At 41.0% G+C, this 139,990-nt stretch overlaps 1 protein-coding gene and 1 long non-coding RNA gene across 2 annotated transcripts in view; both read left to right on the forward strand.

Moving 5' to 3' along the window:
• The window catches only part of LOC118225892, a 1,234-nt gene extending 829 nt beyond the window's left edge, over nucleotides 1-405 (forward strand). Inside the window, exon 2 of the long non-coding RNA XR_004764919.1 lies at nucleotides 1-405. This exon is cut by the window's left edge and continues 496 nt beyond it. This is a non-coding gene — a long non-coding RNA (uncharacterized LOC118225892).
• Nucleotides 406-53,292: 52,887 nt separating this feature from the next.
• eif2s3 (eukaryotic translation initiation factor 2, subunit 3 gamma) lies at nucleotides 53,293-118,353 on the forward strand. Its single transcript, XM_035413755.1, has 12 exons — nucleotides 53,293-53,561; nucleotides 59,760-59,823; nucleotides 59,922-60,049; nucleotides 70,544-70,665; nucleotides 70,933-71,027; nucleotides 71,835-71,993; nucleotides 83,400-83,534; nucleotides 83,773-83,867; nucleotides 84,189-84,333; nucleotides 87,361-87,530; nucleotides 101,715-101,887; nucleotides 118,139-118,353. Exons 1-12 carry the CDS (start codon nucleotides 53,493-53,495, stop codon nucleotides 118,200-118,202), a joined length of 1,419 nt encoding a protein of 472 aa, XP_035269646.1. The 5' UTR covers nucleotides 53,293-53,492; the 3' UTR covers nucleotides 118,203-118,353.
• Nucleotides 118,354-139,990: the final 21,637 nt, after the last annotated feature.

The raw sequence follows: 139,990 nt of genomic DNA on the forward strand, positions 1-139,990 counted from the left end.
GTGTGGCAAACTGTCTTAAATGTTATTCTAAGATGTTATTCTAAAATGTAATGTAATGTAATGTAATGTCTAAGAAGCATTTAAAATGTATAAAAAGCCTTAAATTTAACTTGCTAATGCCTGCAGACATTCTACTTTAATATGTGGGTGATCCTAACGTAAATGTATTTCACCGCTTGAAAAAGACAAAAATACTCAACACTGTTAATGTTGAAATCACTGGTCTATGGTTATTACTGTTCTGAAACTACCCTTCACCCTTTTTATGTTTTTGTATCGAGTTTTGTATGTTTGTCTCATCTTCTGTACCATAATTATGCTTGCATATATTGCTTACCTAGAAATGTAACTTGAACCTGATCTCAATGGTATTCTATACAATGACAATAAAGGCTTTCTATTCTATTTGGGCTCGATATGTGTACATTTTTTATTGCTGCACTTAAAGTATCTTTGAAAATAAATTTTGAAGATATGAATTACAGAAGCAATGGCATTTCATTGGTAGGATAGAATGGAGATCAAAATTACAACACCATGATATACCTTTTTTTAATACACAAAATCAAAATGTATGGTCAGGGTTTAGTAAGTAAGAGACCAATCCGCAACATTGTGGAAAGGTAAATAATGTAATAAAGAAGTTTAAACAACGTGTCAGCGACGTAAATCTATAACGTTACGACGGATGACTACCTGGCGACGTAATCACAACGTCGGGGTAAGGTTATTCTATTACATTGTCAAACGTAAAGTTGTAAGGACGTAACTGTTACGTATCCACAATGTTGTTTTGCGACGTCGCAGCGATGGGGCACTGGTCTTACGTTTTTATGTTAATACTACGTAAATTGAGACGTAACGCAGACGTCACGAGACCAATAGAGGACGTTAATAGTGCGTCGCCACAACCACATTTTGTTAGTAGGGTAAGCAGTGGCGGAATCTTCCCCTGATTTTCCTTGAGTATCAATACAATTAATCCACAAAATAGGCTACTCAATACTATCATATATAGCTCTCCCCAAATAGGCAGTCTTAGTGAGTAGCCTAGGCCGTATACATTTATACGCCTACATTTATTTTCAATTGAAGTACGAAATTGTGCACATTTTTAATCAACATTATTTTCGGATACACTTCTTTCTCCGCTCGTATTCATGGCAAATATCTGCAATGCGTAGGCTAGATTGTAAACACAATTGAAGTGCAGGTTTTGTTTTTGCTGGTTATTCTGAGAGCTAACATAGTAGATAACAAATAAAATGGGTTGAAGGAACCTTTTAAGCCGCGTTTCCACCAAAAGTACCCGGTAACTTTTAGTCCCAGGAACTACTTTTCAAGGAACTAAAAGGTTCCTTCAGCCCATTGTTGTCTGCGTTTCCACCGCGGTCTAAAGTCCCGCGAATGTTAGGCAAATTAGCCCACTGACGTATGAAAAAGCGACGTTGTCGTCGGTCCATCTGTCCTATGATTTGTTCTGTAACCCCATACTACCACCGAAGTAGCCTACATTATTTTCTAATAACCGGGACAGCCCGGGGGGGGGGGGGGTTATTCCACTTATTTACAACGGGTTACCAACAACGACTATATGTGGTTACTTTTGTAGTTATTGATTTTTATCGATTTAATCACCTGAAATTGAAATATTCTTGCGCAGCCGTTTGGGCATATTTTACCGTTGTCAAGCAAAACTGTCGTTGGTAGTTGAACTTGGACCGTTGTTATGCAACAAATAGGATATAACAGGCCAAATAGTCAGATTGTAACTGTTTTATATATCCTCTCAAACACATTCATTATGTTTTTATGTGAACATTTACTTTCATGTCTTGACATCCGAGGCAACAGAATACATTCACATTCCACAAATAACTGGCAACAACAGCAGAAAACATGCACACGTTGTAAACAATTTGCTGTTGAATTGATTACTTTCTCATCGTCAATTCCATATAGGCTAATCGCAAAATGACAAGAATAGAACGGAAACTCAGACTTGCGTGAAAATTTAAATTAGCAGTGGTACAGCCACCGTTTGCTTTCCTTCAAAGTTACTGCTAGCCGAGCAGCGAAGTGTGCCCTCCAGATGCGAACCATGCACCATAAATTAGTCCATAGTCTTCCTTTTTGTGGAATTGAAGAATGGCAGAGTAAAATTACGGCAGTCTGAAAAAGCAAAAGGGACGATTACTAGAATTAACCTGTTATTTTACCCTGACAAAAAGTGAGGAAGGTGATTTCCAGTTTGCTTTTACTGTATCACCAATGTAAATTACGCATAACTACCGCATACCTCACATAACTGTATCAAACGTTTTGAGTCAATTACAACGGGCTAACAAAGAAAATCCAGAAGAAAATATTCAGCAACCGAATTAAACTGTTTTAATGTTTTGGTACTTAATATGCTGTCCCAGCACGAATGCTTAGCATTTTATAAAACGAACAAGCACACGTTATAATTCCAAAATGTTGGCAGACTATAACCAAAAGTAGGCTACTGCGCCGCATAACATACAAGTTTGATTTCAAGTTATTATGAAAATAAATCGGTTTGCGGCTGCAGATTTTTAAAAATGGCGGTTGCAATAAAACACTGCAAGTAGTCGAAATTTTCAGCGCTTGCGCCCCACCCCAAAGGTTCCGGTACTTTTGGAAAGTACTACCCCCCAAGCAGGGACTTTTTGGGGGGCAAAATAAAGTCCCCAGAACTTAATTTAGACCCTAGTTCCTGCGGTCGAAACGCACTGAGTTCCTCAAAAGGTTCCTAGTTCCGGGGTAAAGTTCCTGCGGTGGAAACACGGCTTATGTCTATGGGGCCAAGCGCATAACCTTGGCAATGCGTGTGTGTCCGATGAAAGCGTCTATACGTAGACGCCGCATTGGCCGCTTCGGCCCCTTGCTGCGATACGTCAACGTAGCCGCCATATTGGTCCAGGCAAGACTGGCCTGAAAACAAATATAAGTAAACGGGGGAGCTGCGGTTTTTCTGGATAAAAAGCACTATAACGTTTACATTTCTCAACTGATTTCAATGAGTCGTTTTTATACTCAAGTTTTTTTTATATTCAGTGATAGCTATATCCTTCTCAGTCCTAGTGGCATGTCCCCCATTTCCACCTGTAATGCTGCTGTTGGGGTTGTTTTAAATGCACCTGTACATAATCGCAAAGCCTGATACTGAATATTATCTAACTTTCTGAGAGATGTGCTTGCTGCTGATCCATACACCACACAACCATAATCTAATATTGATCTAATTAATCCACTGTATATGGTCTTCAAAGCAGTTCTGTCTGCCCCCCCCATTCCCTTCCAACTAAACACCTCATTATATGCAGTATTTTCTTACATTTGTCCACTACTTTCTGCATATTTACAGCCCATGTAATTCTTTCATCAAACCATAACCCTAAAAACTTAAAGTTACAATCTCGAAGATCTCCGTTTCGTTCTCTTTGGCGGTACCAATGGCGAGAAGCGGTAATTGCAGGTGTTGTTTTTGGAACTCACTTCCCAGAGATCCAACCGGATCCAACCAGTGTCGCCTGTGTGACGTCAGTCAGTTGGCACCTGGGCCACGCCAACCATAGACATACGCCAACTATAACACCTACTATTTACTGAATAAAAAATGGTTGTTATAAAAGTAGCGTTACGTACATACTCATTCATTGTCTAACATTAGGCTAACTTCAGCTGTCTTTACACTGCCGAGCCGGGTTAAAATCCTGTAGCAGACCTGGGGTAGAATTAGTGATGATCAATTTCCACAGACGTTCTTCATCTACCTTTTGCCCGGTATGAACATCTTTAAACTTCAGAGAACAATCCGCGGGATTAGCTATGCCTCGTGCAATTATGTATCTCGTGCACAATAATCTCGTGAATGATTGTTTTGTGATATTTTTGAAACAACTGCCTTGCAAAATGTTACCCCTGGTGTTTCTGGTTTTGCTAGCTAAGATGATCGACTATAAAGCTGAGTTGGGTGTTAAATTAGCAATCAGAACAAGACGAATAAAACAAAAACAAAGGAAATTTAATCAAAAAAGGGCATTAAGGCTGAAGGAACATATGAGGAAATGTAATAAAATAACAACGCCAATCCATACTGCCGTATTTTTAGGGGTCCAAGCAGCGAAGCTGTAACCCTATTGTATCTGTTAGGATTATTCAGGGTCTAAGCAGCAAAGCTGGTGGAACCCTATTGTATTTGTTAGGATTATTAGGGGTCCAAGCAGCGAAGCTGGTAAAACCCTATTGTATCTGTTAGGATTATTATTATTATTATTAGGGGTCCAAGCAGCGAAGCTGGTCATCCGCCAGCGTCTCTTAGCACAAAATTGGCCATAAGTCATCAATATTCTATACAATCATCATGATATTCAGTAGATATGTTGGGTGAAGGCATATGATCATGAGGACAAAGCCATTTTAAAATCGCTCCATAGGGGGCGCGATGGTGCCAATGCTTGGACCCCTCCCAACGTCGCTTGCGGCATTAATTAGGGGTCCGAGCAGCGAAGCTGGTGGAACCCTATTGTATTGTTAGGATTATTATTAGGGGTCCAAGCAGCGAAGCTGGTGGAACCCTATTGTATCTGTTCGGATTATTATTATTATTATTATTATTAGGGGTCCAAGCAGCGAAGCTGGTGGAACCCTATTGTATCTGTTAGGATTATTATTAGGGGTCCAAGCAGCGAAGCTGGTGGAACCCTATTGTATCTGATAAACCTGACATTAGCCCAAAAATATGCCAATACAGCAGTGACAACGCTGCTCACTGAATAACGAAATAAACGAGACAATTATTTTTTAATTATACCATGTCATTCTACAGTCAATATCTGGGACTAAACATTGAATAAATATACAACCATTGGTTTTACGCGTAAAGATGTCCGTTTTGCGAATGAGTGGTCATATATTGTCTTGGACAATCCGTTTGCAAAATATACATGCATCTGTGACGCCTGGGTCGGCCATCTTCAGTAATAGCTGTGCGTAATGCTTACGGCGTTGTCGCCCTTTTTAGTGCAATTTGGCTTGATTGACAATTTATTTATTCCGTAGGTGAGAGTATAAGCTTTCTAACGATGTATAACATGTCTGGTTTTGCTTTTGGAATAGCGTTTTATAGGTCAGCGTAACCGAAAATTTTCTCATCTGCCAATGTCTAAATAAATAAAACGGTAGGCTGCTCTGCGCGTAGGTCGCGACTTGATATCTCGTCTTTTGTTTCGTTTTTTCTCAATGTCGTATTTATTATTTGAAATGTGTATTTATGTGTTATTATTCTATCTGTCTCTGAGGTGCTCTGAAATGTGCATTCTCTGCTAAGCTGAGCAATGGATTGGAATATGTGTCTGACGTACTGTTGCACGGTATACCGAAACTTCAGCACTTTTTCGGTACTTAAAAAAATAAAAATAAAAATAAGCGGTTCGCTATTAGCATTTTCCGACGTTCGGTAGTTTTGTGTCAAATTTAAAAGCCAGGGAACTGTGTCTCCAGCATTACTGATTGAGAGGATGAAAAGTGTAATTTGTCAGAATCTTCGCTAGATGGCAGTAGCAACTAAGGTTGGCAAGTGAGGTGACCTGCGCTTGTGCATTCTTCGTGGTTGATACAGCGCAAGCTTAGACTCGGTTCACTTTAGTAGCAATAGCTGTTCTAATTTGTAAATACTTTATTACAGGAAGATGCTGTATTGTTATTGAAACATGCAGTTTTTAGATCTATTTTAAAGTGAAAGACCTGTTTAAAGATAATTTACTTTACAACTGTTTAATTTTTGAAATATATTTAATATAGTTTTCTATGGTTTAGTGTTGTAACACTATAGGCCTATGCTTATTGATATGTTGAACAGGCTTCAACTTAAAGGTTGTTAATAAACCAGGTTTTTAATAATCCGTGAATTCGAAAATGAGGTCAGCCCTTGTGGACATTACGTTTCTGATCTATTAAGGTAATTTCAGTATCGTTAGGTACCGATTATTGAATCAGTATTGCTTCAGTATCGAGTATCGTGATACTAAACCTGGTATCGGTATCAAAGTCAAAATTTCAGTACCATGACAACACTAGTGTGACACTTTTTTTTAGTTGCAGCATTGGAAGCGCTGCAGCTGTACATACACGCTGGGCCATCTAAGTGTTACGACATCCCATCTAAGTGTTACGACAAAGTAAAGGCCTTTACGGGAAGTGGCCAGGACACATCCATGGCGGCGCAACTAAGTCATCCGACAGCGTCTCTTCGCACAAAACTGGACATAAGTCATCAACATTTTATACAATCATCATGATATTCAGTAGATATGTTGGGTGAAGGCATATGATCATGAGGATAAAGCCATTTTAAAATCGCTCCATAGGGGGCGCGATGGTGCCAATGCTTGGACCCCTCCCAACACCGCTTGCGACTTTAATTAGGGGTCCAAGCAGCGAAGCTGGTGGAACCCTATTGTATCTGTTAGGATTATTATTATTATTATTATTATTATTTTTCTCCGCTAAACGTGTCTGAGCCTCCGCAACCATAAGGCCTAGAGCAACCAAATTTGGCAGGTGGGTTCCTATGGCCCCTCACTACTCAGGCACTAAAAATCACCTATGTCGGCCAGATGGTGGCGCTATAACAAAGGGTTATGCGTAAAAGGCCATAAGTCCCACACCATAAGTTAGATCAACACAAAACTTCATCAACATATGCATCTGAACGTGCTCTACAACTTTGCCATTGGCATCACCTGTGTCCGCCATATTGTTTGCCCACCATTTTGACTTTTTAGTTGGGGCGTGGAAGCTTTCTCCACTAAAATGTCTGAGGCTCAGCAACCATAAGTTGTAGACCAACCAAATTTGGTAGGTGGGTTGCTATGGCCCCACACTACTCAGGCACTACAAATCACCTATGTCGACCAGATGGTGGTGCTATAACAAAGGGTCATACTTTTAAAGGCCATAACTGCCTCACCATAAGTCCGATCAACACAAAACTTTATCGACCGATGCATCTGAATGTGCTCTACAACTTTGCTATTGGGACCACCTATGTCCGCCATATTATTTGCCTGCCATTTGGATTTTTTTTTTTTTTTAAGTGTTACGACATCTAGTAAACTTCTTTACGGCAAGTGGCTAGAAGACATCCATGGCAACGCAACTGAGTAATCCGAGACCGTAGGGTCTAGTTTTTAGACCGTCGGATCTACAGGGTTTGAACTTCTTAAGGGACAATATTGGGCATTCATAAAAATATTCTTTCACCATTGAAAAATCTTTTTCCGTCATAGCAACAAGGTAAACTCGACAATAGCACTAAGATATGCCAATACGGCAGTGAAACGCTGCTGAGTCAATAATGAAATAAACGAGACAAAGTTTTAAAAAATGATACCATGTCATTCTACAGTCAATATCTGGGACTAAATATTGAATACATATAAAACCTTACCATTGGTTTTACGCGTAGAGGTGTCCCTTTTGAAACTGAGTGGTATTATTTCACACTGTAAGCGTTAGTAATAGTTTTTGTGACGCCTACAACAGTGATGAGGAGTGTGTTGGAACATTGCCAAAACGTGGTGGACGGTTGAAAATAGTTTTCATATCGTCCCATCTTCATACAATGTTCCATCTTAAGCCTTCATGAGGGGTTCATTTAAATGCTTTACAATGCACAAAAAGCATTATATTACTTTTTGGAGGGATTTTAGATATGATATCTGTCTGCGAATGTGCATGCTCTGCTAAGCTGTAAGCGAATGAAATGTGGGGAAAACCCGAGATATAGACAGCTGCTACTAAAGTATAAAGTATAACGAAAGCATACTGGTAGATGTAAAATAAAGTGAAAGGTTACGGCGGGTATCTGCGTAAATGCGCATGCATTGCTTTCCACAAACTTATGCCTTCCCTATGAATTCAACAAATAAAAGTATTGGAATGATGTTGAAGAAAAGATGCATCATAAACTATATAATAGCTTCATGGTTACGCTATAGGTTTTCCCATCGCTTAGCGTTTTTAATTGCTAGCGCGTCTCAAAAGGGGAGAAATGGGAGTGAATACATTTGGGCGTCCAGTTATGTTTAATTGGTACTCTGAGAAAAAGCATCAGACATGTACACAGTTTTGAGAACAGACTCATACGATTCAAAAGAAATGTGGGACAAATGCAATTTTATTGTCATTAACACAATGTGCAGACACATATGTAAAGGAAAGGAGTGCTTCGGCTTCACCAAACGGTGCGGGGGGGAGCACATAGGGACATACATAGCATAAAATACAAAGGCCTACAGATAAAAACACAAGAATATGAATATATTTACAAACGTGCACTGAATGAGCTAGCACAGATGTATGGACACACGGACGACTACAAATAACATTGCAATCGTTCACAAACGTACGCATGAAAATGCGTCTCTATCCATGAGTTAAATGCGGTATGCCTATTCTGCTGTCCAAATAAGGGACGATTCCGATTTGTAAAGCTAGCAACAGTAACTACAAATGTGATTCAACGTTGCCATCAGTTGTGAAATTGGACATTGAGGGGATGTAACAACAATTAAAAAGCGAAAGAATAATGCTGCTGTTTAAACATTTAGAATGCTGGATTTTCTAGCGCGTTGATTTCCTGTTAGGCCGAGGTGCCCCTTCACTGAGAAATAATAACCCTTGGACCAATCAGAATCGAGTCTTCAGCCAAGCCGTTGTATAATGAAACTTGATCTCCTTGTTGCCGGCCTCGGCACTAAATTGCGCACAGCCTGTCAATGTTTTTTTTGCACTCAGACACTAGTGGCTCCGTTTATAAACAAACATAATATTACGTTAATCACGTTGTCATATTGCTTATTACTAATGCAATACAAGTTGGATTTAGCGCCATCGGCACAGGTTGCTCATGTAGTCTACTTTTTCATTTGCCAGAACGTCTCATAAGCCGCGTTTCCAACACAGGAACTTTACCCCGGAACTAGCAACCTTTTTAGGAACTCAGTGCATTTCGACCGCAGATACTAGGGTCTAAATTTAGTTCCGGGGGCTTTATTTTACCCCCAAAAAGGTTCCTGCTCGGGGGGTAGTACTTTCCAAAAGTACCGGAACCGGGTGGGGCGCAAGCGCTGAAAATTTCTGATTGGTCGACTACATGCAGTGTTTAATTTCAACCGCCATTTTTAAAAATCTGCAGCCGCAAACCGATTTATTTTCATAATAACTTCAAATCAAACTTGTATGTTATGCGGCGCAGTAGCCTAGCCTAGTAGCCTGCCAACATCTTGAAATTATAACGTGTGCTCTTCTGTTCTTTTCTTGCTTTAATATTTGTTTTATAAAATGCTAAGCATTCGTGCTGGGACAGCATATTACGTACCAAAACATTCAAACGGATGAATTCGGTTGCTGAATATTTTCTTCTGGATTTTCTTTGTTAGCCCGTTGTAATTGACTCAAAACGTTTGATACAGTTATGTGAGGTATGCGGTAGTTCTGCGTAATTCACATTGGTGATACAGTAAAAGCAAACTGGAAATCATCTTCCGCACTTTTTGTCAGGGTAAAATAACAGGTTAATTCTAGTAATCGTCCCTTTAGCTTTTTCAGACTGCCGTAATTTTACTCTGCCATTCTTCAATTCTACAAAAAGACTAGTAAGACTATGGACTAATTTATGGTGCATGGTTCGCATCTGGAGGGCACACTTCGCTGCTCGGCTAGCAGTAACTTCGAAGGAAAGCAAACGGTGGCTGTACCACTGCTAATTTAAATTTTCACGCAAGTCCGAGTTTTTGTTCTATTCTTGTCATTTTGCGATTAGCCTATATGGAATTGACGATGAGAAAGTAATCAAACCGCAAATTGTTTACAACGTGTGCATGTTTTCTGCTGTTGTTGCCAGTTATATTGGAAATGTGAATGCATTCTGTCACCTCGGATGTCAAGACATGAAAGTGAATGTTCGCATAAAAACATAATGAATGTGTTTGAGAGGATATATAAAACAGTTAAAATCTGACTATTGGCCTATTATATCCTATTTGTTGCATAACAACGGTCCAAGTTCAACTACCAACGACAGTTTTGCTTGACAACGGTAAAATTAGCTAGCTAGGTAGTTTGCTTTCATAAGGCAATGTCATCGATAATGTTAGCTAGCTAGTTTGCTTTTATGAGGACGTTATAGTTGTGCTTTTATCTTAACTTGGCTAGCTAGTTAGCAAAAATTATAATTGGATATAAGTCAACGTCTTTACCTTAGCTATCTATCGGTACTTCATATACTACTAAGCTAGCTAGCTTGTGAAAAGTCTCCCAAAAACAGCAGGTATCATGGGGGTAGCTATGGTAACGGGGCACGGTCTGTCAATCATAGCTAACTGACAGTTCTCATTACCACGCCCAGACGGTTCGGGCGAACTTTTATAGTGGGAAATTTAGGCTTAGAAAAATACGTTTTAAAGTACATTGAAATGACTGAATAATTAAAAAATAATGCACATTTGTTTTGTTGTTGCCTAAAGACAACTAGGAAGTGTCACGTTCAACCACCATGTTACTCCTTTAACCTGCTTTTACCCTCACTAATAATTGTCTACTACTTCTCAATTATTGCTTTTGCACCATATCTACCAGCCGTTCCCCGAACGTATACACTGTATTATGACGTACCGTATGCACGTTCAATTGTTAACCGGCTACAATATTGCAAAGCCATATGGATTCAACGGGAGCTCTTCTGCGCTTACTCGCCTGTGTTCTTCTTTAAAACCAAGCACAGGTTTGCTAATGATATTTCACGCATTGCATAGCTATGTCATGGTGCTGCCCCTAACAAAGTGACAGACTGGTAAACCTCCGGTTAAACGATTGAATCCCGCCTCGTCCTCAAGCAGATAATTTCCTCTTTTACACTAACGTTCTCTTACGCTTATATTTGCTTTACCAAAACTCACTCATGGCCACCCATATGCATTTCATGACGGAAAATGTATTCCTTTTATTAAAAAGTTAGACCAGTTCACCGCTGTGCCATTTCTACTAACTACATTTCTTCACTTGGCTACCGTACAATACCTTCTTATCAGCAAACGCCACGTACCTCGCCCTGTTCTCTATCTAGCCACATACAAACAATTACTACGTATGTACGTTCTGCAACTCCCCATTAAAACATTACATTTAAAATCATGATTCACTCATAATTATAACTACTAGTACTGAACATGAAAAAACACAGCAGTGCAATAGATTTCACACGTTACTTAACCCTCCACTTCAACGGTTAACGCTGTATAGCGACTGTTATATATACCGTTCGATAAGGAATATAAGCTCGCTCATGGTTACTCCATTTACTTCGCAGTATACTCTGTGATCATGTCAACCTTCACCTACATGCCCATTCTGCTAAAAACATATTGTTTCAACTACGGAATTTCGTAATTTCATCCTAATTTCTCTCACACTGTTGTTATTCTCTCATATGCAAAGCCTGCTGGGACATATGCATCTGCTCCTATTCTCCACTATCATGTTTTCCGGTTCTAGTTTAGCAAAACAGCAAAGAAGATTCCTACCTGCAGATAAGCCTATCAAAATGCCTTATAAACCTTACAAACACTAAAAGTGCATCTCCACGAAATAACAGACAACGGAGCAGGACAGAAGGATAAACCTTACAAACACTAAAAGTGCATCTCCACGAAATAACAGACAACGGAGCAGGACAGAAGGCTACACAAGTTGCGACCTAGGGACTTATAATTCTACGGGCTTGCTGATTCTTTTGTCAGTCAAGGCTCATTGGATGGACGTCAAATCCGTGAGTACATACCATATTTCATCTGCGTTTCTGATGCGTTTACGCTTACGCCACTGCATCCTTTCTCACAGCCACTGTTTTACATATATAGCAAACCGAAACTGCTGAACGGTACACACTCAACAGACTGTACAAATTCACACAACGATAGCCATAATCCACAACAGTTTCTTATAGGGTCGCATTTCTCACTCTCATAATAAAACGCTTTGCAGAAAGAAATTATATCTCATAAAAAACACGTTTTCAACGTACAAAAATGCCAAGTTACTCAAAAGTATTGATATCAAAATGACGCCAAGTTACGGTACTACAAACAATCTTTCCCCACCGAAATGACATAAGATGTATTTCAAAGCAATGCTACCCAATATTTCCTGAGTTCTTTCAAGTCACTTGGCCCTGTGTTTTGTAATCTTACCATTTTACAATGTCATGCAAACTTTGTGTCAGATCAAAGAGTCAAATATTTCGAATTGCCTCATGGAACACATTGAAATTAATGTACAAAACTGCTGCTGAGTAACTACAGGAAGCATATTTCTCCAGAAAACATGTTTATACTTGCTTCTGAACTGAATTTGAGTACATGTGCGAGTTATTGTATAGGCTATTTGCTACGTACAATAAATACTGCATGTAAAATACATATTGTACATACATACATAAACAACTTCTTTATCCCCATGGGGACATTTCCCTCGCAGCATGTTACATTCACATTTACGAACACACACTTATACCAAGAAACATACTATCATTCACGCAACTGAAAGGCTGGGCAGCGAAATACATGCATACCAATACAAATTGGACATATACACGCCTATTCAATCAATCTTGACTGTGAGAGAGACATCCACACATATGTTTGGCCTGTCCATGTAGTGAATGCTTATACACAGGGCCAAGTGACTTGAAAGAACTGAGGAAATATTGGGTAGCATTGCTTTGAAATACATCTTATGTCATTTCGGTGGGGCAAGATAGCCTATATTGTTTGTAGTACCGTAACTTGGCGTCATTTTGATATCAATACTTTTGAGTAACTTGGCATTTTTGTAAGTTGAAAACGTGTTTTTTATGAGATGTACTGTATAGCATGTCATACGATATAATTGGATACATGCAAGGTTGTTACATCAATTGGTGTTGTAACAACATTCATTAGCGTATTTATTAACATGTTTGATTTGTCTTATCCCTTATGTAGTAACATGTTTGATTTGTGTTTTCTTTATGTAGTTTGTGTTCGTTGTTGGCAATTCACATCTCAGATCTTTTGCTGATGGAGTTGTGAACATGTCAGAGGGTCGGCTGTCCTTTGGTTTTATGGCCACAACTGGAGGAGATGCAACAGCGTTGCGTTTGGAGATCTCCCATCTTGGTGATACTCCACGTACTCCAGATGCAGTGTGCCTGCTTGCTCCGGGGAACAACATGACCTCAAGTCACACTATTGAGGAGGCTGCCAGGGCCTTTGGGACTCTCCTCAGTGTTGCATTGCAACACTGGCCAAACAAGGTATGTGTGAAATCATAAACACACTCAGACAAAGGCAATAATGTCCTTCAGTGAAATGTTATGTGTTCACAAAGGGACTAGTAATAGTCACAGAAATTAAGTAGGTTTTGTTTTAATGCTAATAGCAATTTGTTATTTGTAGGTGTTTGTGGTGGATTTCCCCATACGTCATGTACATGCAACACTGGAATATCAGCTTCTGCTAAAGCAGGAATATCACCGAGTTGCAGCAAAGATGGGAGTGCGGTACTTCTCAACAAATGATGTATTCCAGCCATCCAAAAGGTATGTTCCAAGAAGTTGTGGTTACAACATCACTGTTCTTGGAGTATATAGTACATTCTTATGCATGTTTCTCTGGAACTTAATTATTATTGTCATTACTTTTTGTTTAAGGCATCTGTGGTGTCAGGATTTGGTACACCTAAGTGATGACAAAGGTATGCCTCTCCTTGCGGACTTCATTTGGAACACTTCATACAGCATCCTGCACATCCCTGTCAATCCTGTGCCACTTAGAGTGCATCCTACACTCAAACGATGCTTCCACAAAAATAAGAAGGAGCATGGTACTTCATCGCAGCCACAGTGTGTTGATCCATCTCAGCGCTCAGCAACATCCTATCGGCCCTTTCCAGGTAATAACTGCTCTGTGTGTTATGTAAAATTGTCCATTGTTAGTGGTGTCCAATATTTGAACAATGTTTTGTCTCTGCTTTTTTCTTTTTTTTGGTTTTTCTAAACCCATACATCTGTATGTTCTTTTGTGCAGCTGTTAAAATGAAGTATGTCGACCATGACCAATGGACACACCTGCTGCCTATTGTTCCAGGTAATTCTTGCATGCCAACGTGTCTGCGTCCCGATGTGTTACTGTTATGTTGGAGACCCATATTTCATTTAAGTCATGTTGTTTGTGCTTGTTTCTAGATGTGAGGATGCAGGTTTGGGACCGACGTCATTGTATACGTCAGCATGCTGCCAAAGGACTGTTTGGTGACATACAGCAAGTATGTCTGTGCTGATGTATACACTTTGTACAACTGTTCAATTACGTTTTCTAAAAAGTATTCTGTAAGTATTCAACGTAATTAACTCCTAACATCAACTTGTGTTTACAGCGAATTCTCAGCGGGGGTAGGATGGAACACATCTTTGACACATACGTCCTATGTTATCCTTCGGCATACCGCCAGAACGCCAAGCCTGTCCATGACCCAGCACCCCAGTCTGTGGCTGAGAAGAAATCCCTGCACATCAAAAAGCTAAGTGGTGCTGGTTCAGGTCATGTGGGTCGTAGGCCTTTGGTAGTAGTTGACAGGGTCAAAGAAGTTGTAGAACAGAAAGATGTTAGGGATAAGGTAGTAAGGAGGAGAAAGATGGGAAACATACACACCAGTGTTACACAGACAGAACAGAAGCAGGAGTTGCCTACTGAGAGAGGACTGAAACAGGAGTTGGCTAGTCAAGTAGTACAGAAACAGAAGTTTGCTAGGGATGAAGGAAGTGTTGTTGGTCGGGGGGAAGGGGGTCACATGCCTTCAGAAGTGGGCAAAGGGCTTCAGGATACACAACACATAAATGGGGTATATAACTGGGTGATGGTAAGTAATTTCTGTGTTCCCTTCCAGCGCACTTTTGAATGTCCCAATAAGTTTAGTATTGCAGAACTGTGCGATGACAATTGTGAACTGTGCTTACAGACAGTAGCTCATGCTGATATTGAAAACAAACAAAAAGAAATAAACAGCAGACCAGCTGCAGTAGGCCTACTTGCCATAAAAAAGGCTAAGAACCACATAAGAGGAGGTATAGGTGAAGGCAACTCAATATTTGAGACGGCAATTAGCATAGCAGAGCAGCATGATATCCAACTTAGAAGTGGCAATCCAAACAAGGCCAATGGTAATTGCTTGTATGAATCCATTATTGATAACATAAATGCAAGACAATGTTTTCAGAACATTTGCCAGAAAGGCCTGAGCACTATAGAAAGGTCTGGAATACTGTAGGTGAACAGAAAATTAAGGCATCTCCATACTACCCAAACATATATACAGAACAGCAGTGGAGAGAAGCATGGCAAACTTTGCAAACAACTAACCAATATGACCTTGACTATTTTGGTGATATGGCTATCCTTAGTTGTGCTCATACTACTAAGAAAGATATCCTTGTTTTCAACACACCTTGGAAAACAACAACTGCTCAACCTCATAGTCCAATATATGTAATATCTGCAGATGCAATAGATCCAGCAAATGCAAGAGATACTGATGTTCCATTGGTGTTGGCATACAATGGCCATCATTTTGAAAGCCTCATTCCTGTTTCTAATGTTGATGTTAACAAAACAATTGTTTTGGTGGATGCATACAAGACTGGCACGTATACGACTCCTAGGTCTTTAGCACAAATGTTTCAGCTCATTGGAAATTATTTACACAACACAGAAACAGATTCTCCCACAACAAATAAAACCATATGTACACAGGCCACAGAAGACCAGAAAAGAACAGAGCTTGCAGCTACAACCAGTAATGTCCAGATTCAAAATTATGCTCCAAAATCCCACAATTTAGATGAAGGCAATAATACCAGCGATACCGTAGCCATAACTTTGCCAGATGTATGCAACAGCTGTCAAAAGTCATTTCAAACGCTGCTGCTACATTTGCGCAGGTCAAAACGATGTCAATTACATTACAACTTCCAATCTTTGCATCAAGAAGTAATTGTGAAACATGCAGACCAAAAACCTCTATGGCAAGCTGCCAAACGTCAAAAACTGCAAAAACATAAGCAAACTGAGGTCAATGTAGGCCTAAACCACGTTGAAAAACAACCTCTACCATGTCAAAAAGAGAAAGAGGCCACTCCAATTGAAGCCAGTGCAATAAAGATGAAAGTTACAAGGAAGAGACAGGTGCAGAGTAATCCTGTAGATGTCACAGGAAAAAATGTTTCACCGTGTAATGTAAATAAAAACACAGAAAGAGATTGTCCCAGAACAAATGAAGCAACATGTAAGCACGCCAAAGAAAACCACAAAAGAACAGATCTTGCAGCTATCACCAGTAATCTCCAGATTCAAAATATAGGTCCTAAATCCCACAATCTACATGAAGCCAATAATCCCACTGATACCATAACAATGACTTCCCTAGATGTATGTGTGATGTATGATGTATGTGCTGTCAAAAGCCATTTCAAAGGCTGATGGTACATTTGAACAGGTCAAAACAATGTCAATTACATTACATGTCTAAGCGCAACCCAACAATGCCTAATCAAAGTGCAGATGAAGTTGTTTTTGTCAATGAAATGGAAAGCCCATGTCTCACATTCTCTCCTTTGACTATGCAGCAAAAAAAATCACTTTGTTCAAAAATTAACATCATCCACAACTCTCCTGAATACGTTCATACACAAGAACCAGTCCCAATGAATATCCCAATGAATGATCCTTGTGAGACAAAGGCTATTGTAGGTGATGGTAACTGCTTTTTCAGAGCTTTGTCATTTTCCATTAGTGGAAGTGAAGGTCATCACAGAAAAATCCGACTAGCTGTGGTTAAACATATGGAAACAAACGCATTACAGTATGCTCCTATTCTCCGACGTGGATATTTTTCTGTTGAAGACTATGTAAAAGCATCACGCATGAAATATGTTCAAACTTGGGCAACTGAGATGGAAATACAAGCAGCTGCAGATCTCTTTGGAGTTGATGTTTTCACATACAGTCGCAACAAGTGGTTCAAGTATTCCACGACAAATGGAAAGACAATTGACACAGCTATATACCTAAAACACTGCAACGCATCTCATTATGAAGTAGTTACGTGCGTTAAGCAACACAATTCTGACCAATGCACTAAACTCTGCAAGAAATCCAATGAATGGCCACAGTCACATCAGATAATCAGTTCTTCAAGTCGACGTGACCTTGACAGAAAAAACAAGCAATATGAAATGAACAAACAGTTCCGAGATGCAAAAAATAGAAGAGGAATTAAAAGATACAATGAAGATGAAAACTACAAGAAAACTATCAAACAACGCAGCATAAACAAATATGCCACTGACGCCCAACACCGGACTAATGTGAAACAGTACAGTGCACAGAAATATGCCATTGATACCCAACACCAGGCAAACGTGAAACAATACAGTGCACAGAAATATGCCACTGATCAACAACATCGTGCAAATAAGAAAAAGTGCAGCATAGACAAATATGCCACTGATAAACAACACTGTGCAAGTGCAAAGCAATACAGCATAGACAAATATGCTACTCACGAACAACACCGTGCAAGTACAAAACAATACAGTATACACAAATATGCCACTCACGAACAACACCGTGCAACTACAAAACAATACAGTATACACAAATATGCCACTGATGACCAACACCGTGCAAGTACAAAACAATACAGCATAGACAAATATGCTACTGATAAACAAAACAAGGAAAATCTGAAACAGTACAATATTACCAGAAGGATTGAATCAAAGAAACAAAGACAACAATTGGACTACATTGTTCAGGAATTCAAAGACAAGGTTAGCACTGGTCCCCAATATGTGTGCTCTGTATGCCATCGACAGTTGTTTAAACATCAAGTCATACAATGCAAAAAAGACACATATGGAAAAAAAGGTAATGCTACAGTTTCATTGGCCAGTAAATGCATTACTGAAACATATCTTCACAAATGCGAAAGCGCCTGTGTAAAACACTGCACAGATCCTAATAGTATACTGTGGATTTGTTACACGTCACAGAAAACTTCTTGATGGAAGAATGCCTCCAGAAAGTGTTGCTAATAATTTGGTTTTGAGTCCTATTCCACCTCAGCTGAAAAACTTAAATTCGTTGGAACAACATTTGATTGCAATAAACATTCCTTTTATGAAGATGCTTGCTTTACCAAAAGGGGGACTGTGGCAAGTGAGTGCCACCCCTCCTGGTTAAACACACACTCACGGGAGACAGTTGTTTCCTTAATCAGCACTGCCGTGCTCTTTTATTTACAGATGCGTTTTTACAGAAAAGATTTACGCACAAATGACGGTTCCGCAGCCGTCTTGTTATCAGCCCTCCTGCTCCAGCTTCCGGTCTTCCTTTAAAAACCCCAGGCTCACTGTTGAAAGCAATCAGAGGCAATCAGCGCAATTAAACAATTAACAATTATCGGCGCTGATTACCTCCAGCTGACAGTCGTGACGAAGGATCCGAGAGCCGCTCCTCTCACACTCTCTCTCTGCAGCCGACGCTCAAACCACGCCCACCCCACCACATACCCCCACCGCCCGACTTAGGCCGGGGAGCCATCCGGCCGATGACTAACCCCCCCCCTCCCCCCCCTCTCCTGGGGGCGAGAGAGGAAGTCCGCCACGACCATCCGTACACCCGGTCTATGGATCACCTTGAAGTTAAAAGGCTGCAAAGCCAGATACCACCGAGTGATCGGGGCGTTGGTATCCTTCATGCGGTGAAGCCATTGGAGGGGGGCATGGTCCGAACAGAGGGTGAATGGGCGACCCAGAAGGTAATACCGGAGGGCTCCGACCGCCCACCGAATGGCGAGGCACTCTTTTTCCACCGTGCTGTACTTCGCCTCCCGTTGTGACAGTTTTCGGCTAATGTACAGCACGGGGCGGTCGACTCCCTCCACCTGCTGGGTCAAAACAGCCCCCAGCCCTCTGTCCGACGCGTCGGTCTGCAAAACAAAAGGGAGAGAGAAGTTAGGTGTGAACAAGAGCGGCTCCCCACAGAGAGCTTCTTTTACCCTCTCAAACACCCGCTGGCACGGTTCCGTCCACTGGACCGGATCTGAGGCACCTTTTCGGGTTAAGTCAGTTAGGAGGCTGGTTAGCTCCGAAAATGCCGGGATGAACCTCCTGTAATAGCCGGCCAGCCCCAAGAACCTCCTTACCTCTTTTTTTGACTTGGGTCGGGGACAGGCTGCAATCGCCGCGGTTTTGTCCACTAGAGGCCGCACCTGTCCACTTCCCAAGTGGTACCCCAAATACCGTACCTCCGCTCGGCCAATAGCACACTTCTTTGGGTTAGCTGTGAGCCCTGCCTGCCTTAAGGATTCGAGCACTGCCCCCACATGCTGCAAATGCTGCTCCCAACTGCTGCTATGGATAATTACATCATCCAGATAGGCAGCAGCATAACCAGCATGCGGACGCAATACCCGATCCATTAGGCGCTGGAAGGTGGCAGGGGCTCCGAATAACCCAAACGGAAGTGTCCTGAATTGGTACAAACCATCCGGAGCGGAGAAAGCCGTTTTTTCCTTAGATTTGGCAGATAAGGGAATCTGCCAGTAACCCTTGGTTAAATCCAGCGTCGAAAAAAATTGAGCCGTGCCAAGCCGATCCAAGAGCTCGTTGACCCGAGGCATTGGATAAGCATCAAACCGTGACACTTCATTTACCTTTCTATAATCCACACAGAAGCGAATAGACCCATCATGCTTACCTACCAGCACAATGGGGCTACTCCAGGGACTGTGGGATTCCTCTATTACCCCCAGCTCTAGCATTGCCTTTATTTCTGCCTGAACCAATTTCTTTTTGTGTTCCGGCAATCTATAGGGGCGGGTCCGCACCGTCACCCCCGGGGAAGTCTCAATGTGGTGGTGTATGAGGTGCGTGCGTCCTGGTATGGGGGAAAACACATCAGCAAAACGCTTTTGCAACAAGGCAAGGTCTGCTCTCTGATTCGGTGAGAGATGGTCATCTGAAAGGGTTGAGATCTGATTGGATGAATTTGGTACCTCCGGCCCCAGCTCATCTCTCTCCTTATCCACCGTAACCAGAGAGACAGCCACCACCTCCTTCCACGCTTTCAGGAGATTGAGGTGATAAATCTGTTTTGCCCCCTCTCTATCAGTACGCTCTACCTCATAGTCAACCCCCCCCACTTGCCGTGTGACCGCAAAGGGCCCTTGCCACTTGGCGAGTAATTTAGAACTAGAGGTAGGGAGTAACACAAGAACTTTATCTCCCGGTGAAAATTGCCGTAGTTTAGCTCCTCTGTTGTAGTGCTGTTGCTGACGTGCCTGCGCCTCGAGCAAATTCTCCCGTGACAACTTACCCAGTGTATGGAGTTTTGCTCGCAGGTCCAGCACGTACTGTAATTCATTTTTACTAGGACTCGGACCCTCCTCCCAGTTTTCTTTAACTAGGTCCAATATCCCCCGGGGTTTCCTACCGAACAGTAGTTCAAAGGGAGAAAATCCCGTGGAGGCCTGGGGAACCTCCCGCACTGCAAACACCAGAGGAGATAACCACTTGTCCCAATTACGGCTATCCTCATGAACCAACTTCCGGATCATAGACTTCAATGTTCTATTAAAGCGCTCAACCAGCCCATCCGTTTGGGGATGGTACACGCTGGTTCTAATAGAATGAATGCCCAATAACCCGTACAGCTCGCGTAGTGTGCGTGACATAAACTGTGTGCCCTGATCAGTCAGAATCTCTTTCGGGATTCCGACTCGGGAGATTATTTGAAACAATGCCTGCGCAACACTTTTTGCCGAAATGCTGCGCAAAGGAACTGCTTCGGGATACCTTGTCGCATAATCCACCAGAACTAACACGAAACGGTATCCCTGCGTGCTCCGATCAAACGGCCCGATGAGGTCCATCCCCACTCTCTCAAAAGGGACCTCCATTAGCGGAAGGGGGCGCAACGGCGCTTTTGGTATAGCCGGGGAATTTACTAGTTGGCATTCAGGGCACGACGCACACCACCGACGCACGTCGGCCCAAATGCCCGGCCAATAGAAACGGGCCATTATCCGGTTCAGTGTTTTCTCATACCCTAAATGACCAGCCATGGGGTTAAAGTGAGCCGTCTGAAAAACCATTTCCCGAGAGCTTTTAGGCACCAGCAATTGGGTGATTTCCTCCTTAGTCTGAGTGTCACGACACACTCTGTATAACCTATCCCAAATTATTACAAAATACGGGTGAGTGAGTGTTGCATCAGGGCGCACCTGTTGACCATCAATAGACATCACGCGGTCAAAGGCAAAGCGTAGGGTGTCATCACGAGACTGCTCGAGTGGGAAATCCTCCATGGGGCGAAACACCGGCACCTGCAGAGTCTCCCCCTGAGGCTCCACTGGTGCCGGCTCCCCCTCTGCTGCGTCGGACGACCCCGCGTCACCGCTGACAGCAGCACACACATCACACAGCCCTAGCTGTCGTGAACGCACCCCCCCTACCTTACCAGCTGCCTGGCGGAACCCCGGCCAATCAGTGCCTAAAATCAGAGGGTGCGAAAGGCGGGAGCTAACCGCAACCTTTATTTTATGCTTTTTCCCTTGACACCGAATTTCCACTGAGACTATAGGGTACTCGTGTAAATCCCCATGCACACACCTTATAGATACCCTTGATGCTTCTAACAACGCCTCGGGTCGAACCAGGCTTTGTCGAATCATGGTCTGCATAGCCCCTGAGTCCAACAGCGCCTGGTGTTCACTCCCTTGAATCCTTACCGGAATACAGTACGCTCCGTCTGGGTCGGGAGCGGAGGTGGGCGGGCCGACAACACGAACCACCTGCCCCACCTCCATGAGCGGGCACTCGCGGCGCAGGTGACCCGGTTGTCCGCACCGCCAACACCCCGGTCCAGGCGTCTGAGGAGCTCTCTGTGGGTCGTATCCCGCCGCCACTGAGCCTGAGGCTGGGGAAACAGAAAAAAAAGGGTTGTTGTGGGAAAATGCGGGGGTTTGGGCACGGGGAAGGGAGGAAGAAAGGGGGGAAGGAAGGGAACGAGGAAGGGCTCTCCTGCGCGGAGCCGTGTCTGCCCGTCCTTGCTGCTGCTGCTGCTGCTGCTGTGACTGGCCGCGGGGGTAGAGCGCCAGGTGGTCCTCCGCCAGGGTGACGGCGGCCGCCAACCCGGTCGGCCGATGGCACCTCACCCAATTCGCCGTCTCCGCCGGGAGGCCATCGATAAAGCGTTCGAGGGCCACCAGCTCCACCACCTCGTCTGCTGACCGGAGTTCTGGTCGTAGCCACCGACGCGCCATGTCCAGCAGTCTCTGCGCGTATGCGAACGGTCGGTCCTCTCTGGCCAGGGCCGTCTCCCTGAACCGTCGCCGGTGTTCTTCCGGGCTATATCCCAGACGGTCCAGGACCGCCTTCTTTAGGTTGCCGTAGACCGTCCGCGCTGTGGGAGGTAAGCTGTGTGCCGCTCGTTGTGCTTCCCCAGTCAAGAGGGGCAGGAGGCGGACGACCCACTCCTCCTCCGGCCATTTACTTGCCCTCGCGGCCACCAACCCGGTCGGCCGATGGCACCTCACCTAATTCGCCGTCTCCGCCGGGAGGCCATCGATAAAGCGTTCGAGGGCCACCAGCTCCACCACCTCGTCTGCTGACCGGAGTTCTGGTCGTAGCCACCGACGCGCCATGTCCAGCAGTCTCTGCGCGTATGCGAACGGTCGGTCCTCTCTAGCCAGGGCCGTCTCCCTGAACCGTCGCCGGTGTTCTTCCGGGCTATATCCCAGACGGTCCAGGACCGCCTTCTTTAGGTTGCCGTAGACCGTCCGCGCTGTGGGAGGTAAGCTGTGTGCCGCTCGTTGTGCTTCCCCAGTCAAGAGGGGCAGGAGGCGGACGACCCACTCCTCCTCCGGCCATTTACTTGCCCTCGCGGCCACCTCAATCCCCTCAAGGAACGCCTCCGCGTCGTCCTCCGGGGTCATTTTTGGTAGATGGAGAGCCACGGGGGGTCCGGTCTGTCTCTCTCGGGAGCTGGTTTCTCCCGCAGCCGCCAGCTGCAGTAGAGCCTGGGTCTGGAGGGAAGTTTGCGCCCGCAGAGCCTCCAGCTGTTCGGCGTGCATCGCCGCCTGCCTCTCCTGCATCGCCGCCATCCCCTCCAGCATCCTCGCCAGCGCTACCACCGGTTGTGGCGTTTCCCCCTGCTCCTGGCTGTGTTCCATGTTGTCTCCTGTGTGTTTAATAGCTCCCCGTACGGGCCACCACTGTGGCAAGTGAGTGCCACCCCTCCTGGTTAAACACACACTCACGGGAGACAGTTGTTTCCTTAATCAGCACTGCCGTGCTCTTTTATTTACAGATGCGTTTTTACAGAAAAGATTTACGCACAAATGACGGTTCCGCAGCCGTCTTGTTATCAGCCCTCCTGCTCCAGCTTCCGGTCTTCCTTTAAAAACCCCAGGCTCACTGTTGAAAGCAATCAGAGGCAATCAGCGCAATTAAACAATTAACAATTATCGGCGCTGATTACCTCCAGCTGACAGTCGTGACGAAGGATCCGAGAGCCGCTCCTCTCACACTCTCTCTCTGCAGCCGACGCTCAAACCACGCCCACCCCACCACAGGGACAAAATGGTGTTCATGGACCTGTCACATGTGTACCATCTAATGTCCCTCAGATTGCAAGTGTACTTCCAAGACCAGAGCATGATGATTTGATGATCCGTGTGAAATTAAAGAGAAAGTTAACATACAAAGGCCACTATGAATATCAATATGTAAACAGTGCTGCTATTCATAAAGCTTTCTCATATTTGAAACAACATAACCCATGGTATAAAGATATTACTTTCAACAACGAATGGATTAATCCACTGAACAAAATTCAGCAACCCAATGAAAATGATGACATACATCAGCACACATGTGAAGCTATGTCTTTTGACAATGAAACCTGTGTTGAGATCAATCCAGAAAACACTAATGATGAAGCATCCACTGAAACAACATCAGATGATGAACACATTGATGAATCAATACATGATACACAGCAACATGGAATGTTCAATGATACATGTTTACAACCTGTTGATATTGTCCAAGAGGTGATGGATCAGCACTTTGATGGAATTTTGTCTCTGGCCCCAGCACAAGACAACAACCCAGTCAGATTATTAACCAATGAAGGCAATGAAGCAAAATGCTTCCCTGTTCTTTTCCCCAAAGGAACCGGTACTTTTAATGCTACTAGGGAAGAAAAGTTAACCATATGTAGATATTTCAATAACCGGATACTCAATGCAGATGGAAGATTTGCAAAGAACCTGGACTACATTTTTTATGCACAATATTTATCTGAGATTAACCAAGTGGTCTCAAATGTATCCATTGCACTACGAAAAGGATATGACTCTGGCAGAAAAATTACATCTGACATGCTAATGAACAAAGATTTGCTTAAAAAAATTCTCCATTTTGACGAGGGATACAAATTCATGAAACGGATCAGAGGCACACCTGCTTTCTGGCAAAGTGTTCAGAAAGACCTTTTTGCAAAGGTCAGACAGCTTGGAATCCCAACATGGTTTTGTTCATTTTCTTCAGCTGACATGCGATGGAAAGAGACATTGCAAATTTTCCTCCGGCTAGAAGGCAAACATATAAATGCTGATGATCTGGACTGGTCAGAGAGATGTGATCTCTTGAGAAGGAATCCCGTAACAGCTGCCAGAATGTTTGATTATCGCTTTCATTGTTTCCTTAAAGATGTCATCATGTCACCAGCTCAACCAATTGGAAAAATTGTTGACTACTTCTACAGAGTGGAATTTCAACAACGAGGTTCACCTCATACTCATTGTCTATTCTGGGTTGAAAATGCACCGCAAGTTGATAAAGCTGATGATGCAGATGTTGTAGCATTTATTGATCAATATGTGACATGTGAAATGCCACCTCTTGATGATAAGGAAATGCACAACATTGTCTCTACTGTGCAACAGCACAGCAAAAGGCATTCAAAGAGCTGCAGAAAAAACAAAACTGTCTGTCGCTTTAACTTCCCGCGGCCACCATCAAAAAAACACTTTCATCACAAGGAATAAAATTTCTGAAGAAGAAATGCACCACAATAGTGAGCCTAACCAAAAACAACCTCAACAACAACCAATCATCCAAGGCTTTCAATGGAACTTGCAGGACAGATTATGGAGAAAGTACGGCAAGTTGTCATGAATGCTGACATATCTTTTGACTCTGCAAATTCCCTCTTTGCATCTAATGGTATATCCCAGGAGCTGTTTGAAGCTGCATACATTACGCATGACAAAAAAAACCAATGTTGTTTTACAGAGAAAACCATCTGATGTTTGGGTAAATCAGTATAACACACAACTTCTCCGATGCCGGAATGCAAATATGGATATTCAGTATGTTGTTGACGCCTACTCTTGCATTGTGTATATAATATCTTATATATCTAAGCAAGAGAGAGTGTCATGGTTTTGGCTGATGCCATCATTTCTTTTCCTTCCTGCGTCTTTTCTTCAGTTATTACGGCCATTGGGTTTTTCATGCGCCTTTTCTTCAGTTATTACGGCCATTGAGCTGATGGAATTATACACGTGCAAATTTTCTTTTTTACAATTTGCACCTGTTGGCGTTCTATTTAAACCCCAAGCAAGCTGATAAGCTTTGCTTCAGCGTCACTTATGTTGCACGAGAGCCGGTATTCTGTCAAGCGAGGTAGAGGTAGAGGTAGAGGTAGAGGTAGAGGTAGAGGTAGAGGTAGAGGTAGAGGTAGAGGTAGAGGTAGAGGTAGAGGTAGAGGTAGAGGTAGAGGATTGAGTTGCGATATTGGATTGTTGTGGCTATAAAATTAGCACAACAGTCTTTAGCTTTTTTAGATTGTTGGCAACAAGTTAGTGCCACAATCTAAGCTCAGTATTCTTTCTTTAGGGCGTTACTTTTTCAGCCTCGGTTCGAGGTCTGTTTTCTTTGAGTTGCCCCGTTTTCTGCTCCGGCAGTTTTGTTTTATTTTCATACTCCTTAAGCTTTAGTTTTTTTTACCCAGTACGTGGGTTGTGTAGAGCTTTTCTTTGGGATACTCTCCCTAAGGAGTATTGTTTTCCTTTCCCTTATTTTTCCGCTGTCCTTGTCTCTTGAGACTTTGTGGCTATTTTACCTCTGGTGAATAGCTTAAAGAACCCCCTGTTCAGTCGCGGTTGGTCTCCCAAAACCCCCACTCCCTCACAGTACACTGAAGCCACGAAATGGATGTACCAGCGACTCCAACGGGCTTAGAACAGGCTGTTGCAGCTCAACAGGCTGCCCTAACCGCCCATGATAGGGGCATTCAGATATTACATTCCCAACAAGCAACCTCTTATGAACGGCAGGGGGAAATGCTTGAACGCCTGCACCGTCAGGAAGAAAGTTTGCGCAGACAGGAGAATGCACTGCGTGAGCTTGCTGACAGTGTTCGCCAACTGGCTTGTGCATTAAACCCCACAGTTCCACAAGCACCTTCCTTTCCCCCGACCCCAGAGCCGATGGTATCAGTCATTGTTCGTGAACCTAAACTGCAGCTTCCCCTGCGGTATGATGGAGAATCAGGGAAATGCAGGGGTTTTTTAGTGCAATGTACGATATTTTTTAGAGCTCAACCATCACGTTTCACTACGGAGGATTCACGGGTGTCTTATTTTATCCCTGCTAACAGGGACAGCCCTTACATGGGCTGAGCCGCTCATCCGTTCACAAGCCCCTGTAATGAACACGTCTGGAAGTTTAATGGCAGAAATGGCGTCGGTCTTTGATCACGATATTACCGGAGAGGAAGCAGCTACAAGGCTAACGCGCATTCGTCAGGGAGAGAACAGTGTTGCAGCCTTTTCCGTTACGTTTCGTTCATTAGCTGGTGAAACAGGTTGGCCAGAGGCTCCGCTCATGACGTTATTTAAGAATGCGCTCTCAGAGCCAGTGAGAGACGCTTTAGCAACTCTTGAGCCCCCGGCCACACTGGATGCTTTGGTAAGGACGCCTGTCAGGATTGATAACCGAGTGCGGGAACGTGAGCGAGAGAGAAGTGAGAGGAGGAACCGTTCCCTCCCATATGTTGCCTCTCTTCCGGGTAAACCTGCAGTTTTGGCTCCCCCATTAGGCTCTCTGAGCCATGACGAACCGATGCAGATAGATAGCTCCACCCTACGCAATGTGCGTGAACTAAGGCAGTGCAGCGAATGGTGTCGGTATTGCAGACAGGAGGGACACATTAAGAATGATTGCCCTAAGCTGGGGGGAAACGGGGTACGGTACGGGGGGTGGGACCCAGCCGCAGAGTAACAAAAGACAAACTCAAAAAGGGAAAATTAACAAAGATTTTACTAACAAACAGGCAAACAAACAGGGAACAGACAAGGCCACAATGGGCAAAAACACAAACTCAAAAAATATCGAAATAAAACAGAAAACAGGAGGAACTCACAAACACGGGCAGGGCAGAACACGGGAAGGCAGAGCACAAGGGAAGGTCAAACAAAACACAGGCAGGTACATACGGTTGAAACAAACAGAAGTCGGGAACAAACACAGGTCAGGAACAAAACAGATCTCAGGAACAAACACAGGTCAGGAACAAAACAGATCTCAGGAACAAACACAAGGAACCAGCACCCGAGTCAAGGGCACAAAGAACTTAAATAGACAGGGGATAACAAGACACAGGTGAACTCAAAAAACAATCAAACCAGAAGGAGGGGATAACAAGACACAGGTGGGAACAATGATGGAATAACGAGACAAACAATAATACAATTAACAGGGGGGAACAGGACACAAAACAGACGTGCCGCCATCTGGCAGCCCAACAGGGAAAACGCAGACAGGAACACCGGACCATGACACGGGAGGCCTCACTAGGTGAAAGAAAGGTCCCAGTGAAGCGTAACCCATCAGCCTTTCGAACTGTTTTATCTGTAGAGCTATCCTGGAATAATCAATTAGTTAAAACTGACGCCTTTTTAGATTCAGGCGCAGTTGACTGTTTTGTGGATTCAAATTGGGCTAGTGAACTTGGATTGCCTGTGGTTCTCCTTTCACGGCCTCGCCACATTACAGCTCTTGACGGTCACCTGCTGGGCACCGGATTGGTTAAAAAGATTACCGACCCTGTCTGCATGCGTGTCCCTTTTGGTGGTCATTCAGAGCGAGTCAGGCTCTTCCTGGTTGATTCACCAGCCTATCCACTTGTTTTAGACCATTCGTGGCTGATGAAACAAACCGCACATTAACTGGGGAAATAAGAAAAATACAGTGATTCAGTGGGGTTCCAAGTGTGTCAAACATTGCTTACAGAGGTCATCACCAACTCCTAATTTTCGTGGTTGGCAAAGAGAGACTAATTCGGCTTGGGACGATGAGGAAGAGGGGTTTCCGTCCAACCCAATTACGCCATCCCCACCTTCTGAAGACAGAGAGGAGAGTTTGGATTGGGATTCGCGGTTCGACTGGGATCCTCCGGTTGATGACTTATCCCTAGGGGAGTTAACGGAACCAGAGACTATCTCTGACTCCATGCCCCACTCTCCCGCTAGTTCAGAAAATACCAGTATGGTGGGTGTGCTCGAATTTCTATTGCCACCTAACGTACCAGCCGATTACGCAAATCTCGCTGAGGTATTTAGCAAACAAAGGGCTACCACCTTGCCACCTCACAGACCGTACGATTGTGCCATTAACCTACATCCTGGCACAGTACCGCCTCGCGGTTCCTTATATTCCTTATCAGCTCCGGATAGTACAGCTATGAAGGAATACATTCAAGAGGCATTAGCTAACAGTTTTATCCGACCATCCACTTCGCCGGCGGGGGCAGGGTTTTTCTTTGTGAAGAAAAAAGACGGTGGGCTGAGACCCTGTATTGATTATAGAGGACTGAACAATATCACTATTAAAAACCGCTATCCACTGCCCCTCATGAACTCAGCTTTCGAACGCCTCCAGGATGCGTCAGTTTTCACTAAACTCGACCTCCGTAACGCTTATAATTTAGTGCGTATACGTGAGGGAGACGAATGGAAAACGGCTTTCAATACGCACAACGGCCACTTTGAATATCGGGTCATGCCATTCGGTCTCACTAACACCCCTTCTGTCTTTCAGGCATTTGTGAATGACGTGCTCCGAGAGATGCTGGAGAAATTTGTGTTTGTTTATTTAGACGACATTTTAATATTTTCTGCCAATCTTTCGGAGCACGTTAGACATGTTAGACAGGTTTTAAAATGTCTCTTGGACGCCCAGCTATTCGTAAAGGCAGAGAAATGTAAGTTTCATGCCAAATCCGTTTCTTTCCTGGGGTTCATTGTGACGGAAGGGAAGGTACAAATGGACCCAGAGAGTTTCCGCGGTCATGAATTAGCCTACCCCAGAATCGGTCAAACAAGTTCAGCGGTTTTTGGGGTTCGCTAACTTTTACAGGCGTTTTATACGTAATTTTAGTTCAGTGGTTGCGCCAATTACCGCACTGACGAAGAAAAATACCCCTTCACGCTTTGAGTGGACACCCAAAGCCGAGGCTGCTTTTACGGAGTTGAAGAGGAGGTTCAGTTCGGAGCCCATCCTGATAACCCCTAACCCTTCACTCCCGTTTGTGGTAGAGGTAGACGCCTCGGAGCTTGGGGTAGGGGCCATTTTATCACAACGTTCTCCCCAGGATCAAAAAATGCACCCCTGTGCTTATTTTTCTCGTTCACTTTCTCCGGCTGAGAGAAATTATGATGTCAGGGATCGGGAACTTTTGGCGGTTAAGCTGGCTCTAGAGGAGTGGCGGCACTGGTTAGAAGGAGCTGAACACCCTTTCACGGTGTGGACCGACCACAAAAATCTAGAGTACATTCAGAACGCCAAGTGGCGCAATTCGCGGCAAGCTCGCTGGTCGCTTTTCTTCTCCCGTTTTAACTTCCTGCTAACGTATCGCCCAGGTTCAAAAAACATCAAGCCTGACGCACTCTCCCGGATTTTTGATCAATCTGACAGTGACCACCTCTGAGCCCATTGTTCCTACCACCCAGATTTTGGCCCCAGGTATGTGGGACATCGAGTCTGTGGTACGGAGGGCTCAACGACTGGAGCCGGATCCAGGTGGGGGACCCCTTAACTGTCTTTTTGTGCCATCCAAGGTATGTGCCCAGGTGCTGCAGTGGGGACATTTCTCCCATCTTACTGGGCATCCTGGCATCCACAGGTTTAAGGATTTCCTGGCCAGGCGGTTTTGGTGGCCTGGGATGGAGAGGGATGTTCGGGAGTTTATTTCAGCTTGTTCGGTCTGTGCCCGCAACAAGGGGTCTCAGCTCCAACCCTCTGGGCTTTTACACCCTTTGCCCGTCCCGAGCCGTCCATGGAGCCACGTTGCCTTGGATTTTATTACAGGTCTGCCGGCTTCTGATGGCAACACAGTTATCCTGGTTGTGGTGGACAGGTTTTCTAAGGCAGCCCACTTCATCGCGCTGCCTAAATTGCCATCAGCACCAGAGACTGCACGGCTGGTAGTCGACCACGTCTTCAGACTGCATGGTCTGCCTCAAGACGTGGTGTCTGATCGTGGGCCTCAATTTGCCTCTCGGTTTTGGCGGTCGTTTTGTTCTCTTTTGGGTGTGTCTGTCAGTCTCTCGTCGGGATTCCACCCGGAGACTAATGGACAGACGGAACGCACCAACCAGACGCTAGAGAACACTCTTCGTTGTCTGGCTTCCTCCAACCCGACATCGTGGAGCAGTCATCTCACGTAGGCGGAGTATGCGCATAATACTCTGCGTAACGCGTCCACGGGGCTCTCACCATTTGAGGCCCAGTTTGGATTCCAACCTCCTCTGTTCCCGGAACTGGAGAAGAACAACGAGGTGCCGTCTGCTGGGTTCTTTGTTCGGCGGTGTCGGGCCACGTGGAGGAGAGTCCGTGCGTCCCTCCTGCGCTCCTCGGCCAAACAGAAGGAACTTGCCGACAGGCATCGCCGTCCGGCACCCTCCTATCGGGTGGGTCAACGGGTTTGGTTATCTACTCCTGACCTTCCTTTACGAGTTGAATCTCGTAAACTCGCCCCGCGGTTTGTGGGCCCTTTTAAGATTGTGCGTAAAATCAACCCGGTCACGGTTCGCTTGCAGCTCCCTCGTTCCATGAAAATCCACCCTACGTTTCATGTCTCTCGCCTTAAGCCGGTTCTCGTGAGCGCATTGGCTCCGGCGGATGAACCGCCACCTCCGCCTCGGCTCATTGATGGGGAGCCGGTATATACAGTACGCCGCATTCTGGCTGAGAGACGAGTGGGCCGAGGGGTTCAGTTCCTTATTGACTGGGAGGGCTATGGCCCTGTGGAACGCTGTTGGGTCCCCTCTAGAGACATTTTGGACCCTGAGCTTATTCATGACTTCCGGAGGCGTGGTTCAGAGGGCCCGTCTGGGGCCGGCCCTTAGAGGGGGGGTCCTGTCATGGTTTTGGCTGATGCCACCATTTCTTTTCCTTCCTGCGCCTTTTCTTCAGTTATTACGGCCATTGAGCTGATTGAATTATACACGTGCAAATTTTCTTTTTTACAATTTGCACCTGTTGGCGTTCTATTTAAACCCCAAGCAAGCTGATAAGCTTTGCTTCAGTGTCACTTATTTTGCACGAGAGCCGGTATTCTGTCAAGCGAGGTAAAGGGAAAGGTATAGGATTGAGTTGCGATATTGGATTGTTGTGGCTATAAAATTAGCACAACAGTCTTTAGCTTTTTTAGATTGTTGGCAACAAGTTAGTGCCACAATCTAAGCTCAGTATTCTTTCTTTAGGGCGTTACTTTTTCAGCCTCGGTTCGAGGTCTGTTTTCTTTGAGTTGCCCCGTTTTCTGCTCCGGCAGTTTTGTTTTATTTTCATACTCCTTAAGCTTTAGTTTTTTTTACCCAGTACGTGGGTTGTGTAGAGCTTTTCTTTGGGATACTCTCCCTAAGGAGTATTGTTTTCCTTTCCCTTATTTTTCCGCTGTCCTTGTCTCTTGAGACTTTGTGGCTATTTTACCTCTGGTGAATAGCTTAAAGAACCCCCTGTTCAGTCGCGGTTGGTCTCCCAAAACCCCCACTCCCTCACAGAGAGAAATGGGATTATTGCTACAATAAGCCCAAAAAGAGGCCTCAAATAACACTGATGCTAAACTAGCCTTGCGGAAACTTGGCAGTGTTTATCTTCATAACCGAGAAGTATCTGCACAAGAGAGCATATACCAACTAACCAATATGAGACCCAAAGAGGGATCAAGAAAGGTTCATTCCAACTGGTCAACATCCTATCAAAATGAGTCTTCCGCTTCATCTTCTTCAGAAAAGACTCGAATGTATTAACACTGAAAATGACAGCATATGGATGAACAGCATCACAGACAAATACAAAGGAAGACCAAAAACAGAAGCATTTCCTGAAATGTGTTTGGCAACCTTTGCATCACAGTACAGAATTCTGCCAAAATCAGACAAGTCATCACCTAACAGCATAAAACTGGATCAGGACTTAGGATTTGTAATAAAGAGGACACGCACAGACGCTGCTGTTGTGCGTTATGCCCGCTTCTCACGCACAAAAAATCCTGAAAAATATTACCACAGTATTCTACAATTATTCCTTCCTCATTACAATGATTGTGAGTTGAAACCACCAAACTTCAACACATTTGAAGACTTCTATCACACTCATCAACAGTGAACTTAAGGCTGTGAAATTCCTGGTTGACACAAATCAAAAACTGTTTGAAAAAGAAGCTGACGGAATTGACAAGGCTCAAGAACATCTAAACAGAGATGGACCACCAGAAGATGCATGGGCGCTAATTTGCCCAGAATCAGAATTACAACGTCTACAGTGTCTGGAAGCAATGACCAGTCATGTAACAAACACAGGGGAAACTGATGAAATCCTTCCCGATCTGCAGCCAGATAAAAGCAACACTTTCACTATCGAACCTAGGTTCTGTGGGTTGCAAAAGGACACTGCAATGTGTCTCCTACGGTCACTAAATGAAAAACAGCTGCAATTATTTTACAAGATTCGGCAGTGGTGTTTACAAAAACTCAACAACGAAAACCCAGATCCATTTTATGTATTTATCACTGGAGGAGCTGGCACAGACAAGTCCTGATAAAAGCAATCAATTATGAAGCATCTCGTATCTTGTCACAGCTATCAGAAAACCCCGATGACTCACGTGTTACTCACTGCTCCAACTGGTGTTGCTGTTTACAACATTGATGCTGCTACAATACACAATTGTTTTTCAATTGGAATAGATATCTCATTACCATATCAACCAGTTGCAGAAGAAAAAATTAATACTTTGAGAGCCAAACTCAACAAGCTCCCAATACTGATTATTAATGAAATTTCAATGGTTGATCATAAACTTCTTACATATATCCACGGACGGTTAAGACAGATCAATCAAACAGGTGACTATTCCTCTTTTGGTAAAGTGTCTATCATTGCAGTAGGAGACCTATATCAATTGCCACCAGTCAAAGGAAAACCCTTGTATACACAACCAAGTGCTGTTAACTTATGGCAAAATCATTTTGCTGTAACAGAACTCACAGAAATACTCAGACAGAAAGACGCACACTTTGCACAGTTGCTAAATCGCTTAAGAACACACAAGAAAAAGCAACCACTGCAACAACAAGATATCAACATGCTGAAAAGTCTTGAGACAGGAGAAGGAGAATTCAGTGAAGATCTTCACATTTATGCAACAAACCAACAAGTTGACACTCATAATTTTCAAATGTTGGACAAAATGTGCCCTCATACCACTTCCATTGAAGCTCAAGATTTTGACAGGGATGCTAAAACCGGTCGCTTGAAAAGAAAAATGACACACCATCTCAAAGTTTACAATACTTGTTTGGTAAATACACTGCATCTTGGCATACATGCACGTGTCATGTTACTGAAAAACATTGATGTTTCAGATGGACTTGCAAATGGAGTCTTTGGAACAGTTTCTGACATATGTTACAAGGATGATGACACTTTCCCATCAAGGATATATGTCACCTTTGATAATGAAAAAGTCAGAAAAATGGCTCGAAATAAAAAACCATCTTCCAAAGCTGGACTGGAAAAAGCCACACTAATTGAGCCTGAAGAGGACAGAATAACAAACAGTGGTGGTGTGAGACGTCAGTTTGCTCTGAAATTAGCTTGGGCTTGCACTGTTCACAAAGTACAAGGCTTAACAGTGGAGAAAGCTGTTGTCTCTCTCAAGAAAATGTTTAGCTCTGGACAAGCATATGTAGCACTGAGTCGTGTAACATCTCTTGAAGGACTCATCATCAAAGATTTTAAAGCCACTGCTATATATGCTAATGACACAATTCACACTTCAATACAAAACATGCCTGCATTCATTGAGCCACCACTTCAATCCTTCAATACAACGTACAGAATTTTTCTGCACAATGTTCAAGGACTTTCTGCTCATATCAAAGACATTCGATGTGATCACAGGTATTTTGCAGCTGACGTCATTTGTGTGACAGAAACATGGCTAAAACAAGAACATTCTACCCAAGACACTCATCTCAACAACTTTTCATTTCACAGCAAACCAAGGTGCCTTGCATATGATGACACTGAACATATCTTCATGGAACTCAAGAAACAGCAGCATGGTGGTGTTGGAGTTTACTTTAAAAATGATGCAGACTGCAACATCACACATTTGCCATGTCTAAACATTGAATTACATTACATTACAGGCATTTGGCAGACGCTCTTATCCAGAGCGACGTACAACAAAGTGTATAACCATAACCAGGAACAAGTATGACGAAACCCCTAGAGAGAAGTACCGGTCCAAGTGCAGGGAACAACCGCATAGTTCAACTTGGACCCTGAAGGTTAAACTGATTAACACTAACAACGAGAACGGCAACAACGCAGTCTATGGAAAAAATACAGGTAGTAGTTAAGACAGTTAATGCACCTAAGTCACCTACAAAACATTCAACATAAAGTCACTGGAAGCAAACGTTGCCATCCTCTACAGACCACCATCCTACAGTTTGGTTACTTTCAGAACAAAACTGCTGCATTTGATTGATCATCTTGACACATTCTTGGGAACCAAAATAATAATGGGTGACTTCAATGAAAATCTCTTCATTACACAAACTGTTCAAGATTTCATGCAGCAACATGGATACACCCAACTTGTTAAACAAGCAACTACTGAAAAGGCCACCTTAATCGACCATATCTATGTCAAAGATAACACAGCTTATAAAATTAATATTCAAATAATGCAAACATATTTCAGTTTCCATAACTGTATTGTCATTGTGTGCCTCCCCCCCAGTCAGCTACCGCTAAAAATACAATCCCATTCTGTGCAGAGGGGCATACAGGGGATGACCAATAATTGGATGGCCCATGTGCGTTATTTTGTATATTACATTTACATTTATTTTCCCTTTGTGTTTTTGTGCTCTTGCCATTTTACTTATGATTTTACTCTGTATTTTTTTCTTTATTTATATTACAATTAAAAAAATTAACTTAATCTTTTTGTGATCTCTTGCCTTTTTTCTTTGTGATTTCCCTTTTCACATGTTTTATTTCCATAGATTTTGACTTGGTGTTTTCTGATCTCTTGCCATTTTGTTCATGATTTTCATTTGTCTTTTCACATTTTTTATTTGCATACATTTTTACTTGGTGTTTTTCTCATCACTTGCCATTTTATTTGCGATTCCGTCTTTTTTGTGTCATGTTCCAAAACACTTTCAAATAAACAATTACTTTTCTCCTATTACTGGTTACATTAAATAATACATTAAATACATTAAATATGCAATTATCCTTAACAACATTAACTGGACTTCTTGGACTAAAAATCACTACATCTTTACCATTCTCACATTGTCTTACGAAAACTTTCTTAACACACTGTACAGACTTCATTTTATACTTACCCACATTTGTATTTTACAGTCTACCTCAAGCAGGCCCATTTTTTAAGCTACCCTGACAGTAGTGATATCATATGAAACTACAGATCTTGGATACAAGCCATGTCATGCTACCTCATCTGCAAAGGGAATCAATATTACTGCCATCTATACTATCTAGTTCTTATTAGGGCTCCAAGCAGCAAAGCTGCTGAAACCCCATTGTCTCTGTTAGGATTATTCTTATTTTTCTTCGCTAAAAGTTTCTCAGACTCAGCAACCATACGTCCTACACCAACCACATTTGATACAAGGCTTCCTATGCCCCCCTCTACTCAAGCACTGCAAATCACCTATGTCGACCAGATGGTGCCACTATAACAAACGGTCATGCTTAAATCCCACACCATATCCACATCAACACAAAACGTCATTCACCTATGCATCTGAACGTGCTCTACAACTTTGCCATTCTATCCACCTATGTCCACCATATTCTTTGCCCACCACTTTTACTTTTTTGAAAAACAGGTTTTTCTACAAGGCTTTTTCTATTTTGCCCCACTCAGCACCAAATCACATACACAGCCTCAGCGGACAACCTACATAAACGCAATATAAATGGGCCCAGTCACATACACGTTCTGCTCGCTGTCAACCAACACACTTCTCTAACATCGACGAAACATGTCTCTTACAACAAAATTGGCCGTAAGTCATCAATATTTCCTACAATCATCATGATATTCACTACATACTGTATGTTGGATGAACATATATGAACATGACAACCAAACCATTTTCAAATCGCTCCATAGCAGCCAAAATACTGCCAAAAAACATGTATGCCCAATGCTTGGACCCCTCCCAACGCCGCTTGCGGCTTTAATTATTATTATTATTCTTATTTTTCTCCACTAAAAGTGTATGAGGCTCAGGAACCATAAGTTGTAGACCAACCAAAAATTGGTAGGTGGGTTCCTATGGCCCCCCACTACTCAGGCACTACAAATCACCTATGTCGGCCAGATGGTGGCACTATAACAAAGGGTCATACTTTTAAAGGCCATAACTCCCACACCGTAAGTCAGATCAACACAAAACATCGACCGATGCATCTGAATGTGCTCTACAACTTTACTTTTGGGACCACCTATGTCCGCCATATGGTTTACCCGCCATTTGGACTTTTTTATTAGGTGGGGTGCGGAAGAGCTGGCGCTCCAAATCTAAGTGTTACGACACCTAGTAAACTTCTTTACGGCAAGCGACATCCATGGCGACGCAAGTAATCCGACACCGTAGGGTCTAGTTTTTATCAGTGAGGGAAGGGTCTGAACGTCGGGGAAGCAATGGAAGACAGTGCCAGCCAGAGTGCATGCTAGGCTACCAAAAAGTAAAAGCTTTTTGAGAGGATGAATAATTACTTTTCTTGAGCGTGGATCCATTTGAAGACAGTATCGGGTGAGTTCGTTTAGTCTTTAAATTAACTGTAATCTTAGGGTTGTAACTAGTTAGCTGTTTCGTAGGTGACTTAGTTAATGCACTCGTCTTAACTATTGCTTGTATTTTTGCATAGACTGCGTTGTTGCTGTTCTTGTTTGTGTTAGTGTTAATCAGTTTAATCTACAGGGTCCAAGTTGAACTATGCGTTTGTTCCCTGCACTTGGAACGGTACTTCTCTCTAGGGTTTTCGACACACTTGTTCCTGATTATGATTATACACTTTGTTGCACATCGCTCTGGATAAGAGCGTCTGCCAAATGCCTGTAATGTAATGTTATGTAATATTTCGTAGCAACAAGATAAACCCGACATTAGCTCTAAAATATGCCAATACAGCAGTGACAACTCTGCACACTGAATAACGAAATAAACGAGACAATTTTTTTAAAAATTATACCATGTCATTCTACAGTCAATATCTGGGACTAAACATTGAATAAATATACAATCTTACCATTGGTTTTACGCGTAGAGATGTCCCTTTTGCGAATGAGTGGTCATGTATTGTCTTGGACAATCCGTTTGTGAAATATACGCACATCTGTGACGCCTGGGTCGGCTATCTTCAATAACAGCTGTGCGTAATACCACACCTGTTGCTTACGGCGTTGTCGCCCTTTTTAGTGCAATTTGGCTTGATTGACAATTCATTTATTCCATAGGTGAGAGTATAAGCTTTCTAACGATGTATAACATGTCTGATTTTGCTTTTGGAATAGCGTTTTATAGGTCAGCGTAACCAAACATTTTCTCATCTCCCAATGTCTAAATAAATAAAACGGTAGGCTGCTCTGCGGCCAGCACGCAGGTTGCGAGTTGATATCTCGTCTTTTGTTTCGTTTTTTCTCAATGTCGTATTTATTATTTGAAATGTGTATTTATGTGTTATTATTCTATCTGTCTCTGAGGCGCTCTGAAATGTGCATTCTCTGCTAAGCTGAGCAATGGATTGGAATATGTGTCTGACGTACTGTTGCACGGTATACCGAAACTTCAGCACTTTTTCGGTACTTAAAAAAATAAAAATAAATGGTTCGCTATTAGAATTTTCCGACGTTCGGTAGTTTTGTGTCCAATGTAAAAACCAGGGAACTGTGTCTCCCGCATTACTGATTGAGAAGACGAAAAGTGTAATTTGTCAGAATGTTCGCTAGATGGCAGTAGCAACTAAGGTTGGCAAGTGAGGTGACCTACGCTTGTGCATTCTTCATGGTTGATACAGCGCAAGCTTAGACTCAGTTCACTTCAGTAGCAATAGCTGTTCTAATTTGTAAATATTTTATTATAGGAAGATGCTGTATTGTTATTGAAACATGCAGTTTTTAGATCTATTTTAAAGTGAAAGACCTGTTTAAAGATAATTTACTTTACAACTGTTTAATTTTTTAAATATATTTGTGGTGTGGGGATGGCTGGTTTAAGCAGCCACACCTGCCCTGGGTCAAGCTAATTAGACCTGGCCAATTGGATAATTGGTTAAGAATTAGATAATTGGCCAGGCTAATTGGACCCAGGAACAGGAGTGGCTGCACCTGTGCGTAGTGAGGTAATCACTGCGCACAGGTTAAATCTGCCATCCCCGCCCACACCAGGGAGCTTCGGTCATGACTGGGTTACATCTGCTCACTTTGGCTGTTACCATCTTTGGCTGTTACCAAACCCTTGTGAAATAAATCTGGACTGGTTGAACATCTTCTCCCTGTGTCTCTGTGCTGGAGGGCCCCAAGAAAAGCCACTTCGGTGGCCTGTGGCAGGCGTGTTTGCCACAATATTCAATATAGTTTTCTATGGTTTAGTGTTGTAACACTATAGGCCTATGCTTATTGATATGTTGAACAGGCTTCAACTTAAAGGTTGTTAATAAACCAGGTTTTTAATAATCCGTGAATTCGAAAATGAGGTCAACCCTTGTGGACATTACGTTTCTGATCTATTAAGGTAATTTCAGTATCGTTAGGTACCGAGTATTGAATCAGTATCGTTTCAGGATTAATTATCGTGATACTAAACTTGGTATCGGTATCAAAGTCAAAATTTTGGTATCGTGACAACACTAGTGTGACGCCTTTTTTAGTTACAGCATGGAAGCGCTGCAGCTGTACAAACACGCCAGGCCATATGTGCGTTACGACATCCCATCTAAGTGTTACAACAAAGTAAAGGCCTTTACGGGAAGCGGCCAGGACACATCCATGGCGACGCAACTAAGTCATCCGCCAGCGTCTCTTAGCACAAAATTGGCCATAAGTCATCAATATTCTATACAATCATCATGATATTTTATCTTCTTTTCAGCCGAAATTCCGTTTAAATACTCAGGGGGGCAATTATGACTAGGACCTACTGATCAGGGGTCTAGTACAGTAAACGTCTTTAGTGGGGTCTTCAAGTTAGATAGGTGACCACGATCTGCCCGCTAAGGGATTGGTGGGATCGGTTCTGGTGTTGTTTGGCATAAGAGAACCCATGGGCGTTGTACGCCGGTTCTCCCCAAATTCGCCTTAAGGAGCCCGATAGATTCTTCACCGCCCTGGGCTCATAACTGTCTATGCACTATCCATGTAAGCCAGGCATGGAAGGCATGTATTATGGTGGTCAGCCTCCTACCCTCTGGATTCTTCACCGAACTGAGATTTAACAATAATGCTAAACCCGGGAGCATATATTGAGGAATAATGGCACAAGATAGAGTCGAGTGTAACCACTCCCAAGTTCCACGTATAGTTAAAGCCAAATTTTAAATTTTCATATAAAATGGAGTCAGATTTAATACGAGAGTAAAACATAGTAACTGTTAGCTTTCTTGCTGTAGTCACGGATAGATCGGGTGTGTTGTTCCGCGTATTTGTGAATATTCTGATGCTCCCATTGGAATATTGACAGTCCGGCGACAGATCTGATATATCTCTGATGACAACATAGCCCCGTTTACGAACGGAGAGTAACCTGAATGCTACTGATCCGTTTCAGGCCAGCTTTAAGCGGGATATGAAGCAGCGCCTTCATATCTAACCCGTGGCAACGGAACCAGTGCATTCTTAATTATAATTGTGCCCTGTTCTTACGAACAGAGGAAAAATAACTAACATCTCGGTTTTGAATCACACCAGCCAAGGGAGAACACGCGATACCTTCCCCTCCAGCTACAAACCCTCATTGGTCTAGCTGTGAGGTGTTTACAAGTGGTGACCCCGACGTGATATGGAGTATCTGGAGTGTTCCCTGAAGTTTCTGCTGGTGTTTTTCATCCCGGCGTGATACCCTTGCGTCACTCACCTACCCTTTCCTGATCCTTGGTGTGGTGAGTGACGCAATTCTCATATATTAGCCTGTGCTAGGGAGAGTTTTTTAGTCACTGTGCAGGGGATCGACATATCCCAGACAGGCCTGGGACCGTAGAAACCAGGCATTTTCCATACTACTATTCATGGAATTCATGAACAGGGAAAGAGAGATGCTTAGGCTGGCATGTTTTTAGGAAATGTGTTGTGCTAATACGGCAAAATGCGTTTTAGAACAAACTAGCCTATAGCAGTAGATGGTTGCGTATGTGTACGAAAATGTAAACGTTTGTAGAAAGGAAGGGAGTTTTGATGCAAGGCTTACTACTGTTTCTGCGCGGAGGCGCAGAAAACCTTGCTCAAACTCAGGAGAAATGAGGCACTGGTGAAAAGCCAGTGAAGTTTGAAGGTGAACAGTGAGGAAGTTTATAGCTGCCAGTAAGCGTGTGCAATCACAGAATGCACACGCGAGGAAGTTTGAACTTTGCTAGGGGGCTAACCCAGGAAAAGTGGCAAGCTTCTTATTATAATTAAATTAAATAATATTAAAATACTGCTGAATGCTGAATCAGGTGCATAACCTCGGCTTCAAAGTTCCAGCCCTGAAAGCAGAGTCTGTGCTGATCCTTAAACCCAGGTATGGCCCTGCGGCAGTACGCGCGTCTCAAGACCTCTGACCGTGCAGACTGCAGCTGCACCAAGTTTTGAAACTGTCCGTATCTGTCCGGAGGAAACCATACTTTAAGTCTCAGAGATCGAGGCCGGTACCAGTGTAGTCACTGAACCTCTGAGTACCGTGCCCGATGTAATGTCACAGGACCGCTGAGTGCCACGGCAAATGCAAGTCTCCATCCCTCTGAAAGTGTAGCCACAGGCTACAACAAGGGTGGCGACCGTCTAGAATTTGCCACATGTGGGACTCATGTCTAAAGACCTCTGAGACTGGTGAAAAGGTATCAGGACACAGAACTTCTGCATTTCTGAGGTGCTGGAACCAAGGTCCTTGGCCTGTGTTATCTGTCTCAGTAAACAGTGGTGTACTATTAATTAAATAAATAGGTTAGGGTTTATGAAACAGTTGAGATAAGCCAGTGTAGAAGGTAAAATTCCAAAATGGCCTATAACCAACCAGAAAATAGACTTTGACCTATTATAACTGAAATAACCATTAGCCTAGAGCTAAATTAAGTTATGTAGGCATAGGTGTGCCACCATTCACCTTTCTTTAGAAAGCTCGCTTTCAAAAAAGTGTAGTGAATTCTGGAGTACCCTATTGTTTTCATCTGGGTTTTTATTCTGTGTGTCTTAGCGGCACAAGGAGGAAATCAGAGGATTTAAACTAATAATATTAACTAATAATATATTAATTATTAATGCATGCCTGTGCACGCCATTTAGAAACTGTTAGAATTCACTAACAGACTTATTTGGGTGCCAATTAAATTAGCTAAGGCATGTTAGATACTAGAGATCTAATGGTATTTTTGTGTGAATTTCACCATAGCACAACATATACGTTAGAATCTTTAGCAAACCGTTGATAAGCCAGTCAAATGCCATAAATGAACATAAGGTCATCAAGCTTAAACTCAGCTAATAAGGGCCAGTATCATCTGTGCCTGCAAGGAGAATTATTTAAGGAAGAAGTCTTCCAAACTACATATGTCAAATAAATAAATAAATAAGGAGAAGAAGCACTTACTCCTAAGTTTACATCAAGTTTGTCTTTTAACATTAAAATGTTGAAAGGGGTGTCATTTTTTGGCAAGGACTGGCTTACTGGTCTCACTTTATTCTACATTTTCTCTCCTTAGATCTCCTCCTTCTTTTTCATTTACTGTTCCTCCTCCTCCTTTCTCCCTTCTCCCCATCTGTCTGTCTTGTTCTGTTTCCCCCCCTTCTCTGTCAGTTGTTGAATATTTAAGGAGCAGTAAACCTACACTCCCAAGACAGTGTCTGATTTTCTTTTTGTTTTTTCATCTTTTTATTTTTTGTCAGTTGTGGTTTAACCCCCAAATTATGCAGATAGTAACCATACATACATTTTCTCTTCTTTGCACCACTACAGGCAAAGAGTTTCACACCTCATGGTTAGGGGGATTTGTAGGTCCTTTCTGGAAGAATGTTTTAGAAATATGTGAAATTTTCTTAATATTTATGGAATTTCTCTTAATGTTAATGACAAGTTTCACATTCATTTTAAAATATATCTGTCACAGACTTCAGGATGCTACAACCCCCGAACACTACTTGTCTTATATGTCTTAAATTGTGCCTTTTGTGTTTTTCTTTATTTTTATACTGTATGTTTATTATAATTGTTCTTTATTTTTATACTATCATTTTCAATACCCATCCACACCAAATGTATTGGATTTGTCTCCTTTCTTTTTAATTTCCCAAATCCAGTTTATCCAAAATTACAAAGGATATTACCATGAGAAGGACAAAAAACATATTTACCACAAAATGCAGTTGTCATGAAAACTCTGAACTACCTCATTCATATATACCATGTCTCACAAACCTTTTTCCCCATAATGCCACCAAGTTTATTAAGGTTCAACCTCCGCACAGCCCCGTGGATGTCAACCTTAAGTACAATGTCTCCAAGACTTTGCTTCGATAGATTCAATCGAGAGGACACCTCCTGGTACAAAGTTCCTACATCACTGTCAGCTGTCTTGTGAGTTTTCCTGTGCTTAAGAACACGGCGGGCCCCGACTGATGGAATGGACTTAGTGCAACAGGTCATCTGAGGCACAAAAGTTCCCATCTTCACTCCAACATCTGATCCGTTCCATACCATACACACCTCAAACCCCACAACCCTTGATATCAGCCTTCCCAGTTATTCCCACCATCAGCCCTACGACCCTGGACCTCCGGCACCAACCATTTGGGAAAGTGTCCATGACCCCTTGGGAGGACGTTCTGAAGTGTCCCCCATTGGGCCAGAGGGGGGAGCTGTAAGAGGGAAATTAAACTGGGACCCAGAAAAGGCTGACATTTGAACGAGCCAGCATGCTGGGACGCAGCGTGTACTTCAAAGGACCCGAGAGCCTTGTGGTAAAACAATAAGTCACTCGGACTTCCTCTGAATGGGCAGGCCATTTGGCTCTCTGGAATGTTACCACCTGGACACAACCAAGATAAGGGGAACTAGTCTCTTTGTCTGTGGTTGTGGGTGTGGGTGTTTTGGGGTCATAAAGGGTGAAATGACCGGCCACATGGTGGGGTAACTGCGCAGTGGGCCCCTCTGCCATTAGACTTTTTATTTCTTTTCTGGATCTGGACTTTAAATCATCTGTTTATCCTATTTACAAACCCCAGAAAACCGTACAAACCATGCACATGTTTTCATTGTATTATTGTATTATGCCTTATGTAATAATAACATGGATTGCATGTACAATGGTTAAACAAAAGGGTATTTTCATGACAACTGCACCATAATATTACATCACCTTGGCATGTTTGGTATGTACATGTTCACAATAATTCAAGCCATTGAAGGAAATATGGTTCATACCAAATAGAATTTGAAAAAACATAGTTTCAATAACTCAGGAAAAAACTAACACAATGGAATGTCCTCTCTGGTAATCATCTCCTTTTCCCCATTTCCCCACCAATTGTTTTAACAACCTCCTCCAAATGGTGGGGGCCGGAATTAGAGATTCCTGATTCGGACAGGTTAATTTATGGCAATGCCGCCTAGACCAAACGCGGGATTTGGCTTAAAAGGAAGGGAGACAAAGCAATCGAGGAAGATCGTAATCGACTTCCCACCGTGCACATACTATGTGCGCTGTGTGTAGATATAGCCAGGGAAGATCGTAATCGACTTCCCACCGTGCACATACTATGTGCGCTGTGTGTAGATATAGCCAGGGAAGATCGTAAACGACTTCCCCACGTTACACATAATCTGTGTGGTGTGTGTAGATTCACAAGGAAGATCGCAATCGACTTCCCGCACTGCGCATACTCTGTGTTCTGTGTGTAGCTAAACAGGCTGGGTAAGAACTCTTTTACTCTGTATTTATGTTTTTAACCCTTATAATTGATTTGGAATATAATAACCTACCTGCCTGTTAAATAAATTATTCTGATTTTAACTTGCGTGGTCTTCATGACTCTAATCCATTTTATCTTCTTTTCAGCCGAAATTCCGTTTAAATACTCAGGGGGGCAATTATGACTAGGACCTACTGATCAGGGGTCTAGTACAGTAAACGTCTTTAGTGGGGTCTTCAAGTTAGATAGGTGACCACGATCTGCCCGCTAAGGGATTGGTGGGATCGGTTCTGGTGTTGTTTGGCATAAGAGAACCCATGGGCGTTGTACGCCGGTTCTCCCCAAATTCGCCTTAAGGAGCCCGATAGATTCTTCACCGCCCTGGGCTCATAACTGTCTATGCACTATCCATGTAAGCCAGGCATGGAAGGCATGTATTATGGTGGTCAGCCTCCTACCCTCTGGATTCTTCACCGAACTGAGATTTAACAATAATGCTAAACCCGGGAGCATATATTGAGGAATAATGGCACAAGATAGAGTCGAGTGTAACCACTCCCAAGTTCCACGTATAGTTAAAGCCAAATTTTAAATTTTCATATAAAATGGAGTCAGATTTAATAGGAGAGTAAAACATAGTAACTGTTACGCTTTCTTGCTGTAGTCACGGATAGATCGGGTGTGTTGTTCCGCGTATTTGTGAATATTCTGATGCTCCCATTGGAATATTGACAGTCCGGCGACAGATCTGATATATCTCTGATGACAACATAGCCCCGTTTACGAACGGAGAGTAACCTGAATGCTACTGATCCGTTTCAGGCCAGCTTTAAGCGGGATATGAAGCAGCGCCTTCATATCTAACCCGTGGCAACGGAACCAGTGCATTCTTAATTATAATTGTGCCCTGTTCTTACGAACAGAGGAAAAATAACTAACATCTCGGTTTTGAATCACACCAGCCAAGGGAGAACACGCGATACCTTCCCCTCCAGCTACAAACCCTCATTGGTCTAGCTGTGAGGTGTTTACAATATTCAGTAGATATGTTGGGTGAAGGCATATGATCATGAGGAAAAAGCCATTTTAAAATCGCTCCATAGGGGGCGCGATGGTGCCAATGCTTGGACCCCTCCCAACGCCGCTTGCGGTTTTAATTTTATTTAGTTTTCTCCGGCTTGACATCTTCACACAGAAATCAGATCCGGCTCTGCTCCACCTATACCTTGGGGTTAAAGCTCTTCTACAAAGACGGCTTTATTCTGATCATTATTGATTAACTTGATGGCAACGTTAATTACGGTAATGTTAAGGCCAGTTCAGATCAATGATTCGCAACGAGACGAAACGGGTTTAGAATGTTGCAGAGAAAATTGCAGCGGTGTGAACTGGTTAGTTGCAGAGCGTCTGAAGCCATTGCCTGGGGTCTCAAAAGACCCACCTTATCAAATCGCCAAGTGCAGTTTTAGAACGTTTACAATCAGACGTCATGGAATTTTGCAAGTTGCATCCAGTCTCGTTGCGAATCATTGATCTGAACTGGCCTTTAGTTAGCCTCATTGCAACGTTGCAACAAGGTAGCGTTACATTCGAGTGACAGTTTGCGAGGTACCGGTCGGTTGCGTTAACTTGAGTTTTTTCTAATTTTTAGCTGACATTAGATTATGTTAATTACATTAGCGCAACGTTGTCATTAAAATTTTCCTGACCGTGAAAACTGCCTTACTTGTTTACATTTTGGACACATGTGGCTGGGGGGTAAATCTATCGCTGTTTCCATCGCAGCACTTTCGACACAAGCAAAATCGGAAGTAAGTAGCTAAGTAAGTAAGTACATTTTATTTATAAAGCACATTTAACACAATTGGCGTTGACCAAAGCACTGTACACAAATAATACGCAAATAAAATATTTTTTAAAAAGCGCTATCCTAAAATTTCTTCTTACCGTGAGGAGTGCCTGACCCGCAACCGCAGTAATGTGTTAACGCGGCGGCACAATTATATCGAGAAATACCACCTTTGGAAAAAAGGCTATATGCTATAACTGCATTTAGATCAAACCTACTAGACTATGCATCACAAAAAAGAACATTCGTCAATCTCGCTCAATTTGTTTATAGTAGGCTTACCTTCATAGCATAGTGTTTTAAACCATATTGCGCTGCACCCCCTTAGAAATAAAAGGAAAAGAAAAACTAAACTGTAAACTGGCTACATGTGAATTTAAAGTATGAACCCACTAGTCTGACTTTGAAAATGTTGGGCCTAAACTGGCTCATGTTTTAGTTAATAAAATTCAAAAGTGACTTAATTAGGCTAAACATCCAGTCAGAACTAGTGGCTTAATAGCCTACTAGTTCAGTAAGCTAATTTAGTATCATTTTCTGGAGCCTACGTGAGTAGCTATACTTGATGAACTAAAAGTTGTAAAGAAGTCCAAGAATAATTCATCCGTAGTAGCCTATTAGTAAAGTGAGCACCAGCCATGTTCTTGGGTTAGAAATCACTGAAAATGTATGGAAAGAGGACAACCGTGTTCCTGAACTCCCCCTCAGTGCCAGAAGAACATCAGACAACCCAGAAATGCATCCCAGTTTAAGTAAGCTTCATGTAGCCTATTCACGCCTCTTTGTATATGAAGTTCCCAATATGGCACTGTCCACTCCTAAATCTTTTGGAACTGCTCAGGTGTCTGAACCATTTGTAGCTGCTGGTCGGGATCGATGGATCTTGCGGGGAAACTGGTTGAAATTGAAATCGGTTGAGAAATGTAAACGTTATAGTGTGTTTTATCTGGAAAAACCGCAGCTCCCCCTTTTACTTGTATTTGTTTACAGGCCAGTATTGCCCGCTCCAATACGGCAGCGACGTTGACATACGATCCAAAGGCCAATGTGGCGTCTATCCGCTTGTTATGTTTAACACGCGGTCCATACGGAGTTGCCGTAGCTGTCTCAGATTCAGGAAACGGGCGGTAAACGAGTGGGAAGATCGGCTGCTGGTGTTTGTGATTTAGCTGGTTAGCTGCAAATCAACGTCAACGTTAATGCGGAGTCGACGTGCAACAGTTTAAAATAAAACTTGTCTCTGGCTTTATTTTGATTGATTATACGATATTGACTTTGTTTTGCGGATGTCGGGACGTGGTAGCAATAGGTTTGGGTGTCGGGGGGAGCTTTTTATAGGAATATCGACCGACGGCCTGCATAGGTCCGGAACGGTATTCCTACACTGCTCCTCCTTACAATCCCTGACAGGATGGCGGGGAGGGAGACGGATGGTGACAGCATGGAGGAAGGTGAGAGGGCGAGTGAGTGGCAGGTGGTGAGAGGGAACAGAGGCATGAAGGAAAGTAGAAGTAAAAGAGAGAGAAAAGAGGACGGAGCTAGCTCAGGTGGAACGGATAGTGAGGGGAGCGAGAGGGAGGAGGAGGACCCGAAGGCACGAGTGAAATATAGTGGTGAGATTTGAGGGAGAGGCAGGAGTAAAGAAAGTCGATCCACTGAAGCTAACTAAAACTATTAGAGGACAGAATGGAGAAGTGAAGTATGCAAGAGTTTTGGGAGATGGAAACTTGCTTATAGGATGTGACAATGAAGGTCAGATGGAGAAGGCAAAGAAAATGAGTAGTGTTGGAAAAGCTAAAGTAGCCAAAGTAGTAAGAGTGGGGGAGCAGAGGGATGGTGGGTGCAAGGGGGTAATTTCTGGATTACCTCTTGTAGTTAGCATGAAGCAACTGGTAGAGAACTTGAGGGTGCGGAATAGGTTAGTTAAAAGTGCTAAAAGAATGACAAGGGGGGTGGAGAAAGAAGAGACTGAGACCATTTTGATTGAGTTTGAAACAAAGGTTCTCCCAAAGGAATTATACTTTGGATTTGTGAGATACAGAGTTAGAGAGTTCATACCAAAGCCAATGAGGTGTTTTAACAGCCAGGAATTTGGGCATGTGGCTAAGGTGTGCAAAGGGAAGAGAAGGTGTGCTAGATGTGGTGGGGGTCATGAGTATGGGAAGTGCAGAGAGGGAGTGAGACCAAAATGTTGTAAATGTGGAGGGAATCATAGTGTGGCTTATTGGGGTGGTGAAGTGTTGAGAAGGGAGGTGGAGGTGCAGGAGATAAGGAGGAAGGAAAAGGTCTCATTTGCTGAGGCAGTTAAGATGGCAGGACAGGAAAAACAGAATAAGGAGGGAGGATGTAGCAAAGAACAAGTGGCAGCAAAATAAAAGCGAGATCAGAAGAGTGCATGATAGAGAAGAAGAAATTGGTGACTTTCATAGCAGGAGTGATAAATGCAACAGCTGAGATCAAATCTAAAACAGAAAGGATTCAGGTTATTGTCAAAGCAGCAGTACACCACTTGGATATGATAGGTTTAAAATGGGAAGAAGTAAGGGATGAACTCAGTGTACAGTCAAGTCAAGAAACGGTATGTGTGAGTTGATTGTACTAATAATTTTAATTCTTCAGTGGAATGCGAGAAGCCTTGTTGCTAATAGGCAAGATTTCAAGCAGTTTGTAGCCAGTAGGAGAGAAAAACCAGACATTGTGTGTATTCAAGAGTCCTGGGTAAAGTCTAACTTAGATTTTGTTTTATATGGTTATGTGGCAGTGAGGCGAGATAGGACAGAGGGGGGAGGAGGAGGATGTGTCACTTTTGTAAAGCAAGGCATCCCTTACAGAGTAATAGGTATAGGTAATGAGCAAGAGTATGTGGTAGTAAAAGTGTGGGCAGAAAGGAAAGAGTTAGTGATTGTGAATTACTATAATCCGTGCAAAAGGCTAGAGTTAAGCAAGCTTGAGGAGATAGAAGGGCAGAATGGTAGTAGCACGGTTTGGTGTGGTGATTTTAATGGACATAACACATTATGGGGGAGTGACAGAACAGATGCTAATGGTCAGGTGATAGAAGAGTTGTTAGATGAAAATAACTTAGTATGTTTAAATGATGGCAGTAGTACAAGAATAGATGTTAATTCAGGGAGAGAGACTGTGCTTGATCTTACACTTGTGTCAAACAACATAGCAGCAGTATGTGATTGGACAGTGTACCAAGAAGGTACTATAGGGAGTGATCATTACCCAGTCTGGTGTAAGATAAATATTGCTGTCTCATTGACCATAGAGAACACAGGTGGGAAATGGATCCTTGGGAAAGCTGATTGGGAGAAATTTCTGGAAGGAAGTGATAGATATTTAAGTCAGGTTAATGATAGAATGGACATAGAGTCACTTGACAGCAAAATAAAACAAGGCATAATGACAGCTGCTTTTGAATCCATTCCTAAAAGTAAAGGTAGTATGAAGAAGAAAATGGTACCATGGTGGGACGATAAGTGTAAGGAAGCAGTGAGAAATAGAAATAAGGCGTTTAAACTAGTCAAAAGAACTCATAAAGACAAAAAGGACACATTGTAGAAAGTACTGTGGTACAATTGGAAACACAACTCAGGTGGGAGAAGTATGGGGGATGATAAAAAAGATGGGAGGGGACAGGAGGGAGTGGAGTTATCCGGCTCTGACCGATGGAAATGAGACTGCAGTAACAAATAAGGAAAAGGCAGAGTTATTGGCAAATATGTTTGTTATGGTACATAGCTCCAATAATTTATCTGTAGAAGGAAGAAGAGGCAAAGAGAAAACAAAGTCTGAAAATATGGAGGCTTTATGCAGAAAAGATAGTAATGATGATGGACAAAATGTACTTTTCAGCATGGGAGAATTAAAAAGGGCACTAGATAAAACAGGAAAGACAGCACCGGGTAAAGATGAGATATGTTATAGCATGTTAAAACATCTGAGTGTAGGAAGTCTGGGGAAATTGTTGTCTCTGTATAATAATGTGTGGGAAGAGGGGAGAATGCCAAGGAGCTGGAAGGAGGCGATAATTATTCCAGTAAGGAAACCTGGAAAAGATGCCAGCAGGCCTGGAAACTATAGACCAATTGCCTTGACATCTCACATTTGTCAGTTAATGTAAGTTAATGGAACGTATGATAAATGAGAGGTTAATGTATTTTTTGGAAAAAGGAAGTATGGTGGCGTCATATCAAAGTGGATTCAGGAGAGGAAGGAATACTATGGATCCAATGTTGTGTCTGGAGAATGAAATAAGGAAAGCGCAAGTAAATAAAGAGACAGTGGTTGGAGTGTTTTTTTGATGTTGAGAAAGCTTATGAGCTTAGGAGAGAGGGACTTCTAATCAAACTGCACTTAATGGGAGTCGGAGGGAAAATGTTTAATTGGGTTATGGACTTTTTAGATGGAAGGACTATTCAGGTGAAGATAGGGTCAGAGTTATCAACCCAATATGTTGTGGAGAACGGGACACCTCAGGGAAGTGCAGTAAGTCCAACTTTATTTTCCACCATGATAAACAACATATTTATGAATATCCCTATGGATATGGGGAAGTCATTGTTTGCAGATGACGGGGCTTTGTGGAAAAGAGGGAGAAATGTTGAACACATAGTGAAGAAAGTGCAAGATGGAATTAATCAAAATTAAAAAGTGGGGAATAAAGTGGGGAGTTAAATTTTCAGTTGAAAAAACAAAATCTATGCTCTTTACAAGAAAGAAACTCAGGGAATGCAATTTGAAATTGTATGGAAATAATTTAGAGAAAGTTGTGAGTTTTCGTTTTTTGGGAGTATATTTTGATATGAGGTTAACATGGAGGGAGCATATTAGATATGTTGTTAGTAGATGTAAAAAAGTGATAAATGTCATGAGGTGTCTTGCAGGATTGGAGTGGGGAGCTGATATAGCATCTCTGAAATATATTTATGTAGCCTTAATTAGATCAAGATTAGACTATGGAAGTATCGTATATGGATCAGCAGCAAAATCTGTGCTGGCGGACCTAGATGTTATACAAGCTCGGGCTTTATGAGTGTGTTTAGGAGCAGTTAAAACTTCCCCAGTGTGTGCACTCCAAGTGGAAGCAGGTGAAATGCCACTGTGGTTGCGTCGGAAACAGCTGGTAGCTAACTACTGGGTTAATCTAAGGGAGCATGGAGATAGTCATCCAACAAAAAGAGTACTGCAGACATGCTGGGAGAAGGAGAGGATGGAAAAATCAAGTTTTGGATGGGCAGGAGATCAAGTGGCAAGAGATATGGGAGTCTATGATAAAGAGTTTGGCGAAACTGTGGTGTGGCCTGTTAGACCTGTCTAGGAATTAGAAAGTGTGAGTGTAGATCTGGAATTACTTAAGATTAAGCACAGTAATAAGAATGCTGATTTAGTGAATACTATAATTATAGGGACCGTAAGTATAAAGGCAGAGTTCAGATTTTTACAGATGGATCAAAGGATCCGCAGACACAGGGGCTGCAGTTGCTGTGCCTAGTTATCAAGTGGGAATTAGCAAGAGAACATCGGATTGTTTAGGTGTGTATGCTGTTGAATTGTTTGCCATATTGATGGCATTAGAATGGGCTGAACAGGGTAGGTTTAGCAAAATAGTAATATGTAGTGATGCTGTGTCGGCCATTGCAAGTATTAAGACAGGTATAGACAGAAATCACCAGGATCTGCTGTATGAAATCTTGTTTGCCAATTCAAGAGTGGTTAGGCAAGGGAAAAATGTTACATTCATGTGGGTCCCAGCACATTCAGATATCCAGGGAAACGAGAGAGCAGATACGTTGGCAAAAGAAGCAGTCAAAAAGGGAATTGTTGAAATCAATATCAAGTTATCAAAACCAGAGGGAAAGGGCATTGTGTGGGGAAGTATCAATAAAGAATGGCAGCAGCACTGGGATCAGGAGAGAAGGGGGAGACATTTACATCTGATACAAAATAGAGTAGGCAGTGTAAGAAAGAGGGGAGGAAACAGAAGAGAAGAGGTTGTAATATCAAGATTAAGAATAGGACACAGCAATTTACGCAACACACTTCATGTTATAGGTAAACATCCAACCAGTCTTTGTGAAATCTGTCAGGTACCAGAAACTGTAGAACACGTTATCATTAACTGCAACAAATATAGGTCGGAAAGGAAGGATATGATGGAGGAGATGGGAAGATTGGGGATAACAGGAGCAGGATAGAGGAATGTACTGGAGTGTGGTGCTAGTGGGCAGGGGAGGAGATGCTTTATTAACTACCGGGACTTAACGAACGAGACTGTTAATGAAAGTGTGACAGTCAATAAGCTGTAGGAGTTAACTTACTCCCAGAGATGGCAGTAATGCAACTTTCAAGGATCAAGCTGCCGGTAAACAACACCGAAGAAGAAGAAGAAAAAGGAGAATAAGAAGAAGAAGAAGAAGAATGTTGAACACGCCGCCAAAGAGATTCGAATCTCTTTGACGCCGCTAGCAAAAACCGGAAGAGGTGATACGAACACTTCCGGTAACCGATTCCGCTGTGGTAAAGGCCTTATTGCACTTATTCATTTTAATCACAAATGTCAATGTTTAATATTTAATTCGACGGAATAATCATACATAAAAGTGTGTAAAAACATCCAAATGAAATAAACAAACATAGGCCTATATATATATATATTTTAAAAAACATTTCTGAGATATAACCATTCAGGCAATCGCCTTGGAATACAATATTCTTTTTCACTCAAGATGGCGGGTGACGAGTCAGGAGTTACGCTGGGCCAGCCCCATCTCTCTCGACAAGATCTAAATACATTAGTGAGTATTCATTTTAATTAAAAAAAAACTGACCATTAAATGAAATTGAGCATCGGGTTAATGTTTTTGGGGCGGTAAGGTTCTTTTTGCTGAGACATTTTAGAGAAAACCGGCGGCGAGTCCGACATAGCACTGATGCAAAATGGACGGCGTGGGCATGGTGATTCAATGAGATGTTCGGAATCAGATTAAATAAATGGTCATTTGTTCCGCATGATGTTAATTGGCATTAAATAGGCAACTTATTTGCGAATATTGCTAGCTAGCTAGTTCTGTTAAAATATGTAGCTAACTCGTGCTCTTAGGCTTATTATCGGTAGGAGCGGAATGACGCTAAGTTTGTTAATGTTAGCCAACATTAACTAACGTTGCTAGCTAGCGAATAGTGATAGCCTAGTTGTAGCAAATAAATGTCGCTGTGGGTACTACTGGTTGTGAAATATTTAGCCAGACTTTACGTTACGCTATCTGGAATGTTTTATTAGACGTGATCATATTATCAGCACGCCATCGGCACTTTGAAAAAGATCAGTCAAGCTATCCGCACTGAAGAATTTTGTACGCGGTCTTCATCGGCATCGCTCTTTACGATAACCCGATTGTGAAGCAAATCTACCGCAGATTAAGTTATCATACACTGCTACTAAAAATAAATAAATGAATAATTAATGAAACACCGGAATGGAGTATGAAATACTCCAAAATGGCAATTGCGTTAAATTCATGCCATTTAAAAAAAATAAAAAAAATAAAAATTCCATAAAATAATCTAATCAAACAGTTTTGCTAAATTCAGTAAAAAAAAAAAAAATTTTTTTAACCAAGCCGTTTTCAGCAAACTCCAATAAATTCCTGAAGACCACTTTCCCAGCTATTCATGTCATGGATTCTGCACATTTTTACTGTAGGAATGTGGAATTATGGGTTGGCAAAATCCTCCAAAATGGCTGTTCAATTTTATAGATGGTTCTTGTTAAACATTCCATAGAATAACAAACTGTTTTCTGCTGACTCTGTTACATTCTGGAAGGAGACCTTCCCAAGTATTCATGCAATGGATTCTGTGAGTTTTTACTGTAGCAGTTTGGAAATGTGAAATGGCAACAACCTCCGAAATGGCGATTGAATCCTATATGTGGCATTATTTAAAATTCAATAAAATATTTAAATCAAACTGCTTTCAGCGAACTCTAATGTAGGAATTTGAAATTGTGACGACAAATTCCTTAAATGGCCATTCACTTCTATGGATGGTGCTTATTAAAAACAAATAAAATAACGAAATCATATTGTTTTCTGCGAACTCTAATACAGAAAACCTCATCCATTGATGAGGATGACACTGATGATGATGCTGATGAAGGTGATGATGAAAATGATGACACAGGTGATGGTCATGTCACAGATCCTTTGATAATCTGCACGGTGAAATGACTCATTTTTTAATGTCTAATAAAAAGATGGATTATCTGAAAATGAAATTTACAGGATTATACAGACTCATGTAATCATACAGTGTTTCATGCACTCAGATAGTATACATAAATTATATTTTTATACATCTGTCTCTATAAGTCTGATCCTAGAGATAGGTTCTTCAAACATTATGGGTGTTTTGAAGGAAATAATGCCAAGTGCCATCCCATAATTCCAAACTTCTACAGTTTCATTGCATGAATACCTGGCAAGGTGGTCTTCAAGTTTGGAGTTTGCTGAAAACAATTTGATTTAATTATTTTCTAGAATTTTTAATTAGTATTATCTATGGAATCGAATGGCCATGTTGGACTATTTTGCCGCCCCATAATTACAAATTCTTACTGTAAAAATGCCCAGAATCCTTGGTGTGAATACCTGGGAAGATCTTCAAGAATGTATTGAAGTTTTCTGAAAACGGTTTGATTTAATTATTTTATAGAATTTTCAATGAGCAATAGAATTTCAGGCATTTTGGAGGATTTTGCCTTCCCATAATTCCAAATTCCTACCGTTAAAATGCATGGATTCCATTGCATAAATACCTGGGAAGGTGTTCTTAAAGAATAGATTGGACTTTGCAGAAAACAGTTTGATTTCGTAAGTTCATAGAATTAAAAAAAAATGGTATGTATAGAATTTAATGACCATCACCTACAATAAAAATACACAAACACATTTGCATGAATCTCTTGGAAGCAGGGCTTTAAAAATCTAGTTGAGTTTTTTCCAAACTATTTGACTATTCTATGGAATTTAAAAAAAACGGCATGAATTTTACGAAATTGCCGTTTTGGTGTATTTAATACCCCAATTTGGAGTATGTTTTAAAATGTATTCATTCATTCATTCATTCATTTGAGTATTGAAAGCGCAAGTAGTAACTTTATTTAGGGTAAACGTCCCTATTAAGCCCACGTACCATATAAGCCCACTTGCAACTTCTGAGTCAAATTAAAAAAAACTACATCATAATTTTTTGCTGTGTGATGTTTTTTCAAATGAAGCTGCTTGTTATGTAAATGACACTTTTTATTGTAAGTCAATCACATTTGTCGATATTGAGTTATCGAAGCACATGTGCGGCATGTGCCTGCTGATCCCAGAAGAAGTTGCAAAAAAACTTAGGTGATTTTGGTACCCTCAGAAAATAACATTTTTTGTATATTTCTACTCCTGTTTTTGGAAAGTACTCACTTGTTATCAAAATTTAAGTGATTAGTGTTTTGAATGAGACATATGTTAGAATATTACCTGAATTAGAAATATTGTGTCTTTTGAAATCAAAATATGAGTTTTAGCACGCTAGCAAACAGACCACATGCTGCATCAATACAGTAGCTACATAGTATTGTTCATTGCAATGACATAAAGCATGATAAGCATGTATAGTTTATATTTTTGTATGCAGTTTATATTATTATACTGTTAAATAGACAATAAATGTGTATGTTGATCTTTATTTATTTTTTAATTAACATTTTTACCTGGTGGGCTTAAAGGCTTAAAAATCACACTGTCTGAGGTGGATGTAAATGAGTATAGCTAATTACTTCTCTACATGATCAATTTATACTTTTCATATTATGTTAGTGTACCATATATAGATTTATTTCATATAGTTGTTTTTTTAATGTCATGTGAGTAGAATAAAATATTCTGTCTTTAACCATAAATTCACTGATGTTCCCTTTAAGCCCACCTGTTCCCATTAAGCCCACTTTACTGTGTTTCAATGGGGATTTTCTCCCTTTTGACCTTTGAACCATTTTCCTCCCTAATTTTGACCTCACCTGATGAATCAGCTCCATAATTCAGATAATTAATACCCATATTTAAATGTCAGTGATATTGCATACGTCAATTCATTCTGGATAGGCCTGTGTTCTATCTTAACATTAGCAATAATTTTTTAATCTTTACTTTTCAGATGAGTTTTAGTTTAAGATGACTATAACACGAAAGAACTACAGTTTATGCCCACGCATGATAGAAGCGCAAGTTCATCCTCTGCAAAGCAGGGCTGTAGGGACCTGGACCATTCTATTTGCGCAATCATGAGGTCTGTGAAAATCTACAAAAACAAGATGAAAGCCATGAAAGACTTGTTAGCGTAAGACAAAGACAACCACAACGTGGGCAAAAGATTGAAACAAACAAATAAAATGAAGCTTAGACCACCCTATAACCTATGTTATGTTACACTACTAAGATGGAGCATGGAGCAAATGATAGCCTTACTAAAACGATAAAATCACCTCAAAGAGCATAGGCCTACGTTTAGTCTAGGAGAAAGTAGAAATAGCAGAAATGTTCACATCTTTCTTGTTTATTTTGTTTAAGTTATAGGCTAATGATACATGAGCTTCAATATGTTATGACTGATGTCTCCTCATAATGAACTGTATGTTTTAATGTTACTCCACAATGAACTGAATGGTTTTAAAATGTGTTTTTACAATGTTTTCAAACTACTATCCTTAATGTGATTAACATTTGAAAAGTTATTGTTTAATTGTAAATCCTGAAATTGACTCATTTACTATCCTTAGAACATTAGTATTGAACCTGAAATTGTTTTTCGTTCAGTCAGTCAGTCTTCAGAAATCTTCATAAAAACACCTGCACTTTCAACCAGCTGGCTGGACCATAAATTTTGGCCAATTTCAAATGCCAACAGCACACCATAGGATAGAGATACAGACAAAATGACAACACATTGAAAGATGAAGTATTGAAGAGCAATTTCCACTATAGTTTTGATTTTGTTCGTAAATAGTTTTTTGGCTACATTCCAAAGAAGACATGTTGTAAGTTTAGCTTTTTCTGTGTTGACAACACAGCAAAAAGGCTGGTCATGCCTATTTCAAATGCCATTTACAGGCCATAGGATAGGAGTGGAGACAAAATGAAAACAGCTACTGAGAGCTAAGAGATTACAGATTTGAATAGAACAAGTTTGTATTGTTAAGATTTTTTAAATATATATTTATTTATCAACAAATCATGAAGTGGGCTTATTTGGAACACTCATGGGCTTAAAGGGTACGTTAGGTACCCATTAAGCCCATGCCAGACTTTTGACAAATTAAACGATAAAAACATTAGAAATTGGTATAAATTAATTACTGATACTTCAAATGAGAGATTAGACTTTCATTTTAACTAAAATGTTCTCACTTAAATTGGGGCAGTATACATTAAAAATGTCTGAAAAGCGGATTTGGTGGGCTTAATAGGGACGTTTACCCTAAGTATTACTGCTGAAAATACTTTGGTTCTATACGTTATTTTTGAAATTGAGTGTCTTTAAATGGGTTAGTAGTATTATATAATGTGGATATTTCACACTAATGTAAGTAGTGTAATAGTTTTTGTGAAGCATGTAACAGTGATGACATGAGAGTTGGAGCACTGCCAAAACGTGGTAGACGGTTAAATTGTTTTCATGTCGTCCCATCCCCGTACAAGAAAACATACGAGAGTACAGAGTATAGAAATACATACAAGAGTTAAGTATTACACATTTAGGTACTGTACCGCATTGTGTGACAATATTTTTGCATTATTTCTTAACCTGATAGCAATGTTCCATCTTAAAACTTCATAAGGGGCTTTTTTATATGCTTTATAATGGACAAAAAACATTTTATTCATTTTTGGAGAGATTTTGGATATGTTTCTGGACCACTGTACTGATGGAAAGCTTGTAATTCCCACTTGAAAATGATGCAACAGTGAGTTTCTTGAGACAAAACAGTTGATTTGCAATGAAATACGTGAATATGTTGTGATTTACCGCAATGCATAATTTAGACATTTTGGATAGATTTGGAGATGCTGGGTACGCTGCTTAGTTTTTGCTTCATAGATCTTTTCTGTAAACTAAATGAAAAATCATTACCTTGTATTTAAAAAAAAAAAAAAAAAAAAAAAAATGGACTTACAGCCAACCAGTTTGCGTGCTTTTTTTTGCCCAGTGAAGAGCCTCTTACACTCCCCGCGAGCCTTTATAAAGGCTGTTGTAGCCTGCTTTGTCCCTGAAGGGAAAACAAAATTAGCTTAACGTTCATCCAACTGCAAAACTAGCCACTAGTTCAGGTATGTTTTCCTTTTTTAACCATATTATCATGTTTGCTTTTTAAATAAATAAAAACTTAACCTTTTCCGATAGATAATCAAGTTACCGTTACGTTCGTGTAGCTTATTCTATTGGACAGTAAGTAGTCTAACAAGTTAGCTGGCTAGCTCAGGGAAAGCTCACAGATGCTTGAAAACATTAAATACATTATTCCAGTGCAGTAAGCAATTAAATGTTCTTTTAGATATAAGTACAACAAATAATCGAGTTCACTGTATACTCACATTTGTCAACGAACTCCTCCACCGCTTCATTGTCTTGAGCCGCCATTAATTTAACGGAAGTGAGAAGTCTGAGGAAATCGCAAAGACCTGTGCAATAGCCTTACAGCTGAAGGATGCATTAGACGCTGCCTTCAAATTCAACCCAAATTAAGGGACCCTAGAAGGATGTTTTTTTTGATGACTTTGGTTTGGGACATGCCTACGAAGGACTAAGGACGAGTGTGAAAATTTGTGAAAATAGTGAAAATGCTGACTTTGTATTGGGACGCAGCCATTGACTGTCCAAGATTCAGTTCCTGTATGAACTTTCCTGTATGAGTCTTTCTGACATTCTTGTTTTTACTGCTCTTTCCTTAGGATGTGACCACACTAACACCTCTCTCCCCGGAAATCATTAGCAGACAGGCTACAATAAATATTGGTGAGTGACCAGTCCTGTCTGACTGCCCAGTGTAACAAGAACTGTTCATTTCACTTGTGTGAAATGTGGCCCTCTGACCTCTAACCTCTGATATCCAGGCACCATTGGTCATGTGGCTCACGGAAAGTCCACAGTAGTGAAAGCCATCTCTGGAGTGCATACTGTCAGGTTCAAGAATGAGCTGGAGAGGAATATTACCATCAAGCTGGGCTATGCTAATGCAAAGGTGAGTCATTCTGGAAGGTGGAGCTATGCCGTTCTGTCACGCCACATCTGATGTAAGGGCCAAAATAATTAAGCACATGCCTGTCTCTACTGTCATTGAATTTAAGCAGTTATTCTAGCTGCCCCTGTGTTTACTCAGAATTCAGCAATGATTGGCAATGGAGCCAATGACCCCTGTGCTCTTAGGGCATTGAATACATTCTTGTCTGCCATTGGTGAGTGGATGACCAGTAATTTAATGAAATTGAATGAAGATGAGACTGAAATATTGTAAGTTGGCCCCAAATCAAAAAGTGGTCCATTTTTACTAGGCTGGGTAGTCTGGCTCTACAGGCAAAATCAGGAGTTGAAAAATCTGGGGGTCATTTTATATTCAGACCTAAGTTTTAAACCTCACATGGGCACAGTGACCAAGACTGCTTTCCTTCATTTAAGGAATATAGCTGATGTGGGACCCTTTTTAACACAACAAAATGCAGAAAAATTGATATGCTTTTATGTCAAGTTGCCTGGACAATTGTAATGCTCTCTTTACTGGTCTGCCTAAGAAAACAATTGAGAAACCAATTATTCAGAATGCTGCAGCCAGGCTTTTTAACTGTGACTGGCACTGTGGTGCCACAGTGCCGCCTGCAAAATTGCAACTTTGAAAGAATTATTACAGCCATGCCATTTGACCATACATCCACCAATGTCTACCACCTCATTTTAAACTTACATCATTGAACCCCTAGTTTCTGCCTTATTAGTTTTCCGCCATTTTCAATTTTTTAAACGTTTGCCTGATTCTCACCACATTCGGCATGTCATGTAAAGCATGTCCCTGTGTTAAATTGCAAAGGAAATTTAAAAAATCTCAAAAGACAACCACTGGACTGTAATTTCAATTCAGACAAAAATGGCTGACCACACCTAAAATATTTGTATGCCCACAGATTGTGGTGGTTCTTCAGGGGATGACAGTCAGCCATTTTTTAAACAAGCATGCACAGGCTCACAGTGGTGCAGCGTGGCCTTTAGATTGACATTTCATAAAACACTTCCGTGTAAAGATGTCCTTCAAAAAAGTGATGGTCTTTACATGGCAATGTTTCATGCTCATAGGCTAATTAATATCGAAACGGCAATATTGTTGCTTTGATGTATTCCAGGGATCCGGAAAGTTTTTTTGGGTGCCTCAAAAAGTCATCTTACGGTTTTTGCAGTAATTTGTGCATTTACAGCATACAATGCATGTTTTCCATGGAAATGAAATAGTTTCCCAGTTAACCTGCTTAAAGAGTGGCAGATTGGCTGGTGCTCCAGCACCCTTGGTATTTGTCCCCCCACATCGCTGCTTGAAGCTATATTTAGGGGGCCAATCTCTCACTTTCTATACAGATTCATTTTTGTAAACATGAACAGATATCATCTATAAGGACTACATCATACAAAAATGTCTTGTCAGGACAGTACTGTTTGGGTAGCAGTTCATAACTTATTGATAACATCAATATCACAACTTCAATTTGCTGTCTTAAACCAATCTGGGAATTATTCTCAATCATCACCATCGCCACATGTTGGACTAAATGCAGGCTAGAGCTACAGTGCCTGCACAAACACTGTAATCAAGTACACGCAGCAGCTGTCAGTGTGCATGCATTTACTGGTCTGTGTGTTGCTTAACCAGCTTTGTTTGAACCCAGGAAAGATTAGTTATTATCCGTAGCCTGTATTTCTTATTCTGGGGTAGCATGCTTTACTTGCATTTCACATTTCATGACCACTTGTGGGTGAGAACCGAACAGGCACAAGCACAATATTTCTTACGATAAGCTACTTGGTAATGGTTATTAGAGCCCGACCGATATATCGGTATGGCCGATATATCGGCTATTATTTGACTTTTTTGACGACATCGGGATCGGCAGTTATGCATTTAAATAAGTATAATAAACAAAAAAACAATGATTATTTATCTGTACTTGTCTGTTCGAACGTTGTAATTGCTATTTACTAGAATTATCCAGTAGAGGGAGCTCTAATACAAGTGTGAACTGCAGCAGCTGACGCGCTACTTCTCTAATAAGACGTTTGTCACTCGTGCCTCATCCAATATTCTCCACTGCAAGACTTGGCTGCACAGATTCGATTGCCGCAATAAAGGTATGTATATTTAGTGAAAGTTTTTAATTAAATGCGTTTATACGACCGCTATGTTTAGCAATCCTAATGATCGCGCGAGCTAGCTTACATATTTGGTTCACTTTAGCAAGCTAGCTGGCTAGCAAGCCTTTATGAAGTGGCAGTGAGCACATAAGCAGCATAGGATCTACATTTCCTGAGGACATCGCTGTATTCTCAAATAAATAACCAGCCAAAATACAATGGTGATTGAATGCATCACACATTTGTTTTTTTATCTGAGATAATGATATTAGCTACTATATGATGTTGTGTAAATAGCCAACGCGTGATTGCAAGCGAGTGTGTCATCTAGTCACGCGTCATCATAGCAAGCTAACCAGACAGTAAAAACGCTGATAAAACACTTCTAACATGGATCATTTTAAGCCATGTTATCTAGCTTTGTCGTGATAACATGAGAGAAGGATTGCTGTTGAAGTGAATCAACCAACAGTTAGCGCGGGTAACCTGCACGAAAGCGTATTGTAGTTTTTTTCACGTATTTCATCCAGTCAATTTAATTTCATCCAACGTTTCACTCTTTAGCTCCCCTAGATAATGTCTTACTCTGAGATCATGTAGTAGAAATAAAATAAGAAAATATAATTAATTTAACTTACTGAGAATATATAATAAGAAATAATGAGGCTGTGTCAATAGCTAATGCGTTATTGCGAGCGAGTGTGTCATCTAGTCACGCGTCAGAGCGCATTGTAGTTATTTTCACCGCCTAATTCTTATGGACAGGGAAGCTCGCTAGATAGTCTTACTCTTTGAGATCATGTAGTAGGAATAAAATAAGAAAATATAATTAATGTACTGAGAATAGATACTAAGAAATAATAATAACAAATTAATAACAACAGTAATAATTAAAGCCGCAAGCGGCGTTGGGAGGGGTCCAAGCATTGGCACCGTCGCGCCCCCTATGGAGCGATTTTAAAATGGCTTTTTCCTCGTGATCATATGCCTTCACTGAACATATCTACTGAATATCACGATGATTGTATAAAAGATTGATGACTTATGGCCAATTTTGTGCTAAGAGACGCTGCCGGATGACTTAGTTGCGTCGCCATAGATGTGTCCTGGCCGCTTCCCGTAAAGGCCTTTACTATGTCGTAACGCTTAGATGGGATGTGGTAACACTTAGATGGGATGTCGTAACACATATGTGGCCCAGCGTGTATGTACAGCTGCAGCGCTTCCATGCCGCAACTAAAAAAAAGGTGTAATAGATCAGAAACGTAATGTACACAAGGGTTGATCTCATTTTCGAATTCACGGATTATTAAAAACCTGGTTTATTAACAACCTTTAAGTTGAAGCCTGTTCAACATATCAATAAGCATAGGACTATAGTGTTACAACACTAAACCATAGAAAACTATATTAAATATACTTCAAAAATTAAGCAATTGTAAAGTAAATTATCTATAAACAGGTCTTTCACTTTAAAAAAGATCTAAAAACAGCATATTTCAATAACAATACAGCATCTTCCTGTAATTAAATATTGACAAATTAGAACACCTATTGCTACAGCGAAGTGAAGGCACAAGCACACGTCACCTCACTTGGCAAACTTAGTTGCTACTGCCATCTAGCGAAGATTCTGACAAATGACACTTTTCATCCTCTCAATCAGTAACGTGGGAGACAAATTTCCCTGGCTTTTACATTTGACTCAAAACTACCGAACGTCGGAATATTCTAATACCGAACAGTTTCTTTTTTAAGGACCGAAAAAGTGCTGAAGTTTTGGTATACTGTGCAACACTACGTCAGACACATATTCCAAACCATTGCTCAGCTTAGCAGAGAATGCACATTTCAGAGCGCCACAGAGACAGATAGAATAATAACACATAAATACGCATTTCAAATAATAAAGACGACATTGAGAAAAAACGAAACAAAAGACGAGATATCAACTCGCGACCTGCGTGCTGGCCGCAGAGCAGCCTACCGTTTTATTTATTTAGACATTGGCAGATGATTGGGGCGACATAGCTCAGGAGGTAAGACCGATTGTCTGGCAGTCGGAGGGTTGCCGGTTCAAACCCCACCCTGGGCATGTCGAAGTGTCCTTGAGCAAGACACCTAATCCCTAACCCCTAACTGCTCTGGCGAATGAGAGGCATCAATTGTAAAGCGCTTTGGATAAAAGCGCTATATAAATGCAGTCCATTTACCATTTACCAGATGACAAAATTTTCGGTTACACTGACCTGTAAAGCGCTATTCCAAAAGCAAAATCAGACATGTTATACATCGTTAGAAAGCTTATACTCTCACCTACGGAATAAATGAGTTGTCAATCAAGCCAAATTGCACTAAAAAGGGCGACAACGCCGTGAGCAACAAGTGTGGTATTACGCACAGCTATTTATGAAGATAGCCGACCCAGGCGTGACAGATGCGCATATTCTTCACAAACGGATTGTCCAAGACAATATATGACCACTCATTCGCAAAAGGGACATCTCTACGTGTAAAACCGATGGTAAGATTGTATATTTATTAAATGTTTAGTCCCAGATATTGACTGTAGAATGACATGGTATAATTAAAAAAGAAATTGTCTCATTTATTTCGTTATTCAGTGAGCAGCGTTTTCACTTCTGTATTGGCATATTGTAGGGTTAATGTCGGGTTTATCTTGTTGCTACGGAATATTGCATTGCATTACATTACATTACAGGCGTTTGGCAGACGCTCCGATCCAGAGCGACGTACAACAAAGTGTTCAACCATAACCAGGAACAAGTGTGTCGAAAACCCTAGAGGGCAGTAGCCTACCGTTCCAAGTGCAGGGAACAACCGCATAGTTCAACTTGGACCCTGTAGGTTAGACCGATTAACACTAACACAAACAAGAACAGCAACAACGCAGTCTATGCAAAAATACAAGCAATAGTTAAGACGAGTTAAGTCACCTACGAAACAACTACCTAGTTACAACCCTAAGCTTACAGTCAATTTAGAGATTAAATTGAGAAAACGGTTTCTCTCAGCATAATGACGGATTTAAAGACTAAACGAACTCACCCGATATTGTCTTCAAATGGACCGTATTATTTATTTAGACATTGGCAGACTACAGCATAAATTGCGTCTTTTGTTTATATTCAATATTAGTAATTGCAGCGAGAAACTGCAGCTGTAGGTCGTTATGTTACGGTAGCAACGGAACGAAGCGGACTATATATGTATTAGGCTACCGTCATTGTTTCATTATACCAGCCTGTTTTAGCACATTTGCACAGAAACTCAGAACCTATCAATAAAATGGTTTAGCTATTTCTCAGCATAATGACAGACTTAAAGACTAAACGAACTCACCCGATACTGTCTTCAAATGGATCCATGCTCAAGGAAAAGTAATTATACATCCTCTCAAAAGCCTAGCATTCACTCTGGGTGGCACTGTCTTCCATTGCTTCCCCGACGGTCAGACCCTCCTCGCACTGATAAAAACTAGACCCTACGGTGTCGGATTACTTGCGTCGCCATGGATGTCACTTGCCGTAAAGAAGTTTACTAGATGTCGTAACCGTTTAGATTTGGAGCCACAGCTCTTCCGAACCCCACCTAATAAAAACGGCCAAATGGCGGGCAAATAATATGGCGGACATAGGTGGTTTCTGAGTAGTGGGGGGCCATAGGAACCGACCTACTAAATTTGGTTGGTCTACAACTTATGGTTGCTGAGCGTCAGACATTTTAGCGGAGAAAACTTCCACACCCTAACTAAAAAGTCTAAATGGCGGGCAAACAATATGGCAGACATAGGTGGTGCCAATGGCAAAGTTGTAGAGCATGTTCAGATGCATAGGTCGATGAAGTTTTGTGTTGATCTAACTTATGGTGTGGGAGTTATGGCCTTTTACGCATTACCCTTTGTTATAGTGCCACCATTTGGCCGACATACCTGATTTTTAGTGCCTGAGTAGTGGGGGGCCATAGGAACCCACCTGCCAAATTTGGTTGCTCCAGGACTTATGGTTGCTGAGCCTCAGACACTTTTAGCGGAGATAAATAATAATAAGAATAATAATTAAAGCCGCAAGCGGCGTTGGAAGGGGTCCAAGCAGTGGCAGCATCGCGCCCCCTATGGAGCGATTTTAAAATGGCTTTATCCTCATGATCATACGCCTTCACCCAACATATCTACTGAATATCATGATGATCGTATGATATATTGATGACTTATGGCCAATTTTGAGCTAAGAGACACTGTCGGATGACTTAGTTACGTCGCCATGGATGTGTCCTGGCCGCTTCCCGTCAAGGCCTTTACTATGTCGTAACACTTAGATGGCATGTCGTAACACTTAGATGGTCCGGCGTGCATGCACAGCTGCAGTGTTTCTGCGCCGCAACTAAAAAAGGCGTCACACTAGTGTTGTCACGATACCGAAATTTTGACTTTGATACTGATACCAGGTTTAGTATTACGATACTCAATACTGAAATGATACTTGAAACTTAAACGGTGCTAATTCGATACTCTGTACCTAACGATACTGAAATTACCTTAATAGATCAGAAACGTAATGTCCACAAGGGTTGACCTCATTTTCTAATTCATGGTTTATTAACAACCTGGTTCATTAACAACCTGTAAGTTGAAGTCTCTTCAACATATTAATATGCATAGGCCTATAGTGTTACAACACTGAACAATAGAAAAATATGTTAAATATATTTCAAAAATTAAACAGTTGTAAAGTAAATAATCTTTAAAACAGGTCTTTCACCTTTAAATAGATTTTAAAACAGCATATTTTAATAATAATACAGCATCTATCTATAATAAAATATTTCCAAATTGGAACACCTATTGCTACTGAAGTGAACTGAGTCAAAGCTTGCGCTGTTTCAGGGAAGTGAATGCACAAGCGCAGGTCACCTCACTTGGCAACCTTAGTTGCTACTGCCATCTAGCGAAGATTCTGAAAAACTACACTTTTCATCCTCTAAATCAGTAATGCGCGAGACACATTTCCCTGGCTTTTACATTTGACGCAGAACTACCGAACGTTGGAAAATTCAAATACAAAACCGTTTTTTTTTTGTTTTTTTTTTTAAGTACCGAGAAAGTGCTGAGGTTTTGGTATACCGTGCAACACTACGCCAGACACATATTCCAATCCATTGCTCAGTTTAGCAGAGAATGCACATTTCAGAGCGCCTCAGAGACAGATAGAATGATAACACATAAATACACATTTCAAAGAATAAATACGACATTGAGAAAAAACGAAACAAAAAACGAAACAAAAGACGAGTTATCAAGTCGGGACCTACGCGCAGAGCAGCCGACCGTTTTATTTATTTATTGGCAGATGAGAAGCAACAGGAATCACAAACGGATTGTCCAAGACAATATATGACCACTCAGTCGCAAAAGGGACATCTCTACACGTAAAACCAATGGTAAGATTGTATATTTATTCAATGTTTAGTCCCAGATATTGACTGTAGAATGACATGGTATAATGTAAAAAACAAAATTGTCTCGTTTATTTCGTTATTCAGTGAGCAGCGTTTTCACTGCTGTATTGGCATATTTCAGGGCTAACGCCGGGTTTATCTTGTTGCTACGGAATATTACATTAGCCTACATTACAGGCATTTGGCAGACGCTCTTATCCAGAGCGACGTACAACAAAGTGTATAACCATAACCAGGAATAAGCGTGCCGAAAACCATAGAGAGAAATACCGTTCCAAGTGCAAGGAACAACCGCATAGTTCAACTTGGAACCTGTAGTTTAAACTGATTAACGCTAACACAAACAAGAACAGCAACAACGCAGTCTATGAGAACATTCAAGCAATAGTTAAGACGAGTTAAGACTAAGTCACCTACGGAACAACTACCTAGTGACAACACTAAGCTTACAGTCAATTTAGAAATTAAATTGAGAATACGATTTCTCTCAGCATAATGACGGATTTAAAGACTAAACGAACTCACCCGATATTGTCTTCAAATGGACCGTATTATTTATTTAGACATTGGAAGACTACAGCATAAATTGCGTCTTTTGTTTATATTCAATATTAGTAATTGCAGCGAGAAACTGCAGCTGTAGGTCGTTATGTTATGGTAGCAACGGAACGAAGCGGACTATATATGTATGAGGCTACCGTCATTGTTTCATTATACCAGCGTGTTTTCGCACGTTTGCACAGAAACTCAGAACATATCAATGAAATGGTTTAGCTATTTCTCAGCATAATGACAGATTTAAAGACTTAACGAACTCACCCGATACTGTCTTCAAATGGATCCATGCCAAAGAAAAGTAATTATTCATCCTCTCTGACAGCTTTTACTAAGAAACTTTGGGTAGCCTATCCTAGCATGCACGCTAGGTGGCAGTGTCAGACCGTCTCCTCACTGCTAAAAACTAGACCTACGGTGTCGGATTACTTGCGTCGCCATGGTTGTCGCTTGCCGTAAAGAAGTTTACTCGATGTCGTAACCGTTTAGATTTGGAGCCACAGCTCTTCCGCACCCCACCTAATAGAAACGGCCAAATGACGGGCAAACCATATGGCAGACATAGGTGGTCCCAAAAGCAAAGTTGTAGAGCACATTCACATGCATCGGTCGATGAAGTTTTGTGTTGATCAGACTAACGGTGTGGGAGTTATGACCTTTTAAAGTATGACCCTTTGTTATAGCGCCACCATCTGGCCGACATGGGTGATTTTTAGTGCTTGAGTAGTGGGGGGCCATAGGAACCCACCTGCCAAATTTGGTTGCTCTAGGACTTATGGTTGCTGAGCCTCAGACATTTTAGCGGAGAAAGCTGCCACGCCCCAACGATAAACTTAAAATGGCGGGAAAACAATATGGCGGACACAGGTGGTCCCAATGGCAAAAGTATAGAGCACGTTCAGAGGCATGGATCTATAAAGTTTTGTGTTGATCTAACTTATGGTGTGGGAGTTATGGCCTTTTACGCAAAACCCTTTGTTATAACGCCACCATCTGGCCAACGTACGTGGTTTTTAGTGCCTGAGTAGTGGGGGCCCATAGGAACCCACCTGCCAAATTTGGTTGCTCCAGGACTTATGGTTGCTGAGCCTCAGACACTTTTACCGGAAAAAAATAATAATAAGAATAATAATAATAATCCTAACAGATACAATAGGGTTCCACCATCTTCGCTGCTTGGACCCCTAATAATCCTAACAGATACAATAGGGTTCCACCAACTTCGCTGCTTGGACCCCTAATAATATTCATAAAAATACATGTTTGAAACTGGAAAACTGATTTTTTTTTAAATTTATTTTTTATAGATGGCTGGAAAAGAAAGGAGTAAAAGTATGGTGTGGAGTTATTTTGATTTCACACACTTAAAGATGGTGTTAATATAGGCTATATATATTTAATTTAATATCATCTTTTACTTTTTCTATCTAAAAAGTTCTGTGTGTTTTTTTTATTTTTATTTATTTGCTTATAAGTTAAATGTTCTTAAATATAGAAACTTTAATAAAATATAAGTTTTTCAAATTGAAATGAAAATGTTGCACTTTTTGACAAAATATCGGTCAAAACATCGGTAATCGGTGGGCTAGGACTCTCCAAAATCGGGATCGGCATCGGACCCAAAAATCTGGCATCGGTCGGGCTCTAATGGTTATGAGTTCTGATGAAAATTGAAAAGTTTCCATCTGGAACCTGATTTGGGGCAGGTTTTATAAATCAGCATCAAACCATGAAAAAAGAGACTGTAAATCAGCTGCCAATGAGTATATTTTTCAACATAATTGACAGCATTGGACCTTTTCCTTTACTTGTATGTGGGAAACGGCCCGTTTTTTGTGCCTCTGCTGCAAACAGTTTTTAAAAAAAATGTTGTTTTGCTTCTCAGTATTTTTTAACACTCTAGAGCAGGTTGCTCATCTGAAATCATTTTTCTTTTTCTGACTTTTCAAAATTATTGCCGTTTTGTTGAAGTCCAACATGTGATGTCAGCAAAAATTGTGATATAATTTCCTCATGCTTTAAGTTAAGTGGATCCCAAACTTTATCGGCCCAAGGCACCCCTGTAAATACTTTTCATTTCCACGCTTGTCTAGCTAAAATGTTTAAAAAAAATGTTTTGGAGGATTTGATTAAATAGACTACTATATTTACGTCTGGCTTGCTGGCTTGAAATACAGCCTTTTTTGACCGCTTAGTTTCGTACTGAGTACTGAAATGCATACAAAAATCGACCATTTTACTCCTGGCCCTCCCATCTGCTTGTATTAATGATGCCCTGTATGTGAATTGCCACATCATGTATGTCCTGCAGGTGTATAAACTGGATGACCCCAGCTGCCCACGCCCCGAGTGCTACAGGTCATGCGGCAGCAGCACGCCTGACGAGTTCCCCACTGACATCCCTGGCACCAAGGGCAACTTCAAACTAGTCAGGTAGGGGCACTGTTGTTTCCAGGGCTCAAGAAAGTGCTTTGGCTGCGGTTACTACCTTCTGGGAAAGTCTTGATAATTCTTTCAGGAACTAAGGGTGAAAATTTTTGAGGCTATCTTGGCTGCGGCTACTGGTTCCACCAGTCTGATCCAGATCTCCCCATCTGCTCTTCCTTCCCCTATATCGTCTCTTTACCCTGATTGCCCTTCCTCTCTCTTTTCCTCTCTCTTTTTCTCCTCCTCGTCTCCTTCTCTCTACTTCTTCCTTAGGCATGTCTCGTTTGTGGACTGTCCGGGTCACGACATCCTGATGGCCACTATGTTGAATGGCGCCGCAGTTATGGATGCTGCACTGCTGCTGATTGGTGAGCTCCTTAATGAGCCGTGAGACAATTGTATATTGTTTTATGGATGGTTTTGTCATATTGTACAGTTTTTGTGGCCCAAAACTTTCATTGACAGTATGAGTGATAGGTGTGGTGGTATGCTGGTCAGTGATGGTGTGAGTGAGAGGTGTGTGGTGTGCTGGTCAGTGATGGTGTGAGCGAGAGGTGTGTGGTGTGCTGGTCAGTGATGTTGTGAGGTGTGTGGTGTATTAGTCAGTGACAGTGTGAGTTTAGTTGTTTTGTGTGTTGGTCAGTAACTTTGAGCAAGAGGTGTGTGGTGTGCTGGACAGTGATGGTGTGAATGAGAGGTGTGTGGTGTGCTGTGCTGGTCAGTGATGGTGTGAACGAGAGGTGTATGGTATGCTGGTCAGTGATGGTGTGAGCGAGAGGTGTGTGGTGTATTGGTCAGTGACAGTGTGAGTTTAGTTGTTTTGTGTGTTGGTCAGTAACTTTGAGCAAGAGGTGTGTGGTGTGCTGGACAGTGATGGTGTGAGCGAGAGGTGTGTGGTGTGCTGTGCTGGTCAGTGATGGTGTGAGCGAGAGGTGTGTGGTGTGCTGGTCAGTGACAGTGTGAGCGAGAGGTGTGTGGTGTATTAGTAACAGTGTGAGTTAGTTGTGTTGTGTGTTGGTCATTAACTGTGAGCAAGAGATGTGTGGTATGCTGGACAGTGACAGTCTGAGTGAGAGGTGTGTGGTGTGTTGCTTAGTGACAGCATGTATGTGTGAGAGGTCAGGGTTTATATAACAGGGTGAAGAAGTCTAACCAATTCACCCATGCCCCCTCAGCGGGGAACGAGTCGTGCCCGCAGCCACAGACATCAGAACACCTGGCAGCCATCGAGATTATGAAGCTGAAACACATCCTGATCCTGCAGAATAAGATTGACCTGGTGAAGGAGAGCCAGGCCAAAGAGCAGTATGAGCAGATCCTGGCCTTTGTGCAGGGTGGGTCCTCCCGTACCGTGCTCATGGTCGAGCTCTTGTCATGTTCATATCAAACTGCAATGTCCATCTTTCCTGAGTAGTTTAACAGAATATCTTCCGTTTTAAGAGGAAAAATGTTATGCTTTTCCCCTCTCTCTCACCAATTTGGAGTGCACAATTGTATTTATTATTGGCACTATTGATACGGGACAGCGCAGGCAAGCATTTTCTCTCCTTTGAAGCATGATATTAGATTCTTATCCCACTACTGTTTCAGTAAATAATTGATTGTGAAGTGTAGGTACATTATAGGTGTGAATATTTTCTTTTTTAAATGTTAAGCGATGGGTTTCCTAATATTTTTGCAGGCCCAACTAATCTCAAGGCCCCCCAAAATTCAGTCACTAGCTGAGGATTTCCACTTTAGTAAAATTATTAAATTTACATTGTGCCTACTACTGGTTTCAATAGAATGGATATTGGCATACTAGCACATGGCCCTGTGTTAAACTGGGAAGGAATTTTTGATATCTCAAAAGATGGCCACACGTCTGTAATTTTAGTTTAGCTGAAAATGCCTGACCACACCCAAAATGTGTGTATGGCCACAAATTTATGCCAAAATATCACTATGCTACAGGGTATTATAGAAAGACGTATTGTGGACGAACATGCACTGGTACTTCATTTCATAGTGCAATGTGGCCCTGTAGGGGGCGCTTCTTGCAAAATGCTACTATGCATTGGCTCCATGAGGCCAAATTTTATGTAATTTCACAGAAGCCCTCAGAGAGCTTCCCTTAAGCAGTCCTGAGGAGTACGCCCCCCTCCGTCCTAGATTTTTACAGATGATCAAATATGAATATCAGGGTTCGTACGGTCATGAAAAACCTGGAAAAGTCATTGAAATTTAAAATGCAATTTCCAGGCCCTGGAAAAGTTATGGAAAATAATATTTTTTGAAAAGTAATGGAAATATAGCTAAAGTTGCATCAAATATAATTACTAATTAATCCAATCATAAAAATAGTATGCGTAGTAATAAAACGTAAATTGGCACGTAACCTTTGCGGTGTTTTGGTGGTGTTAGAAGTTAATTCGGTCTGGCTCAGTCTGTTTACAGGCACGCCCAACACGCACGCTTCTGCTAATGTAGCAGTTAGTAAACGTAGGCCCTACTGTGCCGACAATATGCTAGGGAAGTGCAGCTTCAATAATATATTAGGGCTCGAAATGAACTTTTTTACTTGGTAGCACTGGTGGTCCCAACTTCAAAAAGTTAGGAGCACCCACCAAAATGTAAGGAGCACCAACAATATATGCAATATTTTTTTTATTGGTAAAAAACGACAATATAACAGTACGGTTTACAAGTAACAGTTAAACTGTCACGCCTAAAATGTGTCGACTCTTCAAGGAATTGCGTGTTATGCATTCAAACGACAAAACGCTTCTCGTCACATTCATACCACTAATTAAATCAACCGACAGTAAACTGCATCGGAGAAATTAGCTGTTTCAGCCGGGTCGCTACACAAAACACTAAGTTAACGTTTCAAAAAAAATGCCGCAATCCTTCGCTTCAACTTTTCAGCTTTCGATCGATAACGCTAATAAATTGAACAAACTTTTGTCTTCAGGTAACATTAGTTAACGCATTAGCTCTCTGTCGCGTGACAGTGGAGTGCAGCGAAAGGGAGTGATTGAAGGCTAATATTAACCAATTTAAAATCAGCATTAAAGGTAAGAGTGTCAAGCTCACGATTGGTTAGAAGGGTCACCGTCAGCTCACAAGGCACATACTGAGTGTACTAACTAGCGAATGTACAGAGAAAGAGACGTTCGACTAGAAAAAGAAAAAAGGTCACACCAGAACAATTATTTGCACTGGCACAGATGCTCCCAATTATATTTTGAGGTCGCACAGATTAAATTTCGGTCGCATATGCGACCAAAATGGTCACAATTGGTGTTTGCAAACTGGTGTTTATTTGTTTTAGAGAGGCACCATATGTTTCAGATGCAGACCTAATTTTACTTAGGGTTACAATAAATATTTTTAAATCATCCCGCTGAGATAAAGTCGTGTTTTGGTCATGGAAATTCAGTTAAAGGTTGTGGAGAAGTCATGGAAAAGTCATTGAAAATCATTGGTGAAAAAGTGTATGAACCCTGGAATATGCAAAAATGTGGAAAAAGATATTTGACAACACCTGCTTTAACCCTCTGGGGTCTAAGGGTAAAATGAGGCACACTGGTGATTGTGCGATGCTCTGACATTTGTGTAAATTTCATCAACTTTATATACAGTGATTCCAAAGTGTTTCATATCTTTGTTTTCAGCACAGACTCCGCTACAATAATATGGCAGCAGTAAGTAGCATAATCATGTGTGGATTGTAAACTACTCTAAAAACACACAAACTGTAAACAGTAGTTTTGAACATGCACAGGACTGTTGTAATAAAGCACACTGAACAATTGTGACTAAGACTTTTGGTCACTGAAATGTGTTCATCAAGGTCTTGGGTATCAAAAGATGACAAAATATTTTATCAAATCCAATGAGAAATACATTGCTAAAAGTTAGTGTTGTGACTACTATTTTTCAACACCAGGTGAGAATGGGAGGGCAAATGGCCTTTCTGTAATGAATATGCATTGGGTAGGACGACCTGCCAGCTAAGTAGGCTATTCACACCTGGCCGCATGCCTCCCCACCACTAAGACAAAGACTCAGTGAGCCATTTAGAAGACAGAAACAAAGACAACTTTTGATTTTAGAACATTTATTGAAGCAAAGTATACGCATGGAAGATGAGATGAGACTGGTGTACTCTTGCAACGCTTGCGTGGCCTCTTAGCTAGTGGTGAACTAGGCCGTGTTTCCTGATCACCATCTCTGTAAATATGATAAAAACAAAATTGTTAGGAAATGTGACATCAAATCAAACTTTATTTATATAGCACATTTCCTTCAACAGGTGAAAATTAAATGTGCTTTACAAAAAAGGGGCAAACCACTAACTAATGAAAACAAAACTTAGGAAATGTGACATGGTTACATCATATACAAACAAAGAACCAAACAAACACAACCAGACGCAGAGAGGTAGCCAATAATTTTGAGAAGCAATGGTTAGAATCGTTTGTAGTGTGGGAATTTACAAGTGCGCATATTAGTGAATATTCCTACAAACACACAGAGAATGCAATACAGCACACATTTACAAATAATGCAAGCTATCAACGAAACAACATTAGCTAAACTAAATAAACATTGCTATTCCAGCTCAACTACACGCAACTCATCAATAACTACTTCAATCTGAAGTAGGCTAGGTCTGTTTAGCTAAGTGGTTATTATATTGCTATTTCCCGAATTTACTTACAGTATGCCAATATCGATTGTGCGAGGACATCAGTTTTAGAATCTTAGCCACGCCACGGGCTATTTATTACCAATATGATCGAAAAACATACAGTCTACCTGATACTTCTAACACAACCAGACGCAGAGAGCCTAGCCTATAATTTTGAGATGCAATAGTTCGAATCGTTCGTAGTGTGGGAATTTACAAACGCGCATATTGCTGGATATTCCTACAAACACAGAGATACGTTACAATACAGTACACATATTTACCAATATGATCATAAGAAATATACTTGCGCATGAATTTGATCCTCAGCTGGATCTGTTCGCTGTTCGAAATGACACCGCTCTTCATCGGTGTCGGCTTCCGGACGGACCATTTTCCAAAATTAAACGAAATGTTCACCTCAAAAGAAGTGAATTAGGCGACACTTTGACATTCTATCCCGCTTTCGCAGACTTGGCATTTCTCACATGGATCTCGCATCGCCCCTCTTTTAGTCTCCTTCTATGGAGAGTAATTATAATGTTGTTAACATGTGAATGCGATTTGGGCGGACTTCCTGCTGAGCGAAATTCTCATAGTAATGAGTAAAGTTTAACGAAGCATACATGATCTAATTAATCAAATTTAGAACATTTAAAACAATTAATATTATTTGCCAATGGGCGCATTGGAAAGTCGTGATTCTAAGGTTTCTGTCAATGTTTTTGTTGCGTCTGTATGATAACAGCACGTGAAGTTAATCATCCAAATAGAAACGAAAGTTAATTTCATCTTGTCGAGCTCCGCCGGCGGAGCTCTCGACCCCAGAGGGTTAAATCCAGCCTCTGTTCAAATTTTGGAAATGCTAATTTAAAAGGGACCCATGTATATAGTGTATCTCATTTCGTGAACCTACCACCGTAGGTGGTGCCTCGGCACCACTTCAAAATTGCCATTTTCAAATCATGGTTGCTGATGTGCCCTTGCATCCAGTAAACACCACACTTGGTATGCATGATATTTAAGATAATGTTTGCAGTCCATGACGTCATATAAGTTGCAGCGATAGATTTTGGCTGAACAGCAATGCCTTTTCTGCTAGAATTTAGTTCAGATACACAGACTGCATTCTACCTTTGTCAGCCCCCCCACCTCCCGCCTAAGATTCACACTAACAGGAGTTGCAGGCAGGTCATGAAACTCCCCGCCACCCACCACACTCATACATAACTGCAGTGTGGAGTTCCTTAGTCTTAACATGTACCTGTATTTTGTTTTCTACTAGAATAATGGCCTTGCAAATAATTTTAGCCTTTATTTAAAGAACTAAATTGGAATTTATGTGGTAAAAAAACATCCTTGACCCCAAGAATACATCAAAACAACAAGATTGGCATTATTCATTAGACTGACATTTCATAAAACACTTCCATGTAAAGATAATCACCTTTTTAAAACACTGTAAAAGCATGCATTATCTTCTGGAATTGTGCAAATGACTGCAAAAACTGTAAGATGACTTGCTTTTACTGTCTGCTGGAAGAGATGCCACCCATATGTCATAAAAAAACTTCCATCACGGCAGTACTGTTTGGGCAGCAGGTCATTACATTACATTACATTTATTTGACAGATGCTTTTACCCAAAGCGAAGTGCAATAAGTGCATACCGAAGGTCATTGGAGCAGTTCATATTATGGACCTGATTATAAATGTGTAAAAACATTTATTTAATAAGTTATTCATAGTATCACTACCAACCTGTGGAAGGGAATTATCCTCAATAATCACCATGACTATAATTTGGACTCAATGCAGGCTACAGCTGTAGTGCACGTATAATGATCGTGATCAAGTGCATGCAGAATGCGCAAAGCCCGTAGTGGTCGGCACGCCGGCGTGCCTAGATTGTTCAGCTCAGACATTCATTGCTCCTGCCACCAAAGTATGAGTTGAAAACAGAAACGCTTTGTTTTAGTTTCATTAGTAGTAGTAGCGCTACCATTGGTCGCTCATTTAACAAGCACCCCCTCCCTGCAGTCTCATCTGCAACTACACCCCTCACCCATGACATAATGGACAATATTGTCTATCTGGGCATAAAAGTATTCTTTCACCACTCAAAAATTGTATTCCGTCATAACAACAAGATGTGCCAAAACAGCACTGAATAACAAAATAAACAAGACAAAGTTTTCAAAAATTATACCACGTCATTCTACAGTCAATATCTGGGACTAAATATTGAATAAATATACAAACTTACCATTGGTTTTACGTGTAGAGTCCCTTTTGAGACTGAGTGGTCATATATCGTCTTGGACAATCTGTTTGTGAAATATACACACATTTGTGACACCTGGGTACCTTTCAAAATAGCTGCACGTAATCAGGGGCACCACATGGGGGGGAAAGTTAGGACAACTCTAAGGGCCTGTGACTGACAGGGGCCCTAAAAAAATATTACGTGGACTATGGTGACGGGGTGGTGGGGGCCAATGTGATATCTTTTCATAGGGCCTGAAATCCCTGGCGGAGCCCCTGCGCGTAATACCACACGTGTTGTCTACGGCATTGTCGCCCTTTTTAGTAGAGTCTGGCTTGATTGACAATTCATTTATTCAGTAGGTGACAGTATAAGCTTTCTAACGATCTATAACATGTCTAATTTTGCTTTTGGAATAGCGTTTTATCGCTCAGAGTAACCGAAAGTTTCCTCATCACATTCACTCACGCATTCACTCTGTGGTAGCAGTAAAAGGCACTGCACCTGATGAAACGTGTTTGGAATTTCTTGGAAAATACTATTATTATTGAGGACTTCTGAGCATAGCTAAGCCATATGTTTGCTGACAAACCTAGCTAGCTGACATTGTTTTTTGGAGTAATACATTATTTTAAGCCACTGTACTGACGGAAAGCTTGTAATTCCCACTTGAAAATGATGCAACAGTGAGTTTCTTGATTTGTAGTGAAATATGTGAATATGTTGGGACTTACAGCAATGCATAATTTAGACATTTTGGATAGATTTGGGTTGCTGGGTACACTGCTTAGGTTTTGCTTCTGTAGTACATATCCACCCTTAGATTTTATGAATCTAAGGGTGGTCAAGATGTTTCTGATCCAGGACATGTACAGTGTAACCTGCTGTATATATGCAATCTCTCAGTATTTCATAGCAAACTAAACAAGCACGAAACCGTCCAGACCCCCGGCGCAACTTGGCGAACTATATTTTTTGGTTGATTGACGTGCTCATATATGTGACAGGTGCTGGTGTTTTGGTCCGCAAGTAGGGCAAGGTCATTTTTCAGTTTTTTAGATGCAGATTATAAGCTTTCCAATGATGTGTCATACATTGAAATCTGAAAATAGTTGAAGAAGATATGCTTATTTGAATGTTGGTACTCCTAAAATCAAGTAGCAGAGAAAATCCCCTTGAAAAATCTTAAACTTTTCACACTTCTCACAGGGAGATAATGGGTGGGAACAATAGCTAGTTAACTCCACCCCAACCACTCCCCCACTAGAGTACCTGTAAATGCTTGCCCATTTAGGGGTTACCCTATTTAAAGCTTTATAACTCCAGATGTGAATACCACAGAGACTAGAAAAATGTCTTAAATGAAGCAATACATTTGTACTATTTATAACACTAGCTTAGATTACTTTATATTCATAATTTTGTAAGAAATAAAGTGCCACAAATGCAATGGTCAAGGCAAAAAATCTAAAATGAATTTGCTCCTTTTTTAGTTCGCAATGAAATACTGGGAGATTGCGGGTTAAAGTATACATGTCCTGGATCAAAAACTTCTTGACCACAAGTTCATAAAATCTAAGGGTGGATATGTAGAACTACTAAAGATCTATGAAGCAAAAACTAAGCAGTGTACCCAGCATCTCCAAATCTACCCACAATGTCTAAATTATTAACACTGGTCTAAAATAGCTAAGGGTCCAGAAACAAATCCAAAATCTCTCCAAAAAGGAATATAGGCTAATGCTTTTTGTCCATTGTAAAGCATATGAGCCCCTTATGAAGGTTTAAGATGAAACATAGATATAATTTAAACATAATGCAAACATATAGTAGATGGAGACAGAGACAGTAAATCAATGACCGTTCTATCCGCTTCTGTTTTGCTCCAGAAAACGATGTCAGATAGGTCTATCAGCAAACATATGGCTTAGCTATGCCCAGAAGTCCTCAATAATAATGTTCTTTTCCAAGGAATTACGAAAAATCGTTGACAACGTTTCGTTAGGTGCAACGTCTTTTAATGCTACCATATATAGAGCGAATGCCATGGTAAGAAAATGTTCGGTTACGCTAACCTATAAAACGCTATTCCAAAAGCAAAATTAGACATGTTATACATAGTTAGAAAGCTTATACACTCACCTACTGATTGAGCGTCCGCCATTGTAGCAACCTCACACAGTAAACAAACATAGGCTACTACCACACGGCTTTATTTATGGGCAGCGGCTTGACCGAAACAAAGTGACAATAGCCAACGAAATCAAACATGCTAATTAAACTGCACCCCCATCACGCCTCCAAAACCCGGCTGTAAGAATCACTAAAACAAGCCGACTTTGCTGACAAATTATAAGTATTTAGTGACCCTAAAAATGTTGTTTATTCTATTGAGTGACTTATTCAACACTTTAACTTTCGTAATATGAAAAAAAGGAAAACAGTAAAAAAAAAAAAAAAAAATTTTAAAAAACCTTTTTTGCCTCCTAGCGCGATTTCAAGATTTGCGACTTGCGGACCTTTTCTCCAGCACCCATCACATATGGCAGTTGGTTCTGTCAGAATTCTGACTGATAGGCAGGTCAATATTTTCACTGGAGACTTGATGCATCCTGCCTTATAACTTCAAAGTCCCAGGTCATTTGTGAATGTTTAAATGGAATTTGAAAATAGACACTTCATGCTGCAATCATGATAACGGCAATGACTGTGCTGTGAAGTTTAGGTAGCAAACAACAAGGCTGAATCATTTTGACATAATTTACATAGAAACTATATGCTTAGATTGCCTAGTTTCACTTACTGTGGCCAAGCAGAATCGATAACGTTTCAGAAAGTATATAACTTTAAAAGATGTAATTCAATATTCTTCTAGGACTTCTGCCACTCATAGAGGGTGTGACAGAAAATTTTGGTGCCACTGACTATAATCGAATGTTTTTCACAATTACCGTTCAATTGATCAAGTACCAGTCACGGTACTTTTTTTATGGGTTAGTGCTGTCAGATTTTGCTAGGTACTTTACATTAACCTTGTACGGCGATCAATAAAGGGTAACCGCACAGTACCACTTACTACTTGTCACTTCTACCACCATTGTAATGAACTAAAAAAGGCTACAAACGACCTTTTCTATGAGAAATGTGTTGTCAAGCTCACGCGCATACACTTCTGGCGACATTCTAAAGCTCTGTTTTGCCCTCCGTACTATATAGCTAGCTAGCTAGCTATGGCACGTCCTCACCTCAGTAACATTATTTGTTTTCCTCCGTGTGTCCATACATCTGTATCGGCGGTTGTAGCTGTGTGTCCTTAGCTCCTACTCATGCGTGCAGGATAGCATCCGTACGCGCGAACTAGGTTAACTAAAGTAGGCGATCCGTATGCACCAACTAGCGCGACGCCTTTATCTGCCTGCATCTCCCAAAATCGCCACTTCGAAGGCCCAACATTTTTAAGCACTGCTTTATCGCCTAACATTACTTTAGGTAACTCTAACATGTTCGCGTTTCGCCTACTCCTAATAAACAAAGCACCACCTGCTCTTGCGTCCTCTTTCATCTACTCGTACTAAACGAAGCACCACCTGCGCCTGCGTCCTACTAAACATGAGGGAGGGAGGGAGTGAGTGACCAAAATTTACCATGCTTAGCCCAATAAAAGAGCAAATTAATTTTAGATTTTTTGCCTAGACATTTGCATTTGTGGCACTTTATTTCTTCCAAAATTATGAATTTAAACTAATCTAAGTTAGTATTGTAAATGGTACAAATGTCTTGCTTCATTTAAGCCAGTTTTCAAGTCTCTGTGTTCACATCTGGAGTTATAAAGCTTTAAATAGGGTACCCCCTAAATGGGCAAGGATTGGTCAGATTTGGCATGGGCGTTAAGGGGTTAACCAACTTTGTTTGAACTCAGGGAACATATCCGTTATAATTCACAGCCTGTATTTTTCATTTACGGGTAGCGTACTTTACTTGAATTTCACTTTACATGAGCACTTGTGGGTGAGAACAGGACAGGCAGAAAGGTAAGGATCTGTGGCAGACAATGCAGGAAAAATTAACAGCTCAAAGGAGTACTTCTGCTCCAAAGGGGCAAATGACCAGGTTCTCCACCAACACGAGGTCCATGTGTGTGCATGTGCCAGGCTGGGAAGAAGAAAGGACTGAAACTTTCATACTACTTGTTTCCTTTTCCCATTGAAGCATGCAGTGCACCCAGCGATACAACTGTAGCACAGTTGGAGGCAACTATATTGTTAGAAAACTTTTTAGACATTTCAGAAAGAAACTAACTGCAGTGCTCTGCATTTCCCCTTGGTGCTTGGCTCACAACATCACTGCTGCATTTTCTCTTATTGTTTCACCACCAGCTAGCTCCCTTTGCACATCTACACAGCAATGCTCGCGGGCTAACGTTAAGCATTTTATTGCCAGCTAACAACTGCCTGTCTGCTGTATTGTTGATGGTGCATTTGTCAAATAAACTTTTATTTGATTGAATCACTCTGCTAACTCCAGTCAATAAACTAGATATGTTGGCTACAGTATCTAATGTTATTAATAGGCAGGTGTTTCTAAGCAGGGATTGGTGGACTGCAGTGTTCAAATCATTCATTTGCTGAAGGTCAGTGACAGACCAGGTAGAATACCAACTGAGGAATAGGCAGGGGAGAAACAAACTGCACCAACAAATGTAAATGATTAGCTGAAAGAGGAAGATAAAAAAACTCACTCCATATAACAAAAAATAGCCCAAATTATGACAAACTGCCCGAAGCCAGTATTCTCTGCACAATAACATAAAGAATATCCCAATTGGGAAGGAATCTGCCCGATCTGGCAACACTGTCTGCTGCTGTGGCTATTAGCTCATGTGCACACCCCTGACGATGGAGTGGACCTCAGAATAGACCGATCTGGAGTGCTCAGCTAAATTTTCGGTGATTTACACCGACCTAGCTGGACTCTTTTGGCTGCCCTCGCTGTACTGAAACGTTATCACAAATTGAGTGCTTGTCATTGGACAGAGTTAGTGTTCCAGGCTGTTGCTACTATCTGCTTCTGCCAGCCTGCCCGTGACAACATTGCAGGACATAATGGTCTCCTGTTGCTCTCATTCGTTTAGAACTTTGAAACAATGGAATTATTAAAACTTGGAGAAGCTAGCCTGATTTTGTTCGTTAGCATGGTGTCTCCCCATGTTAAGTCTATAGACATTTTGGCATCCAAATTTATAATTTTGAGGTCTTACTCAAATTTAATGAAGTCTACAGCCATGGAAGTATATGTATATACAGCACCCCTGTATCAAAATGACCGATAGAACTGAGGGGTCTTGTGTCAGGATCTGTTGGGTTTAAATTGAGTAATGTTCGCACAAAAAAAGTCTATTTTTATTTTAAAATTTTAGGGGTATCTACAACACAGTAATGGCGTTGCATAACTGTACCAAAATTGGTAGTTGTAGAGTCCATGATAATTGTAGTCTACATGTCAAATGGCATTGGGATTTATTTTTAAACTGCAGAGATATCGGGGTTTAGAAATCACTGTTTTTCACGCGGGAGCTGACCAATATGAACATAAACAAATGGGAATAAATGCGATCAAAATATTTGTTTATTATAACGTTTATTATAAACACTGCATTTATAAAATGGGATATATATGTAGTGATTGTAAGCCCTGATTGGCATGTAGTGATATGCAAGTGATGATATGTGCTGAATGAGGTGCAGTGATCTATATAAAATGATTAATATTTGATGATAGTGTGTTGCATCTCTCTTGTAGGCACTGTGGCAGAGGGTGCTCCCATCATCCCCATCTCGGCCCAGCTGAAGTACAACATTGAGGTGGTGTGTGAGTACATTGTGAAGAAGATCCCTGTGCCCATCAGAGACTTCACCTCCGAGCCCCGCCTCATAGGTGAGGTTTTTGTAGGGAAGGGTTATGGGTGTCAGTCCTGGGTGGAGTTTCTCATCTGCACTGCTGCAAGCTAAAGCCCTGGCTCAGCAAAATGATGGACACCACAGTGCTTTATTGATAATGCATTTAATGTTCAGCTTGTCGAATAACTGTGACCATATCTCCTTGGTCTTTGCGTATAACTGTATGTTGCAGTGTACTGTATGCTGAGTCCACTGTACTTGAATGTATGTTGCAGTGATCCGATCGTTTGATGTGAACAAGCCAGGCTGTGAGGTGGATGACCTGAAAGGCGGTGTGGCTGGAGGTAGTATCCTCAAAGGGGTGCTCAAGGTGAGCTTGTGGGCATTATATGTTTAAGATGGACTGCAAATGGGGGTGGTGGATCTAGTGTCAGTTGTCTTTAGGATTTGTGCTATTACCTGCCAATCAAAAAACAAAATGAGGAAGTTGGGGAATAGGATTTGCTGTGCTGCATAGTGGAAGATGATTTGACATTTTTGGGAGTTTTTCTGAGTGGGTGAGAATGGGGCCCATCGTAAATGCTCCCTTTAGTATTTCTGTATTTGTCCATTTTTATGGCTTTGACTCATAATGTAAGTACGATTGCTTCAGTCCAATTACCTTCTTTCCTCCTTTCATTCTTTCTCTAAGGTGGGGCAGGAGTTGGAGGTGCGGCCAGGTATTGTGTCGAAGGACCATGAAGGGAAGCTCATGTGCAAACCCATCTTCTCCAAGATCGTTTCTCTGTTTGCTGAACACAATGACTTGCAGTACGCTGCCCCTGGAGGTCTGATTGGTACGGCTTCAGGCCCCGATACCTGTCTGAAAAACTGTTGCAATTCAATTCAATTTTATTTGTATAGTGCTTTTTACAGAGAACTGTCACAAAGACAGTTTACAGAGTAGTAAGGCAAGAGACAGAGCAGACAGAGCAAACACCCGGCCTGAATCCCCAAATAGCAGTTACATTAGGTAAAGACCTCCCAGTGGGGAGAAAACCCTCAAACAACGGTGAGAAAAAACTCCCCAATGGGAAGAAACCTTGAGAGGAACCCGGCTATAGAGGGGGGAGCCCATCCTCTACTAGCCAGCCTGGTGTAAAGTAGTAGACAGCAAATAAAGTGGGATGAGCCGGTTACAGCTAGCAGAAGACCAAATGGTATTGTTAGAATAGAATAGTGCAGTTTAGAGGAGCCGAATGATGGATCTGGAGCTCCACACAGCATCAAGGCATGGGCAGGGGAGGAACAGGGCGAGTTTGACATGCTGCTGCGGGTGGGGTGTTTGATGAAAACTTCAATCAGTGGACCTCAATCAATGGATTAGTAAACTAGACGGCTAATGTATTTATTTTATACAATCTTCAAGACCTGCTCCTGCAAGAGGTGGCAAGGGGAGAGCAAGGAGAGGGAGTATTATACTTAGTTGTGCAAATTTTTTGCACTGGATGACTGCGCCTGCGAGTCATAGAAATCACCAGATGCTGGGTATCTTCCCTGGTGATCTTCCCTCTTGCTTTCAGAAAGTCCAAAGAATGTTTTATTGGATTGTGGTTGTGTCATTGACTTGGCCAGTCAAGAACATTCCACTTTTTATCCCTGAAAAGCTCCTTGGTTAATCAGTATAATTGGGGGGTCTTTGTCCTGTTACAAGGTGAAGCGCCATCTAATGAATTTTGAGGTGTTAAGTTGGATCTGAGCTGATGAGATGCTTGTATACTGCAGTATTCATCCTACTTTTGCCATCACCAATGACATCATCAATGAAGACAAGTGAGCCAGTTCCAATGGCAGCATTACATGCTCAAACCATAACACTGTCTCCACTGGTGCTGTCACGATACCAAAACTTTGACTTCAATACCGATACCGGGTTTAGTATCACGATACTCGATACTGAAACGATAGCCTACTTGAAATTTAAACGATACTGATTCGATGCTCGGTACCTAACGATACTGAAATTACCTTAATAGATCAGAAACGTAATGTCAACAAGGGTTGACCTCATTTTCAAATTCATGGTTTATTAACAACCTTTAAGTTGAAGCCTGTTCAACATATTAATAAGCATAGGCCTATAGTGTTAGAACTCTAAACAATAGAAAAATATAATATATTTCAAAAATTAAACAATTGTAACATGGTAGTTTTCACACTTTCTCGGTTTTATTGCTATTTGCACAAGAGGCATTGAAGAAACACGATTAGTGAAGTACTAAATATGTCCGTTCTTTATTTTTGGAGAAATATGCGTTTTAAATTTATCGTCCTATTTTCAACCCGTTGAATGTTATCGATTTAGTGCGTCACAAGTACAGTAACCACTCCCCTTTCCATGCCCCGTAAAGAAATCTGACTGGACCATAGACCGTATGAAAATAGGAGTGGACACACCGTCCTGCTACAAGTGTGCTGTGAAGTTTAGGTAGCAAACAACAAGGCTGAATCCTTCTGACGTAATTTACTTAGAAACTATACGCTCAGATCGCCTAGTTTCACTCACTGTGGCCAAGCAGAATCGATAACGTTTCAGAAAATATATGAATTTAAAAGGTTTAATTCAATCTTCTACTGGGACTTTTGCCGTTTATTGAGTGCGTGAAAGAAAGGGATGCTTGTTTAATGAACGATCAGAGTGACAATGGTGGCGCTGCGAAATTCCGTATTCGGCATAGTTGTCGTGTATCATCTACTAATGAAACTGAAACAAAGCATTTCTGTTTTCAACTCATGCTTTGGTTGCAGGAGCAATGAATGTCTGAGCGGAACAATCTAGGCACGCCGGCATGCCGATCACTAGGGCGTGTGTGCTAAGTGGTTAAAAATGTTTTTAGCAAACTAATTTGGTTGTTCTGTTCTTGAGGCTTGCATGTGGTTTGCATCTTGGGCTGAACTAGTCTTCTCATTATGGTAGTCTTTGACACATCAATGCCTACATACTGGAGCATGTTCTTAATCTGTTTCAACAGTTGAAAAGGGGGTTCTCTTCCAAATTGAAAGTATTCTTCTACTATCCACTACAGTTGTCCAAGTTGTTGCTATTGCAAACACTTTTTTTGACACACCCAATGTTTTGGGTATGAATCTGATCGATTTATTCTGATTTTGGTCCTCATGTTGAGAGACAACAGTGACAATTACAAATGCCGTACTTAGGATTAACTTTTTGTTTGCCATCTTGTGCATGAATTGATGGTGCTCTGGCACAGCTGGCAAGGAACAGCGGAACAGCCAATTGTTCAATTACTTCTAGCCTGCCAAAATTGGTGGGGGGCGGGGGATTATGTATTAAAATGGCTGTTATTTTTACACTGATAGCCCCATATGAATGTATATTCCCTCAAATTAAAGCAGACCAGCTGCAATTTCACCTCATTCTGATAGTTTCATTTTAATTTCAATGTGCTAAAGTACAGAGGCAAATGAACAACAATTGTGTCGTTGTCCAAATACTTATGGACTGCATGGCATCTGTTCATTGGCTATTTTCAGCATGTGAATAACGAGGATAGCCGAGTGATTTTACACCTTTAGGTAAAGTATGTTTAAATCAAAAGAAAGTGTTGGCAATAAAGGCACCCTTAAAAAAACGAACATAAAATTTCACTTTCGTGTTCACGTGGCAATTCCTGGTGAAATTCTAACTTGGTTAGAATGTGAATTTTAGACCACATATTAGACCACTGGTCATGTGTGTGCTGATGTTAGGGGGTGTTAATTGGGTTCTCTGAGACTTCGGTGTGGTACTTTAGGTCAACTATTTGTGATGTTTGGGTGTTCTGTAACTGTGTGAGAGACTTGGATGTGTGATTTTGTCACAGGTGTGGGGACGAAGATTGACCCGACCCTGTGCCGGGCAGACCGCATGGTGGGGCAGGTGCTGGGAGCAGTGGGAGCGCTTCCAGAGATTTTCACTGAGCTGGAGATCTCTTATTTCCTGCTGCGGAGGCTTCTGGGAGTGCGCACCGAGGGTGACAAGAAAGCAGCCAAGGTGGGCAGTACATACTGGGAAAAAAAGTAAAGCAAAACAAATGCGTCACTTGACCTGCACTTACATGTGTGCATACCTTATCACAGTGTTTCTCTAGTGTGGTCCTGGAGTCTGTCTGTGATCGCTGGTTTTTGTTCCAACCATAGTAACAAGCTCTGTATTGTGAGCTGCCAGTTGTACCTAATTAGACTTTTTACGTCTTAAAAGACAATTTACCCTCAAAGCCGCCTGCCAGAAATGGCTATACAGTGGGCTCCAGAATTATTTGCACCCTTAATAAAAATGAAGAAGAAAGGCTGCATATAATAAATGACACTGATAATAATCTATGTTATGTTCAAACATATGGGAAAACTATATACTTTTATTTCAATACATTTACTCTCATGCTTCAATGTTTCTTTATTAAGTAATCAATTTTTTTCTGAAAACCATAGGTGCCATAATTATTGGCACCCCTAACAATTATTGTAAGTAAAATCAAACAAAATGACATTGTAAATACAATTTTACTTAGTTTAGTTCATCTCAGTCTAAAGGAACTATATTGTGTCATTCCATCACTTCAGTTTCACTGGAGAATAAAAATGAGGTAACAAGCATACAAAATCCCTTTGTCATCTATCAGCATGGGAAAAGCCAAATAACTGTCAACTCAGAAGAGACCAATGAAAATTTACCGTCACAAGTCCTGTAATGGGTACAAAAAAAGACATAAACGGTTGAACATACTACTTAGCACTGTAAGGGCAATAATAAAAAGGTGTAAAACATATGGAATGGTTGCAAATTTGCCAGGAAGAGGAAGCAAGTGCATGGTGTCCCCACGGACGGTGAGGATGATGGTGAAGGGAGGCCATTTATAACCCAAGGATCACTGTTTAAGAATTTCAGAGATTGGTTTGTTTCTTGTGGTCAACGAGTCTAAAAAAAACATAAAATGGCACCTCCATACCAACTAACTCTTTGGAAGGGTGGCACAAAGACAGCCCTTACTGAGCGCAATAAACAAAACCAAGAATCTGGAGCTTGCCAAACCTCAAGAGAGAGTGCTATTGTCAGATGAGACCAAACTTAAACGTTTTGGCCATACACACCATCAACATGTTTGGCGGCAAAAAAGGAATGCATACAGGAGGAGCACCTCATACCTACGGTTAAATATGGAGGCGGGTCATTGATATTTTGGAGATGTTTTGCTGGCAGTGGTCCTGGGGCACTATTTTAGATCAATGGCACAATGAATTCAACAAAGTACCAGGAAATTCTGGCAGAAAATTTGGTTGTCTCTGCTAAGAAGCTAGGACTTAGTCTAGGTAGATTGTCCAGCAGGACAATGACTCCAAGCATACATCAAAATCTAAAAAGAATGCTTTAGTGAAATCAACATCCATGTTTTCCGATGGCCATCTCAGTCTCCAGACTTAAATTCCATCAAAACCCTGTTGTCTGAACTGAAGATGGAGGGGTCCAAAAGTGCAAACCCAATGATATCAATGATTCTGAAAAGTTTTACATGGAGCAATGGTAAAAAATCCCTCCAAATGTGTTCTCTAACCTTTTCACAAATTATAGGAAGACTCATGGCTGTCGTCATTGCCAGGGGTGTTTTCACAAAGTATTAAACCTGGGGTGCCAATAATTGTGGAACTTGTTTTTTGGGGAAATATTTTTTTATTTAAAAAATGTAAGACTTTGGTTGATTCCAATGAATCATTAATCAAGCACACTAGTTTACACATGTTGGAAAATAAAGCTTATGTCAATAACTATTATTTTTTAGTTTAGCATTTTTTTTGTGCATATTTATCAAGGGTGCCAATAATTCTGGAGCCCTCTGTATATGCCCCAAAAATATCTGTCCTATGTTCACGTCCCAGGAATTTCAATAGTCTCTAAGCAAAAACAAAAACAACTTCCACATTTGATAAAGCAGGTTTGCTTACTTCCAGTTGAGGGCAGAAGCGACTGAAGTTAATAGAAGAGAGATGGCAAAGTCACCTGTTTTCACTCACAGGCTACTTTAACTCCCCAGATTACAATGTTTACAACAAAGAGTAAATTAGAAAAGGGCTGTAAATTCTGTCGCCATACCTGTACAAGTACAAAGGTAAATATGTTTTAACATTAGCTTTTTAGAGTTTAAGCACCTATTATGAACCGGGTTCACGTGAAAGACAGCAAAGTGTGAACATATTTGCTACCGTATATAAAAATAACACCCTGTTACTAGTTATGTAGAAAAATTCTCCTTGTTATCCCTGAAGAGTTTTTTTTATATTAGTGGAAATATGTCTGATGTCACCCAGCTATAGTATTAGCCGCTAAGGGGACGTGTATCGACGATTCGTCAGGATTAGCACAGCAGTCTTCTTCTCCATTTGCTGCAAGTGAATTCATTCTAAGCTATAATGTAAGCATGTAATTCCATGGTATTTTAGCTTCCAAAAATAGGTAAATGATCCCATCGACCAGTCAATTTATTTTAAAACACAGCATCACCTGTGGCTGGGGAAACACTTGAAGCTGATGACACATAGGCCTATACATGACAATTTTTACAACACTCAGCCCATTGTCACCTTAATTAAGTGGGTTGAACAATGAGTAGACATGTTAAAAAGGCATTAAAACATAATTAAATCATTGCATTAATTGCACTTCAACATTATAATGGAGGAAGCATGATCACTATAATTTTGTTTTATAAACAAAATGTTGTCTTTACTTGATCATATTGTAAGTGTCCCTTGTGTATTTAGGGTTAATATGACAGAGCGTTGTCCTTCAGCATTTCCAGCAAAAATGCTGAGGGGCAACGTAGCGTACATATTCACAGTTGTGTGAAGCAAAACAGCTGTTAGGAAGGAAAGTTAGGTTGGAAACCATGAAGCAATATCAGGGCTGTTGTAGGCTACCTAATCGTTGAGATTCCCGAGCATGTTTCAACTCGAAAAGTTAAAGGGGAATTTCACTTTATAACACTTCTGTGGTCATTTTCACACCTACCCAGGCTTTTGTGTGCACCCCAGATGGTTTTTATGTAGCTTGCTTCAATATTTAGGTATTTAGATATACCCCAGTAATCAAACCCCCCCCCCCCCCCCCCCATCCAATAGAAACCCATTCAACATCACACTCCACGTTAGACTCATTGTAAACACACGTCCCTGCTTCTCATAACTGATATTGTGCTTCTAATGAATGTGTCGCCCTTAATTTTTTATTTTATTTTGTTATGTGAATATTTTACGCTGTTTTGTTGCTTTCCTTAACAAATGCAGGTAGTAGACCCAGGCAGTTTAGTGTCGAACTCGAGGATGCATATCATTGCGCGACTTCTGATGTGGGCGTATGCAAATTCGTTTTAACGCCACAAATTTTTTTAACGCACGTTAACGCAAGTTCTGTTATGATGAACGTTTGCCCGACCCTTATGCTGCATTCAAAACAACTCAAAACTAGTAAAAAACGAGGTCCGACTTATGAAAAAAGCAACTGAACAGTCGTAGAACTCAGAATTATAGGTCGGAAATTTGAGCATCATTTCTGAGTTTTTCCAACTTCCAGATTGGTAATGTCACATTAAGATAAATGGCGGCATTTGTAGATCGTGGTAAGAAAGAAAAATGGTGGTTTTAGGCTTTTCATGCATTTTCATGTGGGTGTGTGATTATGTGATATGCGTTAGTATCGTTTATTCTTTCCCATTCATTATAGCAATATGTGAAATTTGAAAGTTACGATATCCATCAGCAACTTCTTTTGCTAGCCGGCTTAGCTAGAAAATGTTATTTTGCTCAGAAGGGGCAACATAGCTCAGGAGTTAAGACCGATTGTCTGGCAGTCGGAGGGTTGCCGGTTCAAACCCCGCCCTGGGCGTTTCAAAGTGTCCTTGAGCAAGTCACCTAACCCCTAACTGCTCTGGCGAATGAGAGGCATCAATTGTAAAGCGCTTTGGATAAAAGCGCTATATAAATGCAGTCCATTTACCATTTACCAAATAAATGCTGCTAATGATAACGAAACACCTGACAGTGATACTATATTTACATTTCAGTACTACTGCAGCCTAAAATAAAGCAGTGTTTTCTGTGGGAATCCATGTTTTCTTGAGTAAAACAGCGTGAACGCAGTTTCTCATTGTCTGGGCATATTGTTCCGAAGAAGGGAGCTCCCCTGTCGTCCGACAATGGAAACAGGCTTGTCTGTTTAAGCAACTGGCTCGGTGCAAAGAAATAGAAGTATAGTCTAACTGTTGTATCCAAAGAAATGGAAGTATAGCCTAACTGCAATATCCTAATACAGAGTCCTAGTTCTGTATTATACTCCCTTTCCACTGTTTCCTGCTCACATTATTTATTGTTTGTTTTATTTTGTATCATCCTGTTTTGATCCCACATAGTAGAAGGGGATGTTTTTGTGAGCCTTTATTTTCCCCATGTGAGGTTGGACACTATTTTGTGTGATTTGCTTTAGAAGTGCGAGGGATCCAGGGAATGATCTTTGAGTAATAGAAAATTTAGCTGACCAATGTACCTCTTGTACAATGTGTCTGTTGTTGCGATGCATTGAGGTCCATCGTTTTGTGTTAATGCTTAAAAAAAAACGGGATGTGTTAGTGAACATTTAAAAGCGTAAATTTGGACACACTACATTGTGTGAGTATTCATATTACTAAGTAATGTTAAATTTAGCAGGTCAGTATGCCCATCTGTTGTTGCCTGTTGGGCTTGAGTTTGCCATGTTATGATTTGAGCATATTTTGTTATGCTAAATGCAGTACCTTTGAGGGTTTCTGGACAATATGTGTCATTGTTTTGGGTTTTAATTGATTTCCAATAATAAATAAACATACATGTGCATAAAGCAAGAATATTTGTCCACTCCCATGTTGATGAGAGTATAAACCACAGCCCCTAGTGGTCGGCACGCCGGTGTGCCGAGATTACTAAACTCAAACATTCGGTGCTACTGTAACCAAAGTGTGAGATAAAAACAGAAACGCGTTTTTTTAGTTTCATTAGTAGACGATACACGACAACTATGCCGAAAACGGAGTTTCGCAGCCCCACCATTGTCGCTCTGGTCGTTCATTTAACACGCACCCCCTCCCTGCAGTCTCATCTGCAAAACACCCCCCACCCTTGACATAATGGACAATATTGTCTATATTGGAATTCATAAAAATATTCTTTCACGACTAAAAAATAATATTCCGTCATAGCAATAAAATAAACCCGACAATAGCCCTAAGATATGCCTATACAGCAGTGAAAACGCTGCTCACTGAATAACGAAATAAACGAGAGTTTTTTAAAATGATACCATCTCATTCTACAGTCAATATCTGGGACTAAATATTGAATAAATATACAATCTTACCGTTGGTTTTACGTGTAGAGATGTCCCTTTTGAGACTGCGTGGTCATATATTGTCTTGGACAATCCGTTTGGGAAATATACGCGCATTTGTGACGCCTGGGTATCTTCCAAAATAGCTGTGCGTAATACCACACCTGTTGTTTACGGCATCATCGCCCTTTCTAGTACAGACTGGCTTGATTAACAATTCATTTATTCAGTAGGTGAGAGTATAAGCTTTCTAACGATGTATAACATGTCTAATTCTGCTTTTGGGATAGCGTTTTATAGGTCAGCGTAACAGAAAATATTCTTAGCATCGCATTCACTTACGTATTCACTCTATGTTAGCAGAAAATATGCTGCACCTAACGAAACGTGGTCAACGATATCTCGTAATTTCTTGGAAAATACTATTATTATTGAAGACTTCTGGACATAACTAAGCCATATGTTTGCTGATAGACCTAGCTGACATTGTTTTCTGGAGTAAAACAGAAGCGAATAGAACAGTATCATTGATACTGTCTCTGTCTCCATCTACTGAACATAGAGGAGCTTTCATCATTGCTATGTAAGTATTACTGCTCAATATTTCGGTTATATACGTTATTTTTTAAATTGAGTATCTTTAAATAGGTTAGTGGTGTTATATAATGTGAATATTTCACACTGTAATGTAAGCGTTATATGGTAGTGTAATAGTTTTTGTGAAGCATGCAACAGTGATGACGTCAGAGTTGGAACATTGCCAAAACGTGGTGGACGGTTGAAAATAGTTTTCATGGTGTCCCATCCCCATACAAGAAAACATACGAGAGTACAGAGTATAGAAATACACACAAGTTAATTATTACACATTTAGGTACTGTACCGCCTTGTGTGACAATATTTTTGCATTATTTTTTTTTTATCTGATAGCAGTGTTTCATCTTAAACCTTCGTAAGGGGCTCATTTATATGCTTTATAATGGACAAAAATCATTTTATTCAATTTTGGAGAGATTTTGGATATGTTTCTGGACACCTAGCTATTTTAGACCACTGTACTGACTGAAAGCTTGTCATTTCCATTTGAAAATTATGCAACAGTGATTTTCTTGTGTCAAAACAGTTGATTTGTAGTGAAATACGTGAATATGTTGTGATTTACAGCAATGCATAATTTAGACATTTTGGATAGATTTGGAGACGCTGGGTACACTGTTTACTTTTTGCTTCATACATCTATAGTAGTTCTACATATCCACCCTTAGATTTTATGAACTTGTGGTCAAGAAGTTTTTGACCTATCACATGTATAGTTTAACCTCCTGTATATATGCAATCTCTCAGTATTTCATTGCAAACTTAAAGTGCAAATTTATTTTTGATTTTTTGTCAAAACAATTGCATTTGTGGCACTTTATTTCTTCCAAAATTATGAATATAAACTAATCTGCGTTAGTATTGTAAATTGTACAAATGTCTTGCTTCATTTAAGCCAAGTCTCTGCGGTGTTCACATCTGGAGTTATAAAGCTTTAAATAGGGTACCCACTAAATGGGTAAGGATTGGCAAGATTTGGCTTGTGCCTTAAGGGGTTAAACACTTGAAAAATATCTCTTTAAGGTACATTTTGAACAGATAAAAATGTGTGATTAATTTGCGATTAATCGCGATTAACTATGGACAATCGTGCGAGTAATCGCAATTAAAGATTTTAATCAATTGACAGCCCTACTAAATATCTAAATATTGAGGCAAGCTACCTAAAAACTGTCTGGGGTGCACAAAAAGCCCGGGTAGGTGTGAAAATGACCCCAGAAGTGTTATAAAGTGAAATTCCCATTAAATTTTTAGAAACATAGGTTGCTTGAAATGAAGATGCTTAAGCCGGACACCCACCGCACGCGTATCGACCGCGAGCGCACTATGCGTAACTGAAGCGTAGTTGAAGTACTGTTATTACAACGGCAGCGGGCAACGTCGTCTCCACCAGATGTGAACGCGTCGCGAACCGGCTGCGAAGCTTGCGCGACACAAGCGAACTGAAGCGTAGTTTTTCTTCTGTTCTATTTTTTCGGCTTGTCGCGCGTCACGATGGCCTGTTTATACACAGAAATATGCTCTAAAATGCTAGGTATACATGCTCTGATTTATATTTCATCCTTATATTACTGGGGGTGTGTCCCTTGTTCCCTCTTGCAGTAGTGGAGAACAAGATAAAACCAGATAAACACCAGATATTTTATAAGCAGCTAAAAAATACAAGCCTTTTCGTTTTTCTATTGTCCTGGCAGGAAAAAAAAAATTAAAACTGGAACCTGGGAAAAAGGCAAACTTAGTTTCGCTATCTTATTTTGCGGAGGGGGCGGGGTAAATTTGAAAATACACCACAGAAAGACGTAGCCTATTGAATGATGTAGAAGTGAATGCACCGAGCAGCGGTTGGTTAGCTTGAGTGTTGGAAGGTAGTTTTTAACCAACCATTGCTCATCCTTTGACTTTTCCGATGTCTTCGTTCGCCGTGCTTTCAAAAATGGCTTGTTAATAAAATCAGATAATCCACAGAGCTTTAAAAAATCAGATTTAGTGGTTTGCCGATGAAAATGCACCTCTTTTATAAATGAAGTTGTAAGCAAGCCTATTGCACTTGTACTTCAAAGCTTCCGGTGTTCATGACGTTGTGGTGTTCATATCCCTTCAAGTTTAAACTGTTACGCTATCTTTTTGACGATTAACTGATTTTATTATTATTATTATTATTATTATCATCATCATTACATATTCTTCATAAAGTTGGCACGCTTGTTAACCAAGCAAATAAATTAATGCAGTTTGAGATTGATTATTATGTAGGCTACATTGCAATTTAATCTTATGGTAATTCTTTAAAGCGTTTACTTTCTCACGTATTTACATGTGTTAAAAAATATTACCATATTAACAGACTGAAAAAGGTCTCTCACCAAGTATTCACTTACCCATAATCAACAGTCGTGAACAAACGTGAAATACACGATGTAATCCCACTGCAGACTGCGAGAGCTACTAGGAATATAGAGCTTTAAGCAAGCCTTTGCGGGACACAAACGGAACCAGTGGAGACACGCTACGCGCCGCGCCGTGCTGCTTCGCCGTGCTGCTTACGCGCTGCTTATGCTACGCGTGTGGTGGGTGCCCAGCGTTAGAATTACCGTTTTGTTTTTTGTAGTATCCGAGTCATTGTAACTCCATTTGTATGGTTACATTTCTGAAAAAATGAAGAGGATGTTGCCATTGATTTACTGTAGGGCTGCCAGCTCTCACCGTTGAGCTTGAGTGAATGTCATGCAGTTTGGCCATTTCACGCATTCTCGTGCAACCATGTGTGAATTGGGATTTAAAAAGTACAAGTGTTCCCACTTTTCCAAATGTTGAAAATATTTGTCACTCTCAGAAGTCGCAGAAATTCTAGAAACCCTGGAAATTTGGTGCTTTACGTGAGTACTGTTATAAATAAAGATGCGTGCAAAAAGACCCAGCTAGGATGCCAGGCATTGAAAATTGAGAAGTGCCCCAGGACCACATCCTGGTGGGCTCCAGCCTACTGCAAGCGCTGCGCACACCTCATGCCACACTTTGTTCTTACGCATTACAGTTAAATCATGTACAAGAAAACACCATTAACCAGGTTTCCATTGAACCATTGCGCAAGAACCCATGTCTTGTAAGTTTTTTCGATAATTGTAATGGTAGTGGTGAAATTCAATACATCTGGACTTCTTTTTTATACATTCGTTATATGGATAAAATTGCTATTTGCAATGCCACACTTTTATACGACAGGCCGACGTGGTGCTCAAACTGCAGTGGAAATGTTGCGTTGGATTTTGGTGTAATGTCGCACACATTTTCAATTTGGAAATTGTTGTTTAAGTCGCTCTGGATAAGAGCCTCTGCTAAATGACTAATGTAAATGTAATGAAATGAGAAAGAAACTGCCTACTTATGGCAACTTCTGAGCCATAGATTCAAAATACTCACACTTGTGAATCCAATGTGAGTACCGCTATTCCCATAGCTTATGTATTGCTTTACTGTTTGTGTAATAAAGTACAAACATTGCTGTAGGCTACATTCTCTTTACTGTTATAACTACTGGTATATAACCATTGTTTTGCAGGAAATAAAGAACCTACAGTTATTTTCAGACTATTTGTTAGAATGGGCTTCATGTCACTTATAGGCTGTTTGTCACCTGGTTCAATATCTTGTAAGCATTCTGTTCATGGCAAAAATAATAATCATAAAGTTAGTTTTTGTGTTTTTGTAGTATAGACGTAATGTCCATTCATTCTCATTTTATCATTTATTATTGTCGTATATAGTTTATTTGGTTGCAATGACATCAAAATAAAAGAAGTTTTATTTAATTTCATTTTATTTCAGTTCTCTGAGCATATTTCTGTCTGATCGGCTGCTGATATTTCTATATATTATAGGCTAAAGCAATGGTTTGTCATGTTCACATGGCTCTGTGATGTGGTTACTCCATAGGCTTTAAGCTATTCTCTAACATAAAAAGATGTACCTGAACTGGCACTTTTGTTTTTGGAGATACATTCAAGTGAACACATTGTTTTAGCAAGTGAAAATGGTTTTTCTCATAAAATGGGGCATACCAGCTAATCCACATAATATCCAGACCTATGCTTAACGTTTCTCTTTCTGTCTCTGACACACAAACACACATGCTATCGTGAGCCTTTTCTAGCGAATGAAAAGCCTGATGGACTTGTTCTCAAGCCACTTTTTGGTGGTCTTTGCAGTGTGGGCAGGAGCATTGTCTTGTTGGAAAATAACATCTGATCGTTCTTCTTTAGAAAACAACTTTTCAGTTGTGGGAAGCAAGCCTTTCTGCAATATTCTCCTGTATTCCAAAGCATTAATTGACTTTTCACAGTGAAGCAGCTCACCAGTACCAGCAGCTGAAAAGGCTCCCCACCATTTTTACTCTGTAGCACTTTGGTATTTATTTCTAATGAAAAGTGCATTACAAATTAAATGTATTATTATTATTATTACCATGACACCTCTTCCCCCATGCTTAACTGTGGTAGAGATGCATTCACATTCATTGTATTTCTCACCAGATCTTTGAAGACACCTCTCTGGAGCATCACCATGCAACTCAAATCGTTATCTATCATTCCACACAACTCTGCTGAACCACTCTGAATCAAACTTTCCATATTCTGCCAAAAACGTAATTCTGTCTTTGATGTTTTTCTGAGACAGCAATGGCTTTTTAACATCATCTAGACACAAAACCTGCATTAGATAACCTTCTGGTTATTGTTCTTCTCGAAAGTGTTGTTTTCTGAGATCTTGAATTCTGCTGACAGTTTTTGTAGGCTTTTTTTCCTGTCTTTGAGAACTGTAAATTTCAGCAGGTGGTGATCCCTGCATGATGAGGCTTTGGGCCTTCAGGATCCTTTCTTTCTGGCAACATTACCTGTTGTTTCAAAGCAATGGCCTGTTCTCTTAATAGCTGATAGAGAAATAGGGATTTCCTCTGCATTTAGGGTCTTGTAAATTTCAGAATAGCTACAGTTAGCATGATGAAGACCAGCTATGCGGTTTCTGACAGCAACCCCTGCATGATATTTTGCCTTTTTTGGAGAAGATTTTCTTGCTCCTTTACCGTGGGACTCACAACACAATACACAACAATACTGTAGATTTCTCCCTGCTCTATCAATCCTGGTTCCATTTATGAGCTTGTTATCAGGACCTTGATGGGCTGCATCAGGTGTGGCAGATAACCAAATAATGACTAATCTTTTAAGAAAAAAAACATCCCAGAAGATTTTTTTGGAAAATTTTGTACACCCAGACGTGTTAGTTTGAATTTTACATCAAACATTTTAATCATTATCTTGATTTTACCTTTGTGTACAAGAAGACTATATAAGTGTGAATTTCCCTTCTAGCTTTTCCCCAAACAGTTCACTGCAAAAGTGAATGAGCATATGGTGGCACAGGAGGTCTCAGGAGTATTTGTTTAATTCTTGCTAATTTTCTGACCAATGATTTGCTGTTAAGACCATTTAAAGCTTAATATTTTGCCATTTTGGGCTTGGCCCATTTTTTTGCCCATGTATATATGAACAGCTATTTTTCAAGTGACACAAAGTCAGGATATGTGTTATATTACTCCGGAATAAGTGTGTTTGACTACTTCAGGGCTGTCCTGTATTTCAGAAGTGACACACCACTTAACTTACCAAGTGGCAGTTTTCAGTAGGAACCCTGAATTAGCTGAGCAAATTCTCTCAGCTCCTTTATCCATTCATCAATTTTCCGAAGGACTTTTCTCATCTGAGTTTCAGTCATCCCTTAGCCTTCTTTGATTGCATGTGACAATTATCACATTATATCTCACCAGTCCTCCATGCATAACTTGCCATTTAATGATGGTTGAGAACAATATTCCCATACTTTGACATGCTGTATTCAGTGCAGTTAGACATAACATGCAGCAGCAGTAACATATTTCTGTGGTGTTGTGCTATATCATTGTTTTGTACACTCATAAATGTGCAGTTATCACCTGCAAAAAAATTATGAATGGATTTCTAACTAGTTCTTTTGTGTGGGCAGCACTGTAGCACAGTGTGTAAGAAACTGGGCTTGTGAAAGGTCATAGGTTCGATTCCTGGGTAGGACACAAGCGGCCAAAACCGGACTTCGTTTTTGAAGCTCATTTCCTGGTCTTGTTGTTCCTGGTTGCTCACTAGCGCCACTACGGTTGGCTCCAGTATAGGTGTTTTCATATCCGGTTTCCATGTAAGTCTACGGTACAAATGCGGTCAAAATACTAAGTCAATATTTTTTTCTCATGAGAACAAATAGTCACAATATGTGTATTTTATTCGTCTTATGACTGTCCATGGGTCGATTTCATGATTTGTTGTGTCATTTGGGCACTGTTATAATATTTGTTGTGGACCAATGAGGTACAGTTTGCGTCACTTCCTGATTAGTGCAGAGGACTAAGCTACAGTAGGGGCTACAGTCTATGGTCACTGGGGTGGGCGGTGGCGCCTCTGGGCCTTGACATTGCGGCTCCGACCACGGTCCACCTGTGCGAAGTCAGAAAATGCAGGCATCTCATTTCGTAGTGATTTCATTATGGCGTATGCTATTTACAGCTGCACTAGACGACCATAAAATAATCCTCCTCTGAAGATTTTCGGTAGCCGAGTCATTTTTACTATTTCCTTTAGCCTACTTAACCAAATAATTAGTTGGCAGAAAGCGTAATCAGCTTGCTATATTTGGTAGTCCGGTAGCCTATGCTAAAACAGCCATTTGACTAGCTAGCTAACCCTAACCGGCAAATATTCAATATGTCAGACGTGTTAGACGGCTTGTCAGTCATGTACATTCCGTAAATGTCTACCTGGGCCATGCTTCACGCATGTGGCAAAGCTAATATAATCCCGATTTTGGGATAAACACTTTTTCAGTTTCACGAAGCGAATTAAGATTCTTAAGGTTTGTTTGCTGGATAACATACAACACACGATGAAATCACACACACAGAATTTAATGAAATTAACCACCTTTGTAAGACTGGCATTTAGAAAGGAACATGTTTTTAGCATTTAAGAGACCGACAAGAGCATTTAAGTGGTTCTCAGAATCGGTCCTGGGGGCTCCTTGCGTATATTGGCTTTTCTCCATTGGTTTTGATGATTTACAAGAAAAAAATAATAGCCTAATAATAATTAGAAATTCAGTGTACATTATTTTTGTCTTCATGCACCAGGTGGAAAACTTGCTGTACAAAGTGCGTTGTCATATTTAGGCTACACGCCTGCAGATCAGTTATTAAAATACTTGGTAGATTTGTTAAATCACCGCTGACAGTTAATTTTTAATCGGTAGAAAGTGACTTGTGAACGATCGGTCAGCTAGCGTCACCCAGCAAGTGAACACCACAAACGGCGATGGAGTAGCCTAGTGCAGTTACTGGCTCATTAACTGACTGTGGCGAAAACCTACGACGATAACTTGCTCGGTTAACAGCAGGTCTACCAGACAGTTATACGAAAATTAGCCTAGTCAAATCACCAGTAGCCTACATATCTCTGCTTGATTGACCATCAGTGTAGTCGATGTTCTTTTCCTGTGGTTCATATTGCTAATGCGTGAGCTAACCACGGATAGCCTACCTAGCTCAGTGGCAAGCTGATATGCTAGCTAGGCATATTCGTTTTGCTGAGAAACATAAATTGAAGATAACTGAACATAATTGTATTATTAATGTCATACATATAACGTGATTACATGACACAGTACGGTCACGGATGGAAATTAAACTCCATAAACATTTGATAATATATTTTAAAACATAACGGCAGACAGTCAGCTAGCCTCAAGCTCGTTCTGCAATCGTTCGTTCAGGTTGATGGGCTTTTCCGCACCGGACTGTCAATCACATTGTAAAAATCACAAGACCGCTTAACTCTATGGTTTTGGCTCCAAATCGACAACATGGCCGCGCCCGCCATTGAGCTTCAAAACGTGTTTTAGAGACCCACGGAGAGTCAATGGGTGACGTCACAGTAGCTTTGTCCATATTTTTTACAGTATCTGGCAGGACACTGCCGTTGTACCCTTGAGCAGGGTACTTAACCTAAATTGCTTCAGTATATATCCAGCTGTATAAATGGATACAATGTTTAAAAAAAAAAAAAAAAATGCTATGTAAAAGTTGTGTAAGTCGCTCTGGATAAGAGCATCTGCTAAATGCCTTTAATGTGATGTAATGTAATGTGTTGTATCCAGGTGCAGAAACTGTCTAAAAACGAGGTCCTGATGGTCAATATTGGCTCCCTGTCCACGGGTGGACGGGTCAGCGCAGTGAAGGCTGATCTGGCCAAGATTGTTCTGACAAGCCCTGTGTGCACAGAGGTGGGTGAGAAGATTGCACTGAGTCGCAGAGTGGAGAAACACTGGCGGTGAGTAACGCTCCTCCATCTAAAACCTCCCCCCACTTCTACACATCTCTAACACCTTCTCTGCTTCACCCAAAATCACAATCACCCCTACACTACAGTCCTACACGTTGGGTCATTAACCATACAGTGAGCTCCCTAATATTTGGGACAAATCCCTTTTTTCCCTTGATTTTACTCTGCACTCCATAATTTTAGATTTGTAATCAAACAATTCATATGTGTTTAAAATGCCTGTTCTCAGCTTTTATTAAAGGGTATCTCAGTACATTTCTGTTTCACTATGTATAAATAACATATTTTTTTATACATAGCCCCTTCATTACAGGATTCCATTATGTTTGGGACAAATGGCTTCACAGGTGTTTCTGATTAGTCAGGTGTGTTCAATTGGTTATTTAGTGCAAGTATAAGAGAGCTTTCACAATAGTGTCTTGATTCTAGGCTTTTGATTGCCTTTGTAGTCTGTTATTGCTGTTTGTCAGCATAAGAAATAGAGTTGTGCCAATAAAAGTCAAGGAAGCCATTATGAGGCTGAGAAAACGGTCAGAGACATAGGCCAAAACTTAGGCTTACGAAAGTCAACTGGTTTGAGCATCAATAAGAGAGTGAGCACTGGTGAGCTCAGTATTTACGAAGGGCTTAGTAGGCCAAGGAAGATCTGTACAGTTGATGACCAAATAATTCTTACCACAATGAAGAAAAACGCCTGAACACCTGTCCCATTCATTCTGCTGAAACAGTAAGCAGTGAAATCATCAACGACGACAAGGGAGCCAGTACGTATAGCAATCATACATGCCCAGAAGGTACCCCCACCACCATGTTTCACTCATGGGGGGGGGGGGGTATTCTTTGGATCTTGGGCAATTCCTTTTGGCCTCCAGGTCAGACAGGTGTTTCTTTATTATGGTGAGAATTCTTCTGTCATGAACTGCTCTCTTTCTTCTTAATGATGTTCCAAATGGTTAATTTTTGTAAACCCCCTCCTGGGGTTTTTTTTCTTTAGAGGTTGATCGACTCTAATTTTTCCGATATCTAGCAGAACAGGAAGAGCAATATGCCGATATCAGCCAAAGTAGTTGGCGATAAATAGCCAATATTTATTTGCAGATATATACACTACATTGCCAAAATTATGAGGACACCATTTCTAATTAGTCTGTTTGGCTACTTCAGCCTCACACATTACTAATAGCTCCATAAAATCAAGCATACAGCCATATGCTATCCACAGACAAACACTGGCATTAGAATTGGTCATGCTGAAGAATTTGCTGACTTTCAACGTGACACAGTCATGACACGGATGCCACCTTTCCAATAAGTCAGTTCTTCAAATTTCTGCCCGGCTAGAGCTGCCCCGGGCAACTCTAAGTGCTGTTATGTATTTTATAAGTGGAAACGTCCAGGAGCTCCATATTACTGCCCATGGTTTTGGAATAAGATGTTCAGTCAGCACATACAGAAGTGACGTTCGGATGTCCACATACTTTTGACCATGTAGTGTATGTTTGTATGTATATAAATACAGTATATATAATCTCATAAACACGTTTTCAACGTATAAAAATGGCAAGTTACTCACACATACAAGACACACCGTCTATAACTCATTCATTCAGACTGCCAAAATCCAGGCCTGCCATTAAAAGTATTGATATCAAAATGACGCCAAGTTACGGTACTACAAACAATATAGGCTATCTTGCCTCACCAAAATTAAATAAGATATATTCCCAAGCAATGTTACCCAATATTTCCTCAATTCTTGCAAGTCACTTGGCCCTTGCATGCAGGCCAGTAAGCACAGAAGAGCTCCCATTGAATCCATATGGCTTTGCAATATTGCAGCTGGTTAATAACTGAACGTGCAGACGGTACATCATAATGCAGTGTATACGTTCGGTGAACAGCGGGTAGATATGGTGCAAAAGCAATAATTGAGAAGTAGTAGACAATTATTAGTGAGGGTAAAAGCAGGTTAAAGAAACGTGTTCCTAGCTGGGCTTGAACCTACGACCTCGTGTTCCCAAGACTGTGACCTTGCCCACTAGGCCACAGCAGACTAGTTGTTTAAACTGGAAATGTTTCAGAGTAAAAAGTTATGGGTATTTTGCGTGTGTATGCGAGTTTTTGATTGGGTCGTGGAGGTGAAGATTTGGCTGGTATCGGTAAAATGTCCAATGGGGAGACATGATGTTAATGAGATAGGCGGCAGGAAAAAGAAGAAGAAGAATGAGAAGAAGAAGGAGAAAATGCAAAATCCCCTTAGTTTGGGGCTTTATTGTGTGGACATGTGAAGTTGTTTATTAATTCTGTCTGTTGAAATGGGGTGTGAATGTACAGAATTTAATGTTTTTAAAGGGCTGAGTGTCTGTGGCTGTTGTGGTTATTTCTGTGGGGAACCCTGAAAAGTGCCAAACTCTCGGTGCTGTATAGGTATGGGGCACACCCCCGCCAAGGCGTAACTTGGCGGGATGGCATACCTGCCATCCCGATATAGCAGACTATCTTCACAGCGCTATGGAGCTGCTTTTGGGGCTACTCCATAGTGCTAATCTAGATGCAATCCTTACCAGATTTGAAAAATGTGGTGTCCTTCCCTAGTTATAGGCTATACAATTGGGGCATATGCCCTCAAGTGGAATTATGGGTGAAAAAGTGGTGGAGTATAACAGGTTATCACACACTTACAATTTAGTATTAGTTCATGAAATGTTAAATCGCACCAAATGAATTAACTCGTGAATTACTACAATCTTTATAAACAAATTAGATGCATTAGATGTTTTGAAATGATTCACAAAATTCTTGTGAATTTGAACATCAAAAATTAACACACTGTATATTAACAATATACATATTCAGTCTTTTTTTATGTATTTAAAATACATTAAATACAAAATACATTTGCATTTTTCAAATACAAATTTTAAAAACTAAAAATTATAATTTTGTCTATATATCAATCAATATTATTTGTATAGCGCTTTTAACAAAGGAGCTTTGTCACAAAGCAGCTTTACAGAGAACCAGCCCCAAAAGAGTAAGCGTAAGTGGCCCAACAGTGGCAAGGAAAAACTCCCTGACTGATAACGGGAAGAAACCTTGAGCAGAACCAGACTCAGAGGGGGAACCCATCTGCCGCGGGCAGGCACCGATTTGTAGCTGGTCTGGGGCTGGAGCTCCGGGCCGGGGGGGGGGGGGGGGGGGGGGGGGGGGGGGGGGTGCTCAGCAAACTTGGGCTAGAGCTCCGGGCAGGTGCCCAGAGCTGAGGAAGATGAGGAAAAAAAAAAAAAAACATTGTTAGGGGGTTCAAATTGTAGTTTAGCAAGCAGAGCAGAAGAGACAGAGGTGCCTGCTTGCGATAAGGAAAACCCGGGCAGAATAAGGCTATGGCAGCATAGCTAAGGGAAACAGAGGCAGGGGCCAACGCAGCCATGATGGCAGGCTTGAGACGGTCATCACCAGACCATGACAGGTTCAGCTTAACACAGCACTACCACTACTGGGGCGACATAGCTCAGGAGGTAAGACCGATTGTCTGGCAGTCGGAGGGTTGCCGGTTCAAACCCCGCCCTGGGCATGTCGAAGTGTCCTTGAGCAAGACGCCTAACCCCTAACCCCTAACAGCTCTGGCGAATGAGAGGCATCAATTGTAAAGCGCTTTGGATAAAAGCGCTATATAAATGCAGTCCATTTACCATTTACCATGATGATCCAGTGACAGCACTAACCACTCAGTCCACCAGAGACACCGTAGCTATACCCACCACCCACTCCTGCCCCTCAAATATAGGAGAGTCTAAAAAGATATGTTTTGAGCCTAGCTTTAAATAAGGTGATAGTGTCTGTGCCTTGAACATGGGCAGGCAACCTGTTCCACAGGAGGGGTGCATGATAGGAGAAGGCTCTACCACCTATGGTACTTTTAGCTATTCTAGGAATAACAAGGAGGCCTGCACCCTGCGAACGGGGCGTTCGTGAGGGAATAGAAGGAAGAAGTAAATCATTTAAGTACAAAGGGACAAGCCCATGTAAGGCTTTAAAGGTAAGAAGTAGTATCTTTTCGTCTATTCGGAATTTAACTGGCAACCAGTGAAGCGATGCTAACACTGGGCTTTGTGCTCGAATCTCCTTGTTCTAGTGAGAATACGAGTTGCTGCATTTTGAATTAAATTTGCACATCCAGGCAAAAGAGCATTGCAGTAATCTAATCTTGAAGTAACAAAAGCATGAACTAGCTTTTCTGCATCATGTAAGGACAGTATTTTACAAATTTTTGAGATATTTCTCAAATGATAAAAAGAAACCCTAGAGATGTTTTTAATGTGTATATCAAATGCAAGATCTGGATCAAAGGTAACACCAAGATCTTTGATTACAGTACTTGAAGTAATGGAGGATCCATAAATGTTAAGCATATAGTCAGATAGTTTGCATCTCAGGGACTTAGGCCCCACTACCATTATCTCGGTCTTATCGGAGTTTAGCAAGATAAAATTTTGGGTCATCCATTCCTTTATGTCTATAAGACTGGCTTTGATCTTTGACAGCTGGACAACTTAATCAGGTTTAACTGATAGATACAACTTGGTATCATCTGCATAGCAATGGAAATGAATGCCATGTTTGCAAATAACTTGTCCCAGGGGGAGCATATAAATAGAGAAGAGCAAAGGCCCAAGCACAGATCCTTGTGGTACTCTATATTAGGGGTGGGCGATATGACGATATTAGATTGTGAACGATTAAAATGTCTCCACAATCTGCCTTCCCAGGGAGATCGGGAGTATGGAAACTGCACATTCTATCATTTGCACTGACAACGCTCATACATGGCATCCAACGTTGTTTTCTCAGCCAAACCTAAAATCACACTATTCGCTAGTCCCTGTTGCGCCTCCCCTAACAGACACACCAATAAACCAATAATAGCAAACAGTACGTAGCGCCTTGGATTTATTTTCCTCCCCCTTTTTTATTTGACAACATAGCGGCATGGCTGACACCACGGAGGAGTTGGTCCCTAAAAAAAATTGATGCATGTGATATGGAACTGGTTTGGGTTTTCCAAAACTGACACGGCGCAAAACACCAGCCAAACAATCAGGGGATCTCTTGTGAGTGGCTCAGGTACAGCCACGCAGCTAGAGGCTAGCGGTAGAGGTACAAACTTAATACTTTGCAGAATTGCACTTAATTAAAATCTGGTACTTTGGCCCAAATGGTCTCTGTTGTTCTTTTTCTTTTAGGTTTTGTTTCCTTGAAGGGCAATGTTTTCTTAAATATGGATATTAGTTTGATTGCACTGTTCATTAACTTGCAAAATAGTCTTAAAAACCAACATGAAAAAGAATCATGATCATACCATGGATCGTGTTCATGCCTGAAAAAAATGGTGATATCTAACCCTCGATTGATAAGAGGAATCATTATTAAAATGCACTAATTGATATCGGTCTGATAGGTATGATCTGAACCAAGCGAGTGCCTGTCCACGGAGGGCTACAAGATTTTCAAGTCTGTCCAGAAGGATGAGGTGATCAGCAGTGTCGAATGCTGCACTTAAGTCTAAAAGCACAAGTACAGAGATGCAGCCATTGTCGGAAGCGAGGTGTAGGTCATTGAGTACTTTGACCAGAGCTGTTTCAGTGTTGTGAGAGGGTCTAAAACCAGATTGAAAAACTTCCAATATATGACTGGAGTGCACAAATGAACCAGGTTGTTTTGAAATGGCCTTTTCTAGTATTTTAGAAAGGAATGGGAGGTTTGAGATTGGCCTGTAGTTAGACAGATCATTCACATCCAAGTTTGGCTTCTTAAGAAGGGGTTTGATGACTGCAAGTTTAAGAGTCTGTGGTATGTGTCCAGATGATAAAGACGCATTGACAGTATGTAACATTGGTGTTCCAATCACTGGTAATAGTTTCGTAGGGATAGGGTCTAGATAGACAAGTAGAAGATTTTGAGGAATTTACTATGGCATTAAACTCCGTGAGATCTATTGGAGAAAAAGAGTTCAGAAATTCATAAAGTCATTGCTACTAAATGATATTGAGACGCATGGATCAACTTGATTCTTGATCAGTCTGGCAACAGTGTTAATCTATTAAAGGAAAGTATGAGGAACATGCTGTGGAGAGGGCATGTTTATAAGTTAGTAGACTGTCTTTCCAGTCCTGGAGGAATACCTGTAATTTAATAGAACGCCATTTGCGCTCAAGTTGGCGTGAAGCTTGTTTGAGAGCACGAGTATGGTCGTTGTACCAGGGTGCTAATTTCTCATAGCGGACTTTCCTCTTCTTAAGAGGTGCGATAGTATCCAGGGTTCTGGGAATTACGTAATTTATGTTGTGTGTCAGCTGATCAATTGAGCTAATGCTTGCATTTTTGTATGCGTTTGGGTGGGAGCCAAGAAAATCCCCACAGTGCACAAATGAGCCTGGGAGCTCATTAATAAAAGCATTTGCAGTCCTGGAGGAAAGCTTACAGCTAAGGTAGAATGAAGGATCTGGTGACACATGACAGATATGTGAAAGTTGGAAAGTAATTAAATAATGGTCTGATAGCACAGAGTTTGTAGGCATAACTGCTATATTTGCTATTTTAAGTTAAGACCAGATCAAGAGTATGGTTATGAGAATGTGTGGACTGATGTATATGTTGATCGAAGCCCATAGATCCAATGATAGACAAGAATGCTGATCTGAGAGGATCACCTTCACTTTCATCCATGTGAATATTGAAGTCCCCTACAATTACTACTTTATCTGAATGAACAACCAGGCTGGAAAGGAAATCAGCAGACTCAAGTAAAAAGCCACTGTATGGCACTGGTGGCCTGTATACGATTGCAAGGATAAAACTGACTGCTTTTTTTGTCCGGATGTGCAAAACTGAGAACAAGCACTTCAAAAAAGTTACACTTGAAGGCGGATTTCAAAGTAGCGAGAAGATTATTATATAAGAATTATATACAGCAGCAACACCACCGCCACGACCCATCAGACGGGAAATGTGCGTATAGCTGTAGCCAGGAGGGGTGGATTCATTTAAGGCAATATATTGATCAGTTTTAACCCAAGTTTCAGCTACACATAAGATTTCAACTTGGTGATCAGTAATTAATTAATTTACAAGTGTTGCCTTAGGGGCATCTGATATTAATTAATCCAGTTTTTAGCTGAGTTTTTTGCTCGGCTGAGTTTGGTCAGCCTCATTATTAGTAGAATAACACGGTCTGATTTTTTGCAGATTAGCCATACAAACACCCCTAATGGGCTTCTTAGCAAGGCTTAATTGTGGTTGAGGGACAGTCACTATCTCAATAGCATGTAACCTGGGCCGCAGTTTCTTTTTGTATATGATAACTGAGTTATAGGGAGGCATATAGGAAAACCTTTTTTATCAAATGTTTTAATTTATTTTACTGAAAGCCATTGGTGTTAGATTTTTAAATGTCCCATTACAGGGAAAAAAAAGAAAATGTTAATGTTATAGGCTCAGGCAAAACAGCAGTGGGTTGTTTACATTGGTTGGCCTGCAAACTTCGTATTATTACTGGTAGATAAAGCAATGGGGCTGATATGAAAACTGATTTACATGTGTTTTTCAAAGTAGACAAATCTGTAGCGTTTTGGAAATTGAAAATGGGATTATTTGAATTGAAGGCCACATAACAATGTGGTAGTCTCAGCCTCAGATGGTCACCCCACGGACTAACCCTGTTGGAAGTCTGGCTTGCGAGACAGTCTGATAACGTTTACAGTACGAGCTTTTATTGATACTCATATTAAAATGTCCACCATGCTCAACATGAGCCAACCATAGCTGACTAATAGCAGTGGTCATTTTAGCACATGGGACAACCAGCGATGCACAGTTTCACCAGACTCCGGAGTCCCATTAACCCATACACAGCTAATGGGACCATTATGTCTAATTGTATTTCACGATAACATTTGTAAATGAACAAACCGAATTAAAGTGGTAAAGGGGTTTCAGTAACTGTTTTTGATGTTCCGCCTGTTACCTAGCTGGCAAGCAGTGATCTTCAGGTGCAAGTTAACAGCGTAATAGCCACTCAAGTTGGTCACAGGCAGCTTTCAGACTATTCATTATTGCAACTGTGTCTGTAATCTCTTGATACTTTTATGTACGATTTCAGTTAATTGACACAAAGTTTCATATTTTAGGTAGTATTTGAAATTACCAGTAATAAAGCGGGGAAAAACATACTGTATGGCCAAAATTGTGGTATTTGTACTGTGTTGCCTAACTGGCAGCATCATTTAGAGTAAGATACAGCCAACTGTGAGCATGCATTAATGGTACACTACAAGGCTAAAAGTCTGTGGACACCTCACATCCAACGTCTCATCCAAAATTAATATGTAGTTGGTCCACCCGTATCTGCTATAACAACCTCCACTCTCCTGGGAAGGCTACGTACTAGATGCTGGAGCATTGCTGCAGGGATTTTCTTTCGTTCAGCCAGAAGTGCATTAGTGAGGTCGGGCTCTGAATGGGTGATTAGGCCTGGCTCACAGTTGGCTTTCCAATTGATCCCAAAGGTGCTGGATGGGGTTGAGGTGAGGGCGCCTTCCCCTTTCTCCTGGGGAAGCACAGAATCATTTAGAAAGTAATTGTATTCTGTAGCATTAACCACTTAGCGCAATGCCCCTAATGGTCGGTAAGTCGGCATGCCTAGATTGCTCAATTCAGACATTCTGTGCTCCTGCAACCAAATTATGAGTTGAAAACACAAACTCGATGTCCTAGCTTTATTAGTAGACTATTCAGAACAACTATGCTGAATACGGGGTTTCGCAGCGCCACCATTGACACGCTGGTCGTGCATTTACCAAGCACGCCCTCCCTGCAGTCTCATCTGTAACTACACCCCCCACACATGACACACTGGAGAATGCCCATTCTTTTACCACAAAAAATTTGTATTCCGTCGTAGCAACAAGATAAAGGAACATTAGCCGAAGCTATGCCAGTACAGCTGTGAAAGCTGTGAATGCTGAAATAAACGAGGAATTAAAAAAAAATTATACCATGTCATTCTACTGTCAATATCTGCGACTAAATATGGAATAAATATACAACCTTACCATTGGTTTTACGTGTAGAGATGTCCCACGGAGTGGTCATATATTGTCTTCGACATTTCATTTGTGAAATATACGCTCATTTGTGACGCCTGGGTACCTTCCAAAATAGCTGTGCGTAATACCACACATGTTCTTTACAGTATTGTCGTCCTTTGTAGTACAATCTGGCTTGATCAACAATTAATCATTCCAATAGGTGACAGAATAAGCTTTCTAACTATGTATAATATGTCTAATTTTACTTTTGGAATAGCTGTTTTATAGCTCAGCGTAACCGAAAGTGTTGTCTTATTATAGCTGCATTACGCATTCTGTGGTATCAGTAAAAGACACTGCACCTGGCAACATTTTATCAATGACATTAATAATTTCTAGGAAAATATTGTTCTTGAGAAATTCTAAGTATGTCTGAGGCATATGTTTGCTGATTGACCTAGCTGATATGTTTTCTCAACTAACTTAGATTTAGAACTGGGGAATGACAGCATTCATTTTGTCTCTGTCTCTGTCTACTGAACACAGATAATATTTAATCGTCCAAATGTAAATGTTACTGCTGAAAATATTTCTGTTATATTTTTGAAATTGAGTGTCTTTAAATAGGTTGGTGGTATTTTATAATGAGAGTATTTCACACTGTAACGTAAACGTTCCTTGGTTTGCTAATTGTGTTTGTGTTTAATATAATGCACCGGATGTGACCTCAACTGGAACATTGCCAAAACGTAGTGGATGGTTGAGTATTGTTTTAATGTCGTCCCATCCCCATACAAGAAAACATCACATACTGTAGAGTACATAAAAACATAGGAGAGTTAATGATTACACATTTAGGTACTGTACCACATAAAATTAAAGCCACAAGCGGCGTTGGGAGGGGTCCAAGCATTGAAGCCTGTTCAACATATTAATAAGCATAAGCCTATAGTGTTACAACACTAAACAATAGAAAAATATATTAAATATATTTTAAAAATTAAACAATTGTAAATTAAATCTTTAAACAGGTCTTTCACTTTTAAATGGATCTAAAAACAGCATATTTTAATAACAATACAGCATCTTCCTATAATAAAATATTTCCAAATTAGAACACCTATTGCTACTGAAGTGAACTGAGTCGAAGCTTGCGCTGTATCAATGAGGTTGAATGCACAAGCGCAGATCACCTGACTTGGCTACCTTAGTTGCTACTGCCATCTAGCAAAGATTCTGACAAATTACACCTTTCATCCTCTCAATCAGTAATGCGGGAGACACATTTCCCTGGCTTTTACATTTGACACAAAACTACCGAATGTCGGAAAATTCTAATACCGAACAGTTTCTTTTCTTTAAGTACCGAAAAAGTGCTGAAGTTTCGGTATACCGTGCAACACTATGTCAGACACATATTCCAATCCATTGCTCAGCTTAGCAGAGAATGCACATTTCAGAGCGCCTCAGAGACAGATAGAATTATAATACATATTTCAAATAGTAAATACGACATTAAAAAAAAACGAAACAAAAAACAAAATATCAACTCGCCATTCCTGCTACATGCGTGCTGCGTGCGGAGTACCATATTTATTTCGAGATTGGCTGTCTACAGCATAAATTGCTGTCTTTTGTTTATATTCAATATTAGTAATTGCAGCGAGAAACTGCAGCTGTTGACACAAGAAAGTTTGTTATATTATGGTAGCAACGGAACAAAACAGATTATATAGGCTATATTTATCTTCATTCTTATACCAGCGTGTCTTCGCACATTTGCAGAGAAACTCAAAAACAATCAATAAAAATGGTTTAGCTATTTTTCAGCATAATGACGGATGGGGATGGGACCATATGAAAACAATTTTCAACCGTCCACCATGTTTTGGCAATGTTCCAACACACTCGTCTTCGCTGTTGCATGCATCACAAAAACTATTACACTACTAACGCTTACATTAGTGTTAAATATCCACATTATATAATACCACGAAGCTATTTAAAGACAATTTCAAAAATAACATAACCGAAATATTTTGAGCAGTAATACTTGCATAGCAATGATGAAATTTTATGTGTTCAGTCCATAGAGACAGAGACAGTAAATTACAGTCCTATCCGCTTCTGTTTTGATCCATAAAAACGATGTCAACTAGGTCTATCAGCAAACATATGGCTTAGCTATGCCTCAATAATACTAGTATTTTCCAAGAAATTGTGAAAAATCATTAGCAACGTTTCGTTAGGAGCAGCGTCTTTTACTGCTACTACGGAGTGAATGCGTAAGTGAATGTGATAAGAAATTTTTTGGTTACGCTGATCTATAAAACACAATTCCAAAATCAAAATCAGACATCGTCAGAAAGCTTATACCCTCACCTACTGAATAAATGAATTGTCAATCAAGCCAAATTGTACTAAAAAGGGCGACAACGCCGTACACAACAGATGTGGTATTACGCACAGCTATTTTTGAAGGTAGCCTACCCAGGCATCACAAATGCATGTATATTTCACAAACGGATTGTCCAAGAGAACATATGACCACTCAGTCTCAAAAGGGACATCTCTATGTGTAAAACCAATGGTAAGATTGTATATTTATTCAATGTTTGAAAACCTTGTCTCGTTTATTTTGTTATTCAGTGAGCAGCGTTTTCACTGCTGTATTGGCATATTTTATGGCTGATGTCGGGTTTATCTTGTTGCTACGGAATATGATTTCTCTCAGCATAATGACAGATTCAAAGACTATATGAACTCACCCGATATTGTCTTCAAATGGATCCATGCCAAAGATAATGATAGTAATGAAAATAATGATTCATCCTCTCAAAAAGCTTTTACTAACAAAATTTTAGTAGCCTAGCATTCACTCTGGCTGGCATTGTCTTCCATTGCTTCCCCGACGTTCAGACCCTCTGGTTCAGACCCTCCCCTCACTGATGAAAACGAGACCCTACGGTGTCGGATTACTTAGTTGCGTCGCCATGGATGTCTTCTAGCCGCCTGCCGTAAAGAAGTTTACTAGATGTCGTAACACTTTAGATGTACAGCTGCAGCGCTTCCGCGCCGCAACTAATAAAAAGTCCAAATGGCGGGCAAACAATATGGCGGACAAAGGTGGTCCCAATAGCAAAGTTGAGCACATTCAGATGCATAGGTCGATGAAGTTTTGTGTTTATCTGATTTATGGTGTGGGAGTTATGGCCTTTTAAGCATGTTATAACGCTTGAAGCCTTTTAAGCATGTTATATCTGGCCGGCATAGGTGATTTGTTGTGCCTGAGTAGTGAGGGGCCATACCAAATTTGGTTGCTGTAGGATTTATGGTTGCTGAGCCTCAGACACTTTTAGCGGAGAAAAATAAGAATAATAATCCTAACAAATACAATAGGGTTCCACCAGCTTCGCTGCTTGGACCCCTAATAATAATCCTAACAGATACAATAGGGTTCCACCAGCTTCGCTGCTTGGACCCCTAATAATAATCCTAACAGATACAGTAGGGTTCCACCAGCTTCGCTGCTTGGACTCCAAATAATCCTAACAGATACAGTAGGGTTCCACCAGCTTCGCTGGTTGGACCCCTGATAAATAATGCAAAAATATTATCACGCTATTTGATATCAATGTTTCGCCTTAAACCTTCAGAAGGGGCACATGTATATGCTTTATAATGGACAAAAAGCATTTTATTCATTTTTGGAGAGATTTTGGATATTTTAGGCCAAGGTACCAATGGAAAGCTTGTAATTCCTACTTGAAAATGGTGCAACAGTGAGTTTCTTGAGTCAAAACAGTTGATTTGTAGTGAAATACATGATTATGTTGTGATTTACAGGAATGCATAATTTAGACATTTTGGATAGATTTGGGTACACTGCTTACTTTTTGATTCATAAATCTTTAGTAGGTCTGCAAATCCACCCTTAGATTTGACGCACTTGTGGTCAAGGAGTTTTTGATCCAGGCCATGTGTAGTTTAACCTGCTGTATATTTGCAATCTCTCAGTACTTCATTGCATACTAAAAAAGAGCAAATTTTTGATTTTTTTTCCTGGACAATTGCATTTATGGCACTTTATTTCCTCCTAAATTATGAGAATAAACCAATCTGTTAGTTTTGTCTTGCTTCATTTAAGCCATTTTTTTCCATGTCTCTGTGATGCTCACATCTGGAGTTATAAAGCTTTAAATAGGGTACCTCCTAAATGGGCCAGATTTGGCATGTGCGCAAAGGGGTTAAGATTTGTCTTCACTGGAGCTAAGGGGCCTAGCCCAAACCATGAAAAACAGCCCCAGACCAAGGGGTGTCCAGATACTTTTGGTCAGTTTATCATGCATCCAGTTGTCTTCCAAATTTCTTGGTATGTTCCAGGTCACATGGTTTGGGGTCATCATGGGGAGAGGGAATAAGCATAATATTGAAGGTAGAGGGGAGCACCTGAAGTGTACAAAAAAATGGAAAAAAAGGCATATCGGAGCCCTTAGCACCAGATTCCAGTATGGTATGAAATGCAAATATCGGCCTGATATCTGTCAATCAGAAATATCAGTTGACTTCTAGTTTTTTTTCATATTCCTCAGCCTCATAATGGCTTCCTTGACTTTCATGGGTACAACTCTGGTCTTTATGCTGACAAACACCAGTAACAGACTCCAAAGGCAATCAAAAGCGTAGAAGCAAGACTAGATACTGAAAGTTCTCTTATACCTGCACTAAAGAAGCAATTGAACACACCTGACTAATCAGAAACCCCTGTGTTTTATATATATATATATATATATATATATATATATATATATATAAATTTTAAAAATAAACATTTAAAAAAAAAATTTTATATATATAATTTGTCCCAAACATTATGGCGTCCTGAAATGAGGGCTATGTACAAAAAAGCTTTTACTTCTACATTGTGAAGTTAAACTGCATTCAAATGTCCTTTAATAAAAGCTGACAATCTGAACTTTAACCACATATGCATTTTTCGATTGCAAATCTGAAAATATGAAGCGCAGAGCCAAATCAGGAAAAAAATTTGTCCCAAACATTATAGAACTCACTGTATGCAGGTAAACTGCATGATGCAAATGAAAGATGGTCTTAAAGCCTTCTATAAATCCATGGGTCAGGTCAAAGACATACAAATTGCGAGGCAAGTCAGGTTTTATTGCGATTAAAAAACCAAGTTTACAATTTTCACTCTGCTTTGTATTTTCATTGTTAAAGTTCAAGTGATACAGTAAGACTCTTAGCGCCACTAAGTAAGACAGAATGCTTATCTATTCAGTGCTGCAGATTCCAAGAACGTACTCATGGCTGTGCGATGTTGTTGTCTAGTTGACCAATCAGATTGACTCTGTGTAAGTTTTTTAGTTCACTCATTGATGGGTTCTCAGAATGTAAGAAGTGCAAGCAGGTGTGTGAGGGAGTCCGGCGGCGGTTGGAGCAGCAAAAGAGTGGCAGGAGACAAAAACTTCTGTTCACCCAGGTTTATTTACAGGAGACGTGCTTCGAACCCAGAACCGGTGCAAAATATGTACAGGTGATGACACTACAAAATATATATACAACAAATACCACAAACAAAACAAAAACAAGTAAACAAAATAACAGTAGGCTACGCCTAGTAGGCCCTACTCGTTTGAATAAGCTGCGTGGGTAGCATGACAACTCGGCACACACAGAACATAATCACCCTAGGAGGACTTTTCCTCTGGCGTATATAGCCCAAGCCGCTCCCCTGGCAATTCTATTACAAAAAAATAAAGTTTCTTTCCTTTATCATTATTTCTTATTTACCTATACATTTCAAGAACAAACCATAAATAAATACTATCCATAAAAAAAATAATGAGAATAATTACAGAAAACAAAAGTAAATGCATGCATCCTCCAACTTTTTGTATTTCACACGTGTCCCAAACACCCCCATGAAAAAGCCCTTGTGGTATGGCCCGCGCTTCCTTGGAAGGCTTCCAGCAAAACCAGCTGCAGGTTTGGTTGGCGTTTGCTAGCTTTAATAATACAAAATAAAACAATGTTTAATATGAATGTCACCTTTTACCTTGAATAATTTCACTTTTGTCCACCAAATACAAATAATTTACTAAGTGTACTGCTACTAGTTTCAGTTCACAGAAATTGTGGCCATTTAAAAAGTATTTTAAATTCGCAGTAAAACGAATATTGTTTCTTTTCCGTTTTTACCATATATTTCCATTCACATTCATTTACAATTCACCTTCATAACACACAAACAATGGTAAGTACATTTTTCCCTCCTTCCTTCACGTTACTTTGTATGGATGTTAAGTTGCGCACAATTAAAAGAACATGAACGGGGGTTTTAAATGCATTCAACCATGTAAGCATGCTTAAAACTATAAATGTCCACAGGTCATGGTTTCACTCCATGACAAGGTGCATAGCCAAACCTATCTCCACACTTCGTTTGAGCGCTGTGCCAGCGGTGGAGGAAGGTCTGGCTCAACCCATTATCATTCCGGTATAGGGGGAAAAAACGCTCTGACTTGTTTGTATTTCTTTAAACCAATCACAATGGTCTTGGGTGGCGCTAAGCCCAGGATGTAGCGACCATAGACGTATATGTCTATGGCAGCGACTGCCCTTGCAAAAACGGTAACACGCAGATAGCGGAAGGGGAGGAGAATTCCAACCGAAATATTTGGCCAATGGCAGGCCTTATACCCACAGTCTATATCCTATGAGTCAGACTAATAATGCCATTATACTGACAACTGTAAGTCCTTGATTCTGATTGATCGTTGTATTGATTTGCTTTCTATAACCTCACAGTGATGAAGCAGTTTTGATCTGCTGATTTGTATTGAATTTTAAGATTAACAGTTCAGCTTGAGTAGTGTCCTGTTGTTCTAGACTTTGGCTGAATATAAGAAAAATAGGTTGGCTACAGTTTAGTCAGTATTGCTTTCACCTTTTACTGCTTTGCTTGCTGTTGTTTGCTCAAGACTGAAAGGCTACAAGAAAAATTGTTTAACCCTTATGTTGTGGTGTCATTTCCATCGGCACGAGCTACTGAATGAACTGGGTAGGGATTTTCTTAAGATTGAAAGTCTAGGCCAGTTCCTAATCAGCTTTTTTCTTTTTTCCCCCCCTGCAGTCTGATTGGCTGGGGCCAGATCCGGAGGGGTGTGACCATTACTCCCACTGTGGACGATGACTGATGGGTTGCTGGAATGTGATACCTGTGTGATTCACACACCAAACCCACACACCTCTCAGTTCTTGGATCTATCATCACAGGAGTTGCCTAGTTTTTTCACAGAATTGCCAACTACTGTCAAAGAAAACTAATAAAATGTTTTTGGACAGAAATAGGTTTGGGTTCTCTTCTTTTCGGGGGTGCTTAGGGGGGGTGGGGAAGTAGGGGTGGGAGAGTGCATGGGGGGGGGGGGAGGGTGGACGAGGGGTCCGTGGGGGTGGATGGGTGGGCGGGCTAGGGAGTTGCATGGGGTGTGGGAGATGTGTGCCTGAGGGCTTGTGCTTTTGTGTGTGTGCGTGCATTTGTGTTTGTACACAATTTTGTGTGTGTGGGTTTTTGTTTGTTTGAACGATTGTGTGTGTCCGTTAGTGTGCATGTGTGTTTGTGGGTGTGCGCGCGTGTGTACGTTTGTTTTATATGTGCTTTTGAGTGTCTGTGTGTGTTTGTGGCGCGTTTGTATTTTTGTGTGCGCGCGTCTGTGCGTTTGTGTGCGCAGGTGTATGTGTCAGTTTGTGTGTCAGTCTGTGTGTACATTTGTTCCTGTCTGTATGCGTTTGTGTGCGCGCATTTGTGTGTCAGCTTGTGTGCCTCACTGATTGTGCGTATGTGTGTATACGATTGCTTGTGTGTGTTTGTGTATGAGTGCTTCCGTTTGTGTGTACGTTCGTGTCTGTGCGTGCGTCAGTTTGTGCCTGTCTGCGTTTGTGCGTTTGACACTTTAGTAACCATCATGGACATTGAAGCAGAAGTTACCTGTTGTAAGGCCATGCAGGATAATGCTATTATTTTTGCTCAGAACCGCTTCAACTTGTTGGTGCAATCCCCTAGCAGCCATGACGTCGGTCAACTCATACTTTCAGTGCAACTGGCATCAAACAATGAGATGAAAACACAAACTCTGTGTTCTAGCTTTATTAGTAGGACAACTATGCCGAATACGTCGCTTCTAAGCGCAACCATTGTCGCGCTTGTTTTCCATTTACCAAGCATCTCCTGCAGTCTCATTTGCAACAACACACCCCACACATGGCAATCTGGGAAATCTTTGAAATAATTTACTTCTATGATTGTAAATGTTTGTTTATGCCTCAAAATAAATTTATATCCTTTGACTTTGGCTATATATAGACTAGAGCCCGACCGATGCCAGATTTTTGGGTCTGATGCCGATCCCGATTTTGGAGAGTCCTAGCCCACCGATTACCGATGTTCTGACCGATATTTTGTCAAAAAGTGCAACATTTTCAAATCAATTTGAAAAACTTATATTTTATCAAAGTTTCTATATTTGAGAACATTTAACTTATAAGCAAACAAATAAAAATAAACACACAAAGAACTTTTTGATAGATAATGACGGCCCCAAAAAAACGTGTTTGTAGCAGCTTGGCAGGTACTGCTGCCTCACCTCTCCCAAAACAAACTGGGAGACCGCCGGACTCTCAGATTGCATATGTGTGGAAATGGGTGTTATGGCGATCGTACTTGAAAACCAAGGAGTTATCACGTTTTACGATCTTGGCCCTGTATCTGCTGATTCTCATGGTCATACCTTTGTGGGGAAATCGGTCCGCCGATTGTTTGCGTTCATCTCAACACGCAATTTCGCCGGGGAATCTCGCTGCACCCCTTGACTCCTGGAGCCAATACATCATCTACTCCAAAGTTCTGGATGGTGGGCGAGTGTCTGCCCGGTGTAGGCAGCGTAAACATCATGGTCAGAGAGTGACCCCCGTACCAACAAACCGGGGTTATTCCATTTTTCTCTGCATTGTCCTCTTGCTATGAGGGGATGTTCACCTAAATCCCGGACCTGTGGACTATCGGCAAATGCAGGGTGTTGACTCTCGGCAATCAGCTGTTCCCCACGGGGCTGCGGCCGGGCCGGAGATCCACCTTCACCACACTCTTCCCCGCAGGATTACAAGGTAACAAGAAGACGGCAAACCCGGTGTCTAAACTACATGATATCGGCCACAAACTGATATATGCTGGTCCCACTATTGTGACGAATGTGCCACGGACTACCGTCAACTTGGCGATTTTAAAACATCAGAAAACTAAAATGTTTCAGACTGTAAATCACACAAACGTGCTATGGAACCCGAAAACAAAACCTAAAGGGATATTTGGTGGTCACTTAAACATACGGAGCGTCGTATCAAAGACTGAACAACTTGAACATTTACTGACTGACTCTAACCTTGACTATCTGTGTCTTACGGAAACTTGGTTAACTCCTACAACTCCATTAGCTATATTTAATGTACCAGGTTATAATGTGTACAGACGAGATAGAAGTAAAGGGAAGGGGGGCGGGGTTCTGATCTATGTTAAAGAGAGCATTCAATGTAAACAAATTGAAATCGCTGACAACACCCTGGAATGTGTTGGGGTTACCATTACACTAGCCCCTGAAATGTCATTTGTTGTACTTGCGCTTTATCGACCACCTACTGCTACAAATGTTTTCTTCGACCATTTATCCGAAATTCTCAAACGCTATGATGGTAAAGAAGTACTTCTCCTGGGAGACTTCAATTTAAACTGGCTAGATAGAGCACGTAGAAAGAGGCTAAAGGATATCACCAAAACATTTCAGATGACACAAATGGTAAATATACCTACAAGACTAACAAATTCTTCCTAAACCCTACTGGATTTAATTTTTACAAATAAAGCTGACAGAATAACAAAAATATATAACTTAATCACTGGTCTTTCAGATCATAATCTTACATTAGCTGCTAGAAAGTTGACAAAGACACGATACAGGAATCAAAATGAAATTAAAAAGAATTCCAATATCTCTTTCATTCCAAAAAAAGATCTAGAGCTCTTTGAGAACGAAATAAAGCAAACTAAATGGAATGACACTATTGCAGATAAACAGTGTGAGCAGGCGTGTGACGATTTAATGTCAGCTTTCAAACTGATTCTATTAAAATATACCAAAACAATGGCCCGGAAGTCTAATGGGAAACGGAGTTTGCCTTGGTTTAATAGTAACCTATGGGATCTAATGAGAAAAAGAGATGCTTCCCTGAAAAAATCCCTAAAATCAGGACTGAATACTGATCGTTTAATTTATAAAGGACTGAGAAATAAAGTCACGATGCAACTTAGAAAGGCTAAAGCAAATTTTTTTCTGGAAGTCATTAAAGAAGCAAAAGGGAATAGTAAAAAATTATGGAGAAGCATTGATAAACTAACTTGAAAGGAAAAATCTAAATGTGGTAGCATACAGCTCAAAATAAATGGTACTCTTCAAAATGATAGCTTAGCTGTTGCAACAAATTTTAACGATTATTTTATAAATTCTGTCCTGGAATTGGGTCAGATTTTTACACAAACGCACCTTTCTCAAGCTTCAGTTTATCACAGATCTGCATTAATTTTGACACCTACAAATGAAACAGAGGTAAACAAAATCCTCTCAACTCTATCAAACAGCAAAGCAAAGGACATATATGGTCTTGATACTGCATTTCTAAAAATATATAAAGAAAATTTTACCACTCCTATAACTCAAATAATAAACAAGTCAATTAATGAGAGCACTTTTCCTAGTGCCTTGAAACTGGTTATAATAACCCCTGTTTACAAATCTGGAGATAAACAGGAGGAAAGTAATTATAGACCTATCAGCATACTCCCCGCCATCTCCAAGGTCACTGAAAAGGTAGTAGCAGAACAACTGATTGCACACCTTGATTCCAAGGCCCTTTTACACCCTATGCAATTTGGATTCAGAAAAAAACATTCAACTGAAACGGCATGCTGCTACTTCCTTGAAGTCCTTAAAGCAAACCTAGATAAAGGTGGGGTGGTGGGAGCAGTCTTCCTCGACCTGCGTAAGGCTTTTGACACGGTTAATCATCAAACACTACTCAACAAGCTGGCTAACTATGACCTTTCCATAACAACACAAAACTGGATTAAATCATACCTAAATGGCCGACAACAGTGTGTGCGGATAAACAATAACTTATCACCCCTAAAAGCCTGCACCATGGGAGTGCCACAAGGCTCAATTCTAGGACCACTGCTTTTCAGTATATACATCAATGATCTCCCATCTGTATGCGATGATGTTGAAATCTTGATGTATGCAGATGACACCGTGTTATACACCCATGGGAAAAACACAATAGAAGTCGCCACAAAATTATCAAAGGAAATGGAAAATGTTGCTAAATGGCTAAATGACTCCTGTCTTACTTTAAATGTTGAAAAGACTGTAAGTATGTATTTTACCAATAGGTACAAACTTAGAGAGTGTCCTGACATCTGCGTAAATGGACAAATAATTAAAAACGTGGATGAATTTAAATACCTGGGCGTCACGCTTGATCCAACTCTTGACTTCAAAAAGCATATTAAGAAGATGGATAACACACTGAAATTTAACCTTGCAAATTTTAGACATGTAAGAAACTCCCTCACGGTTGAGGCATCAAAGACCTATTTAAATGCAATGATTCTGTCACACTTTTCGTACTGTATGTCAAGTTGGTCCCAGGCAAATAAAACAGCCTTAAGACCACTCAAATCATTATATAAAAGTGCCCTTAAAATTCATGATAAAAAAACACGTCAATACCACCACTGTCATGTACTCACTAAATATAATATGTTAAATTTGGAAAATTTTATCATGTACTCAAGTGTTTGTCTAATTTTTAAGATTATTCATAACGCTGCTCCTCCTCCCTTGAGGAACTTTGTCACACTCAGCTCAAAAAAAACAACACGAGCCACTAGATCAACCACTCGGGGGGAGTGCAAAATTCCACAACGCAAGACCTCCTTTGGAAAATCATCCTTCACTTTTATGGCCATAAAACAATGGAATAATCTTCCAACAGAACTAATAACATCCACAGATTTTCACATTTTCTCCCGTCTGACAAAACATTGGATCCTTACACAGCAAACTTGCAGACATTAGTAAATTAGTATTGTGGGCGGGGGGGGGGGGGGGGGGGGGGGGGAGGGATGGGGGGGTGGCGCTTTGTTTTAGGGTTGGGATGTGGGGATGACTGTGTTTTGTATGTTTTTACTATTTTTGTATTTTGTACTTTGTTTTTTAATGTCCTTTCTATTTTACTGTTTAATGTACTTTCTATTTCACTGTCTTACTTACCTGCTCAGGGACTACGGGTGGAAATTAGCAAATTGCTATAACCCGGTACATTACATCTTTCCTTGTTTTATATAAGGTTAATGTTCTTTGTACACTGTCCCTGTGTAAACTAAATAAATAAATAAATGTAAAAGATTATATATATATAAACACTATCTTCAAGTGGTGTGAATTCAAAATAACTCCACACGTTGCTTTTACTCCTTTCTTTTCCAGCCATCTATAAACAAATTAATTTAAAAAAAATCAGTTTTCCAGTTTCAAACATGTATTTTTATTATTAATAATAATAATAATAATAATTATTATTATTATTATTATTATTGTTGTTGTTGTTGTTATTTTGTTATTATTATTTCTTAGTATCTATTGTCAGTAAATGAATTATATTTTCTTATTTTATTCCTACTACATGATCTCAAAGAATAAGACATTATCTAACGAGCTTCCCTGTCCATAAGAATTCGGCGTTGAAAAAAACTACAATGCGCTCTGACGCGTGACTAGATGACACACTGACTTGCAATAACGCATTAGCTGTTGACATAGCCTCATTATTTCTTATTATTTATCCTCAGTAAGTTAAATTAATTATATTTTCTTATTTTATTCCTACTACATGATCTCAAAGAGTAAGACTTTATCTAGCGGAGCTAATGAGTGAATCAAGTGTAACGTTAGATGAAACTAAATTGACTGGATGAAATGCGTAACGTGAGGCTTGTCGATAAGAATTTGGTGGTGAAAAAAACTACAATGCGCTTTCGTGCAGGTTACCCGCGCTAACTGTTGGTTGATTCACTTCGCCAACAGCAATCCTTCTCTCATGTTATCAGGACAAAGCTAGATAACATGGCTTAAAATGATCCACGTTAAAAGTGTTTTATCTGCGTTTTTACTGTCTGGTTGGCTTGCTACGATGACGTGTGACTAGATGACACTCGCTTGCAATAATGCGTTGGGATAGCATGGATATGACGGTGGAACTGTCATCGTGGGCGCTACTTGGCCTGCCTTTTTTGTTAGCAGGTGGTTTTGACGGGGTAATTGGTAGCGATGGAAATTCGTCTTCATTTGCAATGCCGAGTTCATCTGTCTCCATACACACCACATAATCGTGCCCGCCTTCTATTACAGCATTGGCATTTTTTTCTAGCTCCGAAGCTAGCTCGCCACCACGTGCATTGGTTTCTTTTCTTTTCTTTTCGTTGCCATTTAACATAAATATGAACTCCAAATAGCTCAAAACAGTAAAATTTGTTATGAAATTAAGAAAACTGAAAGAAAGACTGACTGACCAGTTCAATTTAAGGGACTTTGTTGAATTGCTTATTTTGGTCGACAGAGCTCGTTACTTTAGCTACTGTTAACCCGCCATCTTGCGCCGCCCTCAAAAACTTACGGTGAAGCCACACTATAAACGCTTTCAACAAAAATTAACAGTTTGTTAAAATTCTGGGATTGCAATTATGGTTGGAACGAAAACCAGCACACACAGTGGTCCCCCAGGACCGAGTTTGAGAACCACTGTTCTAAGAATACTTTTCAGCTTTTTACACAATGAATGCATCTTGTTTATGCATATGTGTGTAGATATGTGAATAGATGTCATGGAAATCATGGAACACGCCTGCTGTATATCACAAGGCATTGTCTTCTGAAATAAATTATTATTAGTGTGAGTAAGTTCAGAAAATGGAGAGCTGTATCTCTTGTTGCTGTTTCTACTCAAACATCACTGACACCAAGGTTCCTCATCCCCAATGGTACCATTCAGTGATGACTCATTTGAATTCTAGCTTAAAAGATTTATTCAACTACATTGCAGTGGGATTTTATAGTATCAGTGTTAACTCCACAATATACATTTCAGTAGTTAACCTAGATTCCTATAATAGTGAACATAAAAATATGCATGTGTGTGTGTGTCTGTATGTCTGTTTTTTATGACTAAAAACTATATACTAGACCGGTGCCTTTAGAATTGCACCATATGTAATTTGGTGTATATTAGCCATGGCCATATGGTGTACCCAACACATAATATTTTAAAATACAATAACGGCACAGTAAGTTTTCTATTAGTTTACAATTCTCTACAGGAGGAAAACGAATGACAATGAAACTAAACCAAGTATGTATAATCTGGAGACATATATTAGTCAAAATATGAATGGTGGCTGTGGCTTATGACATAAAGGCTTATAAGTCAGAAGGGGTTTGGCCAATCAGTACAAAACTGAATATAGTTATCTGTCTCTCCATATTGTATATCTCATATTGCATATAAATCCATCCCAGAACAGCTGAATGGTGGATGAATGAGTTCTTAGTTGTTGCATATTGAGGAAAATGAAGTTTAAAAATGTACATTTCTAATCACATAATGAAATCTCACTCGTTTGTAAATATACTCTGGTTATACCATCCCACCACCGTGTACCTCATGCTGTAGACATTTTTTCACACTCAAGATGGCTGCCATTGGTTTTGTGTGAGAGCAGTGTTGGACATTATCCACTGAAAATCTCAACAATCTGCATTCAAATCTTGACATCTCTTTTCAAAACTGGGGTAGGAATCCATGCTGTGCATGGCTGACCAAGTCATTTGTGGACTGTTTTCTTTTTTTTCCCATGATCGGATACAACAGACCTTCAGCCCTGGAGGCTTCAAGCTCTCAATTGATGTTTTCGTTTCTAAACCAATGTATAACTAAACCTGTTGAACTGGATTGTTCTCTGCTTCCATTTATTCATGGGTCCTGCCTTGCTGAATTGTTCTTAATACCATCTGGCAGCAGTGCTGTCTGAAGCACAGATTACTGAAGAAGTTTAGTTGTTTTTTGGATTCTCCTAGCCTCGGGCCTGGTTTTGCCTGATCTGCTGCTGCTGCTAATGCTACTACCACTGCCTCCCATAACTGCCAACCATCTGGCCTCGGGCCCTGTAGGCCTGGATTGCTGCTGGTGCTATTTCTACCACTACCTGTAGTAACTTATTGTTACACTTGTACAGGATAGTATGACTACTTCTAAACCTCTATGTGTTATTTTTGTGTTGTTCCTGATGTTAACATCATCTGCTATGTGTGACTGCAATTCTCATGAATTCGCTCGTCTGGCTGGCCCCGAAACTGACAATGTTCATTTCCAAAATAGAGACTCTGTTTCTCTTATTATCACAAGGACTCTTGGACTAATTTTAACTACAAACCCTCTATCACTGCCATTGCTCTCATGTTACATCATGAGATTGTTATGCAAGATGATCTTATTACCTTTCGATTTGCATTCAACTGATGCTAAGAAGCAGAAATGCTATAGCCCACCTTCTGTTTTTTGCCATATTTTGATTGTAATGTTGCTTGTGATTTCTGGAAATGTACATGTTCATCCTGGCCCTCCCACTGATGTTGCTTTCTCCAATACTGTTTTGCCTGCAAAGGACCTTTGCTTTGGTGTGCCTGTAATCACTAATTTTATGCAGATTCCTGTTTGAATAACAGATAGATTCCTAAATTTGCCTTCTATTAGAAATTAAATTCCACCTACTCTCACAAATGTAAATCTATGCCACCCAAAAAATGCTGTCCCCACACACCAAGATCAAGATTCACATCTCAAGCTCGCCCTTTTCAATATTCAATCTATTTGCAATAAGAGCTTCTTTGTCCATGATCTAATAATAGAAAATGAGCTTGATATAATTTTATTCACAGAAACATGGCTTTCCCCTGCCAACTCAGCAAGCTTGATTGAAGCCTGCCCTATTGACTTTAGCTTCTTACATTCACCAAGACCAAACAGGCGTGGCGGTGGTGTTGCAGCCATCTTTCGAAATGCTTTCAGTCTGTCGAAAATTGATCTGGGATGCGTTTCGATTTGAGTTTTGATGTACCCTAACGTTTTACGAAGGTTTCTAAGGTATACCTTTCAAAGGGAAACCGCTTTTTTACGAGTGTTTTCCAGACTATACCTTAACAGTTGCCTTAAGGGACACTTCCAAAGGTACGTTGTAAGTTGGAGCTGGCCTTCACTGTCGTGCTGAAAAGTTTATAAATTCATGCCAAGTGAATCGATTGTCTCACTTGTAAGGCTTATGAATGATGTTTTAATATAACAAGTGTTGTCATAATCATTTTATATCAATCTAATATTGCAGAAGAGGAAGCTATGCCTACTAAAGATCATCTGCTAATCTCTTTAAGAGTCAAGGCGAGACCTTGTGATAGTTTCAATAAATACGTACATATAGGCTACAAAAGATAAAATAAAGAGCATCAATCGGGACATATAAGCCATAGTCTGGAGCCACAGACTTAGACTTCTTGGAAGCCCAGGAAAAAGGATATAGGCTACATATGGGTGAATTATTTTGTTCTTATTGAAACAAAGGTCTAATGTTAATTTTTTTTGTCACACAATAGACGCTTTCAAGGGTAACAACATAAACAAACGTTACTACGCATGTGCGTTGTTCTGGCCCTAACTTAACTTCCGGCAGACTTCCGCAAACAATCAATCCCTCTAGACTAGACTATTTCTGATAACAAGCAAAATAAATAACAAGTAAATTACGTTAGCTAGCTAGTTAAAAGTATGTCTAACCAGTATTATTTGGGCTTACCAGTCGAAGAAAAGAACCGTTACTTGGCCAAACTCAAATGCGATAACGTTACACTAACTGAAAAACAAGCGACAGAAACAGATAACTGTTGACAGTATTGCACCTTGCGGAGAATCATACATTCCTTGCATAATCCATAACTATTGTGGTTACATGCACATTCTTGTGTAAAAAGTGCGCTCTTTCTATTACATTGCTTAAAAACGATGATTACATGAGACACAAAATGCGGCTAGTGCTGGGCAGCATGTGTAGCCAATGCAATTACTATATGTATTTATTTGTATAGCATGCATTGATGGAAAAACATCGTGGCTATAATAGTTTGGGTCATCTTGCTAGGTTACCACAACAAAAAACGATCAGGCAATGTAACATTGTCAAGTCATTGGAAACAGGTATCATTACGTTCGTTCAAAACGTAGCTATAGCGTATCAACTACTACCATTGATCTGACGTTTCTGTGTATAATTTATACAATGTTAGCTACGTTTAGCTAGCTAGCTACAATCAATTTAGTTAGCTAATTGTTCATAACTATTGAAGGCTTGTTACTGGTCAGCTAGCTATTAGCTATTGCGTATCATAAGATTGTTACCTGAAACAAAGTCAGTGCTACAGTGAAAGCACCTATTCGACCACCTTCGTTCGACAGACAGGAAAACGTAAACTGATTTGCAACTATATACGAAATAGGTGAAATATCGGTAACAACCTGTACCTAGTTAAGTAGGAAAAAATGTCCTTGTTATCCTCCCGTGGTTATTTTTTCTACGCTTTCATGATTTTTTTTCTGTGCCGACAAATATGTCAGAGGTGGTCCAGCGCTAGCTTTTGGTTGCTAAGTGGACGTGTATCCACAACCCTATATAAATGAATGGAAGTTAACATAAATTTTCTAGCATACTGTGTAAGTGTCCTGTCTTGCGTATTTGAGGTTAATATGAGAAAGGGTGGTCGCTATCAGCACGTCTAGGAATCCGTACATATTCACTGTTGTAACTGAAGTCGCAGGACGCAAAATAGCCATTGGGAAAGCAGTTTGAATGTATGAAGCAACGTCTGCGCCATTGGCTTTAATGGGTCACGATGAGATAATTACGAGCGTGTTGCTTGTCTTAAAGTTGATATAGTAAATAAGGCTGTATTGGTATTACTAAATGTGTATGTATGAAGTTGGTTTATTTATTTATGCAGTTTATTATGTGTATTTTTACAGGACTTACATTTTAATAGGTAACGATGTCCAGTTATTTCTCAAAATACGAGGATTCAAGAAATTCGTTTCACAATTCCCTAGTGGGGTTACAAAGTTAAATAATGTATTTTTACAAATTTTCGAAATGGCATTTGTTCCAGGTTGCACCCCACAGCACAACAACCTGAGCCCAACGTCAGTCTGCTCATCAGTTTAACTTTCACTCCGTTTGTAATCGGTGCCATATTAGTCAGTAAACACAAACCCAATAATAAACAAACACAGACCGGAAGTTAACTTAGGGCCAAGCGCATAACCTTGGCATTGCGCGTGCGTCCAATGAAAGCGTCTATAGTGTGGCTTCACCGTTAGGAAAAGACAACCGCGGTGCCAAGAGAATCCGACTGCACTTACACTAGGCTACGCAATTATGCGACGGCAGATGTTATTGACGTGAGTCTGCCGTGGTAAAACTACAATGTTCTGAAGATGGAATACTAAAGCGCATCTTAGATACTTTGCCCCGTGCGTTCTTACCGTGTTGTTTCATGCAGGCTATATAAACGTGGACAACCCGGTGAAAAATATTACTTCATTACCAAGGTTAGAATTGAAATAATAAAAAAAGGAATACAGGCTACCAGTCACAAAAATGAAACGAAACGGTTGTCACATTGAGAATGGTTGCTCACGCTCAACCTCCTGCCCACTCATATTTATCGACATGAATCCCAATTAGTATGATTGTATGAAAATAATTGTTAAATTTAATGCAAACATAGGTATAACATGTTAGGCCTACAAATCTACAACAGTACATATCATCATTCTTACGTTTCAAACATGTTGAATTAAAAACATCATCTGGCTAAAAGGGTGATTCTCTGAGACAGTGCCTTTTTGGTCGTATCATTTTTGAAAAAAAACCTCAAATAGTATTTCTGATCTCTACATCTGATAGTGGACTAGTTAAACCTTTGAGAAAATACATTTTCCCACCTTATGCATGAAGTCCCAATCATTATTAGGCATTTCTTTCTCACTAAAAGTCGTTTTGAGTTCAACCCCGTCACAGACAACTTGGACCCTGTGTGAATATGATTTGAAAAGACATTCAAGTAAATTCTTGTAGAACTTTAATAATCAGATGTCCCTTGTTTAAGCTCACTTCTTCTAAGTAGAATTTTTTTTATTTTAAAATGCTCACCATTTGACTGCCAAAGCAGGTCATGAGAACTTTATCTAACATCAGCCTTCATATTTTATCAAAAATATGCATTAACATTAGGATTTGATTAGGCTTTCATATTTTTTCTGATTATCCTGTAAATTTTACACACAGTTCAACAAACATTAACCTCATATTTCTTCTTATCATTAAAATATTAATAAAAACCTATCAAATAACAGGGTTGAACTCAGCATGACAGGGTTGAAAATGATAACAGGGTTGAAGGGATGATCAATATTTCAATATGGTATGGATTTATTTACCTGAGAAATTAATGATATAACATTCAATAAAATTCTAATTGAATTTTAATAAAATTGACAGAGGGCAACAATCAGATTTTTCAACTGTCATATGAAAAAAAACATGAAACAAACAAAACATTTCATGAAGTATTTAACACTTAACATTCAATCAAACACATCAAGCATAAATTCATCACAGACATCAATGGAATGGATCTGTCCATATGGTCAGCAGTAAAACAAAATCCCTTATAAAATGTACAGCATAGGCTACTGTGAAGAAAACTACCTTGCTGGAATCTCAGTTTGATTAAAACGAGTATTCAGTTCATAACATTGAACTCTAAAAACGTGACTGTAAAGTGTTGATTCATACATCCTTTATTCAGAAAGCCTGGCCCACACTTCTTTCTTTTCAGGCTGAGGGGTGGGACGAGCTCAAGCACATCATCAAATAGTACCATAGCACATCCTCACAAATAGGCCAAGAGAACCTGTTTGGTCCGACACGGTGCATGCATTTAACTTGAACATGGGTTTCATCCATGGCAAGGATTATTCCTGGACACAAATCTTGATCATATGTGAGCACACACCACTGTCCTAGCACCTCTGGGTGTTCCTAATGGTTTTGTGTCTGCCTCTGTGACACAGCAGCTGGCACCTTCTTGACAAAGATGAAATGCTGTGTATTCCAACACTCACGGTGTACCTGCTTCTGGGTCGAGCACATACAGCTGACATCACAAGATGTTATCTCTCCTGGAGCAAGAGTTACCACCTGATGTATTCTCATGGTTCCTGGGACTGCTGGTAGGTTTTATGGCATCCTCTCAAGTTCCTGCTCAACAGTTTCACCATCGACAAAGAACAACTTGGTAGATGTGCTGGTTTCCACAAGGGTCTTGAAGAGCTCCAGCTCCAAGCTCCAGCTTGGATGTCCCAGCCATGGCTTATTAGCATGTCAGCAATCCTCTTCAAGGCTGCTCCAACACAAGCTGGTGCTCCCTTACCATGGCTGGCCTCAAAAAAATTCCAAGTCCCTGCCTTGATGCCTCTTGTCTCCAGCTCAGTGCTAAAAAGGAAAAAATTACCCTTCCGCTTGTACTGGGTACAAGGACCATCACTAAAAAAGTGTATCACAGAAACCTCTCGGTATGTTGCCTGCACATAATCCAATACAGGGTTCAGATGCTCCCCTATAGCTGCTGGGCTTTTGTGCTTTGATGGGGATATTGTGCTGAAGCAGGTCGGTTCTTGGTTACCACCTACATAAACAACCCCTGTATGTAGTGTTGCCTGCTGGTGAGATGATCCAAAGTGCACTGCTTGGATTTCAGAACTGTACTTGCAGGTAAATTTCTCAGAAAAATCTATGTGCATTAAGCATTCATTAGTGGCCATGCTCTTCCTCAGCTCACGGCAGTAGGCATACTGCTGCCTAATATTGAAGAAATGCTTCTTGAACTTGCTCAGGAGTGTGTGGAACTGCTCAGCAAGTTGCTCCTGGGTGCCCTCAACAATTTGTTTAAGTTATCTTTACAGTTGGCCCCTCCTGATCATTCATTTTTACCTTCTCTTCTGTCCCCCACTGAGTATAGGACACCTTTTCTGCACTGTCATATGTACTCGAGAGGGGAACTGTTTTGTCTTTGCAGTTTTCACACTCCCCATACATACAATCCTTGCTGGCGGTATCACAGCAGACAAGTTTAGTAAGTCTCTCAAGATCTGAGGTCTCAATCAGCTTCAGCTGACTAAGCTTTTCTGCCAGAAAACTTAGATTCTTGTGCAGCTTGCACATGCATGTCTCACGATCAGACAGGGAGGGGTGCACAACCCAAAAGGGACGTAGCTGGCAAAATGCAGGGTATGAGATCCTCACATTGTTCTCTGCTAGAAATTTTCTGTGGAGGTTTCTCATTGTGTCTACAAGGAACCTTTTCTGCATCTTTACTTTGTTTCTAGTAATGGTTTGTTTTCTTCCTGTAGTTATCCTGTTGACATCATCTCTTGTGGGGGCGACGAGAGCTCAGGAGGTAAGACTGATTGTCTGGCAGTAGGAGGGTTGCCGGTTCAAACCCCGCCCTGGGCATGTCTAAGTGTCCTTGAGCAAGACATTACATTACATTACATTACAGGCATTTAGCAGACGCTCTTATCCAGAGCGACGTACAACAAGTGCATTAGTTCAAGGTGCAGAGGTGCAAAAGAAACACACTAGAGTGAAGTAAATATCGTAGTGCCAGAAGTGACCACATAGATCAGGACTCCAACCCTGTAGAGTAACCTGTTCAGCAAACAACAATCCTACCAAGTACAAACTAGCACTGGAATCACATTTGCCTAATCAGACAAAAATAATCCTGCCAAATAAAAACTAACGTAATCGTATTAGCCTAACTAGGTACATTGAGGTAAACTATAGGCTAGGGAGGGGTGGGGAGAGGTGCGGCCTGAAGAGATGAGTCTTTAGTCTGCGTTTGAAGGTAGTCAGATTCTCTGCTGTTCTGACCACCACGGGGAGGTCATTCCACCAGCGAGGGGCCAGGACAGACAGCAGACGGGAGCGGGAAGTACAGACGCGAAGAGGGGGAGGTGCCAAGCGTCCTGAGGTGGCAGAACGGAGAGGTCTGGCTGGTGTGTAGGGTCTGATGATCCTCTGGATGTACCCTGGTGCTGACCCCTTAGCTGCCTGGTATGCAAGCACCAAGGTCTTAAATTTGATGTGAGCCATAACAGGCAGCCAGTGGAGGTCAGTGAGCAGGGGGGTGACATGGGAATGTCTGGGGAGGTTGTAGACCAGACGTGCTGCAGCATTCTGGATGAGCTGCAGGGGTCTGATGGCGGATGCTGGCAGACCAGCCAGCAGCGAGTTGCAGTAGTCCAGGCGGGACAGGACCATCGCTCGAACCAGGAGCTGGGTTGCGTAGGTGGTGAGGAAGGGGCGGATTCTCCGGATGTTGTACAGGAAGAACCTGCATGTTCGACTCACCGCCGTGATGTTCTGGGAGAGGGACAGTCTGTTGTCCATCACCACTCCAAGGTTTTTTGCGGTGGGTGATGATGACACCACGGTGTCCCCTAGGGAAATGGAAAAGTCAAGAAGGTTAGAGGATGGAGCAGGGATGAAGATCATCTCTGTCTTACCTGGGTTCAGCTTAAGATGGTGGTTATCCATCCAGCTCTGGATGTCCCTCAGGCAAGCAGAGATGCGAGCAGAGACCTGTGTGTCAGAGGGGGAGAAGGAGAGAAAGAGTTGGGTGTCATCGGCATAACAATGATAGGACAACCCATGGGCAGAGATTACAGGACCAAGAGATTGGGTGTACAGGGAGAATAGGAGGGGACCAAGGACTGAGCCCTGGGGAACTCCTGTGGCAAGGGGGCGAGGTGCCGATACTGCACCAGCCCAGGCGACTTGGAAGGAGTGACTGGAGAGGTAGGACTCGATCCAGTCTAGTGCTGTGCCACAGATCCCCATAGCTGCCAGGGAGGACAGGAGGATGGGGTGGTTGACTGTGTCGAAGGCAGCAGAAAGGTCTAGGAGGATCAGGACAGATGAATGGGAGGTTGCTTGTGCGGCGTGAAGCGACTCACTGACCGAGAGGAGTGCGGTCTCTGTCGAGTGGCCAGGTCTGAAGCCGGACTGGTGGGGGTCCAGGAGGTTGTTTAGTAAGAGAAAAGAGGAGAGTTGGTTAGAAGCAGCTCGTTCAATTGTTTTGGATAGGAAAGGGAGAAGGGAAACAGGACGGTAGTTCTGGATGACGGAGGGATCCAGAGTGGGCTTTTTCAGCAGTGGGGTGATGTGGGCCAGCTTGAAGGAAGAGGGGAAACATCCAGAAGACAAGGAGGAGTTCACAAGGGAAGTGACAAACGGGAGGATGTCAGGTGTGATGGTCTGGAGGAGAGAGGAAGGGATGGGGTCAAGAGCACAGGTGGTAGGGCGATGGGAGAGTAGGAGCTGGGAAACATCAGAGTCAGTGAGGGGAGAGAAAGTGGAGAAACAAGGGGAGGGAACAGAGATGGGGGAGTGGGGAAGGGTGGCGGTGGACGTGAAGGAGCTGCGGATGTCTGCAATTTTCTCATCGAAGAAAACTGCGAAGTCATCTGCAGCGAGGGAGGACTGAGGTGGGGAAGGAGTGCTGAGGAGAGAGGAGAAAATGGAGAACAGTTGATGAGGGTTAGAGGCAGATTTATGAATTTTTGTTTGATAATAATTTTGGCAGAGGTTACAGCAGTAGAAAATGTAGCTAGCATAGACTGGTAGGCAGACAGGTCGGATTGAGCCATGGATTTCCTCCACTTCCTCTCCACTGCACGTAGGCTGGCCCGGTTGGTTCGGAGGGGGTCAGACATCCACGGACTGGGAGGGGACGAGCGTGCCGGCCTGGAGACTAGAGGACAGAGAGAGTCAAGTGCTGAGGAGAGCGAGGAAGACGGAGGATGCAGAGCCAGTGGGAAGGTTGGAGAAGGATTCAAGAGTGGGGAGTGAAGCAGTGACACTAGAAGCGAGAGAGGAGGGAGAGAGGGAGCGGAGGTTACGGCGGACCATGACAGTAGGAGTGGATGGAGGGGAGGGAGGGAGGGGAGCAAGAGGGAGGGAGAAGGAAATGAAGTGGTGGTCGGACTGGTGCAGAGGGGTCACTGACACCTAACCCCTAACTGCTCTGGCGAATGGGAGGCATCAATTGTAAAGCGTTTTGGATAAAAGCGCTATATAAATGCAGTCCATTTACCATTTACCATTCTTGTAAAGAAGGTCTTCACGTTGTTCTCAGTAGATGTATCTGCATACCTGTTGACAATCTTTCTGTTAAAATTGCTCAGGCTTTTACTCTTCGGTTCCTGTATTTCTTTGAAAACCCAAATGCCTGTTCTGACCATCTCTGCAGCCTATACTTTTTGACAATCTTTCCCACAGTAACCTTAGCTATGGTTTGCTTCTCTTTCATTTCTGGTATTCAGGTATTTTTTCTTGATTTCAGTAATAAGCGCTTCATGGAGTAGTAAAGATTTTCTGATTCTGCTGTTCACAGTACAATTCTTGACCAGTTCACGGACTTCGGATCTTGGAGATGCATTATGTTTTGTTGATCACTGGAGCCTCTTTTTGTACTTTTCTTTAAGTTTTCTCTCCTTTTTGAGTGAATGTTTGAGTTGTGCTATTTCTTTGTACAGTTTGTATCTTGCTCTTCAGAATCAGAATCAGAATCAGAATGAGGTTTTATTGCCAAGTAGGTTTACACATACAAGGAATTTGTTTTGGTCAGGTGGTGCATAACAGTGAACATAAAATAGATAAATAAAATAAGATAAACATAGTGCAATAAAAACATAACAGACATAACATAACATAAACATAGTGCAAACGGTAAACAGTAAACAATAAACAATAGTGCAAGGGGATAAGTGTTATAAGTACAGGTGCTGTCTGTTTGGTGTCCGTGGGGGTCAGGATAACAGTACAGTATCAGTGGTATCAGTGGGGGTCCTGGGCCTTGTTGATGAGGCCAGCTGCATTCGGGAAAAAACTGTTCTTATGTCGTGAGGTTTTGGTCCTGATGGACCGCAGCCTCCTGCCGGAGGGGAGTGTTTGAAAGAGTTTGTGTCCAGGGTGGGAGGGGTCGGCCACAATCTTTTCTGCCCGCCTCAGGGCCCTGGAGGTGTGCAGGTCCTGGAGGGATGGCAGATTGCAGCCAATCACCCTCTCAGCAGCGCGAATGATACGCTGCAGTCTGCCCTTGTCCTTGGCAGTGGCAGCAGCATACCAGATGGTGATAGAGGAGGTGAGGATGGACTCAATGATGGCAGTGTAGAAGTGCACCATCATTGTCATTGGCAGGTTGAACTTCTTCAGCTGCCGCAGGAAGTACATCCTCTGCTGAGCCTTCTTGGTGAGGGAGGTGATGTTCAGCTCCCACTTGAGGTCCTGGGTTATGATGGTGCCCAGGAAGCAGAAGGACTCCACAGTGTCGACTGGGGAGTCACACAGGGTGATGGGGGCGGGTGGGGCTGCGTTCCTTCTGAAGTCCACAACCATCTCCACTGTCTTTAGGGCGCTGAGCTCCAGGTTGTTTTGGCTGCACCAGGACACCAGATGTTCAGTCTCTCTCCTGTAGGCGGACTCATCCCCACCAGAGATGAGTCCAATGAGAGTGGTGTCGTCTGCAAACTTCAGGAGCTTGACTGACTGATGACTGGAGGTGCAGCTATTAGTATACAGGGAGAAGAGTAGAGGAGAAAGGACGCAGCCTTGAGGGGAGCCGGTGCTGATGGTCCAGGAGTCGGAGACGTGTTTCCCCAGCTTCACGTGCTGCTTCCTGTCTGACAGGAAGTCGGTGATCCACCTGCAGGTGCAGTCAGGCACGTGCAGCTGGGAGAGCTTGTCCTGTAGTAGAGCCGGGATGATGGTATTGAAGGCAGAGCTGAAGTCCACAAACAGGATCCTGACATAGGTTCCTGCAGTGTCCAGGTGCTGGAGGATGAAGTGGAGGGCCATGTTTACAGCATCGTCCACAGACCTGTTGGCTCTGTATGCGAACTTCAGGGGGTCCAGGAGTGGGTCCGTGATGGTTTTGAGGTGGGACAGTACAAGGCGCTCAAAAGACTTCATTACCACAGAGGTCAGGGCGACGGGTCTGTAGTCATTGAGTCCTGTGGTCCTTGTTTTTTTGGGGACGGGGATAATGGTAGAGGTCTTGAAGCAGGCTGGTACGTGGCATGTATCCAGTGAGGTGTATCTTTGGTGTATCTTGGTGTATCTTTCCACCTCTTTGGGATTGTTTCTTGCCCTCCAAATATTGCCTAAAAAAAACCAGGCAATAAATAATTACCAAAACTGCAGCCAACATAACAATCTCTCATGGACAAACACCTATAAACACTTACATGTACACTCATTCACTCACTCACACACACACTCTCTCACTCTCACACACACCCTAATAAAATAGCTTTTTATACTTCCCAATTTCATCTGCTCTAAATTAACCCCTAACAACATATTTCCCTCACCTTGCGGACCCAGATCTGGGTTGCTCTGCATATTGATTACCAGGACTTTGCGGAGGGGTGTTGATATTGCTCAAAGCTTCCCTTTTCTTCTTGTCTTTTTTTAGCATTCCTCCACATCTTGCGCTTTTGTCACTTAGCTCTGTCACTCAGATACCTGATTTTTTCATTTTTTCCTGCCTCAGTATCTCTTCCACCTCTCGCGCTCACTCCTGAGATTTTTTTCCCTTCTCTCTGGGTCTGCATTCCTTCTTGCCCTGTACTGTCTTTGCCTCTCTGCTGCTGATTTTGCCATTGTGATGTCTGAACATATTGAACATAAAATAGCATTAAGAATTATTTCAGACAGTTCACATCAAAGTCTACAACTGAGTCATCTACTAAGAAGTGTCAAACATTCAACCCTGTCACAACAATTCAATCCTATTGTAATAAAAAATGTGACATGGTTGAATATGACGGGGTTGAAGTTTCTGGCAAATAGTAGCCATGACTCAATATTTAGCTAAGACATTAGCACCACATGGCAATCAGGACATCATAAAATTGTAATATTTGGCAACACTATGGTTTAATTTTTCCTAAACAATTGTTTACTATCATTTATTCATGTAGCAGAGTTGAAATGTTGAGCCTGACAATAAAAACAATGAAATACAGGTAAGAAAAGATACTGACACTTGCCTTTCTTTGCAGAATGTTCTTCAAAAGACTTGTGTGATGTCACTTCCTCAATGCTGATGTCACAGGGACTGATCCATTATTTTTATAGGGGGGAAATGGTATGGCGTGACAGGGTTGAAAACAAACAAACATTATAATGCAAAGATACCTGGTTGTATTAAGTGATGGCTTTAAAATGCATTTTGTGGTTTCCTTAAAAGATTTTCAATTAAAGGAGTACCATGGTGATTTTCACACTTTCTCGGTTTTATGTGCTATTTGCACAAAAGGCATTGAAGAAACACAATGAGCAAAGTATTAAATATGTCCGTTCTGTATTCTTGGAGAAATATGCGTTTTAAATTCATCGTCCTATTTTCAACCGGTTGAGAAAGTTGTCATTTTGCTACGTCATTAATACAGTAACCACTCCCATTTCCACGCCCCGTAAAGAAATCTGACAGGACACACCGTCCTGCTGTTCAGACAATGCAAATATTTGACTAACGTTAGGTTCACTTAAATTAGAGTGCCTTTAGTTTATTTCTGGTTATATTCATTTAGCTAGCTAGCTAACGTTAGCTAGCTAGGAGGTTTGCTTTCATAAGGCAATGTTATCGATAACGTTAGCTTGCTAGTTTGCTTTTATGAGGACGTTATAGTTGTGCTTTTATCTTAACTTGGCTAGCTAGATATCAAAAATTATCATTAGATATAAGTCAACGTCAAAAGTTATAAGTCAAAAGTTATAAGTCAAAGTTACCTTAGCTATCTACCGATACTTGATATACTAGCCCTACTAAGCTAGCTAGCTTGTGAAAATTCAGTCTCCCAAAGAGAGCGCATATCATGGGGGTAGCTATGGTAACGGGGCACGGTCTGTCAATCATAGCTAACTGACAGTTCTCATTACCACGCCCAGACGGTTCGGGTGAATTTTTATCGTGGGAAATTTAGGCTTAGAAAAATACGTTTTAAAGTACATTGAAATGACTGAAGAATAAAAAAATTATGCACATTTGTTTTGTTGTTGCCTGAAGACAACTGGGAAGTGTCACGTTCAACCACCATGGTACTCCTTTAAAGTAAGTCTGGGGGACTTAAAGGGCACCCGATCCAGAGAATCACCCAAAAACGTCTCATATCCCTTTTTCTCGAACGACAGACTTCTGTGTTATGGTTAATATGCTGATTATGATCTGATTATAAGCCTATGCATATAATAGCTTAAGAACCACCACACAACTCAGTCATGTTGATCGTTTGTTTTCGTGAGTGGCCGAATTGTGTGTCGCTTTAAATGTTGCTGCCACAAGGAATTGTGGGACGGCATTATCTCCTTTCTTTTCGTAAAGTATGGTCCAGTGTCCCCTATGCTAAAGGAGATAAGAAAGGAAGCATTGAAGCACCTTTCCTTAGCATTTAGAGAATTCGAACAGCTCTTATCATGGCTGCCACTTAGATAATTCCAGGTCATTTCACTCAGTTAGGAACCTTCCTAAGCAAAAAAGACTATTAGGACGCAGCTGCGTGGTATCTAAAGCTGCGTGGTATCTACCCCAGAACTAGGAACCTTTTGAGGAACTCAGTGAGTTTCCACCGCAGGAACTAGGGTCTAAATTTA

Source organism: Anguilla anguilla, chromosome 4, assembly GCF_013347855.1.
Source record: "Anguilla anguilla isolate fAngAng1 chromosome 4, fAngAng1.pri, whole genome shotgun sequence".
NCBI classification, from domain to species: domain Eukaryota; kingdom Metazoa; phylum Chordata; class Actinopteri; order Anguilliformes; family Anguillidae; genus Anguilla; species Anguilla anguilla.

Coding starts and splice junctions, on each gene's coding strand:
- eif2s3 (XM_035413755.1), top strand. CDS start 53,493: ATGGCGGGTGACGAGTCAGGAGTTACGCTGGGCCAGCCCCATCTCTCT. Junction 71,994..83,399: donor GATCCTGGCCTTTGTGCAGG/GTGGGTCCTCCC, acceptor TCTCTCTTGTAG/GCACTGTGGCAGAGGGTGCT. Junction 83,535..83,772: donor CTCCGAGCCCCGCCTCATAG/GTGAGGTTTTTG, acceptor TGTATGTTGCAG/TGATCCGATCGTTTGATGTG.